At 44.1% G+C, this 110,694-nt stretch overlaps 5 protein-coding genes across 6 annotated transcripts; all 5 read left to right on the forward strand.

Moving 5' to 3' along the window:
• The first annotated feature begins 23,851 nt into the window (after positions 1 to 23,851).
• Positions 23,852 to 66,727, forward strand: LOC106570232 (partitioning defective 6 homolog gamma). Its single transcript, XM_014142331.3, has 3 exons — positions 23,852 to 24,277; positions 28,402 to 28,624; positions 63,598 to 66,727. Exons 1-3 carry the CDS (start codon positions 24,203 to 24,205, stop codon positions 64,659 to 64,661), a joined length of 1,362 nt encoding a protein of 453 aa, XP_013997806.1. The 5' UTR covers positions 23,852 to 24,202; the 3' UTR covers positions 64,662 to 66,727.
• Positions 66,728 to 66,923: 196 nt separating this feature from the next.
• LOC106570231 (biogenesis of lysosome-related organelles complex 1 subunit 4) lies at positions 66,924 to 74,862 on the forward strand. Its single transcript, XM_014142330.3, has 5 exons — positions 66,924 to 67,301; positions 67,457 to 67,528; positions 68,364 to 68,465; positions 68,618 to 68,752; positions 74,384 to 74,862. Exons 1-5 carry the CDS (start codon positions 67,008 to 67,010, stop codon positions 74,477 to 74,479), a joined length of 699 nt encoding a protein of 232 aa, XP_013997805.1. The 5' UTR covers positions 66,924 to 67,007; the 3' UTR covers positions 74,480 to 74,862.
• A 778-nt stretch (positions 74,863 to 75,640) lies between these two features.
• Positions 75,641 to 80,345, forward strand: LOC106570230 (nuclear transport factor 2). Its single transcript, XM_014142329.3, has 5 exons — positions 75,641 to 75,774; positions 76,321 to 76,441; positions 77,426 to 77,497; positions 77,605 to 77,703; positions 80,006 to 80,345. The coding sequence occupies exons 2-5, from the start codon at positions 76,343 to 76,345 to the stop codon at positions 80,120 to 80,122; spliced, it is 387 nt and encodes a 128-aa protein (XP_013997804.1). The 5' UTR covers positions 75,641 to 75,774; positions 76,321 to 76,342; the 3' UTR covers positions 80,123 to 80,345.
• Positions 80,346 to 82,664: 2,319 nt separating this feature from the next.
• Positions 82,665 to 95,700, forward strand: LOC106570229 (activity-dependent neuroprotective protein 2a). Of its 2 annotated transcripts, none has more exons than XM_014142328.3 (4): positions 82,665 to 82,818; positions 91,188 to 91,309; positions 91,638 to 91,751; positions 91,941 to 95,700. In XM_014142328.3, exons 2-4 carry the CDS (start codon positions 91,202 to 91,204, stop codon positions 94,608 to 94,610), a joined length of 2,892 nt encoding a protein of 963 aa, XP_013997803.1. In that variant the 5' UTR covers positions 82,665 to 82,818; positions 91,188 to 91,201; the 3' UTR covers positions 94,611 to 95,700. The 2 variants fall into 2 exon arrangements, with proteins under 2 accessions (XP_013997803.1, XP_013997802.1); XM_014142327.3 differs by having other exon boundaries at positions 82,686 to 82,973.
• A 152-nt stretch (positions 95,701 to 95,852) lies between these two features.
• Positions 95,853 to 100,546, forward strand: LOC106570228 (thioredoxin-like protein 4A). The gene is made up of 4 exons (XM_014142325.3): positions 95,853 to 96,014; positions 96,272 to 96,450; positions 98,607 to 98,710; positions 100,126 to 100,546. The coding sequence occupies exons 2-4, from the start codon at positions 96,298 to 96,300 to the stop codon at positions 100,295 to 100,297; spliced, it is 429 nt and encodes a 142-aa protein (XP_013997800.1). The 5' UTR covers positions 95,853 to 96,014; positions 96,272 to 96,297; the 3' UTR covers positions 100,298 to 100,546.
• The last annotated feature ends 10,148 nt before the right edge of the window (positions 100,547 to 110,694 follow it).

A 110,694-nucleotide genomic window follows, 5' to 3' on the forward strand; every position in this document is an offset into this window, starting at 1 on the left:
TACAGTATAGGACTGAAACCAGAAAACTAAACCTGTAGACGTCACCTCTCTACAGTATAGGACTGAAACCAGAAAACTAAACCTAACCCAGCTGTCTGTACTGTAGAGGAGCTCCGTAGTAATCTAGGTTGGCACTGGTCCACCTCCGGACGTGCCTAGATGTGATGAAGACGCTTTGTCATGGTAGCGTCAGGGTAACGTCAGGATAACACCTTACTAACAACCACTGTCTCCACTGGAACCTGCCCTGGACTCAGTCACAGCACTCAATACTGCCTGGATAGCTAATAGCACATATTTCCACAGCACCTTGTTTTGCCTGTGCTGAATGATCCAGACCAGCAGATGGTGAAATGTAGACCTGCGGGATTCCGTCCAGGACCCACACAGTTATATGACAATCCAGGACCAGGACAGATCCAGGGATGGAAGGCTAGAGGACTGGGGCTGGGGCTAATCCTGGGGCTGGGAGGAGTGGTGCTCTGGGGGTCTGGGTTGACTTACTTTGTGCTGCTGCTGCTAATGTGAACCAGACCTGCCTCGTCCGTCTTCAACCGCTGACACCTCGTAACACTGGAGGGTTTCAGGTGGAGGGGGTGTGAGGGAGGTGTGTGTGTGTGTGTGTGGGGGGGGGGGGGTAAAGAGTGGGAGGGGTTGTGTGTGGGAGGGGGTGTGCGTGTGAGGAAGGGGTGAGAAGAGGGGAGTGAAGAGGTGAGGGGTGAGTCCATATGTTCCTGCAGGAGACAGGGGAGAAGGAGGAGAGGAGAGCTGTTTTTTTGCAGAGTCGGCAGGCTCTCCCCTTCCTGGGCTGGTCTAAACCCGGTGCCATATCAAATAAAATAAAGTGAAGACCTTACCGTGAGATGCTTACTTACAAGCCCTTAACCAACAGTGCAGTTCAAGAAGAGTTTAAAAAATAAACTAAAGTAAAAAATAATAAAAAGTAACACAATAACATGACAATAACGAGGCTATATACAGGAGATACCGGTACCAACTCAGTGTGCGGGGGGTACAGGTTAGAGGTAATTTGTACATGTAGGTAGGGGTGAAGTGACTATGCATAGATAATAAACAGCGAGTAGCAGCAGGGTACAAAACAAATGGAGGGGGAGGGGGGGAAGGGTCAATGTAATAGTCCAGTGGCCATTTGATTAATTGTTCAGCCGTCTTGTGGCTTGGGGGTAGAAGCTGTTAAGGAGCCTTTTGGTCCTAGACTTGGCGCTCCAGTACCGCTTGCCGTGCAGTTGCAGAGAAAACAGTCTATGACTTGGGTGACTGGAGTCTCTGACAATTTTATGGGCTTTCCTCTGACAACGCCTGGTATATAGGTCCTGGATTGCAGGAAGCTTGGCCCCAGTGATGTACAGAGGGCCGTACGCACTACCCTCTGTAGGGCCTTACGGTCAGATGCCGAGCAGCTGCCATACCAGGCGGTGATGCAACCAGCCAGGATGCTCTCGATGGTGCAGCTGTAGAACTTTTTGAGGATCTGGGGACCCATGCCAAATCTTTTCTGTCTCCTGAGGGGGAAAAGGTTTTGTCATGCCCTCTACACGACTGTCTTGGTGTGTTTGGACCATGCTAGATCGTTGGTGATGTGGACACCAAGGAACTTGAAACTCTTGACCCGCGCTTGCAAAAGCTTACTTTGGAGATTTACAATATTAACATAATTAAAATAATAATAATCAATATTGTCAACAGGACAAAAGTAACAACAAAAATATAAGTTTCAAAATAACCATACACTGAACAATAACAATAAGCATAGAGGACATGTGCAGGTTGGTTGGTCTGTCAGACACTGTCCCTCATCTTATGGCAGCAGCACAGTGTAGTGTGCTGCCAACCCACAGCTCTCTGCGTCCTCCCCCAACAGGACGGGTAGCCTACTCTCATCAGAGAGGTCTTTGAAACCTTGAATAAGGGTTTCATATTTGGGGAAATGACACTCTCTAATTGTTTTATATTTTTGACATTTTGTCTACAGCCCCATTGATGTTAATGGGGGCCTGTTCGGCCCGTCTTTTCCTGTAGTACACGATCAGCTCCTTTGTCTTGCTCACATTGAGGGCGAGGTTGTTGTCCTGGCACCACGCTGCCAGTTCTCTGACCTCCTTATAGGCTGTCTCATCAGGCCTACCACTATTGTGTCGTCAGCAAACTTAATGATGGTGTTGGAGTTTGGCCACGCAGTCGTGGGTGAACATGGAGTAAGCCTTCCCTGTAGCTCAGTTGGTAGAGCATGGTGTTTGCAACACCAGGGTTGTGGGTTCAATTCCCACGGGGGGCCAGCACAGAAAAAAAAAAATGTATGAAATGTATGCATTCACTACTGTAAGTCGCTCTGGATAAGAGCGTCTGCTAAATGACTAAAATGTAAATGTAAAATGAGTACAGGAGGGGATCAGCGTGGCAAATGTGTTGTTGCCTACCCTTACCACCTGGGGGCGGCCCGTCAGGAAGTCCAGGATCCAGTTGCAGAGGGAGGTGTTTAGTCCCAGGGTCCTTAGCTAGTGATGAGCTTTGTGGGCACTATATTGTTTAACGTTGAGCTGTAGTCAATGAACAGCATTCTCACATAGCTGTTCCTTTTGTCCAGGTGAGAAAGGGCAGTGTGAAATGCAATTGAGATTGTGTCATCTGTGGATCTGTTGGAGCGGTATGCGAATTGGAGTGGGTCTAGGGTATCAAGGAGGGTGCAGTTGATGTGAGCCATGACCAGCCTTTCAAAGCACTTCATGGCTACCGACGTGAGTGCTACATGGTGGTAATCATTTAGGCAGGTTACCTTCACTTCCTTGGGCACAGGGACTATGGTGGTCTGCTTGAAACATGTAGGTATTTCAGACTCAGTCAGGGAGAGGTTGAAAATGTCAGTGAAGACACTTGCCAGTTGGTCCACGCATGCTTTGAGTACAGGTCCTGGTAATCTATCTGGCCCACAGCCTTGTGAATGTTGACCTGTTTAAAGGTTTTGCACACATCGGCTACCGAGAGCGGTATCACACAGTCATCCAGAACAGCTGGTGCTCTCGTGCATGCTTCACTGTTGCTTGCCTCGAAGCGAGCATAAAAGGCATTTAGCTTGTCTGGTAGGCTCGCGTCACTGGGCAGCTCGCGTCTGGGTTTCCCTTTGTAGTCCGTAATAGTTTTCAAGCCCTGCCACATCCGACGAGCTTCAGGGCCAGTGTAGTAAGATTCAATCTTAATCCTGTATTGATGCTTTGCTTGTTTGATGGTTCGTCTGAGGGCATAGCAGGATTTTTTATAGGCGTCCGGATTAGTGTCCCGCTCCTTGAAAGCGGCAGCTCTAGCCTTTAGCTCCATGGCTTCTGGTTGGGATATGTACGTACGGTCACTGTGAGGACAACGTCGTCGATGCACTTATTGATGAAGCCGATGACTGAGGCGGTATACTCCTCAACGCCATTGGATGAATCCCGGAACATATTCCAGTCTGTGCTTGCAAAACAGTCCTGTAGCGTAGCATCCGCGTCATCTGACCACTGACCACGTGTGGACTGTTACTCCAGTGCACCCAGCGGACTGCTCTACAGCCTGACAGAGACAGAGATGCATACATAGCCAGGCCTCATACTCCTCCTCCATGCAGATATACTGCAGATGGTTTGAATATAATGATATACCTTTCTATCTCGTTGAATGCTTTATGACAAAATTAAAGTCGGGTAACACCTAAATTCATAGCAAAGTTGGGTAACATTTTCAATGAGGTCCTGAAGTGTTAATTCAGGAATAAAAAGGGATTATGTTGTTTTGGAGAGCCCTGTCCCCTGCGGCCCCCTGCTACCAGCTGAGCTTTGATGGAGTGTGTGTGTGTGTGTGTGTGTGTGTGTGTGTGTGTGTGTGTGTGTGTGTGTGTGTGTGTGTGTGTGTGTGTGTGTGTGTGTGTGTGTGTGTGTGTGTGTGTGTGTGTGTGTGTGTGTGTGTGTGTGTGTGTGTGCATATGTACATGTGTGTGCAAGTGTGTGATGGATTGTGTTTGGGCCTGCATAATGAAAGAAAATCAGCCAGCAGCCTTTTTAAATGAAGGCAGCACTGCACTGGGAGTAAAAGAGAGGAGAGACAGAGAGAGAGAGAGTGCGAGTGAAAGAGAGAGAGAGAAAGGAGAGAAAAGTAGGGAGAAAAGCAGCAGAAGAAATGGGGGCATGTTCTCTAGAGGCCTCTGCTCCGTGCCCTTACTTGGTGGGAGTGAGGAGGGATGAGAGGCGGGTGAGTAGGGGTGAGGGGATTTTCAGCTCCTCTCCCCAGGCCTGTTGTGTTCAGCAGGGTTTTCCGTAAAACACATTAAGAGAAGCCAAATCAGGCCCCAGTCAGAGAAAAAAAACACACTGCACCCTTCTGCCCCCACCAGCCTCCTCCTTTCACCCACTTCTACCCCCCTTTACACACACACCCAAAACCCCCTGCCAACAATGAGGGGTGAGGGGAGGGGTAACAAAAAAAGCACGAGAGAAGGAAAACCCACGCTTTACTAAGTCCTGCATTCAGACTCTGTGGTTCTTTCTCCTTTCTCTAGTTTGGAATGAAAGCAGCATTACTTCTCTGAACAGGACCACTCTCTGACCTTGACATCAACAGCACACACCACACACACACACACACACACACACACACACACACACACACACACACACACACACACACACACACACACACACAGGGGTCTGAGAGGACAGAGGGCAGTGAAAGGTTCACTGGCCCTGGGCTGCTGATCACAGATTGATGTTGTTTTGGTTCAATCAGAGAGTCAGAGAGCTCCAGTCTGCAGATAAACACTGACTGCTGGGATCCTGCTGCAACATACACACAGCACCTCTCCTCTCCCCTCCCTCTCTCTCTCTCTCTCTCCCTGCCTCTCTCTCTCTCTCTCTCTCTCTCTCTCTCTCTCTCTCTCTCTCTCTCTCTCTCTCTCTCTCTCTCTCTCTCTGTCTCTCTCTCTCTCTCTCTCTCTCTGTCTCTCTCTGTCTCCCTGCCTCTCTCTCTCTGCCTCTTTCTCTCTCTCCCTGCCTCTCTCTCTCTGCCTCTCTGCCTCTTTCTCTCTCTCTCATCTCTCTCTCTCTCTCTCTCTCTCTCCCTGCATCTCTCTATCCCTCTGCCTCTCTCTTTCTCTCTCTCTCTCTCAATTCAATTTGCTTTATTGGCATAATGTAACAATGTACATTTTGCAAAAGCTTACTTTGGAGATTTACAATATTAACATAATTAAAATAATAATAATCAATATTGTCAACGGGACAAAAGTAACAACAAAAATATACGTGTCAAAATAACCATACATTGAACAATAACAATAACAATAAGCATAGAGGACATGTGCAGGTTGGTTGGTCTGTCAGACACTGTCCCTCATCTTATGGCAGCAGCACAGTGTAGTGCGCTGCCAACCCACAGCTCTCTGTGTGGTGTACTGTCGATTTAGGGCCAGATAGCACTGCATTTTGCTTTGTGTTTGTGCTTGTGTTTCCCAATAAGTAATGTAGTTTTGTTTAGACTGTGTTGCAATTTGGTTTATTCTGATTGATTGGATGTTCTGGTCATGAGGCTTCAGTGTGTTAGTAGAACAGGTTTGTGAACTCAGCCCCAGGACCAGCTCAATGAGGGGACTTTATTCTTTGCTCAACTCTTGGCATTGCAGGTAGCCTAGTGGTTAGAGCATTAGGTCAGTAACCCAAAGGTTGCTGGATCGAATTCCTGAGCTGACAAGGTAAAAAATCTGTCGTTTTGCCCCTGAGCAAGGCAGTTAACCCACTGTTGTCGCCGATGACGTGGATGTTGATTAAGGCAGCCCCCCACACCTCTCTGATTCAGAGGGGTTGGGTTATATGTGGAAGACACATTTCAGTTGAAGGCATTCAGTTGTACAACTGACTAAGTATCCCCCTTTCCCTTAATGATATGAGAGCGGGTCACTGTATTTTAGATGTTTCCAAAACTTAATTGCTCTTTTTTGAGTTGTTATTATTAGTGGATATTGGCCTAATTCTGCCCTGCATGCATTGTTTGTAGTTTCCCTCTGGACATGTAGGACAATCTTACAGAACTCTGCATGCAGGGCTTCAATTGGGTGTTTGTCCCATTGGGTGAAATCTTGTTTTGCAAGTGGACCCAAGACCTTGCTGCCATAAAGTGCAATTGGTTCAATGACACATTCAATTACTTTTAGCCAAATTTGAATAGGTATTTCAATTTGAATTTGTTTTTTATTAATGGCGTAGAATGCCCTGCGTGCTTTCTCTCTCAGTTCATTCACTGTTTCATTAAGGTGTCCAGTTGAGCTTATTTTTAAACCTAAGTAATTGTAGTGTGTGCAGTACTCCATATAGTTTGTACCAGTTGAGGACTTTGGTCTAATTCCCTGAGATCTGGATCTTCTCTGGAAAATGTGTACCTTTGGGCTTCACTGCAAGGGCCAAGGTCTGGCAGTTCTGCTCAAGCTGGTCCAGGCTCTGCTGTAGGCCATGTGCTGTGGGTGACAGCAGGCACAGGTCATCTGCAAAGAGTAGGCATTTAACCTCTGAATTATGGAGGCTAACGCCAGGGGCTGAGGATTTTTCTGGATTTGTGGCCAATTCATTGATGAAAATATTCAAGAGTGCAGGGCACAGATTGCAACCCTGGCGAAGGCCCCGCCCCTGGTTAAAGAATTCTGTTCTTTTCTTTCCAATTTTGATGCTGCATGTATTTCCAGTATACATTGATTTAATTATGTCATATGTTTTATCCCCTACATAAATCCAATTTGTTTTTTACTCAAGACATTGTGCTTATTAAGGAAGTTTAGAACTCTTACATTTATAATACTACAGAAAACCTTCCCCAGGTTACTGTTCACACAAATGCCTCTGTAATTGTTAGGATCAAATTTGTCACCGTTCTTAAAGATTAGGGTTATGTCCTTGATTCCAGATGTCAGGGAAATAACCTACACTCAGGATCAAATTAAACAGTTTTAATAGAGCCAATTGACATTTTGTTCTAGTGAATTTGAGCATCTCATTTAGGATGCCACTAGGTCCGCATGCTTTTTTAAATTTAAGGGTCTGAAGTTTCTTATAGAGCTCCTGGTCAGTAATGGATTTTGATTGTCCTTTATAGTTTTTTCTAATCCATTCAACTTCTCATGAATTTGGCGTTGTTTTGTGTTTGCATCAATTTGAATGGTGTTGTAGATTGTTTTAAAATGGGCTGTCCATATGTCACCATTTCGTATCGCTAATTCCAATTTTGCCAAAAGTTATTTGTGTTTATGGACTCCTCAATTAGTGTCAGCTGCTTGCTGTTGTACTGTGCTTTTTTGGTTCTGAGTGTATGTTTATAGAGTTTTAAAGTCTCACAGTAATGAAGGCATAATTAATCATTATTTGGGTCTTTGTGCTTTTGGTTGGATAGTGTTTTAAGTTTTTTCCTTATAATTTTACAATCTCCGTCAAACCAGTTGTCATTTGTGGCCTTTTAAAAAATTGGTTTTTTATCAATTTCAGTTGTGCTTCTTTTGCCATTTGCCTGAATATATTGTTGGTGTTTTTTACTGCTAGATTGATGCCTTCTTTACTGTGAGTGGATGTGGTGTCCAGAAAGTTATCTAAGTGTGTTTGGATATTTTGGTTCCAGGTTGCTTTCTGGTATTCTTCTGTGCTGTTTTGGGCTCATCTGTATGAATTTCTGATGTTGTACAGCTTACTGGGCTGTGAATGTGTGGTTGTTTCCTTGTCTGTTCTTTTGAGGAACAACGTAATTTGGCTGTGATCAGACAAGGATGTTAGTGGCTTGACAGTGAATGATCTGAGAGAGAAAGGGTCTCTCTCTGCCTCTTCCCCTACCTCTCTATATATATATATCTTTCCCTGCCCCGCTTTCTCTCTCGATCTCTCTCACACACACAAATGTAAACACAGAATGACACAGTGTAACAGTTCCTGGCTGGTTCTCCAGCTAACTTTTCATGCTATAATCAGATATCTGTCTAACCCAAACACTCCAACCCTCTGTGACTCTACCTCTTGGTGCAGTAAGCCTGCTGTGAGGCAGCAGGCATATCAACCCCTAACCATCTTATATTCTACCTCTAACCTAACTGCTGTCAGTCCCTGTCCAGATGACTGAGTTCTTTGATTGCTGTTCATACACTTTCAGTAAGCCTCTCCACTTAGGGGAGCAGTCTGGTATAGGTCTGGTGTGTGTGTAAAGACAGAGGACATATTTTTTTGCAGTACACTGAGTAGATCAGGGGATATGTGTGTAGCCCTGGAGATGTTTGTTGTCATGTTTACCATTGTGCTCAGCACTGTTTGCTCTGTGTGCCCACACCACCCTGTAGAGGGCTACTCAGACATCTTCCTCTCATCTGTCCCGGCTATGATGTGCTCAGCAGGATGTGTTTGCTCTGCACTCTGTGTCGGCTCCTCTCGGGCTGCGCTCGCCACTTTGAATGAGGGAGCCCGTTGAACAAATGAGGCTGTAGCAATAATGACGATGATTATTATGGGACACAGTGAGAGAGGACGAGATAGATAACCGAGTCGAAGCAAGGAGGGAGCGGGTTCCCGGGGTTATAGAGCTGTATAGGGAGAGGCAGGATCCTCCAGTCTGGTAGTAATTTACATGAGAGCAGGTAGACAGACAATTAACTTCACTTCCTGATGATGTCACTTCCTGACAATGTCAGAACCTGCCCTCCGGAGTCCTGAGAAGGAAGAGTAGGAAATGATCAACTTAAAAAACACACAGACGAGGTGAGAATGGACTTCCTCTGTGCTTTTATGTTGCAATTTTTCTCCTAACTCTGCTGTGGTCTCAGAGAAGAGAGACAGACAGACAAACAGACCGACAGATAGGTGACATAGCTGGCCAGAAACAAATTACTACCAGACTGGAGGATCCTGCCTCTCCCTATACAGCTCTATAACCCCGGGAACCCGCTCCCTCCGTAAGAGTATAGTGACAGAGCTGGCCAGAAACACGGACTCTGTAACTTCAGAGGGTTTCCATCCAGCGGCGCACAGACGATGTCTCACACCACCATGCCTGCTCCCATTTCATCTCCGTCCCGACCAGGACCCGGAGACCATAACACAGCGGTATAAAAGTCGACAGTGCAGCACTAGAAATGTGTTCTCAATCACTGCCGCCTCTGGAGGAGGCCGTAAGAGTATAGCTTTGCTTACGTTGAGCAGCTCCACTCTGTCTCTCCCTCTATGAGATCATCCTCATGACTTCCACACAGAGACAGTATCACATACGGCAGAACGCCCTAATCAGAGAAACAGAGATTCAGAGGGTAGAGGGGCGGAGTGTTAGAGGGGTTGATTTGGGAGGTCCCCCCTCATTCTCATGACTAGCTGGCAGCGTAGTCGTCTAAATACATTCTAAACATTTCCGGATGTTCCTTTGTGATTCAACATAGCTGGATTAGATCTCTTCAGATCAGTTTAATCTTCTGGGATCCCGTTTCACCCAGAGGGACCAAATGACTCTGACATGTGGGCCAGAAATGGAGAAAATAAAAGTGGCTTTAAGACTCAGGCTGTTGCCTGTCTTCAGGGGCTACGTCTTTGTGTAACCCTGAAACCATTTAGAGGGAAGAAAAAGAAAAAGAATGATCCTCTTCTAAAAGGGAGTTACTGTACTTCTGCTTTCAGGCAGGGGCGGAAATCACGGGGGGGGGGGGGGCGGGGGGGACACGACCCCCCCATCCTGGGAAAAATATGATTTGTCCCCCCCAATATATCACTGAAACATAACTATGTAATTTAAATAATATTAATAATACGCAATGAAAGCAATTGTGCTGATTATAGACACTTAATAGCGCGTTTTTAAGTTTCAAAAGATTGCGACCCCCCCACCCTTTTCCTCACAATGGTTTGATCCACTGGCAAGGTAACAGAGGGGTCGTAGCCACTGTCTGAAAGGCACTCAATGAACGTAACTGACGTGAGGTTAATCCAGTCAATCGCGCACACACACTAGCTGAATATGCAGAGCTAGCGCGCAAATATGAACTATTAAGCTAGCTAGTACCTATTCCATTTATGTGTCCTCGTCAAAGATGGAATCTTTGCTATCGTCAATTTATTCCAAGATCAGCATGCAGATGATGTAAGTTAGTGCTTCAAAGTCCCTGTGATAAGGTTAGCGATAAACTGAAGTCCAAACTGAACAGAACTACACTCTGTTCTACCATTGTCTTAAATATATTTAATGGTCTCGTTGCAAAAGCTAAATTGTCGCAAGGGAACTTTTATTTATTTATTTTATTTAACCCGGGTAGCAAAGATTATAGCAAACACCACTGAAACTGAATTGGTGCTCGCTAGCTTTGCAAATTCAGCTATTGTTGGAAGCCAGCCAATATGAAACAAACTATTAAAATTACAAAAGGTTGCAGCATATGTTGTGTAAATGGTGAACTCATACAGCTGTCAACTCTTGTGATTTAAATCCGTTTCACATTTGCTAGCTACCTTTTAGATCGAAGCCCAAATAGAATGATAAAAGATAAGATGATAGAAGCCCATCTCCTACTGTGTGTGTGTGTAGCCAGCCAGCCAGGTAGAAAAATGGCAGAAAAATAAAAGACGGACATCAGAGTATTTTTCAGTACACCAAAATGCAAAGTAAGAACCCTAGTAGCCTAATATCTCAAAGACTAGTTGATAAAATGTTCATAAGAAAGAAATTAAATTCTAATGGAAATGTTTCACAATGATGTCATTAGGCAGATTAGGCAACAGATGGCACACAGACAGCAGAGTTGGGGACAGATATGCAGGGACAGACTGGCAGAGACAGGGAGTCTCAGGTAAGTTTGTTGAGTCTTTGTTTGGCAACATTATGAAAGGTTCTCCATTTTTTTACTTGTAAAATAGGAACATAATTGGAAAATGCCATGGATACCCCCACTCTCAACTTAAACTGGTGACTGAACTAAGATTTGTTAAAGGCAATGGTATTGCTGTTGTGAGTAGTTGTGTAGTTTTGGGTACCAGTAGTTAGGAGTACGGCAAACACCTTATTTCTTTGGTTCCTCAATATACATTTACCATATTACAATGTAGGCTATGTGTTACAGCACTACTTTTGGTGTCCCCCTCAGGAATTGCTCTTGAGAAAATTTAATGTAATTGTCCCCCCCAAAGTTGATATCAGATTTTCGCCCCTGCTTTCAGGGAACTCAGAACTCTGGAGTTCTAGCTCCAGAAGTAGTTAATGATGTGTTTACTCTTGGCCAGAACATTGTTGTTCTCTTTGCCGCTGGAAACAGACAGCTGGATAATGTGGATGATGTGTAACATGTTTGCTGTGTAAAATTGTCCGTGTTTGTTCTCTATCAGCGCGTCTGCTGAGCAAATAAATAATGTTTTTTAATAATGTAATAATGTAGGCTGGTCGTGTAATATGTGATTGTGATTGTAAACACCTCAGGGCAATGCTACGTCTCTCTCGCTCTCTCCATTCATCACTCCCTCCCCTCCCTCTCTCTCTTTCTCTCTCTCTCCCTCAACATCACTTTGTTTCTCTGCCTCACTCCCATGAATGTAAACATTGTTCGGGCTACTGATTTCTAGTGTCAGGGGGAGAGAAGAGAGTTGTTACGCTAATATTGTCCTGTCAGACAGTAGAACGCTCTCAGCAGCTGCTGCAGTCACAGTAACATTCTCAGAACAGAGAGAATAGTATCTTTGAGTGATGACCGTTTGGCCTGGCAGAGACATGCGCCTCCAGACACTCCAAATTAGTCTGACCTCTATTTATGTTTCTTGGCTGGAAAATAGGATTTTATGAAACAGATGTTGAGTTTTGCTAGTCTTTAAACTTAAGTGAACTTTCCGCAATGGTGTTATTGGAGCCTTATCAGGACTGAGCAAGCACGCTTCGGGATTAATCAATTAAAAATGGCTGGAATAATCTGTATAAATTTGTTCTGTGTTGAGCGATCAGTTTTCAGGCCTCATTATCTGTGGTTATAGGGACCTCTGTTGGCCTTGTGATATATTGTAGTTTTGTATCTTTCAGAAAATATATTTTGTTTTGAAAGCTGAAACAACAACTAGTTTTAGTCCATTCACTTTATATGTTTTTTGTACATCAGTGAAAACGTGTGGAGCCGTGAGCTTAGCATGTTCTCAAATGAGAGTTGGAAACGCACGTTTTGTTGATCTGGCTTCATCCTCCATGCAGGTTGGATGAATCCCTGTCCTGCAACAACACACTTCAATACAAACATATGAAGTACGGTCTATTTTTGCTCATAAAATGCAATAGTGAAATAAAGAAAACTGTGGACTTAACGGTAAGGGTAGTTTTTTAGATCAAACCCCTAATTGCACCTACAGTGACCACTGCTGCAATTGCCACGAGAGCTGCAATTGCCACGAGAGCAGGGCCTGTAACTGAGCAAATTGCTGCTTTTCTGGAACCACTAGCGACTGCAACAGACACAAATCATCTGGAGAAAAAAATAATACTTGATTAAACTTTCCAACATTGTTTAAATTGAACACTTTCCCGTTATAAGCCATCAGTAAACTATCAGACTTTATACGGGTGGTTTGGAATTCCCATTGTTAGAGCCTCTACGGCCCATGATATATAAGACAATATACACATTGCCATGTTCCTATAAAGTGGCCATGTGGCTATGACCACATCACTGCCATGATAAAAATGTCATAACACATGGCCTCATGTATTTCTGCTTAAATATTCAGGCAGGCAGACAGAAGGCAGCTAAGTGAGATTGATGAATAGGTAGAACTGACATCAGGCAAAGGCATATCATTCTATTGTCCTTGTAAAATAATCATTTCACAGACAAGAGTAGGCTAATGCAACAGAGATGATGGAACAAATTACACACCCATCCATTTTTTGTTCAGTTAAGTTTAGTTCTGTCTGGATAATTGTTCTAGGTCAGTGTTTCTCAACCCTGGTCCTCCAGTACCCCCAACAGTAAACATTTATATTGTAACCCCGGACAAGCACACCTCATTCAACTTGTCAACTAATCATCAAGCCCTCAATGAGTTGAATGAGGTGTGTTTGTCCAGGGTTCCAACAGAAATGTGTACTGTTGGGGGTACTGGAGGACCAGGGTTGGGAAACACTGTACTAGGTGATAGCTCTGACAGTGCTCCCTCCTAACAATTGTCTAGATTGGTTTCAATTTCCAAACACTTGTCTCAGGTGTGACACATGAACCTGGCGTTGAACAAAGGTCACAGTGGTGCTACGTGACTTGGGCCCACAGCTGGACTGCTGGGGTTGCTGCGGGGAACAGAAGATTGCAGGTTTGAGGGCAGAAAGGAAGACATAATCTTCCCTGTTACACACACTTATAGGAACGTATTCCCGCAAATGTATCTTTATACTATAAATATAATATTGTACTGATACTGTCTTTGACTCAGTCTGTCCTTAGTGTGATCTGTTTTTTACTATTTTGTAAGGACTCTGTGTATTTTATTATGTTACCCCTGCTTGCAAACCAAATAAAGTTTGTTTGATTGATTGAAAATGAAATTGCTACATGATGTGTGATTGTAAACACCTCGGGGCAACGCCACATCTCTATCTCTCTTAAGATCTGTTTCTCTGCCTCAATCCAATGAATGTAAACATTGTTCGGACTACTGATTTCTATTGTGAGATATTTTGTTTTTCTCCTCTATAACCCTAAGTGAACTCTCCATGGTGGCGTTATTAGAACTTAATCAGGACCGAGTCAGCTTGCCTTGTGTTTAATCAATTAAAAGTTGCTGGACCAAACTGTAACTGGGTATTTCCTTGGCCTGTTGGGTTGAGACTAGCCTTCGTCCCTCATTATCTGTGGTTATAGGGACCTCTGCTGGCCATATGATATATTCTAGTTATGTCAAATCAAATGTTTATGTTTCGATTGCAGAAATGTATTTTTATTTTTAAAAAGGTGCAACAACAATAACCACAATACACAAAGAACAGCAAAACGCCTTGATTTAGTCAAATGTCTTTATTTACTTTTGAATGCATCAGGGCAAAAGTGGAGCCCAAAGTTTTTCATGGTGTCAAAGGAGAGCTGGAAATGTCATTTCAGTTGATCTGGCTTCATCCCCTATCAAATCAGTGGTTAGGCTGGTTAAATGCTGGTTAGGCGGGTTAAAATCCCCTTTCTGCAACAACAAAGTTGGTATTATTCATCAACAATCAATACGCATATATAGTGAGCTCCAAAAGTTTTGGGGCAGGGAACATTTTTATTGTTGTTTTGGCTCTGTACTCCAGCACTTTGGATTTTAAATGATACGATGACTATGAGGTTAAAGTGCAGACTGTCAGCTTTAATTTGAGGGTATTTTCATCCATGTACAAAAAGTCCATGTACCCGTTACGGATGAAAATACCCTCAAATTAAAGCTAACAGTCCGCACTTTAACCTCATAGTCATCGAAACATTTTAATTCCAAAGTGCTGGAGTACAGAGCCAAAATAACAAACATTGTCACTGTCCAAATACTTTTGGAGCTCACTGTAAGTACTGTCTATTTTCCCTCATCAAATGTTCAGATATCCACTGCCTCTGGTGCAATGACAAAAGTATCTTTCAGGACATTCTGAAATAATTTCATTTAAATGCTTTACAGTAGGCTGCATCGTGTACTGTATACGCTAACTAGTTCAATACTTAATACGTAACTTGTCGTCTTCGCTCGTTCGTCATCTCCTATGACGTAATGGCCGTCCGCAAACAAACTTTAAAGGGTCATGCCGCCACCTACTGTGCTGAAGTGTATGATCAATCACGGTTTACAACATGTCTAAATCCTCCTACCTAACTCAGTACTCCTGAGAAAATTAAAAAGTGCCCTACTAACTTCTAATCGCTAAAATCCCTTCCAAACCCGTCCAACCTCAATGACCCTACACTTCAATCTTTCCCTCTCTTCAACATACTTACAACAATATAACAACACATGCTCCACCGTTTCATCGACCATACACTCCAGACAAACCATTCACATGCTGCCAACCAGAAACACCGGTCCTTGGGCTCAGAGTCCCATCTCTTCTGCCACACTTCTATCAAAATGGCTTTCATTTCTCCATAATAACATTAATACCTCCAATAGTAAGTCCCTCCTATTAGATTTACCAGATGATAAACTATTCGATACAGACAGAGAATCTGAACAGGTTGTATGTCTTCCACCCAGTGGAGGGGAACTACTATCGCCAACAGTTCAGCTGAGTATACTGACAGTTCATCTATTAGTCTTCTACATATCTGCACATCACATTCAGGAAGGTAAACACCTGCTCTTGTACGCCCACTATCTGGGTCCTTGGATCCATCTGTGAAAAGCGGTAAAAATGAATAAAAACTTCTCCCAGTGAAATTGTTAACCAGTTTCCCTATACCACTGACTTCTGACCGATCTTTCCTTTTTTCTACCAAGGTTAGATCAACAACAGGATCTGGGAGTAACCATGGAGGAACGTCCCCTATCACCACAGAAGGGCCAACCTCCAACTCCTTCAAACCACTCTCATCAGCAAGCTTTCCAACTGTCCAACCAAAACCACTGCCTTGTCTACTAGTATATTCCCAACAGTCATCTAGAACAGTAGCAGTGAGATGCTCTACCTCACAGCCTTTCAACCCAATAAGCTAATGACAATTTTTTACGCCGTATAGGCATCTCACCTGCCTCCACTAGTAAGGCACATAAAGATGTTGATTTAAATGCACAAATACATATCCTTAACGCAATATACTGGATTCTGTCCAGCCTCTAAAGCCAAGCCTTTGCCGCTGTTCCATAAACTATACACCGTAATACAATTGTTGTCCTGATCAGAGCTCTATAAATATCCATCAACAATTGTCTGTCAGCATCCCATTCACAGCCAGAGACCGAGTGCATAAGATTTACCACCTTCTTACACTTTGTTTCAACATTGATGACATGATCTTTCCATGCACAGTACCAGTCAGATGTTTGGACACACCTACTCATTCAAGGGTCTTTCTTTATTTTTGCTATTTTCTACATTGTAGAATAATAGTGAAGACATCAAAACGATGAAATAACACATATAGAATCATGTAGTGACCAAAAAAGTGTTAAATAAATCTTAATATATTTTTGATTATTCAAAGTAGCCACCCTTTGCCTTGATGACATCTTTGTACTCTTTGAATTCTCTCAACCAGTGTAATGAGGAATGCTTTTTCCAACAGTCTTGAAGGAGTTCACACATATTCTGAGCACTTGTTGGCTGCTTTTCCTTCACTCTGCAGTCCAACTCATCCCAAACCATCTCAATTGGTTGAGGTCATGTGATTGTGGAGGCCAGGTCATCTGATGCAGCACTCCATCACTTGGTCAAATAGCCCTTACACAGCTTGGAGGTGTGTTTTGGGTCATTGTCCTGTTGAAAAACAAATGATAGTCCCACTAAGCGAAAACCAGATTAAATGGTGTATCACTGCAGAATGCTGTGGTAGCCATGCTGGTTAAGTGTGCCTTGAATTCTAAATAAATCACAGACAGTGTCACCAGCAAAGCACCCCCACACCATCACACCTCCTCCTCCATGCTTCACGGTGGGAACCACACATGTTGAGATCATCCGTTCACCAACTCTGCGTCTCACAAAGACACAGTGGTTGGAACCAAAAATCTCAAATTTGGACTCTTTAGACCAAAGGACAGATTTCCACCGGTCTAATGTCAATTGCTCGTGTTTCTTGGCCCAAGCAAGTCTCTTATTATTATTGGTGTCCTTTAGTACTGGTTTCTTTACAGCAATTCGACCTGATTCACACAGTCTCCTCTTAACAGCTGATGTTGAGATGTGTCTGTTACTTGAACTATGTGAGGTGCAATCTGAGGTGCAGCTAACTGCCAATTTCTGAGGCTGGTAACTCTAATAAACTTATCCTCTGCAGCTGAGGTAACTCTGGGTCTTAATTTCCTGTGGCGGTCCTCATGAGAGCCAGTTTCATCATAGCGATTGATGGTTTTTGCGACTGCACTTGAAGAAACTTTCAAAGTTCTTGAAATGTTCCGTATTGACTGACCTTCATGTTTTAAAGTAATGATGGACTGTCATTTCTCTTTGCTTATTTGAGCTGTTCTTGCCATAATATGGACATGGTCATTTACCAAATAGAAGAAAAGAAAATCCACCATTTACCTTTTAACAAGGCACACCAGTTAATTGAAATGCATTCCAGGTGAATACCTCATGAAGCTGGTTAAGAGAATGCTAAAAGTGTGCAAAGCTATCATCAAGGCAAAGGGTGTTGAGGATCAGCATGGCAGATGTGTTGCTATCTACCCTTACCACCTGGGGGCAGCCCGTCAGGCAGTCCAGGATCCAGTTGCAGAGGGAGGTGTTTAGTCCCAGGGTCCTTAGCTTATTGATGAGCTTTGAGGGTACTATGGTGTTGAACGCTGAGCTGTAGTCAATGAATAGCATTCTCACATAGGTGTTCCTTTTGTCCAGGTGGGAAAGGGCAGTGTGGAGTGCAATAGAGACTGCATCATCTGTGGATCTGTTAGGGCAGTAGGCAAATTGGAGTGGGTCTAGGGTTTCTGAGATAATGGTGTTGATTACATAGCACAACTGATCATGACCCGGGGCTGTATATCCACAGCCTATTAAGGCTAAACACATCTCATGTATGGTAAAAACAGCATCCAAAGAAGAGTCAGCAGTATCCTTTTACTTATACACATTAACATGAGCATTTCAAATCTCACACCTGCGTTGCTTAAATACTTCATCCAAAGTAACCCCACTATGTACCTTAGCAAATGTCTTCCCCAACAAGTCAGCTTTTTCTTCATCAGTTAAGGACATTGTTTTCACCCACAACCAAAACTTGAATTTGAGTGGACTTGCTTATTCCAATCATCTTCTTCAACATAGACCGTACATCCCCCAGCTCAGTATCCCTGCCTATTGTAGAGCAGAACGGTCTCCAGGCATTTCTCTTGACAGACTTAATGACCCGACGTACTAACGCTCTTTTCCTTCGGAAATCAACTAGATCCTCAGGAGTCATATTCCTACACAACACTCTGTAAGCCCTATTTCCTTCTCCGATAGCCGCAGTGCACTCTTCATTCCATTAAGGAACCACTTTCCTTTTCTCACCCACTGGTATATTTAAAATCACAGCACTCAAAATCAGAGAGGTCACAGCGGCAGCACGTACATCAACCAGCCTCTCTAAAGACAACTCTCCAACAGACTTTAAGCAATGATCACCAAACTGTTCTCAGTCTGCTTTATGAAAGCCCCATCTTCTGAATGACACCCTATCTGCAATAGGAACATCATATCTTCCACAATAGTACCATTAGCATCTGTATGTGTGCTTCCCCATAAACTGTTATGTGTATTAAAGTTACCTCGCCATATCTATGTAGAGCCCAATCCTCCTGATATTTCATCAAACGTCGCGACAGATAGTTGACGACAAGGGTTGTAAAGATGCTGTAACTTAATATTACTACCTGCACTGTATATATCCACCATCACACATTCGTATTAAGATGGGACAGGTATTTTTCCCTTATGAACGTAGCACCACCACTCTGTCCAATTGATCTGACAGATCTGATTGAGCAATAACCAGAAATAAAAAAATCAAGATGTGGTCAAAGCCACATTTCTTGAACACATATCACATCAGGTTTGATCTCTAAATCAATTAAAGATTTTTTAAACTCCTGACCGTTAGCAATAAGGCTTCTGGCATTCCACTGAAGGATAACAAAAACCATAACTCTAATTGTCATCATACTGATACATTCCATCATTAGCATTATTAGGAGTCAACATATCAACAATCATGGCGACGGTCACATCTGTTACTCCTAAAAACTCTGTTGCTGCTTCCACAATGATCTTCAACTTTGCAGTTTGCACAAACGCAGTCAGGTTGATAACCTTTCCAATGAAGGCTATAATGTCAATCTGATTAACTAATTAAGGTGTCCTTTGAAATGGCACATTTGTGTGAGCATGATTTCTGAGCAGGTCTCGTATCCATGTCTGGACCCTATTATCTCCATCATTCTGCCTAATAGTTCCACCAATCTGCCTTGCAGCCTCTGCATAAGAGACATTATGAGTGATTTTATATCTTTGGGCCTCTCTAGCCTCTTTCTGCACCTGGCATCTACCAAATGCTTCACTGTATCTCCCCCACCCACCACAATTACAACCTCTAACCTTGACATTGTGGGACAAACTCTCCAACAGTGAAATCCAGGAAGCCCATCTGTACTTTCTTAGGTAAAACCTTCTCAAACATTAATAGTAGGCTATTTACGGCCTTTTACTTCTATGCCCCTCTTTCATCATCCCCACCCATACCATCAGTACTATCATCCATGTCGGCCACAGTCCAGCTGTTGCTATACCACCAACTATGGATTCTATTTCGCTTCTCCCTACAGCTTCCTTCTCGTGCTCGTCGTCGCGTGTGCTACACGTTTGAAACGATACTTTTCCCCCGAAACGTCTTCTGTAGTTGAAACACAACAGGTACTTGGTTGAAGAATTCCTACTGTCGACCAATCGCCGACTAGGGGGCGTAGACTTCGGCAACCGACTTCGGTTCCCTCGAGAAAATGTTTCTGTGCCCGTTCAGCCGAAAAAAAACCTTACCGAAGTCCAAACCTCCCAAAAACGTCACAAAATGTCTTCATAATATATGCACGTACTGTTCCGAACTGAACTGTTTCGGCTGGGAAGCACACGGACGTCGAGGGCTAGGGGCAGGTGTGCTGACGTAATAGAGCCCAACAGCCTGGTGTCATAGACTACCGTAATATAACAAACGCAAATCTGGCACGCTTACATTAGTATAATACAGTATGTTATGTAGTGTATGGTTACATAAGACAAAGGGTAATTTAAGGCAATAACACAAACATCTAGCAACCCAAAGGCTGCGATTATAGAAACTTTTCCACTACTTACTACTTTGCAACTACTTGGCATGAAACCTATCCCTTCCCTAACCTTAACCCTTTTAGCTAACCCTTCCCCTAACGCTAACCTTAACTATTTTAGCTAACCCTTCCCTAACCTTAACCCTTTAACCTAACTCCTAAACTTAACCCTTAACCCTAACCCCTAGCCAGCTAGTTAACATTAGCCACCTAGCTAGAATTCGTAACGTATTATACATTTTGCAAAATCGGAACATATACTACGTTTACCAAATTCCTAACATATAATATGAATTGTAATTCGAAACATATGATACAAAATGGATGAAGACATTGAGAAATTGATACGTGCCATACTAAATGGACATCCCTGATTTACATACATAATAATACGAAATGCTCTGAGACTAGGTTGCAGCCAGTCCAATTTCAGCTGGAACAGACATTGCTTCTAGTCCCATGAGAGCAGGGGTTGTAAAGGTGACATACACTACCATAAAAAAACAATACCTCGGAGTCATTGGTGAGATACGGACAGAATCTATTCTGTTACAAACACTTACAAGAAAAGTCATAAAATATTCCTGCAAATTAATCTTTATACTAAACTCAGCAAAAAAAGAAATGTCCCTTTTTCAGGACGCTGTCTTTCAAAGATAATCCGTAAAAATCCAAATAACTTCACAGATCTTTATTGTAAAGGGAGCGGTCGTTAAGACACTAACAGCTTACAAACGGTAGGCAATTAAGGTCACAGTTATGAAAACTTAGGACACTAAAGAGGCCTTTCTACTGACTCTGAAAAACACCAAAAGAAAGATGCCCAGGGTCCCTGCTCATCTGTGTGAACGTGCCTTAGGCATGCTGCAAGGAGGCATGAGGACTGCAGATGTGGCCAGGGCAATAAATTGCAATGTCCGTACTCTGAGACGCCTAAGACAGCACTACAAGGAGACAGGACGAACAGCTGATCGTCCTCACAGTGGCAGACCACGTGTAACAACACCTTCACAGGATCGGTACATCCGAACATCACACCTGCGGGACAGGTACAGGATGGCAACAACAACTGCCCGAGTTACACCAGGAACGCACAATCCCTCCATCAGTGCTCAGACTGTCCGCAATAGGCTGAGAGAGGCTGGACTGAGGGCTTGTAGGCCTGTTGAAAGGCAGGTCCTCAACAGACATCACCGGCAACAACGTTGCCTATGGGCCCAAACCCACCATCGCTGGACCAGACAGGACTGGCAAAAGTGCTCTTCACATGACAATGCCACCAGCCATACTGCTCGTTCTGTGCGTGATTTCCTGCAAGACAGGAATGTCAGTTTTCTGCCATGGCCAGCAAAGAGCCCGGAACTCAATCCCATTGAGCACGTCTGAGACCTGTTGAATCAGAGGGTGAGGGCTAGGGCCATTCTCCCCCAGACATGTCCAGGAACTTGCAGATGCCTTGGTGGAAGAGTGGGGTAACATCTCACAGCAAGAACTGGCAAATCTGGTGCAGTCCATGAGGAGGAGGCCACACCCGATACTGACTGTTACTTTTGATTTTGACCCTCCCTTTGTCCAGTGACACATTATTCAATTTCTGTTAGTCACATGTCTGTGGAACTTGTTCAGTTTATGTCTCAGTTGTTGAATCTTGTTATGTTCATACAAATATTTACACATGTTAAGTTTGCTGAAAATAAACGCAGTTGACAGTGAGAGGACGTTTCTTTGTTTGCTGAGTTTATATAGAATATCATACTGATACCGTCTGTAGTGTATAGGCAATTTTATCAATGTCTGTCTGTGTCCTCATGCCAACCGTGCCAACCTAAAAAACACTATTGGCACATGTGCAATGACATCCACAGGCCACTGGAGGGCAGTCTAAGCTGGGTACAGGTAGTTCTTGATACATCATCAAGTAGTTTGTAAATTGGTTCAATACCAGACAAATATGAACTACATTACATAATATCTGATTTATTTATTTCTGATCAGTCCATATTACTGCATTTATAAAAAACTGTTATGATCTCAAATAATAAAATACTATAGATCCTACATAACATAGCAATATAAAAGTTATGTTTTTTTTTCAGATGTAACTTCAGGCCTCACTTCCACATTCTGTTGAGGCCTTAATCAAAACGAACTGATATTGACTTTTGGTCTAGAGTAGGCCAAGAGTAGGCCAAGAGTAGACAAATATTGTGTTTAGAGTAATGTTTACAGTGTGAGGGGAGGAGGTAGTGTCATACACAGAGAGTCAACAGACACCCAGCAGGTCAAGAGATGCTCCCGTTGCCTCACAGCTTGGACCAGAGGGCTGGGCTGCAGCTGTTCTGTCCTGCAGGCGTCTCCATGCCGCCAGAATGCAGACAGTAAACCTGCAGACAGACAGACAGACAGACAGACTCCCGTGTGGCGCAGTGGTCTAAGGCACAGCATCTCAGTGCTAGAGATGTCACTACAGACCCTGGTTTGATTCCAGGCTGTATCACAACCACGTGTGTTTGGGAGTCCCATAGGGTGGTGCACAATTGGCCCAGTGTCGTTAGGGTAGGCCATCATTTAAAATAAGAAGTTGTTTTTAACGGACTTGCCTAGTTAAATAAATGAAATAAACACACAAACACCATGACCATGTTGCTTCTGTTAGGGTTGAACTGGCTATTAGTATGCATAACCTTTATAATATACTGGGGAAGCTATGCTAAGTACATAAACTACGAGTAAATCAACTGTTGAAGACAAGAAGAACTACAACCGGCAACAGGAAGTGCGTCACGACGCTGGGATCAGCCTACACGCCGATGACAGGAGGAGCAAGTTTAAACCACGCTCCTCCTCCCTCGGACAGGCCAGCATTGAGCGGGAAATATCTCTCAGTATAAAACAGAGAACAAAGGAGGTGTCGTGCTCTTCTTCTGTTTTGCCCTGCGAGTTGTCACAGAGAGACCGTATACGAACGACACATTTACCATACACGTGTTTGCATTAATTAAAGTACAGCTAAATCAGAAGTTACTATGTGCTGACTATTTTGTTCTGTTACCAGAAACGAACTGTCGCAACATTAACACTTCTCAAACCTCATGGCTGGCCCTGAATAACTTGGTGTCTTTCTTGGCTTATTGTATGGATCTCTACTAAGTTTACATCTATAAATTATTTCTAGAGAGGAAACAGGACAAAGGGATGTAAACCAGTTTGTATTATTCAGTGAGTGAATGCTGCATGATTTATAAACTAGGTTATTGTCAGAGATTGCTCTCAGTCAGATTGAATAGTTTGAAAATACTAGGCCCGAGTGAAAGTGCCTGTACACAGCCCTTAGTCATGGTATATTGTCCATATACCACAAACCCACAATGCGCCTTATTGCTATTATAAACTGATTACCAACATAAATAGAACAGTAAACTAGTATTTTTACATCATAGCCCTGGTATATTTAAGCAATAAGGCCTGGGGGGTATATTGCCATTGTACGAAGGCTAAGAGCTGTTCTTAGGGATGATGCAACTCGTCCATGAATGCGGATTGGCTGATATACCATGGGTATGACAAAACATGACTTTTTACTGTTCTAATTACGTTGGTAACCAGTTTATATTAGCAATATGGCACCTCAAGGGTTTGCGGTATATGGCCAATATTCCACTGCTAATGGCGGACTCCACATTGCATCCTGCTAAGAACAGCCCTTAGCCATGCTATATTTGCCATATACCACAAACACCTGAGGTGCCTTATTGCTATTATAAAGTGGTTTCCAACGTTTGCCACACCTCCTCGGCCATTATTGCATAATAATAATGAGATGTTTTTTTTTGTCATTGACAGTATTTTTATGGATTTCTATACACCGTGCTGGCCTCGCGTCCCTGGCGTCTCGGAGGACTGGTGTTTTGGGAGGGTTGAACGCTGAAAACATTCATGGAGGAGCTCGGTGATGTCATCTGAAAACTCACTCCCCCAAGTCAAACGCGCCGATTTGTTCTGTTCTTTTTTTTATTTTCGCCCTAGAGTTTCTCCAATGCGTCGCGGACCACAGCACAAAAGGTAGTCAAATAACGAGGTAGTCAAATAACTAAAGTTAAACTGTAGATCCGCTTTGCTGTCTAAACGACGTGGGACTAAGGGGGTTTGGCGACTGGACATAGAACCAAACAGCCCCTTTTCTGTGGGCGAGCGCGTCAACTTTTATTCGAACCCCAAAAATGAATCGGAGTTTAAATAAATCCCAATCTTCCCTGCAATACTTGGACTGCATCGCGGTTGAAGTGAAAAGCAAGGTAAGCAGACTACCCTATCGAATGCACCCATTTAGACACCATCGTGGCATTTTTTTCTCAAATTAGGCTAAACTACTTCACATACTCTGGAATGGGGTTTGCGGCAAAAGGGACTCGGGGGTGGTGGAGACTGCAGACCATACAACTACTTGTCTAGATTTGACCTGGCACATGTTATGGGAACTTGCACTCTCAACAATTAAGCCAGTTGTCTAAATGAACAATTGGTTGTAAACTGGTTTTCACAAGGCAACTTCTAGGGAAAAACCCCCTAAGGACTAATCATGTAAATCCTTATGCCATGGCAGCAGGATTTTTCACTACTGTCACGATTTTCTAGAAAAACTGGTTTTGCAATGAGGAAAGTCCTTTTTAAACGTGTTAATTATTAGAACGAAAGACTCCTGTTAATTTGCAAGAGAGTAAGTAGAGTCAAGACATGGATACTTTCTGAAACTACACTTTTTGTTGTTGTTGTTGTTGTTGCTACTAAGTAACCTAGTTGACACTGACAGCGTGTGGATTTCAATAGCACCACGGCAATACACCGACCGACTTTACAATATATATCATAGCTGTGCTTTCTCAAACAAAAACATGCCAATACATGTCCTAACATCAATTGATTCAGTTATTTTAACAAATCTGTTCTCATTGTTACAAAACAACAATCTAGTCATCTATCGATTTGGGCCAGAAACGTGTGTGTGTGTGTGTGTGTGTGAAGTATTCACAAAGATAGTGTACTGGGCTTTAATAGTCTTGTATTAGTGGACCGATATAGCCATCTGCAACTCCAGCCCCAAAATACTTTTCGCAGCAATGCCAAAAACCCGAGACATTCAGTGTTTTAGTTATTAGGACACGGATCTCTTGACCTGGTGGGGGTCTGACTCTATGTGAAGCTACCTCTTCCCCTCACACTGTAAACATCACTCTAAGTCTGGAGTATCTATCTGCCTGCCTGCCTGCCTGCCTGCCTGCCTGCCTGCCTGCCTGCCTGCCTACCAACAGACAGACAGACTGGTGATAAGATGAAAAGGTGCTGTTGAAACTGTTTGAGTGGAATAGATACATTCAGATACTAGATCTCTAAACTACTGGCCCATGTCTTGCCTTTCCTCCATCCTGACATGTCAAGATATTGTACTGATAGTGTGTTCTTTTACTACTATGATATGTTGCTCAGGTTCCTCCATCATTCCTCCCTATCCTCCTCTTGTATAAGCAAGGTTTAAGATGGAACTGGAGTCTAGTGCATTTGCAGGTGTCGTGCACAGCCTGCCCACTTAGGCAGGTTGTATAATTTTTGTTGTGCAGTATTGGAATTTGTGGCTGGCTGTGTTTTGATGAAGGCTCAAGGCTCTCCTTGGTGAAGTGCATCATGGCACCATGCCCGCTGCAGAGCCAAGCCCCTCCGTTGTCTCAGAGGGCTGAGTGAGTATTCAGCCTAATTCAGAGTTAGTATTCAGCCTCACTCTAATTCATACCAGGGCTGGAATGCTGCTGACCCACTGTCTCTCTGTCTGTGGTGAAAGGAGGCCCTGTTTCAGGAGCCCGAGGAGAGAGTTAGGGGCCCCCCTTCTGGGCTCTCTCTCCTGGGAACCCCTTAAGGATCAAGCAGCTTTTTGTTTTGGGGTGTTTTAAAACACAACCTCGGACAGGTTGAGGGGGAAACTTTAGGAGAAATGTGTCATCGAGAGCCCTAGTGGGATGGGCTAGGTTGGGCAGGACTAAACGTGTCATCACAGAACTGTCTGTAGTAGTGATAGTGAGTCAGCCAGTGTCCTCTAGTGACACAACATCCATACTCACCATCACCACTCTATTCAGGCCTGTTGGAGTGTTACATCACCCAGGCACCACTACCTGATGGAGTGAGTCGGTATCCGTCTCCTGGGGATGTCATAAAGGGTTTTAGTTCCTGCTTCTCACTGACCCAGGATGAGAACCTGTTCTCAGGGGAATCGTTCTGTTTCTGACAACCCCAGACTACAACAGAACAGACTAGAACAACAGGGCTTCTCAAAGGCCAGCTGTGTTGCAGAGGGCTGGTTTGTCTCTGCAGCAGGTGTTATCTGCAGAGGTGTAAGATGATACTGTTAGCATGTCTTTTCTCACCCGACAGAATCTACCTCACCCTCTTCCCTCCCTCCCTCACCCATCATGGTTCATCTCTCAACCACTGGCATTTTCATCTCCATGCAAAACTGTCCACAGGTTAGCCGAGCAGGGTAGACTAACTGTCACACGGGAGAAACGTGATAAGACCGAAGCCGTTGGCGAGCTTAGACTAGCCTCCATGTCAGTCAGTGTGTTGGCCTAATGGTTGAGCAGTGTAGTCTGTACCTGTCTGGACCCGCTGACGTTCTGCTGTGGGGGGGTTCTTTGTTAGTGTGATGTATTACTTTCAGGTTTTGATTCAGATTTAGCTCATGGCCTTGTCTAGACTTGTAGCTGGCCCCTTTAGGGCCTTTTCAGTTTTAATACACAAGCTGTTCTAACAGCTCAGTCACATGGATGACACAGTAACCTACAAAAATGGGGGGGAATAAGGTGACGACCTACTTTCAACGACTAACATATCTAGCACTTCTAGAATTCTGTCTTTGAATCCATTTGATTTTATATTTTTCATAACTGTCATGTTAGGAGTTTTTTCACAAGACCGCATTAGCCCAGAAGCTGAGAGAGAACAGTCTGTCACAAACTCATCACTTATTGCTTAATGGAAGGCTCAATTGCCGATTTATTTTAGTGTGTGCTCATATGCGACTTTGCCTGTGTGTGTGTGTTTATTTGCGTTTGGCATCAGTATGAGTTGGATGGCACACCTGGCGTTGCACTGCCGCACCAACATGCTCCGATGATATTTAACATTGTAATGGCAGCCTTCATGACAGGCCCAGTCTAACAAAGGTCTCCCAGCAGTCTAACCCAGGCCTCCCTCTAGGACAAACTGCCATTCAGACCTTGGTCTCTGAGCAAATAATTACCGGACCATCGCAGAGTGCAGCACATCGCGCCACCATTCACAAATGACTGAGGTTGTAATGTGACAGTGCTATGTTGTAACGTGACAGTGCTATTGTCAGAGACAAAGCCTAGCTTGTTATGCAGGCCCAGTGCCCACGCATACAGTACTAGAGTTTCTACTGGCCGTGTCAGTCACATGACCACAGCTGTGACCCCTAGGTCAACCCAGCTGCTCTCCGTGGTGGTCCAGTCACACACACACACAATGACACGCCAGTACAGACAATCACGCCTCTAGGCATCCTGTCTGAGCAAACATTGTGTGTGTGTGTGCGCACGTGCAGTCAGTTTGTCCATATAATATTGCTCAGACAAAGACAGTGTAAAATTTTGTTCTGATGTTAACTGTGTTCGCGTCATCTCATCCAGATAGGCCGGTTTACTGCTGACTCATTCACCTGCATTGTTCCATTTTTGAAGTCTGTTGTCCAAATGGCACCCTGCTCCCTATATAGTGCAAGTGCACTACATTTGACCTGGGACCTTGGTCAACAGTAGTGGACTATATAGGGGAAAGGGTGCATTTGAGACAAGCCTAAACCTCCACTTCCCTCTGTTGCTTCAGTGGGATAAATCAAAGACCTGGGCGTCGCAGTCACATTGTAGCAATCTGGCTCAGTTTTTACGGGTGTCGTCACTTGTTACATTGTGTACACAGTTTTATATTGGTTAGACTGTCTGTGAAGGTCAGTATCATGTTGTTCAGATGTCGTGAATGAATATTGTGTCTGTCAGACAAAACAGAATTGGCACTCTGCCAATTCAATTCAGAACGTCATATAACCTTAGTGGTAGATTGTTCTCCAATGTGAATCCGTTGTAAATCACTTCTCTTCATACTTGCTGTAGGTTAAGTGTCCTGAAAAGGTCACCCTTACATGTTACATCTCTCAGTCTTGTGACACTGTGATTGCTTCGCTTTTTAGGACTCTTTTCCACCGAGGTTTATTTATGTCTTCCTATAAGTTTATAGGCCAGATCGATTAGATTGAGCCGACCTTCTACTTGAGTCTCAATCGGGGTTCAGTGCTGTGCTCTGTCACCCATAGCAACTCTTGCTAAGTCATCCCTATGTGTTGTCCCTGCAGTATGGAGCAGAGTTCCGGCGGTTCTCCGTGGACCGTGTCAAACCGGGGAAGTTCGAGGACTTCTATAAGCTCATCATGCACGTTCACCGCATCTCCAACATGGAGGTCATGATTGGCTACGCTGACATCCACGGAGACCTGCTGCCAATCAACAACGACGACAACTTCTGTAAGGCGGTGTCTACGGCCCACCCACTGCTCCGAGTCTTCATACAGAGACAAGGTGAGGAGGAGCTCGACTAGACCTGTATGGTGTTACACTTTTCTCTATCAACGACAACTGTTTTCTTTTACCTCGTCAGTGGTTATGGAATGAATAGGGTCTGATTTCTCACCACTAGCTGTCGGGATCCTTTTGTTTGCCTCACACTGGAGGGGTGGCTGTCCTGTACTGCTGGCCCTCTGTGTGTGTGTGTGTGTGTGTGTGTGTGTGTGTGTGTGTGTGTGTGTGTGTGTGTGTGTGTGTGTGTGTGTGTGTGTGTGTGTGTGTGTGTGTGTGTGTGTGTGGTTTAGTCCTGTGTGCTATCTTAAAGTGAAATGCATGCAGGCGAATGCAGCCAATAGAAAGAAGTCGATGGGAGCCAGTGTGCTGACATACCAGACATTACTGAGAACAAAAGCCCCGCTTGAATGAGAGGTTCCTCTCTGTGTAGGTCTGAGCTGAGTGCTGCTCATCCAAATGCAACACTCCTAAACACTGAATGGAAGCCCACCCCCCGTATACACAAGGCATGTGGAGGCTGCTTCCCCCTGTATACCAGGCATGGGGAGCCCACTGCAGCCGGCCCCAGCATACAACTGACTCCATCATTCATGTTTCATGTGAAATCCTCAGTGGAATGTTCACGTCATTGGCTGTGTTGTGTTTCCTGGTGTGCTGTCTCACTCCATACTGCTACAGTCCGTGTTATGACAATACTCCCACTGATTGTAATACAAGAGGCTGAACAAAGCGGGGTGTTATCATAGCACATTGCTGACACAAAGGATTTGTCTGTTGAAATGATGCCTCTCCAGTAGTCTATAATTTTATACAGAATGAAGAAGCCACAGGAAGATTATACACAGCCTCTACTAATAAAGAATGAAGGTTTTATTGGGTGTTTTGAAGAGTTAAGTAAAGATGGTGAAGTATTCATATGTGAGCGGCAGGGTAAGGGAACTTATTGCATTATAACTCATGGTGTAAGAATGAGTAGTATTTAGGGGATTTTGCTCTGTTGTTTCTTTGGGGATGAGTTAACATTCAGGAGCTGTGTATTGAGTAGAGGTCGGCCGATTAGGATTTTTCAACGCCGATACCGATTATTGGAGGACCAAAAAAAATGAAGCTGATACCGATTAATCGGCCGATTTTAATAATAATAAAAAAAAGGGGGAAATATAAAAGCAAATAAAGTAAAAAACATTAAATAAAAATACTAATAAAATTCATGAATAAAAAAAATTTACAAAAAATTTGAACAAAAAAAATACCATTTTGTAATAATGACTATTACAACAATACTGAATGAACACTTATTTTAACTTAATATAATACATCAATAAAATCAATTTAGCCTCAAATAAATAATGAAACATGTTCAATTTGGTTTAAATAATGCAAAAACAAAGTGTTGGAAAAATGCAATATGTGCCATGTAAGAAAGCTAACGTTTAAGTGCCTTGCTCAGAACATGGGAACATATGAAAGCTGGTGGTTCCTTTTGACATGAGTCTTCAATATTCCCAGGTAAGAAGTTTTAGGTTGTAGTTATTATAGGAATTATAGGACTATTTCTCTCTCTACGATTTGTATTTCATATACCTTTGACTATTGGATGTTCTTAGAGGCACTTTAGTATTGCCACTGTAACAGTATAGCTTCCGTCCCTCTCCTCGCTCCTACCTGGGCTCGAACCAGGAACACATCGACAACAGCCACCCTCGAAGCAGCGTTACCCATGTAGAGCAAGGGGAACAACTACTCCAAGTCTCAGAGCAAGTGACGTTTGAAATGCTATTAGCGCACACCCGCTAACTAGCTAGCCATTTCACATCGGTTACACCAGCCTCATCTTGGGAGTTGACAGGCTTGAAGTCATAAACAGTGCAATGCATTGCGAAAGCTGCTGGCAAAACGCACGAAAGTGCTGTTTGAATGAATGCTTACGAGCCTGCTGGTGCCTACCACCGCGCAGTCAGACTGCTCTATCAAATCATAGACTTAATTATAATATAATAAACACACAGAAATACGAGCCTTAGGTCATTAATATGGTCGAATCCGGAAACTATCATCTCGAAAACACAAGGTTTTTTTCTATCAGTGAAATACGGAACCGGTCTGTATTTTATCTAACGGGTGGCATCCCTAAGTCTAAATATTCCTGTTACATTGCACAACCGTCAATGGTATGTCATAATTACGTACAATTCTGGCAAATTAGTTCGCAACTAGCCAGGCAATGAATTAACAGGCACCGCATCGATTATATGCAACGCAGGACACGTTAGATAAACTAGTAATATCATCAACCATGTGTAGTTAACTAGTGATTATGTTAAGATTGATAGTTTTTTATAAGATACGTTTAATGCTAGCTAGCAACTTACCTTGGCTTCTTGCTGCCCTCGCGTAACAGGTAGTCAGCCTGCCATGTAGGCTCCTCGTGGAGTGCAATGTAAGGCAGGTGGTTAGAGCGTTGGACTAGTAACCAGAAGGTTGCAAAAACGAATCCCCCCTGAACAAGGCAGTTAACCCCCGTTCCTAGGCCGTCATTGAAAATAAGAATGTGTTCTTAATCTGACTTGCCTAGTAAAGAAAAAAACGGCAAATCGGTGGCCAAAAATACCGATTGTTATGAAAACTTGAAATCGGCCATTCCGATTAATCGGTCGACCTCTAGTATTGAGGCCATTGTTCTACTAACTTCTAGTCACACAGGCAGGAATGCACCTCAGTATATCTGTGAGTAAATGGTCCCTGTGGTGACTAGCGCTGGGTCGTACCAGCCTACCAGTAGGGCACCAGGAGCACCGTGTTAACAAGCACCACAGGTTTCCCGTCCGTCACGCTGTCCAAGCGTCTCCGGACCACCCGGAGAACAATCCAGGCCTCTGTCAGAGACGGTCAGTAGTTAGAACAGGCCTCTCTCAGAGCCTCTCACAGAGACATTAGTTTGACTCAGAGTCACGACTCTGTCACTCGTATCCTATTCTAATGCAGTATGGGTCATCTGGACCTGCAGACTGACTGAACAAATACTTAACTAGACCTTAACCTCAGAGACAACAATGCTGCTCACAACAGCAACAGTCTTAAACATTCTTCTTCACTCTGTTTTGTGTGACCTCATACTTGGAGAAAGCTGGAAAGGAGATTATTTATGCAAAACACACCTCTGAGTGAAACTCTGGAATCGTTTTATAAGACTGAACAGAGCAGGTTCATTTCCCTGACAACGGCCCAGAACCCTTCACTGCCTGTCAGTTTATAGAGACTTCTCTCTCACCACATGAAATCTGACCCAGCCAATCAGAGTAGACATAAAGTCAGACAAGGCCCCAAGGGCCAGGTTAGGGGGGATAACTACATCGCCTCCATGGTCCACTGCCATGAGAAGGACCCATTGATGTGCTGCTGCACAGGTGCACATCACCCCTCCTCCTGGGATCCACGAAGACCCTCAGATCTCTGGGTAATGACTAATCTGAGTCCAGGGGGGTACTGAACCTGGAAGAGCCCCGCAGAGGTTCCACTTCCTCCTGGTTTACATTAGATTTTTTTGGGTACTTTTACCCCTTTCTCTCCCCAATTTTGTGGTATTTAATTGGTAGTTAGTCTTGTCCCATCGCTGAAACTCCCGTGCAGACTCAGAAGAGGCGACGGTCGAGATACATGCGTCCTCCGAAACACAACCCTCCCAAGCCGCACTGCTTCTTGACACACTGCTCGCTTAACCCGGAAGCCAGCCGCACCAATGTGTCGGAGGAAACACAGTACAACTTGTGACCGGCCCGCCACGAGCCACTAGAGTGCGATGGGACAAGGACATCCCGGTCGGCAAAACCCTCCCCTTAAACCGCTGCAGCACTCAGGAGGCCCCTCCTGGTTTAATTCGAACTCTTCCCCCCAACTACCTTTCCCAACCCCCCCCCCCCGTATGAGTGTGGGGACCTTGCTGCTGCTCTTACAATGTTGTCTCTCTCTGACTGGTAACAAGGCCTGTCGTTAGTGTAGAGGAATCAGTCAGTAGCCACATGCATCGGTGCAGCTGGCTTTCACCCGTCCTGCCTGTGTTGTCCATTGTTCAGTGAGTTGAGGTAGGATGATCAACTCAGACTGAGTGGGAGAGGCTTTAGGATCTTTCTCCACCTGCTATTATACAATATTTTCCTGTAAAACTGGGAGATCCAGGAAGTTGGAATAATTCCCTGATGTCATTTCCTAGCTCATCCTGTTACTGGAGCCACGTCTGTTTTGCAAACTAATGATCAATAAACTGCCGAGATGCTGAAGCTGTGGCCTCGACTAGTAATCTGGTCACGGAGGAAGAACAATATTAGGACTGTCCTGTAGACGTATAGAGCATAGACAGTGGGGAACTCTGGAACAGTCTATTCTAGTGTATGACTGTTACAGTTCGGGAGCTGGGGAAGATGCAACAGGAGTATAAGGACAGAGGAAAAATAGTTTGTGGAAAGCAGGCCTGTATTCAGGCTCCCTGCCTGAGACAGTGTGTGGGTGTGATTGTAGCTTTCCAGACATGGGGCCCTGCTGGTCACTCACATTTGCTCTGGGTCAGAGAGCTGTAGTGGGCCAGCTTTGTGTGGCCTCCATGGCACTGCAGTGGTGGAGCTTTAGGTTGGGTCTGAAATGTCACCCTATTCACTATATAGTCCACTGCTTTTGAAGAGGGTCATATAGGGTCACAGGCTTTAGTCTTTAGACCAGCTCTGGCCTGACAACTTCTAATGTAGCCCAAGCTGATGATAATGTCTGCATAGGGTTATTAAGGTTCAACATGTGAATTGTAACTTTTAATTGAAATTGATTCTAATTGCATTATAAATACAGAATGAAATAGCTGGCACACATGGTTTTCGTCAGGGGTAGGCAATAGATTCAGCTGCAGGCTGAATTCTTTTTTTTGTAAGTATTTTTTTAAAGTATTTCTTTTTCAGAGGGAATTGTCTGAGGGCCGGAACATAATTAGAATAAATTGACCAGAACTAAGGCCAAAAACAAATGTTATTTGAAAATAACAATTTCATACAGTTCCTTCAGGAAATATTCACACCCCTTGACCTTTTCCACATTTTGTTGTGTTGGAAAGTGGCATTAAAATGAATTTAATTGTCACTTTTTGTCAATGATCTACACAAAATACTCTTAATGTCCACGTGGAAGAGAAATTATAACATTAAAACAAAACACTATCTTCATTAGATAAGTATTCAACCTCCTCAGTCAATACATGTTAGAATCATTTTTGACGGTGATTACAGCTGTGAGTCTTTCTGGGTAAGTCTAAGCTTTTCACACCTGAATTGTGCAACATTTGCCCATTATTCTTTTCAAAATTCGTCAAGTGTTGTCAAATTGGTTGTTGATCATTGCTAGACAACCATTTTCAGGTTTAGCCATAGATTTTCAAGCAGATTTTCAAACGGATTTAATTCCAAACTGTAACTCGGCCACTCAAGAACATTCAATGTCTTCTTGGTAAGCTCCAGCGTAGATTTAGCCTTGTGTTTTAGGTTATTGTCCTGCTGAAAAATTTAATTCATCTCCCAGTGTCTGGTGGAAAGCAGACTGAACCAGGTTTTCCTCTAGTATTTTGCCTGTGCTTAGCTCCATTCTGTTTTATCCTGAAACTCCCCAGTCCTTAACGATTACAAGCATACCCATAACATGATGAAGTCACCACAGTTGATGAAAATATGGAGAGTGGTACTCAGTAATGTGTTGTATTGATTTTGACCCAAACATAACATGTTGTATGCAGGACAAAAACTTAATTGCTTTGCCATATTTTTTGCAGTATAACTTAGTGCCTTGTTGCAAACAGAATGCATGTTTTGTAGTATTTTTATTCTGTACAGGCTTCCTTTTCAATGTCATTTAGGTTAGTATTGTGAAGTAACTACAATGTTGTTGATCCATCCTCCTATCACAGCCATTAAACTATGTAACTGTTTTAAAGTCACCATTGGCCTCATGAGTTTGGAAGGATGCCTGTATCTTTGTAGTGACTAGGTGTATTGATAGACCATCCAAAGTGTAATTAATAACTTCACCTTGCTCAAAGGGATATTCAATGTCTGTTTTCACATTTTTACCCATCTACCAATAGATGCCCTTCTTTCTTTGCAAGCCATTGGAAAAGCACCCTAGTCTTTGTGGTTGAATCTGTTTGAAATTCACCACTCAACTGAGGGACCTTACAATTATCTGTGGAGTACAGAGATAGTCATTCAAAATTCATGTTAAACACTATCGTTGCACACACTGTCCATGCAACTTATGTGGCTTGTTATGGAAATGTTTAATTCTGAACTTATTTCAGCTTGCCATAACAAAGGGTTTAGTACTGTTTTATTCAAGACATTTCAGATTTTCATTTTCTATTAATTTGTACAATTTTGGAAAACATAATTCCTCTTTGACATTATGGGGTATTGTGTGTGTGTGTGTGTAGGCAGGTGACAAAATCTTAATCCATTTTTATATTCAAACAACATGTGGAAAAAGACAAGGGGTATGAATACTTTCTGAAGGCACTGTACCTTGATTACATATAGACACGATCACGTCTAGTTTTTTTTATTTGTGTGAATACTTGAACAGATTTCCTGAATTTAAACTGTTGATATTTTTTGGGGACCAAAATAAAAATCACTCGTGGGCCAGTTTTGGCACATGGGCCACCTGTTGCCAACCACTGGTATACAAGCAAAGCATAGATGGGTTTTTATTGTTTTGTGTTGGGACAATTCCACGGAAGTGGAATTACGCATTGACTCAGTTCTTTCACTTAAATGTATGCCAACCAAAAACCATTAATTTCTAAATTTAACAAACCATACAACTCTATGCACAAGGACTACTTGTAACAATTTCCACAAACATTTATAAAAACAAATTTTAATGGAAAAACTGTGCAGATGAAAACTTGTCACAGAATTACGGTAAAGTCTCCCTCAGGTTTTTGTTTGGCATACATTTTAAAATCTGAGTGTCAGAGCAGTTCTGTAACCGTGGAATTACCCATACCTTTTTTTTAAGACTTTTTTTCTTCTGGTAGATGTTTTCTAAGAGCCCTTATGCATCTTATCCAGAAATCAAAGCCTTTACTAATGCCACATTTTTTAAGATGGAAAATGCTTGAAAAATGTATTTGTGCCTTAATTTCCCCAAAATATAGACTTCGCTTTCATTTGACACCCAATTCGACATGCTCCTATGAACTTCTCATGTTGGTGCTCATGGGTCCTTTCAGATGGAAGTGCCCATAGGCAGAAATTAGGAACGCATTTCACTTAAGATGTTACTGGGGTGCCACACAGACAACATACGTTTGCCTTAGGGGGATTCATTAACCTCAATTTTCAGGTACAGCCAACTGTTGTTTTTTCTGGTTGAAAGCACTGCTTGTTTGATGTACCTGAATCCCCCCCCAGTGCACATAATTAATTAAAACAAACAGTCATGTAGAGTTAGAAAATGTAATGTTGAATGTGCTCCATCAGAATCCAACCTTCAACTACACTAATGTAGCAGACTTCCTGCCTTTAACCAAGCAAAATACATTACTTCTTTTTTCACACTAGTTTTGGGGGGAATGTTGTTTTTGAAGACAATGCCAGCGCCGAACACCGACTAAACTTTAAACAGACGACGACAGCCCCTCTTTCGCAAAACCCCCAGTTGAAATAAATACTGGGAAGTTGGGAGCGAGGAGGTGGGTGATTTTTAGGCCAAGGTCGTCGCAGTGTGGCCTGTTTTAACATGTGGTGTTATGTGTACATAACCTCAGTAACCTTCTGGAACCTCACCTGTGACAACTAGAGACAGGTAATGGTGTTAGCCAAAACAGTGGCTCTGTTACTCAGTACAAACCCACAGGACCGACTGTCAGAAGGAAACAGCTTTGTCCAAGTTTGTCTCTTAGTTTCACTTAATTTGGCAAGGATCATAGTGAACAAATTGGTATTATTGTTTTTACTGCTTTGAATTGGAATCGAGTTGTTTTCACAACAGACGTTCAGGGAAAGTGTTATTGTAATTGTAGACTCTATTTGAAGTATAAATCTGTTGAGGAATAAAACTTGGCATGGTCTGAATAGAGGAATGTCATTCACACTGCAACAGAACCCTGCCGTGGGGCGCTGTCTGGACTGGACTGATTATATAGTGAACCGGCTGCTTTGTTGTATTTCTGTCGTTACTAAACAAAGTGGGGTGGTGCTTTACTAAGCATTGAAACAAACAACCCTCTCCAGTACGTATAAGTTAATTCCCCAGAGAGGATGTGACTCCAGACCAGAGTATTGAAGAGAGCCAGTCTGTCAATTCTACAGAAAGCTGAGCCCAGACTGCAGACTGTATCACGACGTAGAGAAAGCCCCAACTGACAAATAGTCTTCCAGATGAGATCTAATTGAGTCGAAGTCATAACGACATAGAACTTTCATCAGTATTGCCATTTTAGATTTGAGTTGTATCCAAAGTTAATCTTCTGTGAAATGTTTCTTAGGTATGTGACTAATAGTCATTGGCTGCAACTTACAAAACATCCCGACCGACTTGCCTGTAGCTTCGCTGCACTATTAGTCTGTCATTGCATCCCTCCTTTGTACGCTGGGTGTTGTTTGTGTTTTTCTACCACCACAGCAGCCAGCCGCGGGGTACCGGCTGAACATCTGGTCCACCCAGACTCCTCATTACCACAGGGCTTCTGAGAACTCCCCCCTGGAACAGGAACACTTTGTGTTACCACTCCCATTGCACTGCAGTCTCCTCCTGAAGAGAGACCCGCATGGCAGATGTTTCACCTCTCCACCAGTGTTGTGTAAAAAGCTGTGTCCCCTGAGCATTTTAAACCAGGGTGTAGAGTCATTTAGCATCAGCCCTTTATCCACCCCCAGTCAGAACAGTGACAGCAGAGCAGGCTTAGGGATGTCACTCCCGTGCTGAGATCGGATTAGATGTCTGATTTTAGTTTAATGTAATATTTATTCATGCAAGAATTCCTTTCTCCTCCTCTCCTGGCCTTATGTCAGTATACAACCTTCATGCTGCCTGGTCAGAGGACTGCAGCATCCCTTGTATTATCGGCCATGGGAATGCATTAACTGTGCTGTTGACTTGTTTTATTGTCCATCTCTTGCTCAGATTTCAGGGATAAACGCCTGGTTCTGTTTGGGATAGAGTGGTTATGAAACGGGAAATGTATGTGCCGGGCCACATGTTGCTCTGGACAAACAGACAGGCTCTTGAAAGGGGAGGAAGAGAACCAGCTGTCAGTAACCCCTCTGCCCCTCCACTTCCACCACTCCGCTCCCCAGTGTGGGGTTTCTTTCCTCTCACTCTGGTGAAAGTGCTGAAGCTGACAGAATGACAGTTCAGAGAAAGTCTGAAAGAGGGAGAACCGAAAGGGAGAGAAAGGCGTCTGCAGGTTTAGGCTAGTCCAGTCTGCTGTGGTTCTGTTATTCCTCTGTCAGACATCAGACAGCCCTGTCTGGGTCATTGGTAATCCCAGTCATATCCAGAGAGGAGACAGCCTGAGCAGCACAGCACTATGCTGGACCATTAACTCCCAGAGAGGGGGGACACTGGCTGGCTGAACACACCTACATGCTGTTCATAGAAATAGTTTCTGCCTTCCTGTAGGTTGTTACAGCAGTTGTTTTGAAGGGGGATGATTGGCCTGGCTGGCCGGTCTGTGTTTGGCTTCCCTCTGCAGTATATTTGGTTATTCTGCCTGCTTCCCGTAGTAGGCTGTCCTGTGTGTGTTCCTGGACCATGCCAAGTGTATCTACACTACGGTGGTATGCTGGCCTGACCAGAGCAGTTAAAAGTGGTGTGTGTGTGTGTGTGTGGTCGTTTCCTCCTGTGGTCCTCACAGAGAGTGCAGTAGTTGGAGTGTGATGGAGCTGTGGCTGCCTGCTAGGAGCAGCATGAAGGGTTAGCACCATGCCTGATTGGGGCTGGCCCTCTGTCTGCCTCAGGCTGCCTGTTCTGTTGTAGCAGGACTATTATGAACAGTTTTTAGATGGGCCCTAAATGAACCCACTTGTTTGGGTGTCAGTCATGCCACACCACTCGCTCTTCCAGATACAGTAGTTTAGTTCACCCAAGCAAGCTTTTTCCATGACTTCCCCTGTTTGTGTCTTGGTGTTTGGTGGTATTTGTAGTTTAGTGGTTGTTTGTGGAGTCAGTATACGATCATGGCAATAACACAGCAGCTTGTTGTTCAGGAGCTTCACAGGAGAGGGGAGGATGGTTGGGAGGAGAGGGGAGGATGGTTGGGAGGAGAGGGGAGGATGGTTGGGAGGAGAGGGGAGGATGGTTGGGAGGATGGTGGGGAGGATGGTTGGGAGGATGGTTGGGAGGAGAGGGGAAGATGGTTGGGAGGAGAGGGGAGGATGGTTGGGAGGATGGTGGGGAGGATGGTTGGGAGGATGGTTGGGAGGAGAGGGGAGGATGGTTGAGAGGATGGTTGAGAGGATGGTTGAGAGGATGGTTGGGAGGGGAGGATGGTTGGGAGGATGGTTGGGAGGAGAGGGGAGGATGGTTGAGAGGATGGTTGAGAGGATGGTTGAGAGGATGGTTGGGAGGGGAGGATGGTTGGGAGGAGAGGGGAGGATGGTTGGGAGGAGAGGAGAGGATGGTTGGGAGGATGGTTGGGAGGATGGTTGAGAGGATGGTTGGGAGGAGAGGGGAGGATGGTTGGGAGGAGAGGGGAGGATGGTTGGGAGGAGAGGGGAGGATGGTTGGGAGGAGAGGGGAGGATGGTTGGGAGGATGTTGGAGAGGAGAGGATGGTTGGGAGGGGAGGATGGTTGGGAGGAGAGGAGAGGATGGTTGGGAGGATGGTTGGGAGGAGAGGGGGGAGGATGGTTGGGAGGAGAGGGGGGAGGATGGTTGGGAGGGGATGGTTGGGAGGGGATGGTTGGGAGGAGAGGGGAGGGGATGGTTGGGAGGAGAGGGGAGGGGATGGTTGGGAGGGGAGGATGGTTGGGAGGGGAGGATGGTTGGGAGGATGGTTGGGAGGAGAGGGGAGGATGGTTGGGAGGGGAGGATGGTTGGGAGGGGAGGATGGTTGGGAGGAGAGGGGGGAGGATGGTTGGGAGGAGAGGGGGGGGGTGGATGGTTGGGAGGAGAGGGGGGGGTGGATGGTTGGGAGGAGAGGAAAGGAGAGGAGGATGGTTGGGAGGAGGAGAGTAATCTGCACTCTTTCCTTTTATTAATCTCCCCATCCTTGGATCCCTCCTTCCTGGTCTCCTCTGTCTGCTCTAGAGATCACACACACACCTCTTTCCATCCTCTCTCTAAACTAGAGTGGAGGAGGAGTCTGTTCCCTTTAATTAAACTCTAAACGTCAGGGTTTTTTTCCCTCGCCTTGCTTCATTTTGCTTTACGACCTGCTTTGAAAAGGCCTCGGCTGAGTCGGCCCCCACAACTTAAGTTTCCAGACACACTGCCATGGTTCCTGTGTGAGTTTCTCTCCGACATGATCCGAGACTGTGTCTGTACCACTGCATGTCAGCTTACATGACCTGTTGTGATTCTAATAAATGCATCTGTCTGCCCAGCCCATTCCTGCAGCAGCCTGAACCTTGAGTGTGTTTTTAGACCAGGTAAAGGAGGGGAGGTTTAGCCTAGTGCAAGGCTATCGTTATTTATAGACCCAGCCAGGCGGTGTTTAGTGAAATTTGGACCCAACCCAGTCTCATGTGGTTTTGGAGAGAACTATCCCTGTGCTGGGCGGGACCCTGGAAGAGGTTAATTGTGGGTGCTGGGGGAGGGAGGTATTTGGCCTACTTTGTCTGCAGGCTGTTTGAGGAGAGGTTAGGGTTGGGAGCAGGCAGTGTCTCTATGCAAACCAGAAACCATCTCTCTCTAGTTCCTCTAATTACTGATCTAATGTAGGACAGGGCCAGACATCTGAGGGGTGTGTGTGCATGTGTGTGTCACAGCAGTGAACACCAGTGCATGCTTGTGTTGGGAATTATGATGCCCTTTTGAGAAGGAAATAGTTTACCTTGTTTTAAAGCCTCGCTGCATTCACTGAAATTGGGCGGGACATGCCTCGTCTCCTGTCGAGTGCTGAAACGGCATCCTTTATTCGACACTGAACAAAAATATAAATGCAACATTTTACTGAGTTACAGTTCATATAAGGAAATCAGTCAATTGAAAATAAATTAGGCCCTAATCTGGATTTCACATGGCTGGGAATACAGATATGCATCTGTTGGTCACAGATGCCTTAAAAAAATGTAAAAAGTAGGGGTGTGGATCAGAAAACCAGTCAGTATCTGGTGTGACCACCGTTTGCCTCATGCAGCGCAACACATCTCCTTCCTATAGAGTTGATCAGGCTGTTGATTATGGCCTATGGAATGTTATCCCACTCCTCTTCAATGGCTGTGCGAAGCTGCTGGATATTGGCGGGAACTGGAACACGCTGTCGTATACATCGATCCAGAGCATCCCAAACATGCTCAACGGATGAGTATGCGGGCCATGGAAGAACTGTGACATTTTCAGCTTCCAGGAATTGTGTACAGATCCTTGCTACATGGGGCTGTGCATTATCATGCTGAAACATGAGGTGATGGTGGCAAATGAATGGCACGACAATGGGCCTTAGGATCTTGTCACAGTATCTGTGCGTTCAAATTGCCATTGATAAAATGCAATTGTGTTCGTTGTCTGTAGCTTATGCCTACCCATACAATGGGCCTTAGGGCATGGGGCACTCTGTTCAAAACATTGACATCAGCAAAACGCTCGCCCACACTACGACATATATTTGGTCTGCAGTTGTTAGGCCGGTGGGACGTACTGACAAATTCTCTAAAAAGACGGAGGCGGCTTATGGTAGAGAAATGAACAGTCAATTCTCTGGTAAAAGCTCTGGTGGACATTCCTGCAGTCAGCATGCCAATTGCATGAGCCCTCAACTTGAGACATGTGGCATTGTGTTGTGTGACAACTGCACATTTTAGTGGCCTTTTATTGTCCCCAGCATAAGGTGCACCTGTGTAATGAGCATGCTCTTTAATCAGCTTCTTGATATGTCACATCTGCCAGGTATATGGATTGTCTTGGCAAAGGAGAAATGCTCACTAACAGGGATGTAAACAAATTTGTGCACAAAATTTGAGAGAAATAATGTAACTTTTTCTAGAATCTTATTTCAGCTCATGAAACATGGGACCAACACATTACACGTTGTGTTTATATTTTTGGTCTATATTTTTGGTCAGTGTAGTTCACTCACTTAAAATAATAAAAATGAATTGTTTATTTATTTTCGAGAGTTTTACTCTCATACATTGTGGTAAGGTTAACTTTTACTTTTAGCAGTTTCTTGTCTTTCACATAATACATATTTTTTGTATCTCTAAACAATTCTGGAATGCCATAAACATTCAAAACTCTGTCCCCTGTAGAATCCTGTAGAGTTGTGGTGGTTGATGACCAGGGATCCGAGAGTAGAGTTCTGTAGTAGTCATAATCAGCCCCATCTCTCCCTCTCAGGCAACACGGCTACATGTGCTACGCTTTCTGGGCGCTTTAATAGTCCCAGCCGCTTGTGAGCACATGGGGTTGAGCCGCGAGAAAAGGGAGTGAATGGAGCGGTGCAGGGAACGTTGTGTTCTGAACATCACCACTGCCGCCTCTGCCACTGTTTTATTTCTGGACTCCATAATTACTAAGGAGGGCCTCTCCTCCTCAGCTACTCACCACCTTAAACACTGGTCTATCTGGGAAGCCATGTTACAAACACGTCCAAAGCAGAAATGTGTCTTTGTCCACGTAGTCCCAACTGTAAACACCCCCGATGAAGTACGGACCGTGACACAAGTATTTAGAAGAACCATAATTGCTCTAGGAAGAGCTTTTTTTGTTTTTTGTACTTGGTTCTCTCCTATTTGGTTGCCGTATTGCCCACTACCTAGCATGTAGGGATCCACAAATCCCGTCGCCTGAAAGCCATCAGATCTTCATCCACGAGATCAGCCACCCTGCGGAAATGTTGGCGGCAGTCATTATCTAGTCCATGACCTTTTGACCTCGGTCAAAAGTTCATTGAAGCAAAAAACTATCACTGCATGGTCCCAAATTCACTTTGCCTGATAAAGCCCTGCCAGCTGCTGCGCCTGTCTGTTTTGTCTGTCTGTCTTGTCTGTCTGTCTGTCTGTCTTGTGGAACCCAACCAAGAGACAGGCTCTCTGCTCTGGCCAAACTCTCGCTACAGCCTCTTTCCCCCTCAGTGAACTAACACAAGTAGCCCCAATGCAGCAGTTCGGTGGGCACACGAGGGCATCACTCAATGTCTGTGGTTTTATATTTGCACGTCATGTAAACGTTGACATGTTTTTCCTAGAAAGGCTCAGTTGTGACTTCTGCAGGGTGTTTGACTCTTGTTTAAGTACTCTGTCAATCCCCCTGTGAAACAACCACACTGAATGTGACATTATTTTGTGGCTTTCATGTTTAGGGTGGGAGGGGGAATGTTCATCTGCTTTATTCTCATCACCATGGCGACAGCATGTTTCAATTCTGATTCTCTGATCTCCAAATGGTGCTTTGTGTAGATGAAATATGAACAGGCTAACACACAACACTCTTCTGACTGTAGTAGGACTTCCAGTCCACAGTCTGTGTTTGGGGGCGGCGGTTGGGGTTTGCTGAATCTGCTGAGGGGGAATAAAGGAACAATTCATCTGAGTTGAGAATGTGTTCAGAGAAGAGGCAGATATAGGTCATCATCTAAAACAGTGAGACAGCCTGCCGTGCCGTAACGCCCCCCCCTCCCCCTTCTTAAATCTAACATCCACCACCCCACCAGGACCAGTCAGGCGTTTGGTCAATGTTAACTGACAGTGGAGTGTTTGATTGGCTGCAGAGGATCAGGAGAGCTGTCAATCACAAAATGATATTGGCTGAGCTGGGACATGCAGGCAGGCTACACACCTGAGCATGAACTTAAAAAAAAACAAAAAAACTATGATGCCCTACCTCATATTGCAGAAAAAACATTTTTCGAGGAAAGCAATTTCAATAGGTTAGGCCTAATCCCATCCCTTGTTTACCTAATATAAACATCCCCCATACCTCTCTGTGGTCCTTTGCTCATAGAGGGCATGTGGTCTGATTTTTAGTTCTCTCTTATTGGCTTTGTGACTGCAGCCCAATAACTGACAGTAGACAGACGCAGGGAGAGAGAGATGATGGAGGAGACGGGCCCCTCTACAAACATGTGGGCTGTCGGCCAATCAGGCCAGCTCAGCAGTTCAACAGTTCAGGGCAGTAGGATGGGAGGAGGAGAAAAGGAGTTCCAACTCTTCTCAGATGACTAGTGGAGAATACACTAGAATATAAATAGTTTAGTTTTGTAGACTATAGATACTGACAGCTAGAGTGGAAGCAGCCTGGTTGTGTGGATGGTTCAGGTGTAGCAGCAGAGCTTCAGACCAGGCCTTTTGTTGTTTCAGGTGTAGTTCCAGCCCGGGCCTGTCCCAGCCTGCCTAACAGTTACCCAACAACACCCAAGGACAGAGGTTCTACTTGGGGAGGAGAGGGGCTGACACTGCCCCGTGTGGACAGAACCAGCCTCTCGCTGGCTCTTACACAATGTGAAATAATATTATGGCTAAGGCACATTGATTTAACATGTGCAGGATATTATCAAATGATCTCACATTGTTATGTAGATCTGCTTTATGTACAGTAAGCATATTCTTGCCAACCACAAAATAAGATGTCTCTCTCTGAGAGGGAATCACAGTGATGACAGTTTTACTGTGGTTGAGTGAAACCCTCCAATGCATTAGCTTACTGTGTGTGAGACTCTCTCTGCCTCCCTCTCTCTGTTTTGTCTTTCTCTAATGGTGGATGAAACCATGACGCTCTGTCACCATTAGTCTGCAGTTACCTGTCCAAATCCCTTCTTTCCCATTCCACCTCCCCAACCATCATTTAATGATGTGTAGCTAGCTCACTTCTCCCTGTGCCTGACAGGAAAACCTCAAGGCTGCAATCCCAACTCCACTTGGCCACTGGTGTAATTCTCACTAGTATGTGAGTTTGTGCTTGCCAGTGTGAGTTGTGTGTGTAAGTTGTGAGGGCTGGTGTGTGAATGTCAACCTGGACTGTTGTGATTGGACAGGCTGGGTATTAGGGGTAACTGGGCTCCTGGGACAAGACCTGAGAAATTAGAAACATTTTCCCCAATGTCGCACTAATGCAATTCCACACAAATACACAACATGTGTAGCAGCAGACTAGAAAAAAATAAAATGGCACATTATCCAAACAGGTTGTTGCATAGAAGCCAAAACGTAGCGTATTTGCCATAAATTCAAAGCACACGCATAATGGATACTGCTGTAGTGCATACGTATGCAGTTAATAAACCCTACAGGAAACCCCTATGGTATAGCCTATAAAATAACACGTGACTCTTCAAACGGTCACACATTTGATAGCCATATGCACAATTCACTACATGGGCGTCTGTCACAGACCATGAAGTCTGTTAACAATTCAGAGCGGCATGATGGAATTGTCCATCTTCTCCAGTCTTAGAGCCTAGGCTATTTTCATACATAGTCCCGATCCCACTGACACCCCAAATCCTGACTCCTGTGTGTGTGTGTGTATATATGTATGTATATATGTGTGTGTGTGTGTATGTATGTATGTATATATGTGTGTGTGTGTGTGTGTATGTATGTATGTATAAAAAAATAAAGGGAACACTTAAACAACACAATGTAAATCACACTTCTGTGAAATCAAACTGTCCACTTAGGAAGCAACACTGATTGACAATACATTTCACATGCTGTTGTGCAAATGGAATAGACAACAGGTGGAAATTATAGGCAATTAGCAAGACACCCCCAATAAAGGAGTGGTTCTGCAGGTGGTGACCACAGACCACTTCTCAGTTCCTATGCTTTCTGGCTGATGTTTTGGTCACTTTTGAATGCTGCCGGTGCTTTCACTCTAGTGGTAGCATGAGACGGAGTCTACAACCCACACAAGTGGCTCAGGTAGTGCAGCTCATCCAGGATGGCACATCAATGCGAGCTGTGGCAAGAAGGTTTGCTGTGTCTGTCAGTGTAGTGTCCAGAGCATGGAGGCGCTACCAGGAGACAGGCCAGTACATCAGGAGATGTGGAGGAGGCCGTAGGAGGGCAACAACCCATCAGTAGGACCGCTACCTCCGCCTTTGTGCAAGGAGGAGCAGGAGGAGCACTGCCAGAGCCCTGCAAAATGACCTCCAGCAGGCCACAAATGTGCATGTGTCTGCTCAAACGGTCAGAAACAGACTCCATGAGGGTGGTATGAGGGCCCGACGTCCACAGGTGGGGGTTGTGCTTACAGCCCAACACCGTGCAGGACGTTTGGCATTTGCCAGAGAACACAAAGATTGGCAAATTTGCCACTGGCGCCCTGTGCTCTTCACAGATGAAAGCAGGTTCACACTGAGCACGTGACAGACGTGACAGAGTCTGGAGACGCCGTGGAGAACGTTCTGCTGCCTGCAACATCCTCCAGCATGACCGGTTTGGCGGTGGGTCAGTCATGGTGTGGGGTGGCATTTCTTTGGGGGGCCGCACAGCCCTCCATGTGCTCGCCAGAGGTAGCCTGACTGCCATTAGGTACCGAGATGAGATCCTCAGACCCCTTGTGAGACCATATGCTGGTGCGGTTGGCCCTGGGTTCCTCCTAATGCAAGACAATGCTAGACCTCATGTGGCTGGAGTGTGTCAGCAGTTCCTGCAAGAGGAAGGCATTGATGCTATGGACTGGCCCGCCCGTTCCCCAGACCTGAATCCAATTGAGCACATCTGGGACATCATGTCTCGCTCCATCCACCAATGCCACGTTGCACCACAGACTGTCCAGGAGTTGGCGGATGCTTTAGTCCAGGTCTGGGAGGAGATCCCTCAGGAGACCATCCGCCACCTCATCAGGAGCATGCCCAGGCATTGTAGGGAGGTCATACAGGCACGTGGAGGCCACACACACTACTGAGTCTCATTTTGACTTGTTTTAAGGACATTACATCAAAGTTGGATCAGCCTGTAGTGTGGTTTTCCACTTTAATTTTGAGTGTGACTCCAAATCCAGACCTCCATGGGTTGATAAATTGGATTTCCATTGATTATTTTTGTGTGATTTTGTTGTCAGCACATTCAACTATGTAAAGAAAAAAGTATTTAATAAGATTATTTCATTCATTCAGATCTAGGATGTGTTGTTTTAGTGTTCCCTTTATTTTTTTGAGCCGTATGTATGTATGTATGTATGTATGTATGTATGTATGTATGTATGTATGTATGTATGTATGTATGTGTGTATATATACACAGACAGACAGACAGATATTAGTTGAAGTCAGAAGTTTACATACACTTAGGTTGGAGTCATTTAAAACTCGTTTTTCAACCACTCCACAAATTTCTTGTTAACAAACTATAGTTTTGGCAAGTCGGTTAGGACATCTACTTTGTGTATGATACAAGTAATTTTTCCAACAATTGTTTACACACAGATTATTTCACTTATAATTCACTATCACAATTCCAGTGGGTCAGAAGTTTACATGCACTAAGTTGACTGTGCCTTTTAAACAGCTTGGAAAATTCCAGAAAATGATGTCATGGCTTTAGAAGCTTCTGATAGGCTAATTTACATAATTTGAGTCAATTGGAGGTGTACCTGTGGATGTATTTCAAGGCCTACCTTCAAACTCAGTGCCTCTTTGCTTGATATCATGGGAAAATCAAATGAAATCAGCCAAGACCTCAGGAAAAGAAATTGTAGACCTCCACAAGTCTGGTTCATCCTTGGGAGCAATTTCCAAATGCCTGAAGGTACCACGTTCATCTGTACAAACAATAGTACGCAAGTATAAACACCATGGGACCACGCAGCCGTCATACCGCTCAGGAAGGAGACGCGTTCTGTCTCTTAGAGATGAACGTACTTTTGTGCGAAAAGTGCAAATCAATCCCAGAACGACAGCAAAAGGACCTTGTGAAGATGCTGGAGGAAACAAGTACAAAAGTATCTATATCCACAGTAAAACGAGTCCTATATCGACATAACCTGAAAGGCCGCTTAGCAAGGAAGAAGCCACTCCTCCAAAACCGCCATTAAAAAAGCCAGACTACGGTTTGCAACTGCACATGGGGACAAAGATCGTACTTTTTGGAGAAATGTCCTCTGGTCTGATGAAACAAAAATAGAACTGTTTGGCCATAATGACCATCGTTATGTTTTGAGGAAATGGGGAGAGGCTTGTAAGCCGAAGAACACTGTGAAGCACAGGGGTGGCAGCATCATGTTGTGGGGGTGGTTTACTTGTGGAGGGACTGGTGCACTTCACAAAATAGATGGCATCATGAGGATGGAAAATTATGTGGATATATTGAAGCAACATCTCACGACATCAGTCAGGAAGTTAAAGCTTAGTCGCAAAAGGGTCTTCCAAATGGACAATGACCCCAAGCATACTTCCAAAGTTGTGGCAAAATGGCTTAAGGACAACAAAGTCAAGGTAATGGAGTGGCCAATCTCAAAGCCCTGACCTCATTTTGTGGGCAGAACTGAAAAAGCGTGTGCGAGCAAGGAGGCCTACAAACCTGACTCAGTTACACCAACTCTGTCAGGAGGAATGGGCCAAAATTCACCCAACTTATTGTGGGAAGCTTGTGGAAGGCTACCCGAAACGTTTATCCCAAGTTAAAAAATGTAAAGGCAATGCTACCAAATACTAATTGAGTGTATGTAAACTTCTGACCCACTGGGAATGTGATGAAAGAAATAAAAGCTGAAATAAATCATTCTCTCTACTATTATTCTGACATTTCACATTCTTAAAATAAAGTGGTGATCCTAACTGACCTAAAACAGGGAATTTAGGATTAAATGTCAGGAATTATGAAACATTTACATCAGTTTGTGACTAAGGTGTATGTAAACTTCCGAATTCAATATAAATATATTTTTACCCTCTTTCTCTCCCCAATTTTGTGATATCCAATTTCAATCTTGTCTCATCTCTGCAACTCCCCAACGGGCTCGGGAGAGGTGAAGGTCGAGTCATGCGTCCTCCGTAACATGACCTGCCAAACCGTGCTTCTTAACACCCGCCCGCTTAACCCGGAAGTAAGCAACACCAATGTGTAGGAGGAAACACCGTACACCTGGCGACTGAAGTCAGCCTGCAGGCCCCCGGAACGCCACAAGGAGACACTAGAGCGTAATCAACCAAGTAAAGTGGCGTAAAACCAAACACTCCCCCTAACTCGGACGACACTGGGCCAATTGTGCGCCGCCCTATGGGACTCCCGGTCACGGCCGGTTGTGACACAGCCTGGGATCAAACTCGGGTCTGTAGTGACGCCTCAAGCGTTGCGATGCAGTGCCTTAGACCGGTGCGCCATTCGGGAGGCCCGATATGGATATACAGCTGGTCACCGTTAAGATGCCTTGAGATTTTTACTAATTCCACTCATCTCCCCATTATTCATGAGCTGATCTGCTATCTGTATAATCATCATCTCGATTTTGCCAAATTATAGGAGATATTCTGTCATTCATTAGAGGTTATCTAGCAAGCTTAACAACTTTGGTCACTTGAATTTTGTTTGACTGCTATTACAAAGTGTGTGTGTGTGTGTGTGTGATTTAAAAAGAAAATTGTGGAGAACCCTGGCATAGTGACCATATCTTGGTTTTAAATGAGCACTTCTGATTTTTGTGGTATTTCCTGGGACTCTCGGGATAAATATGAATTATTCCCGGTATTAAAACTCTAGATTTTCTGGAAAATATTCATCCCCACTGGGTATAGAGCGCCATGTGATCTGGTAGTCAGACTCCCCGGATCCTCTCTGTAATGAGGGGGAGATGTGAGGTCAGGAGATGTGGGACGGGGATAAAGAGATATGGAGTGTCTGTTGGTGGAGATACAGTCCTTATCCTTCTCTCGGGGCCTGTTAGTTGTCACCCAGAACCTGGGGAGATTAGAGAGAGGGTTGGGAGGAGGAGGTTATGTTTAGGAGGTCTGGCTCTGCTCACTGACAGGCAGGCTGGTGAGGGGGTGGCGGGAGACCAGGCCAGGGAGAGGCTGTATCTAGTGTCCAGGATGGGATGGGTACACCCTCATTCACCACGACACAGTTTATCAGCAAACCCCCCCTCTGCTGCCAATGTAGATGTCTTGTCTAATTTGGTCTCACTGGGGACAGTGGTGGATAGTCTTCCCTCTGGAGTTCAGAAACTCTATTGGGCTTTAATCAAATGTCACCCTCTCACCACCCCCCATCCCCCTGCACTAATAAAGCCTTCTGATATTTCACCATTACTGGAACATCCAATGATGCACTTGGTTTACAGTCTGAGACTGTCTATGACTAATACAGCTCTGACTCTAGGCTTTGTGAGTGTAATGTATTAGGCCAGGGGTTCCCAAACGTTTTCACTCGGGGCCCCCTCGTCCAGCACACGTCACGTCTGTTTCTATGGGCACAAGATCTGTTCATGACACAAACTGTTCACACCCCTCTTGTTGGTGGAGAGAATTTTGCAGGTTTAAAGCTTATTTCCTGCAATTCTACACATTTTTGTCATATCTAAATCGAATCCAGTTTTATTTGTCACATACACTACTGGTCAAAAGTTTTAGAACACCTACTTATTCAAGGGTTTTTCTTTCTTTTTACTATTTTCTACATTGTAGAATAATAGTGAAGACATCAAAACTATGAAATAACACACATGGAATTATGGAGTAACCAAAATGTGTTAAACAAAACAATATATTTGAGATTCTTCAAATACCCACCCTTTGCCTTGATGACAGCTTTGCACAATCTTGGCAAAAATAAAGAAAAACCCTTGAATGAGTAGGTGTTCTAAAACTTTTGACCGGTAGTGTACATGTGTTTAGCAAATATTATTGCGAGTGTAGCGAAATGCTTGTGCTTCTAGTTCCGACAGTGCAGCAATATCTAACACGTAATATCTAACAATTTCACAACAAATACCTAATACACATAAATCTAAGTAAAGGAATTGAATAAGAATATATAAATATATGGATGAGCAATGACAGAGCGGCATAGGCTAAGATGCAATAGATAGTATAGAATACAGAATATACATATGAGATGAGTAATGCCAGATATGTGAACATTATTAAAGTGACTAGTGTTCCATTTATTAAAATGGCCATTGATTTCAAGTCTGTATATAGGCAGCAGCCTCTCTGTGCTAGTGATGGCTGTTTAACAGTCTGATGGTCTTGAGATTGAAAAACAGCTTCTATCTCTCAGTCCCAGCTTTGATGCCCCTGTACTGACCTCGCCTTCTGGATGATAGTGGGGTGAACAGGCAGTGGCTTGGGTGGTTTTTGATATTTTTGGCCTTCCTGTGACATTGGGTGCAGTAGGTGTCCTGGAGGGCAGGTAATTTGCCCCCGGTGATGCGTTTGTGCATCTGTAAAAGTTTTAGGTGCCAAGCCAAATTTCTTCAGCCTCCTGAGGTTGAAGAGGCACAGTTGTGCCTTCACCACAATGTCTCTGTGGGTGGACCATTTCAGTTTGTCTGTGATATGTACACCGAGGAACTTAACTTTCCACCTTCTCCACTGCTGTCCCGTCGATGGGGGTTGCTCCCTCTGCTGTTTCCTGAAGTCCACGATCATCTCCTTTTGTTTTGTTGAGGTTATTTTTCTGACACCACACTCCGAGCCCTCACCTCCCTGTAGGCTGTCTCGTCGTTGGTAATCAAGCCTGCAAACTTGATGATTGAGTTGGAGGTGTGCATGGCCACGCAGTCATGGGTGAACAGGGAGTACAGGAGGGGGCTGAGCACGCACCCTCGTGGGGCTCCGGGGTTGAGGATCAGCGAAGTGGAGATGTTGTTTCCTACCTTCACCACCTGGGGGCCGCCCGTCAGGAAGTCCAGGACCCAATTGCACAGGGCGGGGTTCAGACCCAGGGCCTCAAGCTTAATGAGCTTGGAGGGTACCATGATGTTGAATGCTGAGCTATAGTCAATGAACAGCATTCTTATGTTTTCATGTGATATTTGTGACTCAAACATTACAGCAAAATCTATGGGCTAAAAAAACTAGCAAAAAAAACGTTAGCTGACAAGGGCTAGTTGATCTGGACGTTTCTGCTTTCTAAGGTATGCAATGACTGACATGACATGTAGGGTTGCACAATATGGGGAATATTCAGAGGTGTAAACTTTCCATGGGAATTAATGGAAATATATGCAAATTAATACCATTTAAATGTAGATGTGTTTTGCATTGGATATATTTACCATATCATATGGAGACAGAAACATAAACCTTTTATCTTATCATAGGTAGACAATTGAAAATTATTAAATACTTCTAATAGAAAGACAAACAATTTAGTGACAAATTGAACTTTTAATTAAATTAGTTTACTCTTTAATGGGATGATTTCACTGAACAACAAAAGAAAGGGAATATTGAATGATCCCCAATGATTCATCGTATCTCCCAAAAACGTTTTCAAGATGCATCTGTAAAATGATAGTCTAGAAACTAAAACTTTGGTTGTCTTCTTCTCAGGCTTCCATGTCTTCTCCCTGGACTTCCTCAATGTCCACCTCTTGAACATCAAACTCTGAGGCCTCATCTTCGCAGTCACTTTCCAACCTTGAGGATGGTTCGTTGTCAGGCTCAAAAAGCCTGAAATTTGCCCGGATGGCCATCAATTTTTCAACCCTTGTATTGGTCAGCCTGTTGCGCGTGTGTGTTCCCAAACAAGGACCAGTTGCGCTCTGAGGCGGCTGATGTTGGTGGGATTTGGAGGATGATGGAGGCAAAAGGGGAATGAGCCTCAGATCCACAAAGTCCCTTCCACCAGGTGGCTGATGAGATATGTTGGCACGACTGCCATATTGCATCTCCATCGCAAAGCCCTTGCTTGGAAGTGTACTTCGCCAGACTTCTAATAACCTTGCTCTTTTTCAGGCCAAGGTGACGAGACACGGTAGTGATGACACCATTGGCCTTGTTGATCTCTGCACCATACAGGAGGCTCTTTCCAGCGTACTTGGGGTCCAACATGTACGCTGCGGCGTGTATGAGCTTCAGGCAGAAGTCTTCACGCTTTTTGATGTATTTCAGAACTGCAGTTTCCTCTGCTTGGAGCAACAGTGAAGTGAGCAGGGCAGTATGGATTTCTTTTCTTACATCTGCAAGCAGAGTCTGAACATCGGACAGGATGACATTGTCTCCCTCAATCCGTGAAATGGCTACTGCCATAGGTTTCAGGCTGCTTACTACTCTCTCCCAAAATAAATCATCCAGGAGGATCCTCTTGATGGGCCTGTCCATATCGGCAGACTGTGGTGAACCAGTTGCATACACAGCTCGAGCAAGATATTCATCAGCATTTCTCTGACTACGTTCCTCCATTGAGTCAAAAAAACTTCTGATTCCAGGAGAACCATGAGCTGTTACTATCGATAAGGTGTCTGATTCATCATTTTCACCTTGAATAGAAGTAGAGGGACTTTTGTCAGAGGTTGCTTGTTGTGAGCGCTGAGGGAACTTTATGCACTTGGCCAGATGATTCTGCAGCTTTGTTGCATTCTTCACATATGATTTGGCACAGTATTTGCAAATGTACACAGCTTTTCCTTCTACATTAGCTGCATTGAAATGTCTCCACACATCAGATAGTGCCCGTGACATTTTCCTGTAAAGATTTAGGGGGATAAAATAGTTAACCTCTCTGGGCTAGGCGGGACGAATTCGTCCCACCTACGTAACAGCCACTTGAATCCTGTGGCGCGATTTTCAAAACCTTTGAAATGCTATTACTTCAATTTCTCAAACATATGACTATTTTACAGCTATTTAAAGACAAGACTCTCGTTACTCTAACCACACTGTCCGACTTCAAAAAGGCTTTACAACGAAAGCAAAACATTAGATTATGTCAGCAGAGTACCAAGCCAGAAATAATCAGACACCCATTTTTCAAGCTAGCATATAATGTCACAAAAACCCAGAAGACAGCTAAATGCAGCACTAACCTTTGATGATCTTCATCAGATGACAACCCTAGGACATTGTTATACAATACATGCATGTTTTGTTCAATCAAGTTCATATTTATATCAAAAACCAGCTTTTTACATTAGCATGTGACGTTCAGAACTAGCATACCCCCCGCAAACTTCCGGCGAATTCACTAACAATTTTCGAAATTACTCACGATAAACGTTCACAAAAAGCATAACAATTATTTTAAGAATTATAGATACAGAACTCCTCTATGCACTCGATATGTCTGATTTTAAAATAGCTTTTTGGTGAAAGCACATTTTGCAATATTCTAAGTACATAGCCCAGCCATCACGGGCTAGCTATTTAGACACCCGGCAAGTTTAGCACTCACCAATATCAGGTTTACTATTATAAAAGTTTGATTACCTTTTGTTGTCTTCGTCAGAATGCACTCCCAGGACTGCTACTTCAATAACAAATGTTGGTTTGGTCCAAAATAATCCATCGTTATATCCGAATAGTGACGTTTTGTTCGTGCATCCCAGACACTATCTGAAATGGTAAATCAGGGTTGCGTGCATGGCGCAATTCGTGACCAAAAAAATCTAAATATTCCATTACCGTACTTCGAAGCATGTCAACCGCTGTTTAAAATCCATTTTTATGCCATTTTTCTCGTTAAAAAAGCGATAATATTCCGACCGGGAATGTCCATTTAGCTAAACAGAGGAAAGTAAACAAAGCTTTCGGTCGACGCGGGCACGAGCCTGAGTCTCACAGTACTGTAACCAGCCACTACCCAAACGCGCTACTTTTTTTCAGCCAGAGCCTGCAAAGCCACGATTCAGCTTTTTACCGCCTTCTGAGACCCTATGGCAGCCGTAGGAAGTGTCACGGGACAGCTAAGATCCTCACTCTTCAATAAACAGAGACAAGAAGAACGACACCTTGTCAGACAGGCCACTTCCTGCATGAAACCTTCTCAGTTTTTTTGCCTGCCAAATGAGTTCTGTTATACTCACAGACACCATTCAAACAGTTTTAGAAACTTTAGGGTGTTTTTTCTATCCATATGTAATAAGTATATGCATATTCTAGTTACTGGGTAGGAGTGGTAACCAGATTAAATCGGGTACGTTTTTTATCCGGCGGTGTAAATACTGCCCCCTAGCCCTAACGGGTTAAGCAGTTAGATTAAACAACTCCTTTTGTAAGATAAATGTTTTAAAATAAAACATGTATGGAAACAGGTGCAAGCTAAGCAAAAACTAACCAGCAGAAATTATTTAAACACACTTGGCTGTAGGCAACTATTTACTAGTTAACAAAAAATGATGTATATTATATAAAATATACTCACCCCAACCAGTATTGTCATCAAAACTTACCAGAAAGCATGTAATCCTTGGCTCAGACAGTGTAGTAGTGTGGGCTCAATAGCATCTCATTAGTGTGCAAGATCTTGATAATCAGCTGTACATGTGATGGAATAATGTACTGTGCAGGCAGAGGGTTGCTGTTCCATTGAATTGGGGATAGTTTAACCAAAATATGCCACAAGACCTAGAATTGCCTTATGTGTATCCCAAAAAAAAAGGTTTACTGTTAAAAGCTAACTTTTTTTTGTTGTTGCTGAATTTAAGCAAAATTCCTGGGCTTAACTTCCCATGGAAAATTTCCCAAAAAATTCCAGAAATTTACCAGAAAGTTCCCGACCCTTTGCAACCCTAATGACAAGAGGAACTGATGATGCACTACCCAATTTCGAAATTGCACCTTGTGCATTCTACTAATACAACTTTCAAGAGTAAGTTGAAAGCCGGACTAAACCACTGTATTAAGCTACTCCTCCTGTAAATGAATTCTAATGTATCCACTAAGGACACCTACTGTTCATTTTCTCTCCTAATGAACAGTGTACCAGATCCAGTCTTTCAACCTGGAGCTGGTTAAATGTTATTGAATAACTAAAGAGTCTTTCACCTCTAACTGTCCTCTGTCATTGTGCTATGTCTGTCGTCTCCTACTCTGTAGTGAAGTCTCTCTTCCTAAAGCTAAAATCTCTATTGTCGCAGGCGGTATCAGGCTAAAAACGGCAGCAGTCTCCTGCTGTTGTGGTTCAAATAACATCTGTCCCTAATCCACCATGTCTACCCTCACTCCTACTCTCTAGTGGACTACGATGGCAATGGGCTCGAAATAAGGCTTTTTTTTTTCAGACTATTTGGGCCATGCTTATTGGATGCTATTAGAAATCACTTTTCTCCCATTTTGGAAAGTAGGGGGTTCGGTGGAGTGAGCCATTTGACATGAAGTGGCCTTCAGATAAATTCCCTCCCTGGAGAGGTTCAGACTCTGAGGGATGTCTATTAGGAGAGATGTATTCCTGTGTTTTCTCTCCGTGTCCCCCTCTTCTCTCTCTCCTTCCAGTCTCTCGCTCCCTATCCCTCTTTCCTATTTATCTTTCTCTCTCCATCCTCTTTCTCTTGTTTGTGAACAGACAGGTGGCCTGTGGCCCTGACTCCCAGCATACCGCTGTGATTTACGTCACCCTGCTCCGATACGCTGCCACAATCCCTAGATCTCACAATCCCCTCTGTTTCTATAATCTGCTGTGTCTGGCTGCAGCTGTAAATGTGAAGTGGACAAAACAGGAAAGCTCTGGCCTCTATTCACAGAGCGCCTCAGATCTAGGATCAGTTCCCTCCTCTTATTCATTATGATTTAAAAGGCAAACTGAGACCCTTTATGAATATGGGGCCCTGAACTCCCAATTTACTGCTGAAAGACTTTCCTTCTGTACTTTTGGGACATATGGATGTCGGTGTTCTCAGGGTGGCCATTTATCAGAGCGGTTAGAAGATGGCTGAATTACAAACAGTAGTAGTATATAGAGTACACGCAGTCTACTCATCTCTCTCTCGTGATGCATCTGAAGAAGAGGAGAAGGCTAATCCTCTGTCGTAGTGTTGCCGTTCCTGTTCTCCACCCTGATCTCTTCAGCAGCAGCCCTCTAACTGGTCCCAGATGTCTGGTGGTAACAGGCAGGGGGGAGGAGGGGGAGGGCTGTGCTGCTGAGTGTGCACTCTTAGGGAGCTAGAGCTCCTCCTCTCTTCCTTGCCCCGTCTGTCTTATGACAGTATTTGAATATAGTCAAATCTCCAGAGGCTTTCCTCTGTCTTCCCCTGCCTCTAGCTCTGCTCCCTGTTATAGAGGAGCAGTGGTTGTAAGGGCTCAGACTAATAGTTCCTGGGCACTTTTTTTGTGTGAGGATATGTATGTGTGTTTATTGGGGAGGGGGGGTGGAACTTAAAGGGTTTCTCCCTCCACCAGCCATTGACTATGTATGTTCTCAGGCCCCTAAAACATTCCTCCCTGACCCTGCTACCCTGGCAAGAATGTCAAATGTAAAAAATAAAAGAATAAACATTTTAAATGCTCCTTTTATTCTAGGTGATTTCCTTTTTCCATGTTAGTGTTAGAGGAATCAGGCATGTCCTCTGCTGCAACTCAGACCTTCCTGATGCGGTACGGACAGATGTGATCACACAGGTTTTAGAACCTCTAACTGGCCCTCTCCCTGCAGGTGATGCACAACATCTGGTGGTTGGTGTTGTGCTTTCTGGAGATGTGGATGGGGGATTTCTCCAGTAATCTCTGACCAGGGCCAGGCTAACCACAGCAGCCAGGGACATAATGGGAAAGGCAGCTGTGTGCCGTGCCCTCTATACCCTCTATACATGCTCTGTGGTGTTTCTGGTCTGTACTGGCAGTAAGTGCAGTTAGTCACTGTGTAGTCACTTTGTTCCTGTGGTGGTGTAAGAAAGACCCCTTGTATTGTCTCTCTGGCAGATCGATAGCCTAGCTGTGTTGCGTGAGCAGTCTTTGCAGTAGCCGGAGTACAGCCGGAGTAGTGCTTACCCATGCTGTTTTTAGAGGAGGCTCTTGATCTTTGGGGTCATGTGTTCCTCAGTGAGCTGGCTGTTCAGGCCTAGCAGGGGTCTGTAGCAAGGTCTCATCTAAATACTAGCATTTCTTCCAGGGGTCACACCCAGTTGCCAACCTTAACCCTAACCCAAGCCTGGCCTGGAGGAAGGATGTTCTCACCCTCTCTCCGTGAACTCTTACCTCCCACACCAGCCTGACAGAAACCTGATGTTCTGTTCTTGTGTGGCTGCTGCTGGCTGACCAACATGGTTCTGACGAGTCTCTGTTAAGTATTTAACTCAAACTGAAGGAACAATCAGGGTCTGGATCCCGTAGGCTACACATGGCAAACAGAGGAGATCCTAGAGGACTACAGTATACCTGGTAAACAGAGGAGATCCTAGAGGACTACAGTATACCTGGTAAACAGAGGAGATCCTAGAGGACTACAGTATACCTGGTAAACAGAGGAGATCCTAGAGGACTACAGTATACCTGGTAAACAGAGGAGATCCTAGAGGACTACAGTATACCTGGTAAACAGAGGAGATCCTAGAGGACTACAGTATACCTGGTAAACAGAGGAGATCCTAGAGGACTACAGTATACCTGGTAAACAGAGGAGATCCTAGAGGACTACAGTATACCTGGTAAACAGAGGAGATCCTAGAGGACTACAGTATACCTGGCAAACAGAGGCGATCCTAGAGGACTACAGTATACCTGGTAAACAGAGGAGATCCTAGAGGACTACAGTATACCTGGTAAACAGAGAGAGGTGCTGAGAGTCCCAAAAATCTCTGCATCATAGCTTTTGCATGACGTAGGTGTGACATGCCACATTTTGTCGTCAATCACAAATACCAACTAACCCCCAGCTCAGATCGTTAGTCTTACGTCAGACTAATTACTAAACAGATTACGCAACAGAACAAGTCCACATGTGATTTATGTTGCAGCAAAGGTGTTTCTTATTAACGTTCTGTAAAGCTAGTGTTTGGTATTTATTAACGTTCTGTAAAGATAGTGTTTGGTGTTCATTAACGTTCTGTAAAGATAGTGTTTGGTGTTCATTAACGTTCTGTAAAGATAGTGTTTGGTGTTTATTAACGTTCTGTAAAGATAGTGTTTGGTGTTTATTAACGTTCTGTAAAGATAGTGTTTGGTGTTTATTAACGTTTTGTAAAGATAGTGTTTGGTGTTTATTAACGTTCTGTAAAGCTAGTGTTTGGTATTAACGTTCTGTAAAGCCAGGCTAATGATTGGTTTGTCAGAGGTGTAGAATGTTCCCATTTTATAAACCAGTCTTTGTGTCGTCTGTACCAGTCTTTATTATCACATGTCAACAACAATACATCACACAATAAGCACTGTTCCTAGATTTGAACTGAAAAAAATTGTCTTAAAAATAGTGTCTCAAATGGAAACTGTTTTGTACTTTGTTTTTCATTGTGCCCTGTGCTGCCCAGTAGGCTACATTCACCTTGCTTGTGAATACATACATTCAGTACTAAACTTACTACAAGAGGTTTGAGATCAAAGCACATGGGGAGGCCTAATGACTGATCATAAAACTCTTTATATTCCTGCTTTTATTGGACTTAGTAAAAACCCAGTAGGACTTGAAAGGAGGCTATTTTTCACAGGTCCGGTTAACAAGAGGAGAGAAATGTAGGGAATAGGGTGCCATTTGGGATTCAGCCCACCCTATAGAGAGGATGGAGGTTTAGGACTAGCTGACAGACACTGAGTTAAGTTAAACCTGTCCAGAGATATCTCTATATCCATCAGGTGTCACATTCCTGACTGGTGAAACTCCACAGAGCCAGCCTGCAGTCTGACCAGATCGTGGGTGGAGGGCCTTCTCGGCCCTCTTACACACAGAGGAATGTAGGCACTTTACTTTTCACCTCTAAACCCTGACCTGTACTGGGATGGGAGAGCCAAGTCAGGTGACTGGCCAGCATCACATGGCTTCGTTGAGGCTGTTATTTTTTTGTACCTTAGCACTTCATTCACTGTGACTCCATCTGAAATGGCACCCTATTCCCTACATAGGCTCTGGTCAAAAGTAGTGAACTATGTGGATGCCAATTCAGATGCCTCCCAGTTCATTTTCAGACTAGTTTTCATGAGGAAGATGTTCAAGTTTATTGGGTTCGTGTCAGTGTTTTCAGTTTCATGCCCAGCTATTCAGCTGTATTCTCTTGACTCAGCATTAGTACCATTAGTAAATGTTTTGTGGTGCGTCGGTCAACATCGAGCTGAAGTTTATTGACTCTAGAAGCATTGACTTTTTCTAAATTCCTTTTACCCTGACGCTCTAGAAGCCACATCATCATGCTCTGATCATTCGATTTCATCCAACAGGGCTGCAGCGATCACATTACTGGGCTAATTCTCCTTCCATCTTACCCTCCAAGTATTTGGGTTTGAATGAATTGTCTTTCCATTCTAGTCAGCAGTCTGTTCATCCGTCCTGGAACTTGGTGAGACGCCACCCTTTTCCTTCTCTCTCTCTATCTCTCTCTCTCTCACTCACTCACTCACTCACTCACTCACTCACTCACTCACTCACTCACAGAATGTTCATAAACTCTTTCTTGACCCTCAATGTTCTGTTAGTTCGGAAAGGACATTGGGAGTCAGTTAGTTCTGATGTCTGGTAACGACCGGCGAACCTTTGATCAATGAGTTCACGTTTGCTTTCCCATCATGCATCAGTGCAGCGGGATTATTCTTGTCAGGAGTTGTTACGGCAGCCTGCGTGACTGGGCACGTTGGGCAGATGAAACAGACTGAGACCACAAGCCCAGCATCCTCTGCCTGTCTCTCTCTATGCCAGTCAGACAGTACTGGGCCTAGTCAAGGGGAAAGAATCCTGTTTTGATCCACTCTTGGCACAACAGGCAGTCGCTGGTCTGGTCAGGTGTTGTCTGGTCCAAACTGGCCTCTACCACGGCATGCAGTCCTGGGATGGAAACTCCAGCCGGCTGGTTGTGGGGCGGGCCAGCCAGCCAGGAGGCAAGCTGACAGAATAACGTCCTCAGATAAATCCTGGTTCTAGTGCCAGGACTCAGATCCCATTAGATCTGCTGCCAACTTCTCTTGTTATTGGGAATAGGTCTCTCTTTTTAGGAATATTGGATCCTGGGGCGGTCTGGGTCAAGGGGTTTCCTTACCGGGGGAATGTAGTTCCATCAGAGCGTGTCGCATGAGGTATGCCTGGGACACAGGCCTGCCCAGGGGCGAGGTGTGCCAATGATTTTGGGATGGAAGGGACATGTTGGTAGACCAGTCCACCTTGGTAATGAGATGGCTCAGTGCAGCCTCAATGTGTTTCCCATCAGCAGACTTGCACTTGTGGCATACATTCCTCCCCATAATAAAATCCTGTCTGGCTTCAATCTAAATGATCACGCTCCCTGCTACCTCGACCCACAACTAACAATAACTTCTGCACCATACTTTGATATTCAGAAGCTTTGGGAAGCATTCATAAATACAACAGTTGAAAGCAGCAGTGAAACAGGAACAGGTGTCTACAGGTATTTTTCAGCCTCTCTGACTGGTTGTGCAGGGCTGGGGCTGGCAGGGTGGGTTCTATGTGAAAATCAACAGTAGAGCTGGCCAGACGGAGTTCTGTGGCTTGTGGTTCCGTACCTTCGATAGCTGTGGCCATCTGTATCTGTAGCAAGGAGTGCAGCAGTTTGCTTTCAGAACAGCATTATTAAAACGGCGTGTTGTGTCCTGTCATTAGATTCCTTCATTAGTGGGGAAAGTCATTTAGTCAACAGAGTCTGCCTGGGAGTTATGGTTCAGTACAGTAGTGCATAAAACACTCCCACCGCGGTGCTGCTACACATTCCCACTGAAACTATTAGCACAGAGAGAATTGGCCAAAACAAATACTTTAGCATAGGAAGTGGCAGAGGGAACACATCCATACCATGTGACTATATGGTTATCCCACATCCATATGCTATATTGTTACACACACACACCGAGTTCCCAGGCAGGTGTCCACCCCAGTAGGGACTATGACTCGTGGCCCATTGTGCCATGGAAGTGTGTGTCTGTCCCAGTAGGGCTTCCTGTTCCTGCAGCACGGTGCTTCACACTGTACAGACAAACTTCATCCCTGGCTGTGGCTCAACACACAACAGACATGTCCTGAAAGGAAGGTCACAGGATGAGTTTATTATGCCTGAGCAGTCCTCTCACTATCATACTGTATCTATCTCCATCTCTCTCTGTCTCTTCCTGTCTTTGTGAATGCATGGTCTGAGAAAAGTGGTGACCTATTTCGGCTTGGGCGGTATCCAGATTTTCATAGTCATACCGTTCTTCTGCCATACTGGGATTTCTGGTATTACCGTCTTAACCCACAAGGGGCGCTAAAAACGCAACAGCAAAAAACGTTGGCCGTACATTACCAGAATGCTAACAAAATGTAGTACAAGTAATAGCGAAATCACATTATTAGCTATATGCTAACGAGCGAAAAGGAACAAACTAAATGAAAATCCAGCTCGTTAAGTTATTGAAGCATAGCTAATAGCTACCAAATGTAATTTTCGGTGGGTGTGGACATTTTTAAAAGCGAAAGCAAACGAGAGATTGTGCAAATGAACAAAGTTGTGATGCATGCTTTTTTGAAGGAAGGAGCAGAGGGGAGAACGGAGGAGGGGAAAAAACACTAGTAGGAAGCACAAGGAAAATATGGCAGCTGTTCAGAACTCATCCAGAGCTCTTTGACTGCTCCAACATGTCAGAAGGTCATTTTATAAGATGTCTCATACCAAACATTAGGTAGTGAATTGCATACACGTGTAAATTCATCACCTCGTGCGCCGCACAACAGCTCCCACTTTCTCCCATTGTGCTATTTACAAACAAACACGTGACTGGCGCAACTGTTCTTGGGAACTACTGTAAGCTTCCTAATGTAAAATAATGTGATGGGTGAAAGGATTTCTGAATGTATTGCACAAGTTGACTGCAGGTATTAACTTAAAAAGCAGCTATGAATATTGACATTTATTGAAAAACTTTAAATAGTTTCAACGTTATTGAAAAACCAAATACCCCGGTATACGGAATACAGCCTTGACATATTGGGTTGGTTTAAATACATTTTTATTTTTTGAAATATTTTTTTATTGTTTTGCATTATCACACTTGCTTGCAGACTGTGTTGTGTACAACTGAAGCTCAGAATGATTGGTATTCCAACTGTAATCCCATCTTGGTGTTTGGTTTGATTACAATTGTTCCTCCTATGGCTCTGTGTTCCACCCCACTGACTGCAGAGCTACACCAGACCAGCACAGCACCAATCAGGCTTTCTCTATGGCCCAGAGTGCAACAGGTTCAGCTACAAGTTCAGCCCAGTTAAATCTTTGTTCTGGAGTGGAGGGAAAGGATTTCACCCTAAACAAACTGAAGGGTTTTAATGAGAAACTTCCCATTGTCTTCAACTCCTTGTGTGGGTGTTTCTTTAGAGTGGGACTGGTAAACTTGTTTTACCCAGGGGTAGAGTTAGAGGAGGTTGAAGTAAGGCCTGTTTATGTGTATGGTAATGAGAGCTGCATAAATGTCTTGCTGCAAATAAAACCTTATGTATGATGTGTTCTTTCAAAGGCAACATCTGCTCACCATTTGAGGCTCATATGCTTCCAGTTAAATGTAGTGTTCCTGAGAGCTAAGCAGTTCTGTTCTGTGTTTCAGACAAGGTTCTGAGCAGTTTTCTCCTGTCTTCCAGAGGAGGTCTTAATGGGTTCTATATTTTCTGTGTTTTAGAGGAGATTCTAAGCAGTTCTGTTTCTCCTGTTCTGTGTTTCAGTTCTTAGCAGTTCTGTATTTCAGTTCTAATCAGTTATATTCTGTGTTTCAGTTCTTAGCAGTTCTGTTCTGGGTTTCAGAAAAGGTTCTAACCAGTTCTATTTCTCATGTTATGTGTTTCAGAGGAGGTCGACTACAGCAGCTACGGGACCCACTCTCTGACCCGGAAGAAGAAGGCTGTGGTGGCGCTGAGGAACGACGTCAACAGGAAGCGACCTCACATCCGCATCGGAATGCCGCAGGACTTCCGGCCAGTCTCCTCCATCATCGATGTGGACATCTTGCCGGAGTCCCACCGCCGCGTTCGTCTCTACCGTCACGGCTCCGACAAACCCCTGGGGTTCTACATCCGGGATGGGACCAGCGTACGGGTGACACCCCATGGCCTGGAGAAGGTTCCTGGGATCTTCATCTCCCGCATGGTGCCTGGCGGCCTGGCTGAGAGCACAGGCCTGCTGGCTGTTAACGACGAGGTCCTGGAGGTCAACGGCATCGAGGTTACTGGGAAGACACTGGACCAGGTGACTGACATGATGATTGCCAACAGCCACAACCTGATTGTCACAGTGAAGCCAGTGAACCAGCGGAACAACGTGGTGCGAGCCAGCCGGATCTCCGGCAGCTCCGGTCAGTCGTCAGACAGCAGCGGTTCCACCGGCTACCCCAGCCTGTCCACCACAGCCATGGTGACCGGTGCCCACGGCTATGCCGACGAGCTGGAGAGCGACGAGGAGTCAGACATCGTCATCGAGAGCAGCCTCAAGCGGCCGTCGCGGCGCTCCAACACATCAGTGGTGTCTGTGGCATCAACGTCACGCTCCCACACCCAAGCCTCTCCCCCAGCACCCGTGGAACACCCCAGCCCCCCTACCCGCCCTCTCTCTGTGGTTTCCACCGCCTCCTTCCACTCCCAACCCTCCTTCCACTCCCAGCCCAGCCTCAACGGCCTCTCCCACCACGGCAGCCTCAGCTATATGCTGCACAGGGACCTGAACCTCCAGCACCCACAGTACCAGCCCCACACCCTCCAGCACCACCATTCCCAGCACCACAGCAGCAACCCAGCCCTCCGGGAGAGCAACGGCAGCCTCCATAAAATCCTCAGCACCATGAGGACGGACCCTCGACACAGCCTGGCCCTGCCCCGGGGAGGGGTGGAAGAGGATGGCACTGTCATCACCCTATAATACACACGCCTACACTTTTATAACACACACACACACACTTGGATGTGAGCTGGAGCATCCCATGCCCGGTATATCCACCATGAGAATGAACATTGTTCCTCAAACCTCCTACTAATTTCTTTACATTTTTTCTAAGACAAATAATCCAGGAAACAAGAAGTTTATTCTGTATTGTTTGTTTGAAAGTTTTCTATGTCTTCTAAATGTCTTGATGGGATTCACCTGCTATCCTTTAGTGACCACTTTTAATCTGAATTGCCATCTTCTTTTTGGGACCAACCCTGAGCTTTTGTTTTTAAGAACAATTATGTGTCTGTAAAATGCTGCCTGTCTGTACTGATTCTCGATCTCTGTATTTTAACTGGAAGATTCTCATCAATCATCTGTATCTATTCCAATAAATTATTCTAAGCTTTAATGAGAAGTATTGGATTATCACATGTACTAAAACTCTTACTTCCCTTACCAGCAGTCATTTATACCTGGTACGTTTTGAACCGCTATCAAGGAATACTTCCTACACTGAATATGGGCCTAGTCTATATCCTGTTTCCTCTTCTCCACCAGTTCTGTTTGTGAAGCTCCTAAAATGGACTCCAGGAATGCAACATGCTCTTTGGAAAAAAAATACTCTTATCTTTACTGTTTACTCAAGACACCTCTGCTCAGCTGTGAACCCTGTTAGTTACAGCAGGCAGGGGGATGTGAACCCTGTTACACCAGGCAGGGGGATGTGAACCCTGTTACACCAGGCAGGGGGATGTGAACCCTGTTACACCAGGCAGGGGGATGTGAACCCTGTTACACCAGGCAGGGGGATGTGAACCCTGTTACACCAGGGAGGGGGATGTGAACCCTGTTACACCAGGCAGGAATGCTGGAGTGTGAAGGTGATAACACCTGAATTTGCGTCTGCTTAACCTCACTCATTCACTTTCCTACACTATTGGGCACACGCATTGAGATCCATGTTCGGATCCAGTTATACTTTCATTTACAAGCACAATCCATCCATCCATCCATCCATGATATGGTAGACTTTGAAGTATATGGATTATGTGGGACACTAAGCCATCCATCTGTGGTTAGATTTTTGTATGGGATTCTTCTCACCATTATTCACATTGTAGTTCAAAGCTTTTAAGCTGTCAAGGTTTGCACTTTTTTTTTTTGTTAAACAGTCTTGTTTCAACTCTTTAAATCGCCATGTTAGTACTCCCAGGATTAATATAGGATTATCACCCCATTTTGGTTCACAAACATGTACTTTTTTTTGTTGCTCTTTCCTTTTCCTCTCACCAAAGGCTGCTCCGGTTACCTTGACAATGTGGTCTTCTGACCATATTGAGGTTATTCCCTGCATTTCTTCACTATGGACAGTCAGTTTAACCCTGTTGAGTAGTGCTATAATGTATTGGTCACTGCCCCCTCCTGGTAGTACCATCGACTCAGTGTGGGCCCACATATTCACACCTAAGAAATATTACAGGTTTTATATTTATTACAGAAACGTCTAGATTTTTTCTGGAATAATGTCTATTTTTTACTATCTTTTTAATGTACATAAGGATTTTATAATAGATTTTTACAAGAAAGACGATGACCTATGAACAAGTGATTCCATTAGGTATAATGGTACGAGGATAATTATGATTGGGAATATTTCTGCATGTCATGTAAACTGGACTGTTTTTATTCTATGTTATGATGATGTACAGATATTTCAATACATTCTCCACACATACATTGGAGAAAAGGTTTGTAAAACACTTGGTGCCTTTTTTAATTCATTTTAGCCCAGATATGTACTGAGCACTCAAATGTAAACAATAGTTGAATGGATATTAGGGCTTGATCTGTAATTGCTCAATCATTATTTAGTAGACCTAGTTGCTCTTTCAACGTAGCAAACTGTAAGTATCACTTCAACTAATTCCCACAATTGAAATTCAAACCCTTTATGCAATTAATTTGAATTGTATTGTGAATATTGTGCTCATTTTATTTTCTTACTGTTTTGTCATTTTTTGGGGAGAGAATTTTTGGAAATAAAGGTTTCAAATGCACTTGCTTTCCTGTTTTTCTTATTGTAGAACATTGTTGCAGGTGACTGATATAGAAAGAAAATGAACGTTTCCTGTGTGATAACTCAAAATCTCCATTAGAAACAATTATCAGACTGATAATTCAATTTGAGGGAGAAACGGCCCTGATTTTAAAATTGCGCCTTTTCGCTTAGTTCTACTTGACCCTTGTAAGCCGCCATCCACAGTTTCAACTACGTGATTTAATCATCTGACAATCATAACATTGTAGCAGAAGGTGACATCAGGAAACTGGGCAGAGATGGAGCCTAGGATGGAAAATAGGGTAGGTTTTCTCTCCCCGCTGGAGGAGTCCAGTGCCGAGGTGAGTCGGGACAGTGGCTTCGTGTCGCAGAGTGCGAGCAGTTTATCCATGTTGAGCGAGGCCCTAAGCAGTGGCACCGTGTCGCATAGCCCCAGCTTCGGCGCAGCAGTCTCGCAGAGTCCGAGCTTCAACTCCGCAGAGCCCGACCCAGACCACAACCAGGAGGATGAGATCCTGAGACACACTGCTCTCAGTTACTCCTCCTACATCAGAGCTACTGCTGGAGATGAGGTTAGAATTGATCAACCTTTCCGATAGAGGTAAAATACAGCATCCTATCTATGCTGAGTTGCAATATAGCAACATGCTAGCTATAACTGGATACGCGTGAACCAAGTTAAAGGTCACTTGACTGTGGTTATAACCATGTCCTTTCCATACCCCAGATCCTGTGTTTGGAGAAAAGTCTGGAGGAAATGCTGACTAGGGTGGATGAATTTGTAGGAATGCTTGATATGGTACGTGTTAAGAGATGTGCAGTATTTCTGTTAAATGTATGTGAAGTATGCATTTCAATTACTTCTGTGCAATTTGTAATTTGTATTACACTGAGTTGAACTACATGCCAATAGATTTTTTTAAGAAGATACTTTCGAGAGCTGTAATTTGTATTTTCACAATACAATAATACTTTTCTAGGTATACCATTTTATTTCTATAGTGGTTCACAATTGTGTAGCCCCTTCTCACCCTGCATTGGTGTGATGGCACTATGGTGTGATAAGAGCATCTGCTAAATTAACGAAATATAATTGTAGAGTTAACAATGTACAATTGCAAAGCATGCTGATTATTATTCTAATGAGCCAATAGTATCCAGTGTGCTTTGCAGTTAATTTTGGTATTTTCATATATACATTTGTCATTTAGCAGACACTCTTATCCAGAGTGACTTAGTCAGTGCATTCAACTACGGGAGATAAATAACAACATATCACAGTTCTAGCAAGTAAAAAGTTACAAGCATTTCCCTACACTCGCAATAACATTTAACCGTGTGTATGTGACCAATTAAAATTGATTTAATGTTTCTGTAACCGTTACTGGGAATGTTGTTGCTGTTCAGGCCAGCTACTTGCAAATGTATTTCTGTATTTTAAAATACAAAATACATGTATTTGAATGAAATACATTTCAAATTACAAGTATGTTGTAGTTTATTTTTGACACATTGATCTTTATGGTATTTTGTAATTGAATTTTGTAATTTTTGCCTAACCCTGTATGTGCTGTTCATGTCCTCATCTGTGAAAGTGGGTGAGACATTTATAACTTTTCTTCCTCTGGTTATAGATCCGCAATGACACATCACAGATTGTCAACGAGAACTTACCTCAAATACATAGAAAATCAGAAGAGATGAGACAAATATACAGAAAGATTGACAAGTTGGATGTAAGTGTGATTTAATTCATGTAATTGATAATGACCAGGATGTTGTCATTGACATGACATGATCTGTGTACCAAATGGCACCCTATGTACTATATTTGGGACACTGATATGGTAGTACTGTATCTGACCCTGTTCCCTGGTGTTGTGTCTAGGCATTTGTAAAGATTGTAGGTGCCAACGTGAATGTCATGGAGGACCAGGTCACTCAGGCAGAGAGGGAACAAGGAACCCTGCCGGGCGCCTTCAGAAAGATGTTCCGCACCATGAATGTCCCAGGCTTTCTAAATGTGAGGATTTAATCAACCAACCAATCAATCAGCATTTCAGTCAAAAATTAAGGCATTTTCTATTTGAAGTGTGAAATCTGTATTCCTATACTTAATCATCGTCTCCCCTGAACACAGGAGGCTGCTGAGGGGAGGGCGGCTCATAATAATGGCTGAAACTGAGTGAAGGGAATGGCATCAATCACATGGAAACCATGTATTTGATACCATTCCACTATTCCGTTCCAGCCATTACCACGAACCAGTCCTCCCAAATTATGGTGCTACCAACCTCCTTTGCCCCTGAACCAGTATCTGTGCGTTAGAGTCCTCTCTAAAGTCCAGAAAGCTCAGATTCAAACTCCCATTTACCAGCTCTGCAAGTGTTATGTCAAAATACATTTGTTGATCACCAAATATGGAGTTTCGCTGAACAACTACTATCTTAATTTGATCCCGTTACGACTGGTATGTACATCCAAAAAAAGTCTAAATAAAAATGTACAAGCAACTGAAAAAATGCCTATTCGGCACATCCAACCACTCATTACTGCCACACACAGGTCGTAAATATACAACAGCTCAACCGGCCGTAACGGGAGTAAATTAAGATATTCATCAACAAGCAGGACGCACAGGATGTACTTCAGACACCCGACAAGGCCAAAATCCCCGTCATTGGCAAGAGAAGGAGACGCAGCTACAGAGGACACAGAGCGGGGTGCCTCGTAAGGATCCGCCGACTACCTTTACCGTCAGTATTACTTGCCAATGTACAATCATTGGACAATAAATTAGACGAGGTACGATCACGAATATCCTACCAACCGGACATCAAAAACTCATGTTTCACCGAATCGTGGCTGAATGACGACATGGATATTCAGCTTGCGGGATATACGCTGCACCGGCTATATAGAACAGCACATTCCGGTAAGACGAGGGGGGTGGTCTGCATATTTGTAAACAACAGCTGGTGCACGAAATCTAAGGAAGTCCCTAGATTTTGCTCGCCTGAAGAAGAGTATCTCATGATAAGCTGCAGACCACACTACTTGCCTAGAGAGTTTTCATCTATATTTTTCGTGGCTGTTTATTTACCACCACAGACAGATGCTGGCACTAAGACCGCACTCAGTCAGCTGTATAAGGAAATAAGCAAACAGGAAACCACTCACCCAGAGGCGGCGCGCCTAGTGGCCGGGGACTTTAATGCAGGGAAACTTAAATCAGCTTTACCTCATTTCAGCATGTTAAATGCGCAACCAGAGGGAACAAATTCTAGATCACCTGTACTCCACACACAGAGATGCATACAAAGCTCACCCTCCATTTGGCAAATCTAACCACAATTCTATCCTCCTGATTCCTGCTTACAAGCACAAAATAAAGCAGGAAGCACCAGTGACTCGGTCTATAAAAAAGTGGTCAGATGAAGCATATGCTAAACTACAGGACTGTTTTGCTAGCACAGACTGGAATATGTTCCGGGATTCTGCAGATGGCATTGAGGAGTACACCACATCAGTCACTGGCTTTATCAATAAGTGCACCAAGGACGTCGTCCCCACAGTGACCATACATACATACCCCAACCAGAAGCCATGGATTACAGGCAACATTCGCATCGAGCTAAAGGGTAGAACCTCCGCTTTCAAGGTGCGGGACTCTAACCCGGAAGCTTATAAGAAATCCTGCTATCCCCTCCGACGAACCATCAAACAGGCAAAGCGCCAATACAGGACTAAGATTGAATTGTACTACACTGGCTCCGACACTTGTCTTGTGTGGCAGGGCCTGCAAACTATTCCAGACTACAAAGGGAAGTACAGCCGCGAGCTGCCCAGTGACATGAGCTTACCAGACGAACTAAATCACTTCTATGCTCGCTTCGAGGCAAGCAACACTGAGGCATGCATGAGAGCATTAGCTGTTTCGGATGACTGTGTGATCACGCTCTCCGTAGCCGACGTGAGTAAGACCTTTACACAGGTCAACATTCACAAGGCTGTGGGGCCAGACGGATTACCAGGACGTGCGCTCCGGGCATGTGCTGACCAACTGGCAGGTGTCTTCGTTGACATTTTCAACATGTCCCTGATTGAGTCTGTAATACCAACATGTTTCAGCAGACCACCATAGTCCCTGTGCCCAAGAACACTAAGGTAATCTGCCTTCACGTCCGTAGTCATGAAGTGCTTTGAAAGGCTGGTAATGGCTCACATTAACACCATTATCCCAGAAACCCTAGACCCACTCCAATTTGCATACCACACAAACAGATCCACAGATGATGCAATCTCTATTGCACTTCACACTGCCCTTTCCCACCTGGACAAAAAAAACACCTACGTGAGAATGCTATTAATTGACTACAGCTCAGCGTTCAACACCATAGTGCCCTCAAATCTCATCACTAAGCTAAGGATCCTGGGACTAAACACCTCCCTCTGCAACTGGATCCTGGACTTCCTGATGGGCTGCCCCCAGGTGGTAAAGGTAGGTAACAACACATCCGCCACGCTGATTCTCAACACGGGGGCCTGAGGGTGGGTGCTCAGTCCCCTCCTGTACTCCCTGTTCACCCACGACTGCGTGGCCTGGCACGACTCCAACACTGTCATTAAGTTGGCACAACAGATGACATAACAGTGGTAGGCCTGATCACCGACAACGACGAGACAGCCTATATGGAGGAGGTCAGAGACCAGGCCGTGTGGTGCCAGAATAACAACCTATCCCTCAACGCGATCAAGACAAAGGAGATGATTGTGGACTACAGGAAAAGGAGGACCGAGCACGCCCCCATTCTCATCGACGAGGCTGTAGTGGAGAAGGTTGAGAGCTTCAAGTTCCTTGGTGTCCACATCACCAAGAAACTAACATGGTCCAAACACACCAAGACAGTCGTGAAGAGGGCACGAGAATGCCTATTCCCCCTCAGGAAACTAAAAAAGATTTGGCAAGGGTCCTCAGATCCTCAAAAGGTTCTACAGCTGCACCATCGAGAGCATCCTGACTGGTTACATCACTGCCTGGTATGGCAACTGCTCGGCCTCCGACCGCAAGGCACTACAGAGGGAAGTGTGTACGGCCCGGTACATCACTGGGGCTAAGCTGCCTGCCATCCAGGACCTCTACACCAGGCGGTGTCAGAGGAAGGCCCTAAATATTGTCAAAGACCCCAGCCACCCCCGTCATAGACTGTTCTCTCTGCTACCGCATGGCAAGTGGCACCGGAGCACCAAGTCTAGAACAAAAAGGCTTCTCAACAGCTTTTACCCCCAAGCCATAAGACTCCTGAACAGGTAATGAAATGGCTACCCGGACTATTTGCATTGTCCCCCCCAACCCCTTTTTTACGCTGCTGCTACTTTGTTTATCATCTATGCTTAGTCACTTTAACTATACATTCATGTACATGAACTCAGCAAAAAAAGAAATGTCCTCTCACTGTCAATTTTCAGCAAACTTAACGTGTAAATATTTGTATGAACATAACAACTTTCAACAACTGAGACATAAACTGAATAAGTTCCACAGACATGTGACTAACAAATTGAATAATGTGTCCCTGAACAAAGGGGGGTCAAAATCAAAAGTAACAGTCAGTATCTGGTGTGGCCACCAGCTGCATTAAGTACTGCAGTGCATCTCCTTCTCATGGACTCCACCAGATTTGCCAATTCTTGCTGTGAGATGTTACCCCACTCTTCCACCAAGGCTCCTGCAAGTTCCCGGACATTTCTTGGGGAAATGGCCCTCACCCTCACCCTCCGATCCAACAGGTCCCAGACGTGCTCAATGGGACTGAGATCCGGGCTCTTCGCTGGCCATGGCAGAACACTGACATTCCTGTCTTGCAGGAAATCACACACAGAATGAGCAGTATGGCTGGTGGCATTGTCATGCTGGAGAGTCCTGTCAGGATGTGCCTGCAGGAAGGGTACCACATGAGAGAGGACGATGTCTCCCCTGTAACGCACAGCGTTGAGATTGCCTGCAATGGCAACAAGCTCAGTCCGATGATGCTGTGACACACCGCCCCAGACCATAACGGACCCTCCACCTCCAAATCGATCCCGCTCCAGAGTACAGGCCTCGGTGTAACGCTCATTCCTTTTACGATAAACGCGAATCCGACCATCACCCCTGGTGAGACAAAACCGCGACTCGTCAGTTAGGAGCACTTTTTTTCAGTCATGTCTGGTCCAGCGTCTGTGGTTTTGTGCCCATAGGCGAAGTTGTTGCCGGTGATGTCTGGTGAGGACCTGCCTTACAACAGGCCTACAAGCCCTCAGTCCAGCCTCTCTCAGCCTATTGCGGACAGTCTGAGCACTGATGGAGGGATTGTGCATTCCTAATGTAACTCTGGCAGTTGTTGTTGTTGCCATCCTGTACCTGTCCCGCTGGTGTGATGTTCGGATGTACTGATCCTGTGCAGGTGTTGTTACATGTGGTCTACCACTGTGAGGGCGATCAGCTGTCCGTCCTGTCTCCCTGTAGAGCTGTCTTGGGTGTCTCACAGTACAAACATTGCAATTTATTGCCCTGGCCACAACTGCAGTCCTCGTGCCTCTTTGCAGCATGCCTAAGTCATGTTCACGTAGATGAGCAGGGACCCTGGGCATCTTTCTTTTGGTCTTTTTCAGAGTCAGTAGAAAGGCCTCTTTAGTGTCCTAAGTTTTCATAACTGTGACCTTAATTGCTTACCGTCTGTAAGCTGTTAGTGTCTTAATGATCGTTCCACAGGTGGGAAGCATGGGAAACAATGTTTAAACCTTTTACAATGAAGATCTATGAAGTTATTTGGATTTTTACGAATTATCTTTGAAAGACAGGGTCCTGAAAAAGTGACGTTTCTTTTTTTGCTGAGTTTATTACCTCAATTAGCCCGACTAACCGGTCCCCCCGCACATTGGCTACCCGGACTATCTACATTGTGTCCCGCCACCCCCTCTTTTACACTGCTGCTACTCTGTTTATCATATATGCATAGCCACTTTAACTATACCTACATGAACGTGTTGCCTCTATTAGCCCGACTAACCGGTGCCTGTATATAGCCTCGCTATTGTATATAGCCTCGCTACTGTTTCAGCCTCGCTACTGTTACAGCCTCGCTACTGTTATTTTGTCTTTTTACGGTTGTTTTTATTTCTTTACTTATCTATTGTTCACTTAATACCAATTTTTTTACTTAAAATTTGGACTGTTGGTTAGGGCCTGTAAGTAAGCATTTCACTGTTAGGTCTACACCTGTTCTTTCCGCGCACGTGACAAACTTTTGAAGGTGCCGAAGAGGCATTTTGTTTGATTGCCTGTCATTTTTTTTTAAATACCGGCAGTAACTGGAGTACATGAAGTTGGTTGCTCAGCTAAACTCCATATATGGTGATCAACGAATGTATTTTGACATTATAATGCTTGCAGAGCTGGTGAATGTGAGTTTGAACCGGAGCTTTCTGGGCATTGGAGAGGTCCCTAACACACAGATACTGGTTCATATCTCCCTATGATCATCTGCTATTCATCATTTATTTTTATTGCTTTAGTAATGTTTTTTTTATTTTGTATTTAATGGTAGGTCTCATGGCCTATACATTGCTCTCAGTGGATATAAATTATGAACCATATTATTTATCTTTGCAGAAACCAGCCAGCCCCAGAAGGCATCAGCAGCATGATCAGGAGCTTCCCCCAGTGTTCAAAACAGATGATTATTTCACCAAACACCCAGGACACTGAAAGTTTGTCTGAAATGACACCCTATTCCTTTATAGTATTGACCAGGTCCCATAGGGCTCTTGTCAACAATAGTGCACTATATAGGGTGCCATTTAGAAGGTAACTTGAAACAGGCCTGCAACTCCCACACATCACACATGCAATGGTCAGCCTAACTCCTTCTCTAGGCCAGGGGACTTCAGTCTTCATGGCTGTCTGAACTGGACCAGAGCCATAGATTGAGATGGATATGGCTCTGGACCTGACTATCGGGACAATAATTCTAATGTGCTCTGGACTGGAGGATCTGAGGTGCAACAACTTCAACTAGCAATATAGTGTTGGCTCTCTCTCTTTCTCTCTCACAAGTGGCTGTGAAGACGCTGAAGAAATCAGACTCTTATTTATGCGGACACCTGAAATAGGAAAATTATGTTATTGATCTAAAGATTTATTTTTTAAGACAGTTTTTCCAAGTTCCTCCAAGTGTTTCCCCATTTCTGATTGTGTGGTCACATATTGAATTGCTGTCAGGAAAATTATATTAATCATCACACTTGTACTCTCACCAACAGTATGATTTGAAGTATATGATGTTCAAGCTTGACTAAACCTTAACATGATATGGTAGTTTTAGTGACATTCTGTCTGTAGACATCTTTTAAAATGCTATTGTTTCCTGATTGTATGGCCTAATGCTGGAGTGGAATTGGCTATTTGTAATTCTCCACACACTGCACCAAGCAACATTTATTTGTTTAACATACTCTTTTGTGATAATTGTATATTATTTTTTTACTTTTGTCACTAATGATCATCATACCAAATAATTACAAATAAAGTGGTTTCTTTGTTCTTGATTGACTTTCAGTAAACCCTCATCTGGAAAGATGTTATTGAGTGTCACTACAGATATCAAAATATATGAGGTAGCAGTTATGCACAATTTTGTCACTTTCACTTTGGCTCCATAAATCTGTGAAAATAACTTCAAATTATTGTTATACAAAAGTATACATTGTCATATCCATTAACTCACAATTGTCCACATTTACTGACATAATATTGAACACAACTAATTTAATATTTATATACATTTTATTATCAATGAGCTGAAAATAATTGATTACCAAGGTTGGTTGCACTGAAGTAAAACGCCCTTTCGGGGGGCATTCACGCTCTTAGGTACCCGTCAATCGAACCTAGGCGCGCCTCTATTGGTCGTTTAGTCCTGTATATGACAGCACGACCTGTATTCCGGATGAAGCGGGAAAGGCGTGCATCCACACTGGATTGCTAGCTAGTTGCATATTAAGGTAAGTTTCATATTAAGTTTTAAACAACCATTAAGGAATAACCGCGTTTACCTTATAAAGGGAAATTATTACTTGCAATGCAAAGTGAAAGTTTAGCTGTCATTTTCTGAGTGGAATGATGTACTGACTTTAAATGAGTTTAGCGAGCTAGCTATATAGCTACGTTAACTTGCTAGCTAACTAGCTAGCGTTTCCATTTTAGTCATTTAGCAGACGCTCTTATCCAGAGTTACGTATATGTGCTATTAGGGTTAAGTGCCTTGCTCAAGGGGCACATCGACAGATTATTCACCTAGTCGGCTCGGGGATTTGAACCAGCAACCTTTTGGTTACTGGACCAATGCGCTTTTCCTATACATTTCCGAGATATAGGAAGCCATTCTCGTGCTGATGTTCTCTTGATAAGTGCATAACTTCCATTGATTGATTGTAATTGCAATAATTCAGGGTGATTCTGAAACACGTGGGGTGTGCTCATCACCAGGTATAAAAAATAAAGGATGTGCTGCTGACTACCTCATATTCATGGCGCGTTTTCCTCTTCAGATTCCAACCTGCACGTTGAACCATGGCAAGCAAACCGGTGTGGGAGCAGATAGGTGCAGGCTTTGTGCAACATTATTACCAACAGTTTGATTCTGATAGAACCAAACTTGCTGACCTCTATGTGAGTATTTTCATTTCAACACATTTAGAGATGTTTAATGGTGTTTCATGGACCAACTTTGTCATCTGGAAACCTTTGGGTAAATCTCAAGTCTCAATTCCTTGCATCCTCCCCTGGGACTACCCTCCAAATAGCTCTTAAACTCTAGAAGGCATTCTGCCCTCTCCCTACAGTTTACGCTGTTTTAACGTTTAGAAATGTCAATCATCGCTTGTGATAAGTTTTTCAAAACATGAACATAGGGCCGTTATCTTTCATCAAGAGAGCATCCTTCAAATAAAAGATACAATTACTGTAGCATTTTTTTTGCAGATCCATACAGCTATGGTTGCTTCCATCTGGCCAAACTACAGTTCTGCTACACTTCCTGAGTTACACTTACACACAGGTGTTTGTGGCATACTAGGTAGCACAGGTGGTCACCTCTTGTCATCTGTCAGTTTTCTGTAAACAAGCGCAGTAACATGGACATAACCCTATCAAGGTGTACATTTTTGTTTTTTGAAAATTATAAGGTACTTATCCTTGCGAAACTGTACTGCAAGTGACGTCAGCGTCTGGACTCTTAACAAAACTCCCCCGTATAGAAGGTGACTTCGTCCAATGACTCTTGTGTAATGTAATGGAACTGAGAGATGATCTAGGTCTATCCTTCAAACGGCTTTGATAAAGTGGCATGGATGAAGAGGAAACAAGGACTCAAGGAAACACTTTTGAGATGGACCCCTAGTGTGTTCATTAGTCAGATTCAGTTGTAAACGTTTTCCAATAGTAACCATTTCCTCCAAACGGAAAATGTTTTGCAACGATAACAAGAGTTTCTATTGGACAAATTCGGGTAGGTCCCTCCCCGTTTGGTACCTAGAGTAAATGCTAAACGGTTTCTGTTGCAAAGCTAATGGATACACCCCTGCTCATGTTGTTCAGTGTGTAACTGATAAGTTCAGTGAGAGCTCACTGTCTTAAATGACTGTGTGTTTCCAGACTGATGCGTCATGTTTAACATGGGAAGGAGTTGGTTTCCAGGGGCACAAAGCCATTATGGAGAAGATCACTGTAAGTGACATCTTCATTTAAGCTTCACATCATCAAACTAATTATAATGCATAACTTAATTATTTCACATGGTACAGACATAGACCTTGTTGTCTCCCTTACTGCAGAGTTTACCGTTCCAGTCGATCCAGCACAGCATCACCGCACAGGACCACCAGCCCACACCAGACAGCTGTGTGATGAGCATGGTGATGGGACAGCTCAAGGTAGGTTGTTTCAAAAGTAGTGGACGCACGTTCTGTGACTCGCTGGCATAAGAGTTCATACCAGAAACTCAACCACAGCTTAAGATGGTGCCAGTGATTTTGCATCCTTTTCAGTGACAGAGCTGGTGTATACGTTTTTACAGTTGGCGGTCACGTGTGTTAACTGTTTTTGCGAGGCAGAGGACCGTAGTTCAAATGAAGTCAGTGGCAAGTTGAGGGAAGAAATTAAGCTGCTAAGCTAGCACAGTGACACCTGTTCCACTGGGTATTGCTATCTGCACGCTGGGGCTGAAACGGTGCACGTTGAATTGCGGGAGCTTTTCATGGAAGGAGCTACTCCTGTTTTAATTTCAATAGCACCTGAAGATACTTGAGTTTAAAGGGATACTTTGGGATTTTGGCAATGAAGCCGTTTATTTACATTCGTACAGTCAGATGAATTTGTGGATACCATTTTTGTCTGCGTGCACTATGTAGGAAGTTGCTAACTAGCGTTAGTAAAATGACTGGAAGTCTATGGTATCTGCTAGCAGAAAGATAAAAATGGTTTCCACAAGTTAATCTGACTCTGGGGAACTAAAGGGCCTCATTGCCATATTCCCGAAGTATCCCTTTAACTATAATAAACTTTAAATAAATCAAATCGATGGGGCCTGTTATGGTTAATTTCTACTGTATGTAATGTAGTTGAGTAAACTACACTGCTCAAAAAAATAAAGGGAACACTAAAATAACACATCCTAGATCTGAATGAAATAATCTTATTAAATACTTTTTTCTTTACATAGTTGAATGTGCTGACAACAAAATCACATAAATTGGATTTCCATTGATTATTTATCAACCCATGGAGGTCTAGATTTGGAGTCTCACCCAAAATTAAAGTGGAAAACCACACTACAGGCTGATCCAACTTTGATGTAATGTCCATAAAACAAGTCAAAATGAGGCTCAGTAGTGTGTGTGGCCTCCACGTGCCTGTATGACCTCCCTACAATGCCTGGGCATGCTCCTGATGAGGTGGCGGATGGTCTCCTGAGGGATCTCCTCCCAGACCTGGACTAAAGCATCCGCCAACTCCTGGACAGTCTGTGGTGCAACGTGGCATTGGTGGATGGAGCGAGACATGATGTCCCAGATGTGCTCAATTGGATTCAGGTCTGGGGAACGGGCGGGCCAGTCCATAGCATCAATGCCTTCCTCTTGCAGGAACTGCTGACACACTCCAGCCACATGAGGTCTAGCATTGTCTTGCATTAGGAGGAACCCAGGGCCAACCGCACCAGCATATGGTCTCACAAGGGGTCTGAGGATCTCATCTCGGTACCTAATGGCAGTCAGGCTACCTTTGGCGAGCACATGGAGGGCTGTGCGGCCCCCCCCAAAGAAATGCCACCCCACACCATGACTGACCCACCGCCAAACCGGTCATGCTGGAGGATGTTGCAGGCAGCAGAACGTTCTCCACGGCGTCTCCAGACTCTGTCACGTCTGTCACGTGCTCAGTGTGAACCTGCTTTCATCTGTGAAGAGCACAGGGCGCCAGTGGTGAATTTGCCAATCTTTGTGTTCTCTGGCAAATGCCAAACGTCCTGCACGGTGTTGGGCTGTAAGCACAACCCCCACCTGTGGACGTCGGGCCCTCATACCACCCTCATGGAGTCTGTTTCTGACCGTTTGAGCAGACACATGCACATTTGTGGCCTGCTGGAAGTCATTTTGCAGGGCTCTGGCAGTGCTCCTCCTGCTCCTCCTTGCACAAAGGCGGAGGTAGCGGTCCTGCTGCTGGGTTGTTGCCCTCCTACGGCCCCCTCCACGTCTCCTGATGTACTGGCCTGTCTCCTGGTAGTGCCTCCATGCTCTGGACACTACGCTGACAGACACAGCAGACCTTCTTGCCACAGCTCGCATTGATGTGCCATCCTGGATGAGCTGCACTACCTGAGTCACTTGTGTGGGTTGTAGACTCCGTCTCATGCTACCACTAGAGTGAAAGCACCGCCAGCATTCAAAAGTGACCAAAACATCAGCCAGGAAACATAGGAACTGAGAAGTGGTTTGTGGTCACCACCTGCAGAACCACTCCTTTATTGGGGGTGTCTATAATTTCCACCTGTTGTCTATTCCATTTGCACAACAGCATGTGAAATGTATTGTCAATCAGTGTTGCTTCCTAAGTGGACAGTTTGATTTCACAGAAGTGTGATTGACTTGGAGCTACATTGTGTTAAGTGTTCCCTTTATTTTTTTGAGCAATATATTTGTAGAGGATGATGTTCATCTGTTCTCTTTTCTTTAAAAGGCTGACACGGACCAGGTGATGGGATTTCAACAAACTTTCCTGCTGAAGAACGTGGACAACAAATGGATCTGCACCAACGACATGTTCAGATTGGCACTACATAACTTTGGCGCATAGGAGGAAATGGAAGGATCACGTACATTCCACAGAGTTAGCTTTTTATATTACATTTCAACTTTACATGTATGTGTTTTTGTTAGGGAATGCTTGTCAGATTCTATTGTCTTCAATAAGCTCATGTTAACCAATTTTAAGACTGTTCTGGACAGTTAACTGCAAACTGTTACAGTGATGGTGAATGATGCACAGGAACACAACAGAATAAATTCATTCCCAAATACGTTTGGTACAATTTGCGTTATTGTTATTCAAACTATCCCTATCAGTTCCCAATATTGGCTAACATTTCATCCATACATGCCTTGTTATTAGGACCATAATGTTGATGTTTCTATAGAAAGGGAATGGATGATCCTCTTAGTGATGCTTTTGGCATAATGCTACCATTCTGTGAACAATAAATTGCATATCTGAAATGGCACCTTATTCCCTGTATAATTTGTGTATAGTGTACATTTGACCAGAGCAATGCATCCAAAACGGCGCCCTATTCCCTATATAGGGCACTAGCCGTAGTCAAAAGTCATGCAGTATATAGGCTGCCATTTCGTAAGACATTTATTTTGTGTTGCAAGACAACAGACACACAGCCTGGTAAACTTAGGAGTTTACATGATGAATGACATACCTTACTATACTCGTGTATAAGGGTCAAGGGCTCTTCATAACACAAAAAGAAAACAAAACAGCGAGGATGAAGCTGGCTGGCCTTCATTTGAACATGTGCCTCCTGGATCAGCATCAAAACGCTATGAGGAAGCAGCTATATATGACACAGTCTGTACCTGGCTGGAGACTTCCCTATGGGAAGATCTCAATTGCACACGCCTCACGTCCGCTTTCCTCGTCTTCCCGTTCGAGGTCAGAAGGACCTCTGGCTTTCTCATCCAATGGGTTTTGAGGAGACGAGGACACAAGGTGTATGTTATTGAGCAAGTCCCTAGTTCAGTCTGCGTCTGAAATGGCACTCTTTATAGGGAATAGGGTGTCAGATGCAGACAAGCAAATGATGGCAGCAGGCCCTCTAGCTTGAGACCAAGACTAAAAACCCAGATGACCTATTGACCCTGATGGCAAATGCAACCCAAACACCAAATCCTCTCACAGAAAGATGTGCAAAACTTTGTCAACGCATTCTGCTACAGTACTTGGTTTGTCTCTTCGGAAACAATGTACACCGTATTCTCGCTATCTTCACTGGCACCTTGTTCACATAAGGTGCATATCGAGCAATTTCGCACTCAAGGCCATTGTTCTGAGTGTTGCTCTTAAATATATTTCCATCATGAGGAATACAATAATGAGTAAAGAATACTGACCGTTTTTATTTGAGAGGATGACAAGCCTGTAACAGTTTTAGGATAGGTCTGCAATATTACTGTTGGCCTCCAGGGGGCGATCACAGTTTGGCGACAATTCGCTAGAAGTAATTTATTTTCACCTGAAGGTGGTGATTTGAAGAGACAATGGCTGTGTCCGAATACTCATGCTAGTGTACTAAATAGTACGTGAAAAAAAGTTTTATAGTATGTGAAAATAGTACTCCGAATGCGTTATCTAATGCGTGATTGTGTTGACTCCCACCATTCATATTTTGGTACAGTATGACAATTTATCTGATTATCAGCTGTTGTCAAATGTTATTCATTAAAGACGAGTGAATTGTAAATAGATTAAACTCCGAAATGAGTATGCAATTTAGTATGTAGTACGCTAGTATGGGTATTCGGACACGTCTACTGTCACAATGCAACTGTTGACAAGCAAACCTGACTATAGGAGTGAAAGTTGAGGAAAGTTCAGCTTTAAAAATAAATGTATCGGCAATGGGCTTTCAAGAGATAGTCACTCGCCAGCCACTAGTAGACCATGGCGTTAGGGCACCAATCAATACATTAACAACCATATATGATGACCCAATTGACAATGTGTAAATCTGTGTTCATGTCTCGTTCCTGAAGATAGTTTTACAGAATGGAGTTGATTGAATAGCTTTAGCTGGCGAGCCAAATTTTGCTGTGGCTACAATTAGTAGATTTATTTGTTTTTGCGTAACATATAAAATATAACGATAAGAAATATTGTTATTCTTGATTCGTACCTTTCAAATACCATTGCAATTTTATTTTTGTCATTTCTAACACACTACTTTATTGTATTAAAAGGTAGCACGTAATTAAATTCTTGTTTTTTTCTTCAAATAATGGACTGGAAGGGAAGTCTACCATTGGCTGATGAACAGTGGCATGATATGAGGTCACCATAAAATCTTTTTGGCCCTCCCCTTTGCCTCAATTTCCTGACAGCCTATTGGTTGTTTTGAATTGTACCATGTGACTAGCTAGCTTTTTCCAGAGCCTTTATTCTGTCTGTAGCCACACCCACACTTCTTTTGTGCTCTTATATAATGTTTATTAGCCCAATTAACTCATCAATTAATAGTGAAATGGAAGGAAATCACTACGAAACTTCAATTATGTTTGGAAAGTTCCCCAATTTAGTCCACAGCTAACTTCAATCTCATTGGTCATCCTCCATATATGCTAATTAGGACCCAAACGTCATGTCCTGAACACAAGCGCCATTTTTTACTTCAGGAGGAGGGTGAAACAGCACAATACATCAATTATTTCACTTTAATGTGAATCATTATTTCCTGAATTAACTTTGGCGGCTGCATCTTGTCCGGGGAGGTGAGTGGCAGAGTTTCGTCCAGGTGGATTGATTGCACACTTTCGTGACACCGAGACTAAAGCGTTGGCGAATTGGTGAAACTATCCATACACGGTAAAAAAAAAAAAAAAGACGCGACAGCCATCCTTTTATAACCGGAGAAGCAAAAGCAAAGGTAATTGTATGTAGCCCGGTCAGTCAACATCTTCAACAGTTCATCACAAATCTACACCTATTGTAGCCATTGTCGACATTTGCGCAGATCCACTTCCATAAATCAGCCAACCAGGCATGTTTGTATGCAGTTCAACCAATGATTGATCATTGAGTTCAACACGGCTAGCTAGCTAGCATTTTAGCTTATTTTTATTCCCGCCAATGCATACAATTAGATGGTTTTAGTTATATTTTTGCTGTCGAGTCCACCGGCCGCTTTTGGTGACCCTTCGTGGCATAGGCGTCCCATTCGAATGACTGCCCTTTCAACTTCGATGGTAATTTCTGTGCCTACCATGGGGCATGGTGACCACGGGTGAGGGGGGGGATTCAGGATTTGTTTCCGGAGAGGGAGTCTGTAAAACGGCTGCCACATCCAAGGAAGGCACGCAGATGTTCAACTCCTGTGTCTGGGATCTACTTAGCTAGCCAGCTAACGTTAGCTAGCTAGTGACGAAAAAGAACAATACAGGACTCTTTCGAGTGACTGTAATTTGAACGAATACACTCAGGGCTGCCAACTTTTTAAGAACGCTTAGAGTGAGATTTGCTATGTGAATTTCATTTTTCCCTGGCACAACCCCTAGACATTAGGGACATTTTACTGTTTTAAAGTTAATTTCCTGCAATTCTACGTATTTTGACATGGCTTAGGCCTATGACCAGGGTGGAAAATAAAACCACAGGTCCGGTGTTTTTCAGGATACGTTGAACATGAAATTAACTTAATTTGCCGACTTTAACATTTCACACCTCCATTATGCATATGTTTGTGAAACCTTATTTAGGTTGATTGACACTTTATTCAGACAGTAAAGAAATAAAATGGGGAGAAACAGTATGAAGGTTGGAAACGGGGATTGATCCCTATTCTCAGATGGAAAGTATGTGACACGTGCAGGGTAGTGTTACCACTACACCAAGGCTCTGCACAGGAAATACTAACACTTTAATGGTTGATAGCAATGTGTAACCAAATCATAGTTTGCAGTCTCCTTGTCCATGGACTGCTTTCAAGGTAAATACAAACATTTTGTAATTTGGGTGAACTCTTTTTAAAATAAGGCTTGAAAAAAATCCTGCTTGCTCTCCAGGAGGGTTCACCACCCCTGATCTATGTTTCCCAAGTGCTGGGTGTTTGAAAATGTTCTTGTTATAATAATTCATATCTCAATCACCCAACTCTCAATCACCCACAATTGACTGAATATCAATATTCAGGTGGTTTATGTCTACTAGTTGAAGATCCTTGCCATAATCTTACTCTACCGAGATGAAATATTATGCGTTTGAGTTGAGTCCCCTACCATCTGCCTAGCATGTGCACAATACTAAAATAAAAAATGATTTGAGGCTTGGAGTATTTCATATCCAATGCTTATTTGTATGGTTTATTCAAAACTGTCCATGAATGGCTGCAAAAATACATAGCCTCATAATTCATTTTCAAAGACACGTAGGTATATCTGACTTCAAATATGTGATTACACTGGCAAAATTGGAAAGAAGTGGAATAATAAAATACGTTTGGGGAATAAGTGTTTTTGCTGACAAGCACACTAATTCCCCAATATTTTAGCCCATTGTTAACAATGAGAATTGTTCCACTGATCAGGCTAAATAGTCAATAAAATCTCCTGAATACAAGATGCCATAAATCTGCCCCTACACCCTAACCAAAAAATATATATATATTCATTGTCCCCGCTCCAGAATCAAACTTACACTTTTGGGTTCACAATCTTTTATTTATTTATTTTTTTCACCGCTTTTTTCTCCCCAATTTCGTGGTATCCATTTGGTAGTAGTTACTGTCTTGTCTCATCGCTGCAACTCCCGTACGGACTCGGGAGAAACGAAGGTCAAGAGCCATGCGTCCTCCGAAACAACCCAACCTAGCCGCAATGCTTCTTGACACAATGCACATCCAACCCGGAAGCCAGCCGCACCAATGTGTACACCTGGTCAGCGTGCACTGTGCCTTGCCCGACACAGGAGTCGCTAGTGCACGATGAGACAAGGATATCCCTGCCGGCCTAGCCCGGACGACGCTGGGCCAATTGTGCACCGCCCCATTGGCCTCCCGGACGCAGCCGGCTGCGACAGAGCCCGGGCTCAAACCCAGAATCTCTGGTGGCACAGCTAGCACTGCGATGCAGTGCCTTAGACCACTGCGCCACCCGGGAAGCCGCTTGGGTTCACAATCTTGACAAAATTATTTTCATAGTTTCAAATCATGTCACCCTACCAAACTTCCCTGCTAAAACATACTGTAGGTCTGTCTGCTGCCTTTTCGTTGTCACAGCCTAAATGCCAATCGCCAAATGAGGTGATTTAATGCAAGTGTGGATTAAATCGGTTTAAGTACATCATGTCAAAAGGCTGCATTCTGCAATCGGGACGGGAGTAACAGCAACCTAGTTTTGGCAAAATTGTACATAAAACAGCTATCAGTTTTATAAACGCAGTGGAGTACATTCTCTCTTTCTCTGTTTAGCTCCTCTAATCTTGAGGGACGTAAAAAAAAATCTAAAACTGCATCCAATCCCGTTGATCCCTTACATTAGTGGTTCCCAACAGCGGCGTGCCCCCTGGGGAGGGGGACAGGTTTTTATATAATTTAATTTTTTAAATACACACTTAAGGAGCTCAGTCCTGCTTTAAACTTACTCTTGAAAGTTGTAATAGTAGAATGCACAAGGTGCAATTTCGAAAGTGGGCAGTGTATCATCACTTCCTCTTGTCATGTTAGTCATTGTATACCTTAGAGCTATTTATAACTTGTCAGAAATGTCCAGATCAACTAGCCTATGTCAGCTAATGTTTTTTTACTTAGATGTTGTAATATGTCACTCAAATCACATTAATACGCATTAGATGTGGCAAAATGTATAGAATTGCAAGAAAATTTGCTTTAAAACTATAAAAGGTTCTTTGCACCACATGACAAAATGTGTAGAATTGCAGGTAATAAGCTTTAAACCTGCACCAAGAAGAGGGGTGTGAACAGTTTGTCATGAACAGTTCTTGTGCACATAGGGGTGGTGTGGAATGTTCCAATGCTTGTAGGGGGGACCCAGAGTGAAAAAGTTTGGGAACCCCTGCCTTACATAAGTAGACCAATCATATGCTTCAATGTGCTGCGGTTCAGTGCTGTTGCAAGACAGGCCAATGATAGAGGTTCTGCTCGTGATAAGTTGCAGGCACAGAGTCAGATTTTCAAAACGATTTGGAGCACAGTTTAAAAGTTAACACAGTGACTATACAATGGACTAATTCTACAAATAACAGCAGTACTTTTCAGTGCGTGAGATATAAGGTGTGGTGTAAGGAGGATCAAATGCGTGAGTTGGCAGCACCTGTACACTTCATAGACTTTAATGAGGATCCATTACTGATGTTTAGAAGCATTTTTCCAGTGGTCAGAAACTTGTGAAAGTGCTATTAATTATGTTTTAACAGTCAAATTTGACTGCCAGTTATATATTGTCCATCGGTATGACGTAATGTCCCGCCTCATGCTTAACAAATAATTGTTAAGCATGAGGCAGGTAACATTTGATCAATACACAAGTAAGAATTGCTTTTTTTGAAATTGAGGTTTAGTGAAATCACTGAATCTTACCCTAAATGTAATGGTGAGACACTTGGTTATCATCGTTATACATGCAAATAGTTTTTTAATTGAAATGCCAGAATATGATTACTGATTTTAAAGACAAAATAATTGACTATTTCGTTACTTCTATCATTCAACCTTTGTTAACATGTATTGTAATGTCACACCAGAGGACACGTTCAAGGCACTAATGCATGAAATGGTTCCTTAAATTGGATAAACTTAAAAATAGGTGGCTATATAACATTGTATTGTTTAGACAGTTTATTACAGCTATATGTTTGGCTTTAAATCTTTACATTTTTTACTTTTGTTTTGACCGTATGGAAACTACCCAAATGTTCATGTTATCTTGCTGTGTGGCGCATGGTGCTAGATTTGGCAAGAGTAGCTGTATTGGGTGAGGGTAACATGAAAGGCATTTCCAATTCTTGTCACTAAATCACATTTTATTGGTTGCATGCATATATTTAGCAGATATTGCGGGTGTAAATAAATGCTTGTGTTCCTAGCTCCAAAAATAATATCTAACAATGCACACATCTAAAAGTAAAAGAATTAGGCCGTAAATGTAAACCAATAGCCTATGAACCATAAACGCATTAATCCATAGGCTACATTCATGGATGTCAAAGCTCGATCTTTAACCAGAGATCACTTTTTTTTCTCTTTTTTTTTTTAATTTATACACACACACTGTAAAACTATTTGGTGGAATGTGCTTTGTGGCTGCCCGAACAGACAAGTGAAATTGTCCTGTTTTAATTTTTTTGAAGATGTTAATTTGCTTTGACTCTAGTGCTCCATTTGTACATGTGCATTTGCAGAGCACAACAAAAAAAATAAACCAAGACAAGCATCACACAGTTCTCCTTAAATTCCCTTTCCCCTCTGTGTATCACTCACTCAATTGCGTTCCAACTGCTCCCTCTACACAGGTGTGCTAAGGGGGCACACAAACCCCTATTAGGCCTACAGAAATGAATGCCTAGAAAAACCTATCTAAATGATGGGATACACAAGCTACATTCCTTGCAAAATGACAGTTTTGTCACATTCAAAATGGACTGGTTGATTGAAGTAGGAAATGTGTTCCAACAGAGAGCTGCACTTTTGGAATAATTGTGTCCTGTCTATTTTCCACTTCGGCTACTTTGCGAACTGCTAGGGCCTTAAACATACAGGTTCCACACTGAAAATATGCAAAAACATTAGTTTGATAAAGACAGAGCGTATTTTCATCAGAATCATAAAGCCTAGGCCTCACCAAACAGATTTCGTGGCCGTAATTATTTTGTAATCCTGAAAAATTGCCAAGTTGAGCCACGTTTGAAACGATCACTCTGAATAACAGTTCCATATGCAAGATGCACTTCACTTCGCAGTGACTATTTTTTTTCATTTGGAAAAATATTCTGTTCTATTTTATTATATGACATGTTCTTTTTTGTTTTTTTTACTAGAAAATAGGTGTCTTGAATGCCCTTGAAAGGGCTTGGGAAATAAGAGCGTCATGTCGACTAAATTAACAAAGCAAGGCTATACCATTGCACAGCCATAGGCTTCTACAAGCAAGTGCAGTTGCTGCCTCCTTTTTAGAGATTGTATTCCACCATATAATATAACCAGTCTATTACCGTTTCAATAAATGTACCTTAAATGGCAATTTATTGACTGAATATACACTATATGACCAAATATATGTGGACACCTACTCAAACATCTCATTCCAAAATGAGCCTCCACTCTTCTGGGAAGGCTTTCCGCTAGATGTTAGAACATTGTTGTGGGACTTGCTTCCATTCAGCTACGTGCATTACTGAGGTCAGGCACTGATGTTGGGCCAGTCAAGTTCTTCCACACTGATCTCGACAAACCATTTCTGTATGGACCTCACTTTGTGCACGGGAGCATTGTCATGCTGAAACAGGAAAGGGCCTTACACAAAGTTGGAAGCACAGGATCGCCTAGAATGTATGCTGTAGCGTTAAAATCCCCTTTCACTGGAACTAAGGGGCCTATCCCAAACCATGAGAAACAGCCACAGACCATTATTTCTCCTCCACCAAACTTTACAGTTGGCACTATCCATTGGGGCAGGTAGCGTTCTCCTGGCATACGCCAAACCCAGATTCATCTGTCGGACTGCCAGATGGTGAAGCGTGATTCATCACTCCAGAGTTCAATGGCGGTGAGCTTTACACCGCTCCAGGCATTGGCATTGCGCATGGTGATATTAGGCATCTGTGCAGCTGCTTGGCCATGGAAACTCATTTCATGAAGCTCCTGACAAACCGTTATTGTGCTGACGTTGCTTCCGGAGGCAGTTTGGAACTCGATAGTGAGTGTTGCAACCGTTCTGTGAGCTTGTGTGACCTACCACTTTGCGGCTGAGCTGTTGTTTCTCCTAGATGTTTCCACTTCACAATAACAGCACTTACAGATGACCAAGGGCAGCTCTAGCATGGCAGACATTTGACTAACTGACTTGTTGGGAAGATGGCATCCTATGACGGTGCCACGTTGAAAGTCACTGAGCTCTTCAGTAAAGCCATTCTACTGCCAATGTTTGTCTATGGAGATTGCATGGCTGCTTGATTTTTATACACCTGTCAGCAACGGGTGTGGCTGAAATGTACGAATCCACTCATATGAAGGGGTATCCACATACTTGTGTATATAAAATGTATCTCATGCAAACTCTTGTATATTAAGTTTACATTTCACTCCTTGACAAGTCACTACACTCAAAGCCATGAGGATAGAACACATTTCAAACTTTGCTTGTTAGGGGTAGTTAGTTGCAGAAACAATGGAATGGTTTAGTCGACAGTGCATTTAGAACGTTTGACCCCTTCCCTTTCTCCACATTTTGTTACATTACAGCCTTATTCTAAATAAAAAAATCTACACACTACCCCATAATAACAAAGCGAAAACAGGTTTGAATACATATTTACATATGTATTCAGACCCTTTGCTATGAGACTTGAGCTCAGGTGCATCCTGTTTTCATTGATCATTCTTCCGATGTTTCTGCCAATTGATTGGACATTATTTGGAAAAGCACACACCTGTTTTACGTAAGGTCCCACGGTTGACAGTGCCTGCATACTTTTTTTGTATATTTTTTTTTACTCAGTACTTTGTTGAATGTTTATCAAGGATCTCTCTGTACTTTGCTCCGTTCATATTTGCCTCGATCCTGACTAGTCTCCCAGTCCCTGCCGCTAATGAACATCCCCACAGCACGATTCTTCCACCACCATGCTTCACCATAGGGATGGTGCCAGGTTTCCACCAGACGTGACGCTTGGCATTTAGGCCAAAGAGTTCAATCTTGGTTTCATCAGACCAGAGAATCTTGTTTTTCATGGTCTGAGAGTGCTTTAGGTGCCTTTTGGCAAACTCCATGTGGGCTGTCATGTGCCGTTTACTGAGGAGTGGCTTCCATCTGGCCACTCTACCATAAAGGCCTGATTGGTGGAGTGCTGCAGAGATGGTTGTCCTTCTGGGAGGGTCTCCCATCTCCACAGAGGAACTCTACAGCTCTGCCAGAATGACTATTGGGTTCTTGGTCACTTCCCTGACCAAGGCCCATCTCCCCTGATTGCTCAGTTTGGCTGGGCAGGCCTATTCTAGGATGAGTCTTGGTGGTTCCAAACTTCTTCCATTTAAGAATGATGGAGGCCAACTGTGTTCTTGGGAACCTTCAATGCTGCAGACATTTTTTGGTACCTTTCCCCAGATCTGTGCCTCGACACAGACCTGTCTCAGAGCTCTACAGACAATTCCTTCGACCTCATGGCTTGGTTTTTACCTGACATGCACTGTCAACTGTTGGACCTTATATAGACAGGTGTGTGCCTTTCCAAATCATGTCCAATGAATTGAATTTACCCCAGGTGGACTCCAAGTTGTAGAAACAGCTTAAGGATGATCAATGGAAACAGGATGCACCTGAGCTCAATTTCAAGTCTCATAGCAAAGGGTATGAATACTTGTGTAAATTAGGGGTGGCAGGTGGCCTAGTGGTTAAAGCGTTGGGCCAGTAACCAAAAGGTTGCTGGAATGAATCACCGAGCTGACAAGGTAAAAATCTGTCGTTCTGCCCCCTGAGCTAGTTATAACCCACTGTTCCCTGGGAGCCAAAGACATGGATGTTGATTACGGCAGCCCCCCACACCTCTGATTCAGAGGGGTTGGGTTAATTGCGGAAGACACATTGCAGTTGTACAACTGACAGGTGTGTGAGGGATTGTTTTTATTTAGTCCTTTTTAGAATAACGTAACAAAATGTGGAAAAGGTCAAGGGGCTCTCAATACTTTCCGAAGGCACGATATATTTATTAGGGCAATTAGGATTTGTTATATGTAATGGATATGATAAATTAGTCATCGTCACTCTTGGCATAGACATATGTGTACATAGGCCTATTTATTTTACATTTTGAGAACTAGGAAAAAGAATCATGCAAGTACTCAGTCAAATCCCATCCCTAGTTTGGATGTGTATAATATTACCTGGCCTAACATGAGGCCTCTCTCTTTCAGGAAGCTGAGGAACAATGTATCAGGTCCCGGTTGGAAACTTGGAGAACATCCGAAAAACAAGGAGAAGAGTGAAACATATTTTGAGTGATTTTGGACTGGAGGATTGCAAAAACCTTCTGGAAGTATGTTATTGTTGTGCAATTTTTATGTTTAAAACTATCTGTTTTATCGGTATCAGAGTATTGTAGCAACTATTGTTTGGGGGCTAGATGAGGCATAATTATTGCCATATTACCCATTGTTTATAGGCATGGATTGTACTTTTCCCATAACTCTGTACCAAATGGCACCCTATTCCCGATGGTCAAAGATTGTGCACTGTAAAGGGAATAAGGTCCCATTTGGTACAAATGATAATGAATGTTCAGAGATCATTGATCAGTGTTTTCTTCCCATGATACTTAGCTGTTTGTCCTTAACTGTATGTTGTTGTCTGTCACCAACTTCCAGGAGCTGCAGAAGAAGGAGAAGAACTCTGATGAAGATTCTGATTCTGATGAGGCATTCCAGGAGACTGAGTGGGTGGACCTCAGTGAGCCCTTCCCAGGCAAGAGGAAGAAAAAGGTAAAATGGCTCCTGGAAAGATGAGGACGTCTGATAGGGATGCATCAGTTAATTCAGTTCACGCTTAATCAGCATCTGAAATGGCTATGTAGGGACACACTCCGTACAAAAAAATATAACATGCATTCCTTAGTGAAATGACGGATCAATATAAAATTATTTTGCTAATCATGCGTCTCCTTCCCCCAGTGGCCGTACCGCACGCGGCTGTTGTGCTGCTCCCTCTGCAAGTACTCCACCCGGAACTGGTACTCCTACAAGAGTCATCTACAGCGGAGCCATGAGTATGAGAGGAAACTGTGTGTCCTGGCTCCCTGCCAGATCTGCTCCTTTGTCGCCCACCCCCGACTCCTCAAGAAGCACCTCCTCCTCTTCCATGGCTCTCCAAACGTGGACCAAGATGCAGCGTCTCTGCATTCAACTACCAAGAAAGGGGACCGGTTTAAGTGTCGTAAGTGCCGATATGTGGACTCAAACCTGTTCTCAATGAAGAAGCACGTCCTGCTGAACCACCTGGAGAAGCTGTGGCACCACTTCTCAGGACGGATACCAGACACTAAGTTCCCCCATACAGCCTCCAGGCAGTTCTGTAAGGTCTGTAAGATGGCTATTGAAAGCACGGAGCACATGCTGCACCACATCCTGGCCTCTCCCACTCACCAGTGGGCCTGCGCTCAGATCAGGACCTGGATCTTGGAGAACACTCAGTACGCCAAGCCCACAAATTACCAAACACTGGCCCCTAAAAAACAGCTGCCACAGGTGTCCAGTCCTGAGCAGCTAGCAGGGCCCAACCAGAGCTTCCTCCCCCCCCAGGCCCTGGTTCAGCTGGCCGGTGCTGAGGCAAAGGGCCTCGTCCAGCCTGGTGCTACTGTCAAGCTGCAGAGTGCTCTGCCACAGGGGGCCATCTCAGCCACCATGCCCATCGGCCAGACCATGGTCAGACTGCCCTCTGGCGCCTCACTACCTGGTGCTCCTCGCAACCAGGTGCCTTTCGCCATAGGGGTCCAAGGTCAGCAGCAGCCCCAGCAGGTCTTCCTGCCCCCGAGGGTGCAGATCAGCATTCCAGGTATGTCCCAGGCCCTCATGGTGACTCAGCGCCTCCCCTTGAACCAGGGGACCCCCCAGGGTACAATGCTCCAGAGCAACCCTCAGGGCACCATGCTGACGTCCCAGTCCCTCCTCAGCCACCTCTTCCCCACGGGCAACAAGGTCAACGGCATGCCCACCTACACCTTCGCCACGCCGGTGGGCATGCCCAGCCAGGCGAGTAACATCCAGCTGATCAGCAAGGCTCCTCAACCAATCAAACCAGCAGGTAATCCTGCTCTCAACTCCAAAGCCAAGAAGTGGATCACCTGTCCCATCTGTAATGAACTGCTCCCTTCCAACGTCTATGAGGCTCACCAACAAGCTGCCCACAAGGCCCAGCCCAGAACAGCTAAGCAGCAGGGCCTGGCTGCCCGCGCTCCCTTCCTCAGGAAGATGCCTGACAAGACAGTCAAGTGTTTGAAGTGTAAGATCCTGCTGTCTGAGAAGGGCCTCTTTGAACACCTACTGCACGGGCTCAACTGCCTTTACTGTCCTGGGATGTTCTACTCCATCCAACAACTGGTTGAACACACAAACACACAACACAACCCCACACAGAAGGCCAACTGTGACTTCATGAGGCGGGAGTATAGACTGTACACAGACGACAGCGGTAACCTTCTGTTCCCCTACTTTGACATCAACACCATGGCCCCCAAAGAGATCCTGGGAGACGCAGAGCTGAAACTGGCTCTGGTCACCAACTCCCTAGACCTGATCTTCCTCAAGATGCAGCCTGGTGGTAAACAGGAAGTGTGTCGGAACCCCAGTAAAACGACGCGGACCGACTGCCCCTTCTGTGAAGAGAAGTGTGTCACAGTGGAGAACTACCAGGCCCATCTGAGTGGGAAGCACTGCATCGCACCCACCGTCCATGCCATCCTCAAGACCGCAGCATTTAAATGCATCTACTGCAACGGCGTCTACACAGGCAAGACCACGCAGAGAGCTATAGTAATCCATCTACAGCGCTGCCGCCGTGCCCCCAAGACCCCTAAAGACGCAGACAGACTCCAGCCTGCGCCCACCAACGGACGCCAACAGCAGGTCATGGCCTTTAAGCAGATGGTCCAGGTGCCAGGTCTGTACTCTGCCCAGCTCCCTCCAGTCCCCATGGCAGCGCAGGCCTCCATCCCTGTCCCCCTGCCCTCTGAGTCCCCTGCTGAGCTACAGAGCAAGCTGAGGCTGGAGGCGGCCTTCAGGGAGGCCATGGAGGCCAACAAGAAAGAGAGGGATGCGCGGGCAGCTTTCCGTAAGCAACGAGAGAAGGAAAAACGAGAGCAGGCACCCAAGATGGACCCCTATATTCAGCTGGCGCTGGACCCCAGTGGGATGGAGAAACGCCCCTCTGAGGAGCGGAAAGACTTCCTCACCAGATACTTCCACACCAAGCCGTACCCCACCAAGAAGGAGTCTGAGGAGCTCTCCAAGAGACTGTGGCTGACCCGGACTGAGGTGTCCACCCTGTTTGGAATGAAGCGCACCAAGTGCATGAAGGCCATTCAGAAGAACAGCCCTACCATCTTCATGGGCTTCAACATGACACAGCTGAAGAAACTTAAGCACGACCTCCTCATCCCAGAGGTGGAACCTGCAGAACCAGAAAAGATGGCTGACCAGGAAGTGGAACCTGACAAACCAGAACAGACGGATTCTCCAGAAGGAGAGAAACCAGAAATTTCTGTTCCAAAAGAAGATCCTTTAGAACCACATCAGATGGATGTTCCAGAGATGGATCCTTTAGAACCACAGCCAATGGCTGTCTGAGTTGTCACTTCAGAGTGCATGTACAGTCTGTATAGATACTTTTACCTGGATGACTGCAACAGACTGCAGTGCCCTGAAATGTATACTTTTATATTGATGTTAATCTCCCTGCTAGTAATTGTCAACTAAATTTTAGATGTTGACTTATTATTCTCCTTTTCGTAGAACTGTAAATCAAATGTTGACATTCTCACAGGCTACATGTTAAAACAAACCTCTGTATACAAGTGTAAAAAATGTAAAGCCAAGTGAGGACTGTATTAGTATTAGACACTGTTTTCAGGGGTTTGTTTCATACAACCACAGCACGGTTAAATCCACCATTTCCTCCTAGGGGGCATCTTTAAGATGTTTTCAGCCTAATGACCATGATTCAGTTTGAATAATATTTTGAAATGCTGTCAAATGTTAAAGCTATATAAAGACACCTGTATTTGGTATTATGTAAGTATTCAAACTGGGATCATTGACGGACTTTCAAACTACTACACCATTTAACTCTCATGTTCAGAATGTTAATGAACAGTATTTGTCAATTTTGTGTTTCTGTATCATAAGACTTATTTTCTGTATGTATAATAGTTATTGTCCTTTGTTCTCAATAGTAACTCAAATCTATTATGTGATTATATGAATCCATTGACCAGATGAGACTGAGTATATTCATAACTGTAAGACATTGTCCATCTTTTCAGAATGTGTATCGAGTGCTGTTCTTCCCGCTATTGGAACTATGTGGTGGCTCATTCAGTTTGCAAAAAAATACAGATTTTTGCCGTAGCCTCCATCACTTTCACCCTTGTTGCTTTTTATGTTTGTCCACTCATTTTGTTGTAAGTTATTTGGTGAACACGGGCAACCTCTCCTGGTGTTTTTACCATTATTTTCCTATGCTAATTCCCTTGTGGGTTTTTCTTCCTTGTTTCTACTTCTTCCTGTGTCACTTGCAATTGATTGTCAGGTTTTTATGTACTATATACCTGTTGGGTTTTAGATGGGTTCAGTCCTTCAGAAGCTAAAATGTGTATAGACTTGGAAGGTTTGAGCCTTCTGATGCATTGTGCAGAATAAACTTTTTCCAATAAATATTTCACTGCTTCAGCTTGCTCATTAATGGGTGTCTGTCTGAGAAAGCTTGTCTAACCAAAGTGGGCTATTGTAAAAGAAAGCTATTGCGTGTATGTCTATCTATAAAGATCATAATTATGTTTCTGTGTAGCCAGTGCATTGAGCCAGTGGCAGACATATTGACGCGATTGGTATGCGCCGTCCGTTTTTATTGTCGCTTTATAAGTGACGGTGACCGTAAACAGGCGACGTTTTCCTGGTCTTCGTCTTTTCACCACAGACCCAGGCTACCCGTTTGTTTCAGTTTAAGGCTTTGGCTTTTGAGAATTTCATACGGTAAGTGTGTTTTGAAACCTAAGCACATTTTATATTTTCTATGCTTTAATATTAATGTCTTTCAACTTTGACTTTCTGTAAATGTCCGAACCAGCCATGCTAGCTAGCTATCTAGTAGCTGGGCTTCTAATTTATATCTAAAGAAACGGGGTTTCTGCTGTTCCGAGAGAGTAACAACATTTGGCTCAGAAAAACAGTTGTAACAAGTCATAAACAAACGTGACTTCCAACATTTAATCTTACTGTAATTTCCCAAGATACGTGTTGACATTGCAGCATCAAGATGTCGTACATGCTACCCCATCTCCACAACGGCTGGCAGGTCGACCAAGCCATTCTATCCGAGGAGGACAGAGCCCTGGTTATTAGGTTTGGACACGATTGGGACCCGACATGTATGAAAATGGACGAAGTATTGTACAGTATAGCTGAAAAGGTAAGATGTATGTTATTATACCATTGTTGCTGTTTGTATTTCATAATGTGAATAGGGCTGTTACGTGACCGTATTATCGCGACACCGGCAATCAAATATCACGTGACCATTTAGTCACGGTAATTAGGCTTCTCCAAGATCTGATGCAGCTGATGGTCATTAGTAGCCTTCCGAACTTGCTAACTGCTTGGTATTCAGTACTCTTGTCCCTCTAATCACTCTGACAATGTAATTGAAAATCTAATCAAACAAGTAATGAGAGCACATAATGCACAACATTTCTATAGGCTATGCAATTGCACGAGAAAACGGCTGATGGCCTCTTAAAAAGAGCTTTCTATAGGCTAGGTCTACTATATATTTCTCAACTTTCCTAATATTAAGCACATTACTATAGCCTACCTGGCTGGCATGAAAATGAACCACAGGAAAAGCGTCCTCCATTCACAATAGATGTTTTCGAGACAGGTGCATGATAATGGTCCATTCTAAATCAAAACAAATTTCACACATTATTTAGTATATGTAAAGACAAGACTAAATCAAGAATGGTGTGTGACAGTATTAGCCTATCACTTGTGAATGATGCACAGCGTAAGGCAACAAAATGACTTTTTTTGGGGCCACTTTTTCGATTTGGTCGCACATCTCATGTAGCCTAGCCCATAGGGCTATATGTTTTGATAAGGTTTGTAATCACAATTAAAGTGGGTAAGTAACTTCTTAAAATTAAGCACATGAACCTGCTTTACAAGGGGTGTAGAGCCTAACTGGCATAAATAAGCACCGTGTGAGTTTCAAGTTTGGGGAAAATCATTTTCACCATAGAAATGCACCTTTATAATAAAAGCATTACATGCATAATCACGTTTGCGGTCACTTTTGATGTTTTCCCGCTAATGGAACATTTGCGCTTATAGCCTACTGCCGTGTGTGCATTGCTGAGCTTATAATGTGAAGAAATAGCCTATTAGTTTCTGAACATTTTAAGCTAAACGTTCTGATCTGTTGCATCAGCCACATTGCGTAAACATATTTTTTGATGCTAGTGGTTGTATTAATTTGGGATCTATCGCATCCCACAACTGTCCCAGACTATGTTTGGAATATTTACTTCTCGCACAGAATAGGTCAACATTTGTACTATGGGGGATAGTAGACTGACATAGGCTAGTGCTTTTGCTGTTTGTTAGACCTACTCATCTTGTTGGCTGACAAACTAAATGTGGACATTTCTTCCAATATTTTCAATATGCACTTCAGAACTGGATAAGGACGCGCACAGTTGTGTAACTGATGTGTTACTGTTACTGTCATCACTTATAGCCTGTGAGAAATACCCAATCATGTGATGGAGAGTCATGAGTGAGGGGTACGTTTGAAATTTGAGGCATTATCAAGTGCTTGTCAAATTGTGAATGAGGTGAATGAGACTGCGCAAAAAAAAGCAGAGCTCATGCCTTTCAAGTTACTTTTTTCAAATCATTAGTCGCATCATGCAGCCTTACAATGTATTAAAAATCAAAACATATAGCCCAAAATTTGTAGAACAACTAAAGTTACATTAACTAAATTAAGCATATAGGAGTACCTATTTTGTTAACCGCTCAACACAGAATAGCTGCTTGTGGCACTCCCTCAAATCATTTGCCGAAAATATCCTTTCTATTTTATTCAGCTATGTTCAGTTGTATTCTTCATACTATAAAATAATGGCACGGTATTATAAGCAAATCTTGTCTGTTAAATGAACTAGTGTAGCCCACAGCCATTTGACATAGCCAGATCAGGACCTAACATAAGGACAACTCAGTATGCTATTCTGTTCTTCTGAAATAGACTACATTTTCTTCATATCATGTTTCCTCAGACCTGTCTAAAATAAATTATGGATTTATTGTGAAGGTGTAGGCTATATTACACAGATGTATTAGACGTTTTAAATTGTAGATGTTCCAAAGGTCTGCATCAGTTGCTTGTGGAAACCGGGAGATGCTAAATGTTTGTTATTTAATGGTAAATTACCGTGAGACCGACAGGTATTTGCTTGACAATCACCAGCTGACAATTTCGTGACCGCCACAGCCCTATTTGTGGAGACATTTCATTGAACGTTGTGATTTTTACAGTACAAACATCACTATCCCATCCTACAGGTGAAGAACTTTGCAGTCATCTATTTGGTGGACATCACAGAGGTGCCGGACTTCAACAAGATGTACGAGTTGTATGATCCGTGCACAGTCATGTTCTTCTTCAGGTGAGTTTCACGTTGTCGTCCTGTCTGACCTAGCCCTGCAAACCAATCTATTTTTGACTTGCTAAATTGTTGCAAATGTTCAACAAAAATGGGTGTAGCATATACAGGCTCTCATGCCATATAGGCTAGCTGTGAAAACAGGGATGCTTGCCGTCATGTATACAGGAGGTACAGTTTAACAGTACAGTAACGTGTTCCGCCTTATGGCGTAACATAGGAGAAGCATGTGAGATTAGTATTCGGCCAATGACTGTATTTGTTTTAGCAGCATGTGTCCTGTGTTGGACGGTATTTTTAATCAGTAGACATTTCTGATGGAAGCTCATTGTTTGCATCGTCAAGCAGTGCCCAAGAAAGTATTATATCCAATCTCTTTTCAGAAGCATTCCACAACTGTGCCAAGTATTTTTTTTTAACTAACCCAAGATAGACCACAGCCTGCCATTTCCAATGGGGAACAAATGAGTCATAGTGGGCAGAAGAGGGGGGAGGGGCAGAGCCAAGCACCAGCTAGCGAGATCCTATTGGCACGTTCTAACGTGTATTTGCATATTTCCGGTAGGGAACACCTACCCTGAAGTGCGCGTGTGCAATAACTCAATTTGCCCTTGCACTCCTTCTAAACAACACCATTTTTTTTTCAACTTTGACAATTGGTGAAGTCTACAAAACGTAGTCCACTCTGTTTATAACAGATTCTAGTTTTGGGAACCAAAAACTGTTTTGAGCTCAAATGTTTCATCAATTAAATAATTTGCAGAATGTCTGCCAAAATCCATCTCATTCCATCTTCTCCTATTGCTGGTCACAGTGCTTCCTCTCATTACCGTATTTGGTAGTGAATGGAAATGCCAACCAGATGCTTCACATTTATACATCTGGTGAAATATCTGGCTCACTGTTCCATGTGTGACTGCACACGGATGGCATGCTTTCACCTTTAGACAAGTAAACAGACATGCACTTCCTGTGGTTCACATGCAGTAGCCACACAAAATGGGCACAGTGCTGCCACGCACTGGTCAACAAAATAACATCAATGTATATTGCAGCTAGATTTGAGTGGGTGGTGGTAGCGTCAAACAATTGGATTTAATACTTTCTTGGGCACTGCTTGGCAATACAAACAATGACGTTTCCATCAAAACCATCTACCAATTATGAATACCATCCAACACGGGACACATGCTGCTAAACCGGTACAGCAACGGGTCGGGCAAAATCTTGCAAGCTGTTGCTATGGATTGCCCTTAGACCCGGCTTATTAATAAATGAAATGATTAATAAAGTTGTCTAAATCAGGGCTAAGGGATGCTCAACAACTGCCCCATGCTACTTCAGTTGACTGAGCACTCCCCTCTTTTAGTCCTGCATGACTCTGTGAAACATATTCCTTTTCCTCTGCACTGTTCCAGGAACAAGCACATAATGATAGATCTGGGGACTGGTAACAACAACAAGATCAACTGGACCATGGAGGACAAGCAGGAGATGATTGACATTGTTGAGACCGTTTACCGAGGGGCGAGAAAAGGACGAGGTCTGGTCGTATCTCCTAAGGACTACTCCACAAAATACAGATACTGATTGGTTCTTCCCTTTCCATTGCTTTGTGTGAAGCCCAATGGGAGCAAATATGTCCTTTCATTATGAGACTTTCTTTTCTTTAAAAAAAAATAATGTTACAGCCATGTCATATTTTTTCAACAGCAGTTATGAAAACCACCATTTAGTTCTCTGATTTAATAAATGTCATGTTCATATTTGATATCACTTCATAGGCCAGTTTCCTAGAATAAGGCTAGTCCTTTATTAAAAATAATTATCAATGAAAAATCTCCATTGAATGTGTTTTTCTTTTCAAGACAGGGCATCACCTGCCACCCCTTTGGAAAACTGGATGTTTTACCTGATATTGAGGCATGTCTTACCTTGCTCCAAAGTAGCCATGCCAAAAATCCGACCATAGAATCATTGGAATTATTTTATAAAGGCTTACTCATTGAAACCAGCATTTCTCTCCTGTTATTTTGGTTTTCATATTAACTTTATTTCGTTGTCCCCAAACTAAAAGCACAATCCTAGTCATATTAGCAACCCTTATCCTAGTTGTTGCATCTTCATATTTCCCCTCTTTCTAAATTTATAACAGGGATTTTCATTTGTCATAAACCGCTTGAATCAGGTTTGCTTTTAGAACAGTGTTTTCCGCAATTTGCGTTTTGGCAAATGTGAAATGATTGTGCTGCGTTATTACAGTAGCTGTATGTTCAATAATATAGCCTCTTGGCTGTGAGATGATAGGCTTCCTATTGTTGCTAGGCCTGTGACAGTCATGGTATTTTGGATGATGGTAATTGGCCAGCCAAATGACCACGGTCACTGTAATACTCGTTTGAATAACAAAACAATATATTGATGTACATTTTCTCCTCCCCGCCGCTCCTGACTGCATGTGCTGCCTATAAAATATAATGAATAGAACTGCCGTCCGCATTCATGTCTATAGGCAGGTTCCCATTGACTCAGGTTTATTCAACCAAAGCAATGTTGCAAAACAAAAATTGTTACGTAAACAGCAGATAAAGGATGCATTTTCGAAAGATCGACATCCGTTCGACAGGTGGATTCTTCTGTCGCACTTTCCGTATTGTAACAAATGATGGAAACGCTGTTTTTTAGAATAAATGATTGCTGGATAATGTTGAAGGTACGCGAGGCACTTAATGTTATGGCCCCAGTTGCATTTGCAAACACTTTCTGTACGAAATCCATAGCCTATGTAAACAGGGTGACTGTGAGCTAAATAACCAGATGTAAGTTTTAAAAAATTACTTTAGGCATAAATAAAATTGAATTGTATTGAATCAGAGCCAATGATTTAACTCCCGTAGGGTGGGGTGCCGCCATGTCCATTCTAAATTCCTACTGCTTGTGAAGTTACTTTTTTTCAAAATAAAAATGTTTATTTGCAGTTCAAGAATGCCTGAATTGCTTCACCGCTTGAGTGGATGCAATTTTCACCAACCACTTATTTCAGATCTACAGGAGTGCAGATTTCACCGTGGCGATTTGATGGCACATGATAATTATGGCAAATGGGCCCATCAATCGATTCTTGCATTCTATCCATTCTGGCTTTCACTGGATACCGGAGACATGACAGATACTGTAGGTGGGAGGGCATACAGATACTGTAGGTGGGAGGGAGGGCATACAGGCTGTCGCTAATTTATTAATGCAGAATTTGCCTAAAAGGGTAAAGGAAATACTTCAATCACTTCATTTTTATTTGACACTTAGGTTTTTGCGACAACTTTTTTATTTTTAGCTGTGATGTCATTGAGTCCAGCTGTTTTTATCGCCCCCAGAGAGTTCAATGGAAACTCACCGCAGGAGGCAATTGTATCTATTTTCTATGCTAACTTTTAAAATGTCGACAAATCACTGGAAAAATTCATTGAAACGTAGCTAGTGATGGCATAATGGTTGGACTAGCAGACATTGCAGGAAGTAAAAGCAGGAAGTGTATCCATCTGATTTGTTATTTCAACTCAACTGACATTACTGAAAGATTAGTGGAATCTGTGTGGGTAGCTGGACAGGTAGGATGACTGACAGTGAGGGTGAACAGGTGGTCATGGGTCAGGTGACAGAGGAATGGATGAGACTGAGGCAGGAATTCCTTTACTCAGTAAATATACCACTTTATGGTTAGTCTGCTGCATAACAAAGGAAACCGAATAACATGTATCCAATCAAATTCATAATCACAAAGATCAAATCATAATCATTCATTAACATAATTTAGGGGATTCAACAATCCAGTTCATGAAGTCAATAGGAATCATCTGTGAGTAATTTAGGCTCGTAACTATTTATCATAACTCATGAAAGAATAATACAAACAATGATCGGTTATTCAATCTATAATCGCCATTAGTTGGATATCAGAGTCGATCAGTTCAACAAACAATGACTTTCTTATTTCACCCTTTCAAGTGTCTTCATGTGTACATGTAATTTCATTACATATTAACCATATCAATTGCATAATTGGCCTATTATGATCCGTAGGTCCGTGATCATTGACCATTCACATTACACAATATGTTTGAAGCGTGCGCTCCAAGCCGCGCTCCGCGGTAATAACTCTAAACAACAACTGTGGGCTACTCTCCCCATCGCAACAGATAGTTCAGATGAAAGTTCAGATGAAATGTAACAGATTCGGTGGATTCATGGACATACAGAACTTCTGGATTAGACGGAGTTAAGGAAGAGAAAGCAGCGCGATCAGGCGATGGCGATTTCCTCCTTTTATGGAGTTGAGATCTGGCGGACATTTCCACCTGACCTAATTAAAGCGCTCCTGGCCCAGCAGAGTAAGTGGCAATGAATTAAAGGATTATTCCACCAACTCCATGGGCCTTTTCTACAGCCACCCTGGACATTTGTTAAATTCCACACTCCTCAAAAAAGGCTCATTGCTCCCCGTCCTCTGTCATCTCAGGGAGAGGAATTTGTCGGGCAAATGGCCGGATATATGTCCGGTTCTTTACCTGGATCTCCACTGATCTAACACGACCATCGGTCCCAGGCATGATCTTAGTGAGGCAGCTGAGGGTCCACCATCATTACGACTTGGCCAGTTTCCAGGCTGGCCATTTCTCTCCGCGCTGTAGACTTGGTAGGTAATCCCAAATGAATCGGGCCCAGAAATGGCCATCCAAGATCTGGCTGTGTCGCCAATGAGGTTGGTATCAGCATACATGGCTTGAGGAAGTGACGCATCTCGGCGTCCCATCGAGCATATTCGATGTAACCGGATAGGGGTCAGCGATGTCTGCAGAGAGATATCCCAAGGGTTTGGAGTTCATTATCCCTTCCACCTCTATCAGGACGGTCCGCAAGACAGTTTCAGTGACAGTTTGGTCCCCCAGGACGACTCGTAAGGCCATCTTTACAGATTTGATCTCTCGCTCCCATGTTCCTCCAAAATGAGGAGCTCCTGGAGGGTTAAATTTGAATGAGATTTGTTGGTCCATCAGCTGATCCTGGAGGCTAGGTTCCATGGCTTGGAAGGCTTCCTCCAACCTGGCTTCTCCTGCCTTGAAGTTTGTGTCTCTGTCAGCCAGGATCTCGTAGGGTTTCCCCCGTCGGGAGATAAACCGCCGTAGGGCCATGAGGAAGGCTTCAGTATCCAAACTCTCCAGTAGGTCCAGGTGGACACATCTAGTTGTCAAACACTTGAATAGAATGCCCCAGCGCTTTTCCACTCAACGACCTAGCTTGATCGTCAAGGGGCCAAAGCAATCGACTCCTGTTGACCAGAAGGGTGGTTTGAGGAGGCGCAAGCGAGCAGGGGGTAAATCTGCCATTTTGGGCACAGTGGCTCTGGCCCGCCATCTGACATTCCACACAGGCGTATTGGTGCTTACTTATGGCTCCTCGTCTTCCAAGTATCCAGTACTTCCGCCTCATCTCCCCAAAGACTCTCTCTGGCCCTGGGTGGAGAAGCCTCTCATCATAACTCTTGATGAGGAGGCTGGTAATAGGGTGTCTGGAGTCAAGGATAATTGGGTGGATAGCATCGGGATCCAAAACTTCTGCTTGGCGCAGCCTCCCTCCGACTCTGATCACTCCAAGGATTTGATCATATTCTGGGGCACGAGAGAGAAGATGGCTGTCCTTAGCCACCTCCCTACCGGCTTTCAGAGCTTTTAGCTCCTCAGGGAAGCTAACTGCTTGTGCATGCTGGAGGAGTAGTGTCTCTGCCGCGAGGGAGGTGGGTATGGAAGTCACCCCATCTGAGGTCTGGTTTGTGGCGGTGATCAGATCCGGCAGGGTTTGGAATTGTGTCAGGTCAGGGAGAGCTGTTGTTGGTTCCGTAGAGATGCTGTAGCATTGGGCGGACTTCCTTAACTCATGAGCTTTAGTTGGTTCATGGACGCATAGAAAGCTCCGATAACTCTGTTTCCCAACAGATCCATCGTTCCACTAGGTCAGCCGGGTGGATCGGTTCATCACAGTCCCTCTTGGTCTGCCACAGGTCCTGGACTAAGACTTTGGCCCGGGTTGTGTATGGCAGAATATACCCAAGGGGATCGTATTGACTGGCCAGGGTCCGATAGATGGTGCGCAGAGTGGGGGGTTCGGTACTCAGGGCGGAGCGGTGCTTGTACACCAGGGTATCCGGTATGCAGCTCCATCTCAGTCCTAGAGTGGGCTCTTGTGGGTTAGCACCAGACTGTGATAGCCGTAGTTCACTGCTACTGGACCTGGCTTGTGGCGGGAGGTGCTGGATAACCTCCGCTCTGTTACTCGCACACTGTCGGACCTCAAATCCTCCTTTGGACAGGAGATTCCATACTTTATCAAGGAGTGCTTTCGCTTCAGCCGTGGATGGGACTCTCTGTAAGCAGTTATCCACAGAAGGCATTTTCTACTGAATCCCATACTTCTGGGTCACTGTCTGGGTGCTCCCGTGCGTGTCTCTGCAGAGCGTATATGGCACAGCAAGGACTGCAGGTGGTGCCAAATGGGAGTACTTAACATTCATAGATTGTGGGCTCTGCGTCTCGTTCCATATCTCGCCATATGAATCGGAGCAGTGTGGTGTCGGAAGGCAGCAGACGAATCTGATGAAACATGGCTTTAATATCTCCACTGATGGCTGTAGAGTGCTGATGGAACCGGAGAAGGACACCGAGCAAGGAAGGACCTAAATTTGGTCCGGGGAGTAGACAGTCATTCAGGCTTTGACCAGCTGCTTGGAATGAACAGTTGAAGACAAGTCTGTACTTCCCACTGTGTTGCTGGATAACATGGTGAGGGAGATACCAGGATTCGCTGAGTGCGTTTCCCTCTTCATGAGCTGTCACTTTGGTGACATAGCCTGCCTTCACAAGGTTATGAATCTCTCGGTTATGAACTTCAGCAAGCTCAGGATTCTTCACCAGGCGTCGCTCCGTTCCAGCAATAGTGGGAGTACAGCCCATGTCGTGGTTGCCAGAGGATGGTTGGGCACCCGTAGCAGTGGGGTCGCGTACCTCTGAACGCCATCCATTTCAGTGGTCGTGGTGCGCTTCTCCAGGAGGTATAATGCATAGGAGTCTTGTTTAGAGCGGGTGACCTCCTGTAGCTTCCGGTTGGAGATGGTGTCCATCTTCCAGAGCATCTCAACATTCCGAAGGAGGTCAGTGGCTGGACAGGGGTATGGAGCTAGATTGCTTCGGGTGAAGAGGACTTGCTGTGACTGTACAGCTTAGGTGGAGAGAAGTAAATGGGCTGGACCTTGCACAGCCCAACCCAAGGATGTATGGGCAGCAACGGGCCCGCCTTCTGGTCCAGCTCGTATAGGCTCAGTCGGGGTGACGAGATGTAGGTGGTCCGACCCAATCAGGATAAGTGGCGCTACTCTGGCCAGGCTAGGAAGAGGTAATCCTCGGAGATGAGGATATTGTTTCTGTAGAGCACTTACCGGGCAGGAGTGCTCTGCGAGATTCAGGCAATCTGCCGTGAAGGCATTGGTGATGGTATAAGCCACGTCCCTGTTTCCTGAAGGTGAAATGCTGAAGGTCACAGCAGAGCCTTTCATTTGGATAACATCATGTCGCACCGTTCTGAGATTAAGGGTCTCGGGGGTCCCCTCCAGGTTAAGCTGACGGGTGGCCGCCGGGAGAATGATTGTTCGTTCAGACCCATCATCTAGAATGGTGAATGTATCAATACTTCTCCCTTCACTTTGCAGAGTGACCTTGACCCCCTTCAACATGACCCTTGGAGACCGGTTCTGCTGGTCAAGGTAGAGCTCCTTTGCAGCTCCTACCATGAGCATACTCTGCTCTTTCTGTGCTTGGGGAATTACATCATGCAACACTGTGAGATGGATTTCCGTACAGCGATTGCAGGGTTTCCTCAATGTGCAGGTCTCCGCCTTATGGCTACGGGCACACTTGTAGCGTCGCTCGCCTGAAGTGATCCATGCCTTCATTTGAGGTTGAGTGAGCTTTTTTACCCTGGGGCATGAGCCAAGGAAGTGCCCCTTACTATTGCAATATGGGCAGTAAGGCTGGAATTTGATGTTCTTGCTCTTGAGGGGTCTTCTTCCCGAGTTCCTCCCCGGCTTCACTATTTAAGTACATAGTAGTGGGATTTGGCCTTTTCTGTCCCTCCTGGCGTTCAAACTCCTTCCTTCCCCCGTAGGCTATGTCTGAAATTGTGGCCTGGTGAGCGATGCTCTTCGCCCTCGCCTTCACCTGCAACCATGCGGCCAGGTCTCTGAGAGCATAGGTGCTTCTCGAGCCCTCTTTCAGGATGCCTGTGTTCAAACAATGTTCAATGAAACTGTCTGAGCGATGCTGGAAGCTTGCTAAGAAGCCTGTCCACGTGGAAGCCACATTTCAGCTCGTTCCCGTCTTCTCCTTCAACGGATTGGAGCATCGAGGTCAGGGATTGGACAGGCAGGGAGAACTCTTGGAAGGCAGCATGGTCTCCCATTTTAATTGGAGACGTGTTCAGGATGTTGTTTAGTTTATTCAGGACTAGCTGGCGTGGCTCACCATATCTCGTTTCAGGGCCTGGAGAGCGGCAGTGTATGGTGTTGTGGAGTGCATAAAGGATTGGGCCAGCTTGTATGCACTGGGAAACCGCAAGTGATCCATTAGTACTTGGTACTTGTGGCGTTCTGATAGATGATGGTGAATACCCAGTAGGCTCTCCAATGCCATTTCCAAAAGGACAAATTCACTCTCCTTTCCACTCTCAAAGTATGGCAGTTTGGGTCTGGGAATTACATAGGCTGAGGCTACTAGCAGTTTCATAATGTTGGCTCCCTCTTCTGGTTGCGTGAAGGATAAACCCGGGACTTCTGATGAGCCCACTGTGGCCTCATTGGGCCTGTCCCCTCTCGTCCCAGACCCTCCATTGGTGGCAGCCGGAATTGGGTGAGAGCCCTCCCACCTGCTGTTCCTGGCCCAGGCCCTGGACGAGAGGAACGATTTGCCGTGGTTGGTAATTGGCGGAAAGGTGAAGGAGTGATGCTTTGTCTAGATGGAGGAATGCTAACTTCTGTCACTGGCATAGAGGGCATTGGCGGAGTGGCCTGTCCCCCAGGCTCCGTGTTGGCTGTTGACCTCGGAGCCTCCGGGGACTGTGTGGCATGCTGTACCAGAGGGGCAGATTGGGAAAGAAAGGCAGACGGGTCAGGTCCATCTGGAGGGTTGGTCAGGTCAACTCCCTGTTCGTTCCTCTCCAGGAAGGATGAGACCATCCGTGCCTCCTCCAATTCCCTTCTTACTTGACGGTGCTGTCGCTGCTGTGCCAGGTCCTTGGCAAAGAATTCCCTCTCCTGTAGAGCTCTACGGACCTGCACATCCAATAGGTGACATCGTTCGTGAGCCTGTCGTTCCTCCTCAATCTGATGTGCAATTTCCGCCAACGCTAATAGTTTCATCCTCTTGTAGGACAGCGGTCTGTGAATCGCTGAGGGCAAGTGAATGGCGGCTGCCATGGCCACTTCCAAAGGGGTATCCACTGGTCGAACTCTCACTCCATCTAGAGTGCCTCGAAGATTTCCCTTCAGTTAAGGGGTAAGCGAAGCCTGCCTCAGGAAGCTGGTCGCCCTGTGCGGTGGGAGTTACCTCCTCCATAGGTTCTTCCTGTAGACCACTTTCCCGTCCCAAAGCCGTTTCTGGTCCTTGGCTCAGAGGGGATGGTTGATGGCTGAAACGTACAGTTGATCCATCACCACTTTGAGCTCTGGTGGGCTTGCCCTTTGATGTGGGAAACTCGACCACATAATCCTTAACATTCTCCTGGTGCTGCTGGTGGTTGAGGATGAAGCCTTTGTTACTTTAGGCTTAGCTCCTGGATCTTTTCTTTGTTCCAAGACCTTTCCCTCAGCTGCGCTCTCTTCCTTTCTCCTTCCTTCCAGTGGAGACAATTCCTCCTTCTCCCCCTTCATTTCCTTTTCACCCGTCTTTGGTTCCGTCATCATCCGGCTCGAAGGACCATTGAAAGATTAGTGGAATCTGTGTGGGAAGCTGGACAGGTACGATGACTGACAGTGAGGGTGAACAGGTGGTCACGGGTCAGGTGACAGAGGAATGGATGAGACTGAGGCAGGAATTCCTTTAACCATAAAGTGGTATATTTACTGAGTAGTCTGTGCTGCATAACAAAGGAAACAGAATAACATGTATCCAATCAAATTCATAATCACAAAGATCAAATCATAATCATTCATTATTAACTTAGAATTTAGGGAATTCAACAATCCAGTTCATGAAGAAGTCAATAGGAATCATCCGTGAGTAATTTAGGCTCTTAACTATTTATCATAAATCATGAAAGAATAATACAAACAATGATCGTTATTCAATCTATAATCGCCATTAGTTGGATATCAGAGTCGATCAGTTCAACAAACAATGACTTCCTTATTTCACCCTTTCAAGTGTCTTCATGTGTACATGTAATTTCATTACATATTAACCATATCAATTGCATAATTGGCCTATTATGATCCGTAGGGCCTGATCATTGACCATTCACATTACACAATATGTTTGAAGCGTGCGCTCCAAGCCGCACTCCCGGTAATAACTCTAAACAATAACTGATGGCCTACTCTCCCCATCGCAACAGATAGTTCAGATGAAAGGTAACAGATTCGGTGGATTCATGGACGCACCGAACTTCTGGATTAGACGGAGTTAAGGAAGAGAAAGCAGCGCGATCAGGCGATGGCGATTTCCTCCTTTTATGGAGTTGAGATCTGTCGGACATTTCCACCTCACCTAATAAAAGCCCCACTGGCCCAGCTGAGTAAGTGGCAATGAATTAAAGGATTATTCCACCAACTCCATGGGCCTTTTCTACAATTACAAAAAATACATTCCATTCCATGAGGCACATCAGTTAACATAATTTAAATGAACATTCTACACTACAATAGAAATTATTGCGTCACAAAACCAAGTAGCCATTGCGAGGGTACCCAAGAGTTTACCAGTCGAATTGCCACACGACTGCCCTGCTGTCCCGTCTTAAATCAGCTGTTAGTTCCACAAAAAAAAAAAAAATGTTTTTACGGTTACAATGATTTGATTATATTGACGGTCTTTATTCATAAGTTGGTTACACAGTTATACGGTAATTGTGCCAGCCCTAATTGTTGCACTCCTCAATTAAGCTCTAAATGAAATGTTACATTAATAGTATTTACAGGGTTCATACGCTCATGAAAATCTTTATTTTCCAGACTTGGAAAAGTAATGGAGGGTGCTCAATCATAGTGTCGAGGTGCAACCTAAAAATGTTAGAAGTCATTGGAAAGGAAAAGGCGCAACTCTCTCTTAAAAATGTGTCGTTTTATTAAGCCAGTTTAAAAGATTCAGTCTTCTTCAGAATAATTCCATTAAAGGACACCTGTGCTTCACTATGGAACTTGATGAGGGAGGACTAGACTTCCTGGATGTATGCATCACCAAAACGGGTACCTTCCTCTCATCTGATCTATTCAGAAAGAACACTGACAGAAACAATTTCCTCCACACTCAGAACTGATGTTCCTAGAGCACAACTACTGAGTAAGCCCACAAGCCCAAGAGATAGACATTCCATCCAACTGGTCACTACCTACACTCTATAAAGTCCAGAACTACTAGGCATCACAAAACATTGGCATATTTTACGCTCAAATTCAGCTCTAGGTAATTCATTTCAACAACCTCCTGCGGCCGCTTACCATAGAGCTAAAAACATTAAAGACAAAGTTGGCCGATCCGACGTCAGCCAAAGCGCAAACAATACCAGCCTCCTCGTTATTCCCCCTGGCAACTACATGTGGCAATTGTACGCAATACCAGTACACCAAACGTATAAAAGTTTCTCGGACCCCAGATTGGGTCGAGACATAAAAATCAAAAGTACCATCAATTTCAATTCTCGCAATGTGATCTATGTGATTCGTTGCCCGT

The sequence above is a fragment of the Salmo salar genome, chromosome 14 (assembly GCF_965601325.2).
Source record: "Salmo salar chromosome 14, fSalSal1, whole genome shotgun sequence".
In the NCBI taxonomy this organism is placed as follows: domain Eukaryota; kingdom Metazoa; phylum Chordata; class Actinopteri; order Salmoniformes; family Salmonidae; genus Salmo; species Salmo salar.

Bases quoted from the DNA above. Each gene is read 5' to 3' on its own strand.
- LOC106570228 (XM_014142325.3), top strand. From the start codon at position 96,298: ATGTCGTACATGCTACCCCATCTCCACAACGGCTGGCAGGTCGACCAA. The intron at 96,451-98,606 runs GTAAGATGTATG...CCCATCCTACAG, and splicing joins TGTACAGTATAGCTGAAAAG to GTGAAGAACTTTGCAGTCAT. The intron at 98,711-100,125 runs GTGAGTTTCACG...GCACTGTTCCAG, and splicing joins ACAGTCATGTTCTTCTTCAG to GAACAAGCACATAATGATAG.
- LOC106570231 (XM_014142330.3), top strand. From the start codon at position 67,008: ATGGAGCCTAGGATGGAAAATAGGGTAGGTTTTCTCTCCCCGCTGGAG. The intron at 68,466-68,617 runs GTAAGTGTGATT...TGTTGTGTCTAG, and splicing joins GAAAGATTGACAAGTTGGAT to GCATTTGTAAAGATTGTAGG. The intron at 68,753-74,383 runs GTGAGGATTTAA...TTATCTTTGCAG, and splicing joins ATGTCCCAGGCTTTCTAAAT to AAACCAGCCAGCCCCAGAAG.
- LOC106570230 (XM_014142329.3), top strand. From the start codon at position 76,343: ATGGCAAGCAAACCGGTGTGGGAGCAGATAGGTGCAGGCTTTGTGCAA. The intron at 77,498-77,604 runs GTAAGTGACATC...CCCTTACTGCAG, and splicing joins CCATTATGGAGAAGATCACT to AGTTTACCGTTCCAGTCGAT. The intron at 77,704-80,005 runs GTAGGTTGTTTC...TTTCTTTAAAAG, and splicing joins TGGTGATGGGACAGCTCAAG to GCTGACACGGACCAGGTGAT.
- LOC106570232 (XM_014142331.3), top strand. From the start codon at position 24,203: ATGAATCGGAGTTTAAATAAATCCCAATCTTCCCTGCAATACTTGGAC. The intron at 24,278-28,401 runs GTAAGCAGACTA...TTGTCCCTGCAG, and splicing joins CGGTTGAAGTGAAAAGCAAG to TATGGAGCAGAGTTCCGGCG. The intron at 28,625-63,597 runs GTGAGGAGGAGC...TATGTGTTTCAG, and splicing joins AGTCTTCATACAGAGACAAG to AGGAGGTCGACTACAGCAGC.
- LOC106570229 (XM_014142328.3), top strand. From the start codon at position 91,202: ATGTATCAGGTCCCGGTTGGAAACTTGGAGAACATCCGAAAAACAAGG. The intron at 91,310-91,637 runs GTATGTTATTGT...ACCAACTTCCAG, and splicing joins ATTGCAAAAACCTTCTGGAA to GAGCTGCAGAAGAAGGAGAA. The intron at 91,752-91,940 runs GTAAAATGGCTC...TCCTTCCCCCAG, and splicing joins CAGGCAAGAGGAAGAAAAAG to TGGCCGTACCGCACGCGGCT.